General features: G+C 32.7%; 14 protein-coding genes, 1 long non-coding RNA gene, 1 other non-coding gene and 4 pseudogenes across 29 annotated transcripts; 9 read left to right on the top strand and 11 right to left on the bottom strand.

Annotated features, from left to right (window-relative positions):
• The first annotated feature begins 12116 nt into the window (after positions 1-12116).
• On the top strand, positions 12117-16799 carry LOC107621381 (transcription factor EGL1). 6 transcript variants are annotated; one of them, XM_021114542.2, is made up of 9 exons: positions 12117-12622; positions 12819-12949; positions 13491-13748; positions 14028-14124; positions 14255-14269; positions 14489-14545; positions 14630-15517; positions 15832-16296; positions 16531-16799. In XM_021114542.2, exons 1-9 carry the CDS (start codon positions 12620-12622, stop codon positions 16600-16602), a joined length of 1986 nt encoding a protein of 661 aa, XP_020970201.1. In that variant the 5' UTR covers positions 12117-12619; the 3' UTR covers positions 16603-16799. The 6 variants fall into 6 exon arrangements, with proteins under 6 accessions (XP_020970201.1, XP_020970207.1, XP_016178892.1 ...); XM_021114548.2 differs by having other exon boundaries at positions 12117-12659; XM_016323406.3 differs by having other exon boundaries at positions 12117-12659; positions 12789-12949.
• Positions 16800-26340: 9541 nt separating this feature from the next.
• LOC110268277 (uncharacterized) lies at positions 26341-27603 on the bottom strand. Its single transcript, XM_088504765.1, has 2 exons — positions 27119-27603; positions 26341-26881 (listed from the first exon to the last, which is right to left on the bottom strand). The coding sequence occupies exons 1-2, from the start codon at positions 27601-27603 to the stop codon at positions 26341-26343; spliced, it is 1026 nt and encodes a 341-aa protein (XP_088360891.1).
• Positions 27604-31624: 4021 nt separating this feature from the next.
• LOC107628098 (gibberellin 20-oxidase-like protein) lies at positions 31625-33283 on the bottom strand. Its single transcript, XM_016330904.3, has 2 exons — positions 32872-33283; positions 31625-32318 (listed from the first exon to the last, which is right to left on the bottom strand). The coding sequence occupies exons 1-2, from the start codon at positions 33243-33245 to the stop codon at positions 31718-31720; spliced, it is 975 nt and encodes a 324-aa protein (XP_016186390.1). The 5' UTR covers positions 33246-33283; the 3' UTR covers positions 31625-31717.
• A 3979-nt stretch (positions 33284-37262) lies between these two features.
• On the bottom strand, positions 37263-41069 carry LOC107621371 (alpha/beta-Hydrolases superfamily protein). Its single transcript, XM_016323397.3, has 6 exons — positions 40734-41069; positions 39518-40225; positions 39105-39163; positions 38737-38865; positions 38280-38415; positions 37263-37751 (listed from the first exon to the last, which is right to left on the bottom strand). The coding sequence occupies exons 2-6, from the start codon at positions 40217-40219 to the stop codon at positions 37428-37430; spliced, it is 1350 nt and encodes a 449-aa protein (XP_016178883.1). The 5' UTR covers positions 40220-40225; positions 40734-41069; the 3' UTR covers positions 37263-37427.
• A 1713-nt stretch (positions 41070-42782) lies between these two features.
• Positions 42783-43929, bottom strand: LOC107626529 (uncharacterized). Its single transcript, XM_016329431.3, has 2 exons — positions 43285-43929; positions 42783-43199 (listed from the first exon to the last, which is right to left on the bottom strand). The coding sequence occupies exons 1-2, from the start codon at positions 43927-43929 to the stop codon at positions 42783-42785; spliced, it is 1062 nt and encodes a 353-aa protein (XP_016184917.2).
• Positions 43930-50994: 7065 nt separating this feature from the next.
• LOC107621346 (Acyl-CoA thioesterase family protein) lies at positions 50995-54526 on the top strand. The gene is made up of 16 exons (XM_016323376.3): positions 50995-51125; positions 51209-51301; positions 51394-51543; positions 51781-51827; positions 51909-52034; positions 52195-52272; positions 52368-52455; positions 52803-52915; positions 53045-53107; positions 53190-53245; positions 53356-53460; positions 53537-53593; positions 53683-53784; positions 53862-53910; positions 54003-54071; positions 54165-54526. Exons 1-16 carry the CDS (start codon positions 51110-51112, stop codon positions 54240-54242), a joined length of 1290 nt encoding a protein of 429 aa, XP_016178862.1. The 5' UTR covers positions 50995-51109; the 3' UTR covers positions 54243-54526.
• Positions 54527-54610: 84 nt separating this feature from the next.
• On the bottom strand, positions 54611-57143 carry LOC107621361 (uncharacterized). Of its 2 annotated transcripts, none has more exons than XM_088504879.1 (3): positions 57006-57143; positions 56465-56612; positions 54611-54977 (listed from the first exon to the last, which is right to left on the bottom strand). In XM_088504879.1, the coding sequence occupies exons 2-3, from the start codon at positions 56610-56612 to the stop codon at positions 54835-54837; spliced, it is 291 nt and encodes a 96-aa protein (XP_088361005.1). In that variant the 5' UTR covers positions 57006-57143; the 3' UTR covers positions 54611-54834. The 2 variants fall into 2 exon arrangements, with proteins under 2 accessions (XP_088361005.1, XP_016178877.1); XM_016323391.3 differs by having other exon boundaries at positions 56465-56625; positions 57006-57142.
• On the top strand, positions 57022-61174 carry LOC148572781 (uncharacterized; annotated as a pseudogene).
• Positions 61175-61857: 683 nt separating this feature from the next.
• LOC148572780 (bifunctional pinoresinol-lariciresinol reductase 2-like) lies at positions 61858-64458 on the bottom strand (annotated as a pseudogene). The gene is made up of 3 exons (XR_015905237.1): positions 64148-64458; positions 62892-63095; positions 61858-62792 (listed from the first exon to the last, which is right to left on the bottom strand). The product of XR_015905237.1 is annotated as a bifunctional pinoresinol-lariciresinol reductase 2-like (transcript).
• Positions 64459-68650: 4192 nt separating this feature from the next.
• LOC107621311 (kinesin-like protein KIN-14R) lies at positions 68651-74031 on the top strand (annotated as a pseudogene). Its single transcript, XR_015905326.1, has 13 exons — positions 68651-68792; positions 70560-70770; positions 71181-71269; positions 71372-71471; positions 71580-71664; positions 71757-71924; positions 72036-72308; positions 72395-72556; positions 72675-72890; positions 72964-73001; positions 73099-73262; positions 73355-73481; positions 73597-74031. The product of XR_015905326.1 is annotated as a kinesin-like protein KIN-14R (transcript).
• Positions 74032-74407: 376 nt separating this feature from the next.
• LOC148572779 (uncharacterized) lies at positions 74408-77617 on the top strand. The gene is made up of 2 exons (XR_015905327.1): positions 74408-75231; positions 76580-77617. It is a non-coding gene; the product is annotated as an uncharacterized LOC148572779 (long non-coding RNA).
• A 663-nt stretch (positions 77618-78280) lies between these two features.
• LOC148572778 (uncharacterized) lies at positions 78281-85294 on the bottom strand (annotated as a pseudogene). The gene is made up of 5 exons (XR_015905120.1): positions 84931-85294; positions 84662-84729; positions 79656-79907; positions 78965-79102; positions 78281-78687 (listed from the first exon to the last, which is right to left on the bottom strand). The product of XR_015905120.1 is annotated as an uncharacterized LOC148572778 (transcript).
• Positions 85295-87582: 2288 nt separating this feature from the next.
• LOC107626527 (Pectin lyase-like superfamily protein) lies at positions 87583-90331 on the top strand. Its single transcript, XM_016329429.3, has 4 exons — positions 87583-87717; positions 88210-88521; positions 89459-89980; positions 90088-90331. Exons 1-4 carry the CDS (start codon positions 87583-87585, stop codon positions 90316-90318), a joined length of 1200 nt encoding a protein of 399 aa, XP_016184915.1. The 3' UTR covers positions 90319-90331.
• Positions 90332-90529: 198 nt separating this feature from the next.
• Positions 90530-93742, bottom strand: SKIP4 (SKP1 interacting partner 4). Of its 3 annotated transcripts, none has more exons than XM_016323350.3 (3): positions 93608-93742; positions 91677-92189; positions 90530-91321 (listed from the first exon to the last, which is right to left on the bottom strand). In XM_016323350.3, exons 2-3 carry the CDS (start codon positions 92159-92161, stop codon positions 90721-90723), a joined length of 1086 nt encoding a protein of 361 aa, XP_016178836.1. In that variant the 5' UTR covers positions 92162-92189; positions 93608-93742; the 3' UTR covers positions 90530-90720. The 3 variants fall into 3 exon arrangements, with proteins under 3 accessions (XP_016178836.1, XP_016178843.1, XP_016178850.1); XM_016323357.3 differs by lacking the exon at positions 93608-93742 and adding an exon at positions 92610-93605; XM_016323364.3 differs by lacking the exon at positions 93608-93742 and adding an exon at positions 93400-93557.
• Positions 93743-94518: 776 nt separating this feature from the next.
• TRNAV-CAC (transfer RNA valine (anticodon CAC)) lies at positions 94519-94592 on the top strand. The gene has a single exon. It is a non-coding gene; the product is annotated as a tRNA-Val (tRNA).
• On the top strand, positions 94592-97014 carry LOC107621302 (riboflavin biosynthesis protein PYRD, chloroplastic-like). The gene is made up of 3 exons (XM_016323336.3): positions 94592-95148; positions 95500-95798; positions 96159-97014. The coding sequence occupies exons 1-3, from the start codon at positions 94735-94737 to the stop codon at positions 96772-96774; spliced, it is 1329 nt and encodes a 442-aa protein (XP_016178822.1). The 5' UTR covers positions 94592-94734; the 3' UTR covers positions 96775-97014.
• Positions 97015-97348: 334 nt separating this feature from the next.
• On the bottom strand, positions 97349-100818 carry LOC107621291 (Bestrophin-like protein). The gene is made up of 5 exons (XM_016323326.3): positions 99907-100818; positions 99163-99313; positions 98650-98817; positions 98194-98400; positions 97349-97846 (listed from the first exon to the last, which is right to left on the bottom strand). The coding sequence occupies exons 1-5, from the start codon at positions 100440-100442 to the stop codon at positions 97646-97648; spliced, it is 1263 nt and encodes a 420-aa protein (XP_016178812.1). The 5' UTR covers positions 100443-100818; the 3' UTR covers positions 97349-97645.
• Positions 100819-102535: 1717 nt separating this feature from the next.
• On the top strand, positions 102536-104463 carry LOC107621283 (uncharacterized). Its single transcript, XM_016323319.3, has 2 exons — positions 102536-102784; positions 104129-104463. The coding sequence occupies exons 1-2, from the start codon at positions 102662-102664 to the stop codon at positions 104243-104245; spliced, it is 240 nt and encodes a 79-aa protein (XP_016178805.1). The 5' UTR covers positions 102536-102661; the 3' UTR covers positions 104246-104463.
• A 350-nt stretch (positions 104464-104813) lies between these two features.
• LOC107621268 (serine/threonine-protein kinase BSK3) lies at positions 104814-109644 on the bottom strand. Of its 2 annotated transcripts, none has more exons than XM_016323305.3 (11): positions 109172-109644; positions 108279-108568; positions 107958-108178; positions 107602-107737; positions 107103-107236; positions 106920-107025; positions 106693-106778; positions 106402-106590; positions 106138-106293; positions 105882-105995; positions 104814-105488 (listed from the first exon to the last, which is right to left on the bottom strand). In XM_016323305.3, the coding sequence occupies exons 2-11, from the start codon at positions 108358-108360 to the stop codon at positions 105234-105236; spliced, it is 1479 nt and encodes a 492-aa protein (XP_016178791.1). In that variant the 5' UTR covers positions 108361-108568; positions 109172-109644; the 3' UTR covers positions 104814-105233. The 2 variants fall into 2 exon arrangements, with proteins under 2 accessions (XP_016178791.1, XP_016178797.1); XM_016323311.3 differs by having other exon boundaries at positions 109043-109601.
• Positions 109645-113504: 3860 nt separating this feature from the next.
• Positions 113505-117343, bottom strand: LOC107621249 (uncharacterized). 2 transcript variants are annotated; one of them, XM_088504592.1, is made up of 8 exons: positions 117266-117343; positions 116864-117161; positions 116465-116734; positions 115978-116328; positions 115611-115841; positions 114755-114881; positions 114182-114247; positions 113505-114115 (listed from the first exon to the last, which is right to left on the bottom strand). In XM_088504592.1, exons 2-8 carry the CDS (start codon positions 117151-117153, stop codon positions 113873-113875), a joined length of 1578 nt encoding a protein of 525 aa, XP_088360718.1. In that variant the 5' UTR covers positions 117154-117161; positions 117266-117343; the 3' UTR covers positions 113505-113872. The 2 variants fall into 2 exon arrangements, 1 of the variants encoding a protein (XP_088360718.1); XR_001615834.3 differs by having other exon boundaries at positions 114528-114881; positions 116864-117295.
• Between the last annotated feature and the right edge of the window lie 361 nt (positions 117344-117704).

Below are 117704 nucleotides of genomic sequence, written 5' to 3'. Positions count from 1 at the left end.
CAATAGCATTTTCCACAAAAAACATCATCCACCAACCCACTCCCAACAACAAACCCATAAACTTGTTTTCCCTACATCGAAGAACCAACAAAAGCAGAAACAAAAAATATGTCAATAAGGCTCACAAGATCTGACGACAACCAATAACGAGTGGTCGTTTGAACAAACAATTGAAGTGTCATATTTGTCTCAGAAGCACGAGAACAAGCAGACGTAATGGAATTCCAAGAAACCAAGTCCTGAATGCCTCTTTGGCACAATTCATCAAACATGTGTGCATCTTGGACAGAGCCACGTCTACTGTACATGCCAACCACAACATTACAAACGAAGACATTAGAGTCGAAACCAGATCGTAGAACAACAGTGTGGAAGGAAGTGCAGGCAGAAAATTAAAGAGGGAATATCAGCACAGGCCTTAAAGACAAAAAAGAAGGCGTAGTGGTCAGGGGTCCACCCATGATCCTTCATCTTATAATAGAGGGCAACGGCGCCGTGAAGGTCCCGTGACCGTGATGAAGGGAGTGCCTTATAAGTTGATCCCGCCAAAAAATAGAGAGCGACGATCGGCGAAGGGGGGTGAGGAGCACGGATGGTGGAGCTTAGGGCGATGTATGTGGCGATGAAGTGGTGGGTGAAGTGGTGGAGAAAGCCCTGCAATGTGACTTGTTGTTGCAAGAGCTTAGCATGGGTTAGGGACTGCATTATTTTAAGATTGTATGATTGACTATGACAGTGAAACAAGAAGAAAGGCGAGTAGAGATAAGTTGTGGGAGTGATAGTGACAATAGCAGAAGAAGGAGGTGAAGGAGGAAGATAGGGCAGAAATTAGGATTTCATGTACCAAATTAGGTCCAAAATATAAATCTTGCCACGTCAACTAGCTATTGCAGCGTCCACGTGGCAGAAAGGATCCCACTTCAGCATTCCATTTGCTGAGTTATAGATCGAAGGATCAAATTGGTGCCCAATTTTAAATTTAGATGACCACTACTATAAATAATTTTAAATCTAGTATACTAAAATGAGTAAATATCACGGACCAACTCAACTACACTTGCAAGGATGATAGAAAACAATTTTCAACTAACAAAATATTTAGTTTTTAAGTATATGTTTCATAATCTTTATTGCTATTTTTATTGGTCGATACGTATGTTTAATCGGTAAAGTAACAAAAAAATTGTTTTCAACTTGAACAAAAAATTCATTAATCAAAATATATGTTTTATATTTGATGAATGAATCTATTATAACTTTGTGTTCATACATGGTCAAATAAAAGAACAAAAAGCAAATCATCATCAAGTGATCGATGACCCACTAAACTAACACAACTGCAAGAATCTGAACATTTATGCATAATACATAAAGGTCCAATTTAGTCACCAGTAATCATCATCATCATATATAATAGCATACACGTGCGTCCCATCATTTCATCAAAGTTAAGAGCAACCAAAAAAAAAGTAAGGTAAACATTTTATGTATGTGTATTTATGCAATATTTCAGTGTAAACTACTAATTCAAAAGGCTATATTCAAATTGAGTAAATAGTTAAAATCGAAATCGTTCTCGAAAGATACACGATTAGTCATGTTAGTCCTTCCGTCAGTTGGATGATGACGTGGAGGACTAATGCCACGTGTCACAAGATGATTGGTTGACGTGTCAGGTCAGTGACATGTGGCATGCCACGTGTCAGATCAGTGACACGTGGCATGCCACGTGGCACTTGACATGTAAAAAAATGATTTATAGTCAAAATAGTTCTTGAAAGTTCAGACGTAAGTCATTTTCATCCCTAAAATTTTAAAAATTAATCAAATTAGTCTTTATATAATTTTTTTTATTTTTTTTTGATAATATTAAATTTAAAATATTTTTTGATACTACTAATTTTAATAGAAATGTAATTGACAATCAAAAAATTAGTAATTGTATATTTCTTCTTAAAAATTTTTTCAATAAAATTATCTCTCTTCTTTTAATTCTTGTCAAAATATCTCTTATTCTTTTCTATTCTAAAACATTTTTTCTTACATTATTACATTTTGCTGGATATATATATATATAAATTGAAATGTAGGTATTTGTTAACCTAAACAAAGTTATATGCTCAAAATAAAAATTTATGTATGTTAACTTAAACAAAGTTAATAAAAATTTATACATCTTTTTTTTTTTCATTACGGTATTACTTTCATTTAGGTTAACATACATAAATTTTGATTTTGAGCATATAACTTTGTTTAGGTTAACAAATACCTTTATTTCAATAATATATATATATATATATATAAGAAAAAGATTTTAGAATAGAAAATAATAAGAGAGATTTTGACAAAAATTAAAGGAGAGAGATATTTTTATTGAAAAATTTTTAAGAAAAAAGATACAATTACTAATTTTTTGATTGTCAATTACGTTTCTATTAAAATTAGTAGTATCAAAAAATATTTTAAATTTAATATTATCAAGAAAAAATAAAAAAAATTATATAAAGACTAATTTGATTAATTTTTAAAATTTTAGGGATGAAAATGACTTACGTCTGAACTTTCAAGGATTATTTTGATTATAAATAACTTTTTTACATCTCAAGCTAAGTGCCACGTGGCATGCCACGTATCACTGATTTAACATGTGGCATACCATGTGTTACTGACATGACACGTGGCATTAGCCCTTCACGTCTTCATATGACACGTGGCACTTAACGTGACACGTTATCATCTAACTGACGGAAAGGCTAATGTGACTAATCGTATATCTTTTGGGAACAATTTTGATTAACTTTATCTTTTAAAAACTAAAATAAAAATCGAAATATCTTTCAAGAACGATTTTAGCTATTTACTCTATTCAAATTACTACCTACTGTGTCTAACATTGGCCACATTCAAAATAATTGAATGGCAAATTAAAGAACGTGTATAATTTAGTTTAATGGGACCCAATTTGAAAAAGACAATTAAGTTCTCTCTCTCTGGCTGCACTTTGTCCATGCATGCCATATGCGTCAAATTATCATATATCTTTCAGGACATGTTCATTGATTGATGAATATCAGCATCATAATAAAATTGTAGCTAGGGACCTAATTAACTAGCTAGTAACTACTATACTACTTCAATATATATATATATATATATATATATATATACACTTTAGTAGAGATATAATGATTTATGATATCTTCTTCTGTCAATTTAAGTTTTTGAAATAAGTAGTTTTATGTGATTTTTATATTTTAATTAAAATCTTACTTCTTAATTATTATAAGAAAATAGTTTTTTTATGATGTACGGATATTGATACAGACATGAAATATGATACAACACAAAATATACGGACACACAAATTTTAAAATCTTATAAGATACGAAATACGGCATATATATAGAATATAAAGTATTTTTTAAATAAATTATAATAAATTTTTTATATTTTATTGGTATTAAAATATAAAATAATTTTTTAATTTTTTTAATGTCTTCTTTTAACTATATAAAGGTATTTAAAATATTTTTTATTTTAATAAATAATAATATATATTATTTCTAAACTCATTTTAGAAATACATGTTAAAAATAAGACTGGACATGCTGACATGTAATGGTATTTAGGCGTGTCTTAGTGTGTCCGAATTTTTTTTTTTATTAAGACACAGTTGGACACGACAAATACGTATATCGATGAGTGTCGATAAATATCATATCCAAAATGTGTCCAAGAGACAAATATGATCACTCAACAAAATATCCGTGCTTCTTAGGTTTTTTTAATTTCTTTGTCTCTTTTTACTAATGTAATATATATTGTGCATAGTGAAGGTGGAGAATACTTGAAACTTGTGTATTTCAGTTAGTTGGAGAAAAGAGAAGCTAGCTCAGCTTGTGTTGTAAGTGTAGAGTTAATAATTAGCTACTTATATTAATTAGCTTATCAAATAGTTATTTATATCCATAATATAATACACTAATAGTTATTACTCCTTATGGAAATAGTTTTTCTAGTGATTTACCAAAAAATAAAAAATAAAAGTATCTACTAACTAATAAGTTGCGTTTGGTAGTTCAGTCTTAACATACTGATTATAAAGACAGAGAGATACATTGATTATAATTGTTTTGTTTATAATTTTTTATATTTTAAAATATTTGTCCTATTAGTAATATTTAGATAGTTTTAAAATATTTATTTTTATTAATGATGTATTTTGAAGGAAAATAATAAATATACTATTGATTGTATTAAGTTTAATTTAAATATTTGTTTTTATTTTTATAACACAAATTCTGTAAATTCATATAAGTTTTTACCATTACCAAAATATTTCTTATTTTCATTTGTCTCTATTTTCTTTTTCCTTTTTAATCACCGTTTATGAAACAGAGGAGAAAGTATTATTTGTCTCTACTTTAAAACTTTAGAAGGATTAAACACACACAAAACACTTATATCTTGAGACATATATATATATATTATTATTAAAAATTGAAACATATTTTTATTTATCTGTCTATATTCTTAGAAATTAAAGAAAAATAATAATAATGATTACCGAAGAGAATTGAAGTCTAAGCATTGTGGTGGTAAGTGGTAACCACACCATCTGTGTTATTCAGTTTGATCAGATAGCAAATTTTATCTTATTCAACTTTAGCAGGGAAATCACTTTGCAGAAGATACATTATTTATTACTTTGATTTCAAACCATTCATGATGATTGCATGGGCTGATTTTTTTTTTATATATAAAAAATATTGGTGTTTTTTTTTTAAATGGGATTATTTGGTATAATTAGAGATGGCTGAATTTTGTAGAAAAAAAGTCAACACGTGGGGGCATGTTGCAATACGTGGGGGCGTGCTGGATACGTGTCAGCATCCTGACCAATATGTGAGGTATGTTGGACACGTGCCAGCATATTGACTAATACGTGGGGACATGTTGAAACGCGTGGGAGCATATTGAATAATTTCTACAATACTATAATACACTTCAAATATCAATATTCAACCAAAATACTATTTCTATTTCCATATTAAAAATAATTTCTGAATTGCATGCAATGCCTTTATATTAAGCTTTTTTATTTATTTATTTTTGAAACCGTATATTTATCTTATTAGAGCATTTCATTTTTCTCACAATATAATATAATGTTCAATACTTAAAAAATCATATAAGTTCATTTTGCAAATCTTATTAGATTCTTCCATTTTAATTTTTTCAATTCTTATTATATGTCAATTTAGTTATTTGTACATTTATTTAAAAAAATAAAATCATCAAGTATGATAACAAGATTAATTATTTACTAAAAGTATTTTTATTAAAGGTGAAAAATCTCATTATTAACTATTGAATTAAAATAGGAGAGTAATAGATATTTTGAACTATTTTTTCTTAAGTAAGAAAAGACAGATATTGTTGTAAATCAAAAATAGAACGTACTTACTACTTAGTATTATATATAGTAGGAAACTTCAAAAGAAAAAAGAGTTTAAGGAACCGAGAAAGTATAAGGAAATAATGTATATTGTGAACAAAGATTTAAGAAAAAAAGGTAAATTTGAATTTAAAATTTAGATTTTTAATTAATTAAATAATTATTAACAGATTTTAAAATTTAAAAGTATAGGAAGTCACTGAAATATCTGTACAATGTGTATAATGGAGGTTTAGGGATGTCTGAGTGGTTTCATGACATGGTATCAGAGCTCTAGATCCGAAAAGTCAAGAGTTCGATCCTTAAACTTTTAGGATGAGTGGTTTCATGACATAAGATGTTTATTATCCTGTACCCGAATGGGTGATGTTCATTTTTTAACTCATAGCCCATACCGACGCTGCCGCAGCCTCACGTCGCCCCACTGTCCCATGGCAGCCCGTGCCGACGTCGTTACCGCCTCACGCCGACACCGTCACAGCCTCACGCCGATACCGCCGTTTGTCCTAAAATGGAAGACACAGTTGCAACATTATCCTGATTCATGAAGATTCCTATTGAAATACTAATTGGTGATAGGGTAACTGAAGGACTGAATTAAAGTTTGAGTCAGTAAGCAATTCATTTTTTGGAGTCTATGATGGTCATGGTGGTTCTCAAGTAAAGTTATATTTTTTTTTCTTTATGTCAAAAAATTTAGAATTTTCTCATTGAGAGTTTGCCTTTCTCATTCAGATGGCAAACTATTATCGTATGCATTTGGCGTTGGCAAAGGAAATAAACTCTTTCTTTCTTTCTTATGGAGAAATGAGAATGGTGAATGATGCTGATGGTGATAGATGATTGTTGTTCACCTCCTCTTCTCTCCTTAATTTTTTATTCATTTTATTAGGTATGTAGATAATTATTTTATGTTAAAGTGGATGATATTTATTTAATTTGGATTGAATTTAATTAGGTATAATAAAATTTATTCGATGTTCATTTTATTAGGTATAAATAATTAAATAATTATTTTTTATTCTAAAGTAGATATTTATTTAATTTAAAAAAAAAAATTAAATAGATAAAATAAAATTTGATGAATGTTTATTTTACTAAATATGTATTGTGGATACTTATTTTTATTCTAAACCGACGATTTGATGGAGAAAAAGTTTGACGATACCGAAGCTGATTAGTGAGAGAGACCGACGATGCGGCGAGAATTTGGAGAGAAGTATCCCATGGTAAAAAAGTTAGAAGGGAGATGATAAACTGTAAAAGATGAAAATAGAATTTTTAAGAAAAATACTTTGTGATGAACGGTTGTTTTTTTTTTTTTTATTACCTTATGTGGACTAAAAATATAGTTTATTATTCGTGTTGTTCAAATTTTTTGTTGATAACTAACAGAATTGGAACTGAACCCCGTCACTATACTATAGAGTAGATATGATATCCAAAATATTTCATACTCAGATTTCGAAGAAGTAATAAGAAATAATGTTGCAACATTAATTAATGTTCATATGATCATATCTACATCTTGATACCGTTAAGGGAAATCCTTATTTGTACAAAAAAGACTAAACAAATTAAAACCAAACTGTGTACAAAAGAATAAATATTAATGGGAATTGAGAAAGCTATAATTCTCTATGAAATAGAAAATCATACTATGTTTTCTACTCTTTACTAGTAGTACTAGTATTTCTTTAACACAAATATTATATGACTGACATTTTTTTATATTTATCTTACATACAAGTCAGTCAATATTAACTAATTTCTCATTTTTCTTTTCACTAAGCATACATACATCTCCTATAGCATTCTTTTTTTTCTTGGTTGTCATCGACGATTTTTACTATACATATTTAAAAAATATGCATTCAAAATTTAAAAAATATATATATATTTAAAGTTTATATTAATTATATTATTTTTATTTCTCCATATTAATTTATCCTTTTTGCTTAGATATGCAATGTAAGTGTTTAAATGGAGTTAGGTGCACGTGGGTACCAACCAGTTGGTTGTTGCAAGTTGCAAGTTGCAAGAAAACAATTAAATGGAAGTTTATTGAAGCAAATAGATAGAAACCGAATCACCCTACAATTGAATGATTTTATATATAAGATCTATTTGTTCAGTGTACATGTGGAAAAAATGAGTTATAAAATATGGTTTTTTTTTTATGATTATGTTAAGGTACACTAAAATTAGACATTAAAATTAATTATTAATATAAAATATATATTAAAATATAAAATATACATTAAATATGAATATAAATAATTCATATATTTATGTTAATGATAACTAATTTTAGTAACTAAATTTAATGTACAAATAATATTTTTGAATTTTTTATGTATATATTTTTTTTAGAGTAGTAGTCGGATAATTTTGATTTACCACACTTTATTTATCCTGTAAAATTTTCAGTCTAGTAAGCAAAATTCTGCATAAATATTCCTTTTTGATTCACCGCTCATTGAAAGAACCAATATAAAGAGTTATAAGATTTTAAGAGAACTATATTACGATAAAAACAACTTATTATATAATAAAAAAATTAAGTATTAATTCTCAATGTAAAACCCTTTTATTGATTTTTGGAAACTCATAATAACACCATTGAAGTTCATCATATGATAAAACAAAAGAAAATAACTAAGTTCATCAGAGTAGTGTCAAACAACGACAATAGTCAACTAGTTTATGTGACATTGCATACAAAAGTTCACACAGCGAGCGAAAACTACTACGCTATTTAAATCAAATTTTTGAAAAATTTTCCACGCTAAGATTAAATCAATTACAATCATGTATAACAACTTATTTTACACGTTCTGATACAGTGAAATTGCAACAATGAAAATTTTTACTATAAACAATCAAAAACCTCACTAAGATTCATTGCATGTACAACTAGCAGCAACAGAAATAGTTACCATCGCATTAAGACATCAACCCACTAACCTCCCGTATATCATTGACGACGGAAGGTGTTTGGGGGCCGCAACAACAACGAGGTCAACAGAAACTGTTTAGACGGAGGATGCAGGACGTAGGGGGCGCGCACAACGGTCTCGATTCTGGAGCTGAGGCGAGCAGCAACCCAGGATCCTACGATGTGAAACTGAGTCACCGATGAGGCCTTCTGGCGAAGCCCATGCCAGAATCGTGACTGAACGCAGGGGGCGACCGAACTGGATGCTGCCGGCAACAAAAGAGGCGCGCGTCGAAGGGCGAGTAGTGGCGACCGAACTCTCTCTTCTTTCTCTTCTCTTAGTCCATCACCCACGTGATTTCTCTGAAGCAAAGCAAGAAAAAGGAAAAGCCTAGAATTAGAGCAAAATCGAAGAACAAAAAGCAAGTTTTCAAATCTAAACAAAGAAGAGAAAGTCAAAGAGACTAGGACAAAAGGCAAGATCACATTCGAAAGGCAAATAACAAAAAAAAAAGTTTTTATATTTGTGCTTCATTAAAGTTTAATGAAAAAATCTTCTCAATGTAAGTACAGAAGTAGAAAGTTGAAAATATTGAAGATAATGGAGCTCTGCTGTGAATCAACGTTCAAGAATCTGACTTGGAGTCAAAGCAAGAATGAAGGATTCAGATTCAACAAGCAAGATGAAAGAGGTTAAAAGAGAAGATAGAAGATATAGTTGCATGTATGATTCAGTCACTACTTCTACTCTATCTCTCCTCTGTCACACCACTGTTACTTATAATTTTTAGGAGAAGAAATTAAACAAGTGTTGAAGCAAGTTTCAAGTTTTGGAAGCTTCATTCCTCTGTTAAAAGGGTGAACAACCAACGATTGGAGTAAGGAGAGAAAGCACAAAGTTTGGTTTTCCATAGCTTATTGAGCTATTCATTCTTCTCCTTCATGGTTCTCATTGAATATCTTATTGTCTCAGTCTAGTCTTTCTTTGTTTTCAATAGTAAAAACATAACAGTGAGATTTGTATGAAAAAACCATTGAGTGAAAAAAGGCAAGAGAATTAGACTTGGAGAAAAGCCTATGTTTATTTCAGAAATCTTTTGTAAGTTTTTTTTTTTTTTTTTTTTTGTTGTCATGATTCTGAGGGGATTTCCTTACAAGTTGGGTGAGCACTTTACTATTGAAAATTAGAGTGAGTTCCTAGTCAAGTTTGGTTTGGGTTAGAAACTGAATTTTTCCAAATAGGATTGGGTAGAATCCTAGGGAGAATTGATTAATATAATTCTGTTGAAAGATAGTGAAATTTCGTCATAGTTGTGATGGAGACTGAATATAGACTACATTGTATTAAGTAGCTGAACTATGATACATCTGTGTGCCATTTCTCTTTCTCTTTTCTGTTTCTGATTCTGCACTATAGGAGACAAAATAAAATAATCTCATGATTATCATATCCAGCTATACTTCACAATAACTTATCTTGCTTGCAATTCTGTTTTGGCTCCTAACCCGTCAAAAGACAAAACTAAAGTATTTCCTGCTTTTCTACTCAAAGTATCTCAACAGAATCCTAATTTAAAAATAAAATTAAAAGAGGCCAAAATTTAACCCCATTTTTCTTAATCAATTGTGTTGAGTTTTTTCGTTTTAAAAAATAAATGCAATTCATTTTCAACATTTTATAACTAATAAATAAATATTTGACTTCTATAGATAATTGATAATTTTCTAAGGACTTCACACGGTATATTTTACATATAAATTTTGGTTCAACAATAATGTTGAATTTAGTTCGGGTACTGATATAGATGAGTTACTTTGGCCTTTATTTATAGTTATTAAAATTGTTAATAGTAAATTAAATTAGCCTCTCAGAATTTTTTTTTATCTTAACAATATTATGGGATGATAATATATCATATTAAATGGCATTATTATGTGATACTTTATTAAATCATTGTGTTTCGTGGGTGACCCTACGTTATTATTCTATATATTAAAGGTTAAAACAAAAAGTGATTAAAAGATTAATTTTTCAAAAATTAAGATGAATCATTCAAATTTTTACAAACTAAGTTAACTTATTCATATAGTATACATGACCAACATTTTTCATTAAATAAATGAATATCTTCCACTCTTGTTGAAACATATATCATTTCTCTTTACATAACTAACAAGAATATGTACAATGTTGGTGTAGGGTTAATTTCTGCATATGATGCCATTTTGCATGATATAAAGTAAGGTTAGTAATATTAATTTTATATGTGAATATTTAATTTGATCTAATTCATTTGGTCAGGGTTAGTAATTCGATTCGTAGTGGGTCGAGTTGAGAGTAAAGCGAGTTAATATATGGATAAGGTCGAGTGCGAGTTTAAATATAATCCAATAATTCGACCAACTCATACTCTTAATATATTGTACATGTATTATTGTAGTATTGTACAGCTTTAAATAATTTTTTGTTTTCGTAATTTCTTCTTCATAAAATATATTTTTCTTAATTTTGGTACAAGCAAATTAGAGTCTCTTGGTTTTTATATTGGTTATTAGTTTATTTTATTAAATATTAACATGATAGGTTAAATTTTTAAATTTAAAGTTTAAATTTACCTTAATGCATTAGCATTTAATAAATAAATTAACAGTAATAACTAAAGCAAAAAAAAAACTTACATTTTATAATGACTAACCACTTATTTAATCTTATTTTATCAATTCTTAATTATAAACATTTTTTCCGTAATTTAAAAAAAATACTATTAATAAGTATCTTAGCTTGTCATCATAATTGATATCAAAGAATAATGAATAAATAAATAAATAAATAAAAGTATTTGGTCATGATGAAAAAGCATTTAAAGACAAATAAACTGGCAACTGCACTGCAATGCAATGCAGAGCTTTCCAGAGAGTTTTCAATCTGAGTGGGCCAAGCCAAATGACAAAACAACTAACAATGAAAAATAATATTTACAAAATATACAGCCATTAACATGAAAAAACCCCCAATGACAAAAGCATAATTTATTTTAATGAGTTTAGTTTTAAACTCCTAATTAACTGTATTAGGTATAACAACCTTTAGTTAAGGCTCTCAAATGGACTAGTCTGACTTATTTAGATTTGATCCGTTTTAATTTGTTTTATTTGTAAGTTATAATTTTTTAGTTTAAATCATTTATGATCAATCAGATAAGTTAAATGGGTTGATCCAATTATCTTTTTATTTTTAGGTAAAAAATTCTAAATAAATAGTATATTTTTTTTAGTTAATAGGTCAGATTTTCGGGTCAAATAAAAAAATATTAGCTAAAAGTAATACATTTTTTGAAAAAAAAATAAACGAGCCGCTTGTTTAGCCTATGAGATAGTCCGTTTAAGTCGTCATTTTTTTTTGTTAATCGGGTTTAACCTGTTTTACCCAAAATTTAAACTGATTTAATTTTAGAGACAAAATCCACCCATTTAAATAGATAAATGGACTGATCCAAGAATTTAGTCCATTTTAACAGTCCTAGCTTTAGTTAGATGTTTAAAAAAATAAACTAAATGCTAATTATATTAAGAGTCTTGATTAATCCAAAGGCATTAATTTTTTTGAGTCAACAACTCAAATGTATTTGATTCAATAATTTATTGTCCTAAAAGCTTTATAAATAAGAGATTTGTACTTTTATTAACAAATAGTACTTTTTTTTTTTGGTCCACACAAGACACAACTAGTACTATCAAGACACTTATTTAAGCATAGACAACATATTTTTATCAAAATTAATGTTCCTTCTAAAAAATACCACTTATGTTACATTACATCAAAACTAAGCTCCATGTTATTAAGTAGAAAGTTTTGCACAGAAGAAAAATTAGCTATGAGAAGAAACAAAAGGCAATTATGTAGTGAACCTAATCTGCACGATAGGTGTTTGTTAAAATTTCACTATGAATGTATGTGTGTGTGTGTGTGTGAGATTCTAATGATTTCAGTACGGTCAAGAAAGCAGTGTAATGATAAGCAAAATGCCACACATGCATTATGCACATATATTCTGAGTGAAATAAATTATAGTACAACACTTTAGATTCTTCAATTACTGTTGCCACCACCACCTTAGACTTAAAAATAGAAGAAATTGTAGACTGATTCCCTTCGTTTCAATGTGGCAGTGTTGGTTTCAACATTTTTTGCATAAAGTTTAACAACAACACTCCACAGTCACATGGTAAATTCAGTGAGCAAAAGTTGTTTTCATCTGTGGGGTGTGTACTTTGTATTCAGCTGTTTTTAATTTTTTTTGTACTGTTGATATTGTTCTTTTTATTATTTATTTTTCTATTGATTCCTTTATATGATACCAAAATGGAAGTAATCATTGCATGAAGGTGCAGGTTTTTTATGACATTTGAGTTGTTTTTAAGGCCATGGCTTCTTCTTGGAGTCCAAAGCATGAGAAGATGCAGAAGAGTTTGAGTACACAGTTAGCTGTGGCAGTAAGAAGTGTTCAATGGAGTTATGGAATTTTCTGGGCACCTTCAACAACCCAAGAAGGGTAATCAATTAGAAAAAAAAAAAAACCTTCTTAGAATACAAAAAATAATGCCACTTTTCTCTCATGACATGAAGTTTCTGTTTTGGTAATGTTTATTCTTATGAGTCTTGTGTATATGATGATCATGTGTCTTTAGTTTCATGAAGCTGTTGTCTTATGAGAACTTTTTGAGACATACATAATGCTTTCATTATGCAGGGATAAAAAAAGAAAAGAAAAGAATGATGTTGATGCTTCATATATCATGTAAAATGAATTTTATATTGTTTTATTTTATTTTTTACTTTTACTTCTACTTTTTTTCCTCTTCATAAATGGATAGTAAAGTGAAACAACAGAGTTTGATGAGTAGATTTTAGGAGGAAAGAAAGAAAATTGATCTTGAGTTACAAGAAGGAAACAATGTAACCAAATGAAACTTGATTTGTATCCATTACAGAAACTTCCACTGAGATTACTGAAACATAAGGCCAACTTGCTAAGCTACTTTGATACTTAAACTTATGTTAATGTGAACAATGTGATGATTGAACACATATAGAGTGCTGGAATGGAGGGAAGGGTACTACAATGGAGACATTAAGACAATGAAGACAGTGCAAACAACAATGGAGATCAAGAATGACAAAATTGGAGTTCAGAGGAGTGAGCAGCTGAAGGAACTGTACAAGTTCCTTCTTGTTGGTGAATCTGATCCACAAACAAAAAGGCCTTCAGCTGCATTGTCTCCTGAGGATCTTTCAGATTCTGAGTGGTATTATTTGGTTTGCATGTCCTTTGTGTTCTATCCTAATCAAAGGTATATCATCTTCTTCTCCTTTTTTTTAATTTATTGAGACTGTTTGGATGAACTCACATTAATCAGGGACTCTAAACATAATCAAAAACCCAAATATGATACAGTAACTTCTCAGAAAGATTGATTTCACCTTTTTTGGTTATATAGAATATTTAGCTGTAAGAAAATAGACCAATATGTAGTATTCCTTTCTGTCAAAGTTCTTGTAGTTAATATGTACATTTTTTGTTTACTATGTTTCACTATCATAGATCTTCAATTTTCCTTCTTGTTACACAGTTTGCCTGGTAGAGCACTAGAAATCGGCGAAACGATATGGTTATGCAATGCTCAATATGCAGATAGTAAAGTTTTCTCTCGTTCTTTACTTGCAAAGGTTGGAACTTACCCCTATAAATTTATCATTTGTGTTTTTTGCTTTTAATTGTTGTGACACATGTGACTTTCTTCATCTTAACAATTCTTTGATCTGGACATTGGTGTCAATTGCTGTGCCCACTCCCCAGAGTGCATCAATTCAGGTATGTGTTATATTTTCTCAATAGAAATTAAAAATTTATGGTTGTAGAGAGCTTTAAAGAAGAAAAACATACTTGTAATTTGTGATATTAGACAGTCATTTATGTCTTCTCAACCAAAAGAGTTGGTATCAAAAGCAAAAGGAGATACTTTCTGATTATTACATTGTGGCAGTAACAAAGATCTCAATGTTCATACTGTGTTTCAAACCTGTTTTTCAGACTGTAGTGTGCTTTCCCTATCTAGGGGGTGTTATTGAGATTGGTACAACTGAACTGGTAAAATTTTTCATTGTTTTCTTCATGAATCTGGTTTCATTTTCTTTTCAGTGTTAGTTCTAAATGTGGATTATGCTTAATTAGGTGCTAGAGGACCCTAATCTTATTCAACATGTGAAGGCTTGTCTCTTGGAATTCTCAAAGCCTATTTGCTCTGATAAATCTTCATCAGCACTCAATAAGCCTGATGATGACAAACTTCAACCATGCTCCAATGGTGAACATGTTTTGGTTGACACAAAGGTTTTGGAGTACTCATGTTCCCCAGCTGAAGAAATCAAGCTTGATCAAGATCCTATCAAGGAACTACAACAAGATTCCAACATGGATTCTCCTGATGGATGTTCTAATGGTTGCGAGCACAACTGCCGTGTTGGAGAATCGATGGTTGAGGGAATCAATAATGGAGGGCCTTCTTCTCAAGTTCATTTCATGGATGATGATGATGCCTTGAGCAATGGTGCACCTGATTCCCTGAGTTCTTGTGATTGTATATCCGAGGCATCCGAGAACCGGGGAAAGGCTTCAAAGGATGTTCAACTAATCAGGGGAATTCAAAGCTTCAATCATTTGAATAGAAGTTCATTGGATGCAGAAGCAACTGATGAACACTTAAGCTACACAAGAATACTCTCTGCTCTTCTTGGGAGATCGTCGGCTTTCAAGCAGAATCCGTATGCTAGTAACTCAAATTGCAAATCGAGTTTCGTGAAATGGAAGAAAGGAGGAATCTGTGAGCAAAATCGGCTGCGGTTGGAGCAAAGCTTGTTGAAGAAGACTCTGTTTACTGTCCCTCTTATGCATAGGAGTTTCTCATCTATCGAATCAATGAAAGAAAATGAGACAAAAGAATGGACTAATAGATTGGAAAATGCTGATGACAAGTTCAGGGAAAATGTCTTATCTGATAAAATAAGAGAAACTGGAAACTTTAAGATTCTCAAGTCTTCAATTCCTCATCCTATAAGTGAGGTACTTTGTTTTCATACTCTTAAAATCAATGATATTGGATTTGAACTATATAGCTTCGAAATTGCATGCTACAATTCTCATCTAAAATTTGATTTGTGTATGGGATTGCAATGATTTGTAATTTGTAAAGGAGCCAATTCATCTAAAACCTATTGAAATTGAAGTATTTCATGAGGTCACTTTGTAAACATAGAAAAATATGCTCTTTATGAAGTATATAGATTTATAAATACATTACTCCCATGATCTTATTATGTTTGTGTATTATATTTGCCTCCGTTATCAAAATTTTCTGGATTTGTCACTGCATATAGGTGGAGAAGATTTCGATCCTAGGCGACACAATTAAGTACTTGAAAGAGCTTGAGACAAGAGTGGAAGAACTAGAATCTTACATGGACATGTCGGATTCAGAAGCAAGAACCAAAAGAAAATGTCCAGATATGCTAGAGCAGATATCAGATAACTATGGAGCCAGAAAGGTTTACAATAAGGGAATGAGGAAGCCCTGGATGATGAACAAGAGAAAGGCTTGTGACATTGATGAAAAAGACAGAGAAGAAATAGACAGATTTGTTGTGTCTGAAGAAGATAATAATAAGCCATTGGATGTGAAGGTTAACATGAAGGAGCAAGAGGTTTTGATTGAGATGAAATGTCCTTATAGAGAATATATATTGCATGATATCATGGATGCTATTAACAATCTGCATTTGGATGCTCACTCAGTTGAGTCATCAACAACTGAAGGTGTTCTTACATTGACACTTAAATCCAAGGTTTGTTGTCATAGATTCTATAATTTTATTCAATTTTCAATTAAGTCAAAACTTGTAATCAAGTTCTTACATTGTATAAATAGTTGTACAATATAAGAACTTGATAGCAAAATTCAGTGACATTCAGAATAATTAAACCATTTATTGAGAATTCTATTTTCTTTGTTTCTTAGCTTCCTCCTTCAACAATTTTGTTGTGAAGTTTGAATGAATTCTTTTATGAAATTGCTTCAGTTTCGAGGCACAGCGACTGCGCCGCTGGGGATGATCAAAGAAGCACTCTGGAAAGTGTCTGGAAATCTATGACTCTGTCCATTTGGATTTCTTCTCTGAGTACTGAATGCTTCTTATTGTGTTGGTTACTTCAACTTGGTAACTCCATGACTATGGTTTGCTTCCTAACAAGTGTAATATTATGATCTGAGACATTATTATTGTTCTTAGTTGCAAACTTTGTTACACTTGTATGAGTTCAATTGTTCAATTTAGTTTGGCCTTGTCAATTGTCATAATTTGGTGTATAAATTAAATCACTCTATTATGCTAGAAGTAATAGTTATTATTAATGTATGGCAATGATAGTTAGTATTACTTTATTTCTTTTGTCTCTTTGATGTATTTATAAATTATAATTGCAAGTTAAGAAAAAATTACATTAAGTAACAACCATGCTACGTTTACATAAAACATTAGTCATTAAATCAAATATTTGTATAAAATACATGTTAAAATATAAAATAAATATTAAAAATAAATTAAACATATATATTTATACACAAATAAATAGTATTTAATCTTTTTCTGTCCCGTAGTAATTTTGATTAGCCAAACATTTGTCTAAAGAGATGCAAGTAACTAACAAAATATGAAGAAGAAGACAAAACAAAGTTATATTTATTAGCCCAATTTCACGTGGGCTTTGTTTTTTTTTTTATTAGTATGAATATTACTTTGTATTTTTTTCCCCCAAAAAGTAGCAACTATTTAGTTTTCTTGTTGTTTAATCCTCAAGTGCATTATGTGATAATACTTTGAAATATTAATACTTAAGCTTACCCTAATCTTTGAAGATAAAAAAACCTTGCTCAACTAATTTGAGTGCCATCTCTTCTTTTTATATGCAATCATTTATTTTTGAAAAGATATACGTATCTAAATCATTGGCAACTTGCTTATATATATACCTGAATTTCCTCTCGTTACAGTTATGATCATGATCTTATTATATTTGATCATAATATTTTTGTTTTGTTTTGTTTTGGTTTGGTTCATATTGTTGGATACTAACCCTTTTTGTTTTGTCATTATCTGATTAATCACAACAACTTCACATTTATGAACTATTTATTATTTTGGTAATCTCATGTTAGTGTTTTATTATGGTTATACTAATGAAATGAGATGAAATAATTAGATTTATTAAATACATATTTTATTTGTATAGTTGACTATCGGTACATAAATAAGGGATGCATTTCCTTTTCCTAATAATATGAAACCATTTATTTATATATAATATAGTTTAGAAAACGGCCAACTGCTAAGCCTAAAATAATGAATTCATCATTGTATGTGATTATGTAATTCCAAATTAAAAAAGCTAACTCAAATACATTATGGTCCAAATAACATGATTCATGTGTATCTATGTTATACTGATGATGAAGTTATGAAGAGCAACAAAATATATAATGAACAATTATTACATCAATATGTTTAATTAATCAATGTGGCAAAGCATGCATGTGATACATGACTACCAAATAGACAATAATGATCATCAAAAACCAGAATGCAAATCATTAATTTCTAGAAAACTTAAGAGGAAAAGATGGATGAAACGTCCAAAATTCATGTGTCAATAACCTTGTGGAATTTAAGGAAAGGTAAACTAATATCTAATTATATATGATAATATCACTACTTTTTTGCATTGTTCACACTTTATTAGTAAAGTTTTGATTACAAAAATACTATTGATGTTTACACAATTTATATTTATTTTTTAAGTTGCTTAGAAAAAAAATTCCATGAGAAAGTAAATAAGAGATTATATGTATGTATGTATATTTCAAGATATTCCCTCTTTTCTCTATGGAATTTTGTACCATTATTACTATGCCAACTTTTTTAATTATAAACATTTAAGTTAAGAAATTAGATCACCCAAAATTATTTTCATCTTAGTTTTTTTCTTCCCTTGAAAAAGGTGGGAGAGTAAAGAAAAGAAAAGGAATATTTATCCTACCATTTCCTTTTGATATTAGGGGAAAACAAATTATGTTCCCTCTACATTTTGTTTTCACTTTCACAAAATTTTAAAATGAATGAAAATAAAAAACTAAAAAAGAATATTTTATGGTTAATTTTACGTACTTTTATTGTAATTAATTATCATTAATATTAAATTAATAAAAAAAATCTAATTTGTTATGACTAATAATTACATGTATTTACTAGAACTAATCACAAATTCTCGCTTAATAAGAACTCTAATTTGTTACTGTCATCCTAAAGTACATGTTTAAGTGTAGCCATCACACGTAAGAGAAAGGAGTACGTAAAATTTACAAATCTTCAGTGTACAATTTGATCTACAACTGTGCTAAATTGCTATCCATAGAATTGAAAGGAAATCCTTATCGAGGACTTGATTTTAAATATAGACTCAAGGCGTGGTACGAATATGGAATTTATACAACATTTAAAAGAGAGAGGACTTGATTTTAAATATGGACTGAAGGCGTGGTACGAATACGGAGTCTATACAACATTCAAGAGAGAGATGACTTGATTTCAAATATGGATTCAAAGCTTGGTACCAATATGGAGTTTACACAACATTTAAGGGGGAAAGACGAAACGGAAGTATAATAATAATAATAGTAATCATTCTCTTTTACTAAGAATATATTGGTTTTTGATTTAGTTGTTTTTTGTTTTGTTACATAAATTATTTTTTTGTTAGTTTAATATTGATAATAATAAATTATAATAGAAGTACATAAGGAGTACATAAAGAATACATAAGATTTACCTTTGATCACTTGTTAACCTTTGTTATTGTAACGTATTACAAGTAAAGTCTATTGTAACATTTTCATAATATTACTATAAAATATCAATAGTAACATTTTTACTAAAAATTTTAAATTTTTAGGAGAAAGTTAGTAAAACTCTTTAGTAACATAGAATATATTTAACATTTGTTAAAATGTTACTAATATACATAAGTAATGTTTTTAATATGATTTGGTAATATTTTTTAAATGTTAATAAAAATTAAATATGTAGTAGTGGGAGTACATAAGATTTGTTCAAATACAAACCGATCCAAATTAAATCACTCCTCTAATTTAATCCAAACCGAAAACTTATAAACAATATAATACAATTCTTACCGCATCTCTTTTGATGCCTCATTTTTTTTGAAACTTCCTTCCAATTATTGATCTGTAGTATGTTTATGTTGTTGAGAATAAAGTTAATATCTCTCTTAAAATATCATTAAGAGGAAAAAACAATAATTTTATCCAAAAAAAACTTTTACATCATTTTGTATAGTTCTCTTTCTTTTGGGAGCTATAGTCCTGAAATAGCAATTGAGATTAAAAATCAAGAAGAAGAAGAAGAAGAAGAAGAAGAAACGGATATATTATTAGAACATTATAATTAGAGAACAAAATCAGAAAAATATCAAAGAGGATTAGAAAAAAATCAATGTAATTTATTAGGATATTATTCAATATCAAATGTACTCTTAGCGTACTCTTGATCTATATATTGGTAAGAACTTTGTAATCACAAATGAGAAATATGAATAACAAAAATAATACTTTTCTAAATAATTCTTCGTTTCTTTCCTAAACTCTTTGTACCATGGTAACATATATAATAGAGAGTTGCACTAAAAAGAACACTAACAGTAAGACTACAAGCTTGCCCAGTTTACTAAAAGAAGAAGAAGAATGAATGAAGAAGAATGAATGAACACTCAAAAGAAACAGAAGAAGAAGAAACAGATATATAATATAGAGTTACACTAAAAAGAACACTAACAATAAAGACTACAAGCTTACCTACTCAAAAAAGGCAAAAAAATTTACTTTGTACGGTGAAAATCAAGCCTTTCTTTTGATATTACAAATAAGATTTTAAATTTAATATTTTTTAAACAATACTTCTAAATATGGACTCAAGGCGTGGTACGAATATGAAGTTTATACAACATTTAAGGGAGAGAGGACTTGATTTCAAATATGGATTGAAGGCTTGGACTGAAGGCGTGGTACAAATATGAAGTTTATACAACATTTAAGGAAGAGAGGACTTGATTTCAAATATGGATTGAAGGCGTGGTACAAATACGGAGTCTATACAACATTCAAAGAAGAAAAGACTTGATTTCAAATATGGACTCAAGGCTTGGTACGAACACGGAGTCTATACAACATTTAGGGGAGGAAAGACGAAACGAAAGTATAATTATAATAAGCGTAATCATTCTCTTTTACTAAAAATATATTGGTTTTTGATTTAGTTGTTTTTTGTTTTGTTACATAAATTGTTTTTTGTTAGTTTAATATTGATAATAATAAATTATAATAGGAGTACATAAGGAAGGAGTACATAAGATTTATCTTTGATCACTTGTTAATCTTTGTTATTGTAACGTATTACCAAGCAAGGTCTATTGTAACATTTTCATAATATTACTATAAAATATCTATAGTAACATTTTTACTAAAAGTTATTAAATCTTTAGAAGAAAGTAAAACTCTTTAGTAACATAGAATATATTTAACATTTGTTAAAATGTTACTAATATACATAAGTAATATTTTAATATGATTTGGTAATATTTTTTAAATATTAATAAAAGTTAAATATGTAGTAGTGGGAGTACATAAGATTTGTTCAAATACAAACCGATCCAAATTAAAACACTCCTCTAATTTAATTCAAATCGAAAACTTATTAAAATCGCACTAATTTTGATTTGATTGAAATCTTTTTGTGCAAACCGTTGGATCGGATTTCAAATCTACTCTTCATAACCGATCCAATCCAATCCGAACTGCACAATGTGTTATAATATTATTAATTTATTATTGTATTTACAATTATACTTATAACATGTTTAATTTGTTATATATTTTTATATTATTCATGTATTATTATTTAATAAATATTTTATGTTTAAAATGTGATTTATTTATTTATTTTAACTAACTTATAATTTTATTTTTATTATTATATTATCGTTAATTTTTTACGATATTGTTAAAACTTGTTTTATTATTGTTAATTATTTAAAATTTGATGTTGAATCTTGTTATATATATTTAATTTTTTTTAATTTATAAAACCGTAAATTCAATCCAATCCAAACCGTTTGAAATTAGATCGAACTGGATTAGATTAGATTTTTTTTAAAAAAAAATATCCAATCTAAACCGCACTCTAAAAAAGTTAGTATTCAAATCGAATGATATTTTTGACTCAAAATCGATCCAAATTACACTGCAAATATTCCTGGTATCTATGTTATACTAATGAAGTTATAGAGAGCAACAGAATATATAATAAACAATTATCACGTCAATGTTTAATTAATCAATGTGGCAAAGCATGCATGTGATACATGACTACCTAGTAGACAATAATGATCATAAAAACCAGAATGCAAATCATTAATTTCCAGAAAACGTAAGAGGAAAAGATAGATGAAACATCCAAAATTATATTGTGTCAATAACCTTGTGGAATTTAAGGAAAGGCCAGGTAAACTAATATCTAATTATATATGATAATAATATAATATCACCAGTTTTTTTACATTGTTCCCACTTTAGTAAAGTTTTTATTATAAAAATAATGTTGATGTTTACAGAATTTATATTTATTTTTTAAGTTGCTTAAAAAAACCGTAAAAAGGTAAAATGAGAGAATATATATATATTCTCTTTCAACAGTAGAATTTTGTATTATTATTAGGTTTAATTACTCTATTGGTCCCTATAGTTTTGCGAAATTTTCAATTAGGTCCTATACTTTTTTTCCTTTTAATTGGGTCCCTACACGTTAATTTTTTTTTCAATTTAGTCCCTATTGACGTTAACTGTAAAAAAAATGTTAGTGAATTATGAAATTACTTTTATACTCTTAGGGACCTAATTGAAAAGAAAACAAATATAGGGACTTAATTAAAAATTCGATGAAACTATAAATATTCAATGAAAGATATTTCTATAATCTCTAAAATTAACATTGAATACAACTAAATCCACATTACTGCATGTAAAAATATACTAAAAGAACTAAATTAAGAAATAATTGCAGAATGGACATAGCATATCAATGATATGTTTTCCAGTTGATTAAGAAAACATTTTAATGTAGTTACTATCCAAGTAAATTAAGTATAACCAAATTATATATCAACTCATCAAGAAGGTTTTACTGTTGGAATCCATGTCTCGGCAATCACACACACATTTGATATAATATAACCTAATGAGTAATGACAGCATAATAAACTTTACATTAATACTTAAGAACATATTTACAGTATTCAAAATTAATCACTAAACTTTATTGCATTTGCACACCAATCGAATTTCACAAGTCATAACTACTACTACAACAACTAGGTTTGATCCAATCACTTTAAGTAAAAAACGAACGATAGTATCTAAGTAAGAATTATCCTAAGAAGTGTTACTTCAAAACAATATCTATATGAATATCAAACACTAAAATTAGAGCAAACCAATTTTAATCGTCTTCGAAAAAATTGACATATGCATAAACACATTTCATCAACATCCAAAAAATGAAAAAAAAAATCAATTTTAATGTCACCTGTTTTGACAAATTGAGTATAGGCAGATCGAGGCGTAGCGCGGTGAGGTGCGGTATGGTGAGGCGAGGCGCAGCGCAGCGAGGCGAGGCACGGTGAGGGCTTCGACGGGCAAACAACGCAGAAGACCACAAAACAGAGCAACGCAGAACAGAGCAGCGCAGGGAGAAGGATGCGACAGACGGACGACCACCAAGCCTTCGCCACGGACGACGACGACTATGGATGAAGACTACGGACCGATGGAGAAGAAGCGCAGTGCACACGACCTTCAGAGAGCAAGTTAGGGCTGGATAGGGTTTTTTTTCTTTGGGATAAAATATGAGGAAATTTTTTTGGTATTTTAAAAAAATAGATGTATGTTTAACTAGCTATTTTAACTAATTCATAAGAATATTCGTTTTTTAAATAGAATATTCCGTTATCTTAAACGTTATACTCACGGTAGCGACTTAATTGAAAAAAAATTAACATATAGGGACCCAATTAAAAGAAAAAAAATATAGAGACCTAATTAAAAATTTCACGAAATTATAAGGACTAACAGAGTAATTAAACCTCGTTATTACTACTAGCGGCTGAACAGGCACTTTATGGGATTTAAAGTTAATTATTTTAATGAATTTTAAAATTTTAAATTCGAATAACATAAAAATAATAATATAGAATAATCAATGATAATATAAAAATGTTTAAATTAAAATAATCATATATTACCTATCTATAAACAATAACAATATGAAAATAATTTAATTATAATGAACACATACATCACCTATCTACAAATCTACAAATAACATAATCCATAAAATAATTATTACAATAATATTTTATCTTCTTCTATCTAACTCAAAGTCATAAAAATAAATAGAAAAATACGATTGTTTACAAAAAATGAGCTATATTTAAAAGTCATATTTTTTTTCTTTGTTTAAGGACTTTTTTTTTAAGTGGTAAGCCAAAGTACGAATCTGTATTTGAAGAATCTTTCTTGTGCCTACAAAAAGTGTAAAGAAGAAAAATAATTATGTCTTTTTTTTTTGTGATTATAGATCAAACTATAAGTAAAAACGTTAAGATAAACCTAAAGTAATTTCTGAATTTGTATCGAGAAAAAATCTTTAGCAATTCCTCATACATCTCCTTATCAATAAATTCTTGAGCCTTGAAGAACTACAAAATTTAGAAATCAATAAAATATACCATATGCCAATACAAATTTTATTATATTTGAACGACAATTTAACAATAAAAAAAATAAAACCTGCAAAATTAAAATTTTTTGTTTGAGATTGGATTTCCTACACATGCACAACAAAAGAAGCCATTAAACCCTCTGTAGAGCATTCAAATCTATAATTATTCGATATTACCTCTATTTTGTGCGATTTTTTAATCTAATGAAAGGTACCTGCAATGTTCTTCTTTACTAATATGAGTTGGTTCCGTTTCTGTGAGTTTGTTGTTGGAAAAAGAAAAATATTTAATTTATTATCACTGGTTTAAAATTATTTTTTACAACTTTATTCAACATGGGAAACATAATCTCCGTTGCAATTTCAGAGTTACTTTTTAACATTTTAGGCATAAACTCTTTCCCTTTATTTAATGGAAAATGAAGAATATAGAAGAAAGATAGATAATAGGCATATCAATAACATTCTGATTACGATGATTGCATTACCTTGTATGTTGTTGGAATAGTATTTCCTTTTTTATCATCTTCTAGAATTGGGTCTTGTCTGTTTTAACCGTACCTCCCTAACCAATAGAATAAATTTGAAGGGAATGAACCTATTAGATAACATATGATTATGATTACTAACATAGAAATAGAAGTATGTATATTTAATGCAATTTTCATAGTAATTAATTTAAAAAATTACTTTGTTGTCTATTGGTTCGATTGATGCAATTTCTTGCTCATCTTTTCATGCACTCCAGAGACTTTGGAATCCTTCTTTCTGTAATTCATATTTGTTAATATATTTCTACTACATCTAGTATGTCTCAGTTAATGATAATTAGTACGTACCTATTGCATAAAACAGATGTTTAAATTTGTTGTCTTTATCTCCTGGCATATATTGATGAGCTCCTTTGAAATCAAATTATCTATTAAAAAAATATACGTCGTTAGTCGTCAATAAATTGAAGTTTGTAAACAAAAATATCTATATCACTGAAAGAGATTTAAAAATTAAAATGATATGAAGACTGAAAATCAAGAAGTAACTATACACAGATTTACTAAGAACATAAATTACATGTGGTGAAGGTAACAATATTTCTTTGAAAACTATATTTCTGGTAAATTCTCCACTTGTTCCATCTATTTTTCCTTCTTTGACTAAAATTTTTGTAGTAGACTGAGAAATACTTCGAGACAGAGCAACATATAATTGGCCATGGCTAAATACATGTTTAGGGAGATAGATCCCTACTTTAGGAATGGTCTATCCTTGTGATTTGTTTATTGTTATTGCAAAACTCAACCTTATAGGAAATTGCTTCCGAATAAGTATAAAAGGCAGTCCTGAATTTTTTGTTGTTTTGTGTTTTATCCGAGGCAAGAAAGCTCTTCTTCCACAGTGATGGCCGGTTAAAATTTCTACGTCCAACATGTTTTGAAAAGTTCCACGACATAGTAACCTTGTACCATTGCATAAGCCAGCCTTAGGGTCTATGTTTCTCAATAACATCAAAGGTGCACCTTTTTTTACCTTCAACACATGAGGTGGCAACCCGCCTGTAGAAATTGAGTTAAGGTATTCTTGTTGATATAAATTATTAGCATCTCCTTCTACCTCATCAAATGAGACTAAATTTCGTTCTTCTCCTGGAAACTGGTTGATAATTATATCATTAAGCTGTTGCACATCATGATTTTTTGGCGTCAATATTGCCCTTTCTACCATGTAAGAAGCGTCCCACCCATGAGATTGTAAGTTTGAAAATATTTCTTCTATTAACTTGTATAATGATGTTTCACCCTCCCACGGAATTGCCATATTTGCTTGTATCCGTACAGAGTCTTCATGTATGGTGGGCTCAATTCCATCACCAATGTGCATAAGATACTCAGCAAAAATATGATCATTAGAAGATCGCATATTTTGTCGCAAATGGAGAATTTTAGTCGAAGCTCATAAATGAGACTTAACTATAGAAGCTGAGATCATTTATGACTTACTACCTTTTGGTACGACAGGCAGTACTTGGCGGAAATCTCCTCCAATCACCATCACTTTTCCTCCAAATGGCATATCGTTTGCTAATATGTCTCTCAGAGTGCGGTCTAATGATTGCACCGTTTCTTTATTTGCCATTGGTGCTTCATCCCAGATGATTGCTGTTGTTTGTCTAATCAACTTTACAAGATCTGATTGTTTGCTTATGTTGCAAATGGATGATGGTTCTGCATTAATTGGGATCTTAAACCTAGAATGAGCTGTTCGACCCCCAGGCAATAATGTTGCGGCTATTCCTGATGATGCAGTTACCAAGACAATATGTCTCTTATTTCTCAATTCTGCAATTATAGCTCTGTAAAGAAATGTTTTGCCTGATCCTCCTGGCCCATCAACAAAGAACACTCCACTTTCTCTTCGTTCAATTATATTCATAATGCACTTGAAAGCTTTAGATTGGTCATTGTTCAATCTTGCTACTGAACACAGGTCTTCCCGGGGTACTTCGACAGACAGTTCTTCTTGGATAACTCTGGGTATCGAGTTGTCATTGTCATTTTCATGAGTTAGAGTTGACAAATCGTATTGTGTAATCTATTTTCCGTGCTGAAGGAGTATATCATTTATATCCCTGAGTAGCCGATTTGTGAACACTAAGGCTGTTGTGGTGTTGGTTTACGGATAACCATCCACCATATATGAAAAAAATTCATCCCATAAGCTTCTTACATCTGTAGGCTCACAAAATATTAAGATGGTTGCAAACAACCTTCGTAAAGCACATGGCAATCGTAAAACAGAAGTCTCAACCAAACACGCACGGATGCTACTATCACTCTCTAACAATCCTCGGTGTTGAGCAAATTGCTTGAAGGACGAATATTGGACCCTATTCACTGTTAGCAAGTCATCACAACTGATTGGTCCTCTGACATTAGATAATAGAATACTCAAATAGAATTTTTCTCCTTCTGAAGGTGATACAGTATAAATTCGACCGATGAATCTCCTCTGTGTCTTGCGTCGACACCATTCCTTTTCCTTGTTGTGCCAAGTATAATACTCTGGAATTTTCCTGTACAGAAGATGCCTAGATTGTTGGTCCTCCTCACGATTTAGGGCAAAGAATTCAGTGAGTATTGTTCTAAAGAAATAATCATCATTAAGTATTTCAGGAATGGTTTGGTGATTATAGAAGCTCACTTGATGTTGATTTGGCAAATGAATTTGTAACCTTTCCACTGATGGATACATTCGGTAAAGGTTAAATTTAAATATTCTCCAACATGCCTCTAGAGCAGCGATCCATCTTGCATCAACAAACTATTGTACTTCGTCAACATTAGAACTGTTGTGAACTTCCATTGCAACCCGGTCTGGACCCTTGTAGCAATATTTGTAGAGATACTTTATACTCTTGATGCTACTACATATCTCAACATTAATATGGCAATCATACTTTAGTAGTAGCCAAGGGTTGTACGGAACTGCCCATCTATTGTCAATTGTGACATTTTGGTTAATCGGTACTGGAGTGTCGAATCGTCGCCTATATTGTGGATATGAGTCGTCACCTATTCGTGTTTCTGCTGTGAACTCTTTTGGGTAGTTGCGTTTACATTGGCCATTTTTCATGCAGGGTGAAGATTGATCAAGTGTACCGCAAGGACCATGAATAATATGTTTTAGCATTGCATCATGTAGGTGTGGTTCTACTTCTTTAGATGGTATCTCTGCGCGTACCAAACTATCATAATGCTCCAGGTCAATTAACTTGTCATTGTTTTCTAAGATTAGCAACATATGTACATGTGGCAACCCTCTTTTTTGAAACTCAATGACATAAATATAGCTCTTCACCTTTCCCAAGACACCCTTAGTAATTACATCCTCTTTCAAATTTGGCTCGAAAAATTCTTGTTGTCAGATCTGGACGATCTTGTGGAGTTTGAACTGGGTTGAGTTCTGAAGTTATTTCAGTCTAAAATGGATTGCATGTCATTGTGAAAAAAATATCTAGCTTGCCCTCTTTAAGAACAATCGCCATTCCATCTTCATATCGTTGGGTCAGGTCGCGACGGCTACCAATGAACGATGATGGTAATATTGTTCTTTTTCTTCCAACATTTTCTGAAGATAAATATATAGAGAAATATTATTAGTTTTAATAATTATTTTAAACTCAATAGAAAAGCGGCTCAACAGGCACGATAGTGCCTGGTGAGCCGCTAGTATGAAGTAATTTAAAAAAGAAAAAAAATGAATTTAACAAAATATTGGACCAATTCATCATTGATAGGTACAGACATATGTAAAAAAATAAAGAATACATATGAGATAAAAAAATTAGTTCTTCCTTGGTAAGAGAAAAAGATAGAACACTATCTTTGTACGTGAGATATTGGGGACAAATTAAAAAGGTAAAAAAATGATGAAAATATTAATTGGGTAAGTAAATTAAAAAAAAAATATAGGTGGAAGTTATATGTGAACTGCAGTAAAACTAAATGAAATTTGTAATAATGGATGTGATGAAATCGATAGTGTTAAAGGTAAAAAAATAATGGCAGCAAGAGAAATATAACAAAATGTATTAAGAGGTAAATAAAGAAGCAGTAGAATGGATGAAATTATAAAAAAATAAAAAGATATATCTTTTATGATTACAGAAAAATTCTAATAGAATAATTAGAATGAGATTAAATTGCATCAGAGTATAGTACTCACAGACATACTCAAAAAACACTATACAAACAAAGTCTAACATAAAATTAAACAAAATATAATTTAAATGAATACCTCATAATATAATAAGATCTATAACAAAACTATTTATCACCACTGATTAAATACTTGTTGGCTTCTAATTATTCTTTTTCTTATTTCATATATCGCCACAGAAAAAAATAAAAAAGAGAGACTGTGAGAATAAAGAATTGAATAGAATGCATGAGTTTTTGTAACTGTTAGTGAAATATATTAGAGAAATAACTAATTGTACAATATTTTTTAATTATGTTAGTAGGGTTAAAATAGAAAATAGAAAAATTGGACACCAAACTCCATATATTAACATTATATATTGTTATAAATATCAATTTTTTAATTATAAGCATTTTAATTAAGAAATTAACTTCACCGAAAGTTATTTTCATCTTTTTACATTTTTTCTTCCTTTAAAAAAGGTGGGAGAGTAAACAAAAGAAAAAGGATATTCCTGCTATCATTTCTCTTTTGATATTAGGGTAGAAAAATTATGGTCCCCCCCCCCCCCACTTTTTTTCAATTTTATAATAGAAAAAGTTTAAGAGGCTAGTACTTTTATTAAAATTTAGTCAGTTATTAAAAAAATTAATTTTATATTATTAGATATAATTTTATACTATTAAAAATATTGATGATAACTAAATTGATGGTTATAAATTTTAAAATTTGTCGGTCCCTAACACTTCTAAAAAAAATATATAGATATAAATTAAATAAAGGTGAGATAATATAAGTTTATTTTTCTTTAGGTCTACTTGAGAAATAACACATAATGGATGTATGCATGGATATATTTACTCTCATTCCTATTCATTTTTAGTTAATTTTCTTTCCAAAGCCTTTTACTGCATTTATTTATTTATTATGAATATTATTCGAAAAATAGGTGTGCAGCTGACTTTGCTAAGTTTTAATGTAAAATATTATTAAATTAATATTATTATTTGATAGTGTTTATTTTTTTAATTGAATATTTGACTGGTCACTTTTTTCAAAAGTTGACCGCATTTTATATTTGTTTAACTAGAGTTTTATGTTTATATTTATACAAATAAATAATTCATAAAAAATTATACAAATAAATAAATAAATAATAACAGTATATAAATATTATTTCAATATATAAATAAAAGGCCATTATTGTATAATTATTTTATTAATATGTTTTCCACACAATACAATTCATATTTTCATTTTTTCACACTCTTATTCCCTTTTTTATCTTCATAATTAACTAATTAAGTAGTACTTTTCTTAAATGTAATATATATCCATGCATAACAGCAACCCTTTAAATAGAACTCAAATTCGCGACAAATTAGTTTTTAGTCTTTCGGATTAGAGGATACTGTGGGTAACCAAAAAAAAAAATACCTCCATCAATTTTGTGAAAGGGATACAGCTTGGATTGTAGAATTTTACCAATTTATATACACCAAATAAATGGGAGAATACAGCTTGTATACAAGCTGCCATGCATTATCACTTATATAAATTTAGTTCCATTTTCTTTTCTTTTTTTTTTAGTCTGCCTACTAGATTAATTATATGTTTTATTTTTTTAAATTCCAAAATAATAACTCCTAAGTTGCAAAACCAAAACCCAAGAAAATCTATGCCTAAGAGAGAGGTTTCTACTTTTTCTTCTATTTATAATAGATATTTAATATGCTCTACTCCCTAAGGAGAAAAATCTAGCTTCACAAGCCCTCTAGAGTTGCTTAGAGTTTTGCATAAGATGGAGTCACAAATTTTAATATCTTACATAAAACTATCGATTAATTTATTTATCAAAAATTGATAAATTCAATAATTTAAGTAGTTCATAATACTTTGCTTCTTTAAGTAATGCCTCAAAAAATAAAACAAATATAGGTTTTTTTTTTTGTATATGAAAGTAAAAGTGGTATTTTCTCTTAATATTGTAATTTTTTGTAGTTTTTAAAAGTGTGGAAGATACACAAATTGGAGGATCCGATTTGTATACTTCAATTTTTTAAATTTTTTTAACAAAAATCTCTCGACCTGATTTCTGTTCTTTCATAAATTCCTCAATTCGATTTCTGTATCCTCACAAATCAAACGGTCCGATTTCTGTACTTCTCACAAATCGGACGGTCCGATTTTTGTTTATCTAATTAAACGGTTTCACATTTAATAATAACACCCCATCAACCTACATTTTAAAAATACACCGTTGCTACTCTAATATCAAAAACAAAATCTGACAAATATATTGTGCACATCAACCAAAACCAATAAGAATATATATAATATAACACATACATTTTATTCTTTCGTTTGAAGTAGTTGGAAACTCCAACTTTTCTACCCCATATAAATTTACATTTTTTTCTCTTTATTTTCTTTTCCTAGTAATTAGTAAACAATGGAAAATACATGCAAACTATACAACTTCACAACACAGAGCACCATCTTCCATTAAAAAAAATAATTTATGATTGAATATTATGAAAAAAAAATTATCTGATTATGACAAATACGAATTTTTACATTTAATATGATAAAAATTCGCACTTGACATAATCAGATAAAATTTTAATTAAGTAAAAAAAATCCAATAATTACAGATGGGAGTTGATTAAATTCCAGCAAAATCTCTAACAGTAAAACCAACCTTCTCAAAGCTTCCCTTTTGATTATTCTCCCTAAACTTCAAATAATCCAAGCAAAGAAAGGGAGAATAGAATCTCTTATTGGCATGATGAAGAGCAACAACCTCATTGGGTGCCACAATGACTTTGTGATCCTCAAAGCACCAAAAGAATGCCAAAGAGAATCTATTCACACAAGGTTGCTTCAAAACAACTCTATGTTCTGAAGATCTCAACTTGTCATTGCTCCAAGCTTGTAACATGTCTCCAATGTTAACCACAAGTGTTCCCTCTGAAGGCTTTATGTCAATCCATTCTCCATCATTTGTCTTCACTTGAAGCCCTCCAATTTCATCTTGGTATAAGATTGTTATGCAACTCATGTCTGTGTGCATTCCAAGTCCTTCAACTTCTTCTCTTTCTTCTTCTGGGGCTGAATAGTTGTTTATTCTTAAGTATCCATGGCACTTTCTGAATTCATCATCATAGAACATTTTCTCAAATCCTTCACCTATGCTCATCAACACAATCTTCACAATCTTCTCACACAGTTCTGCCATCTTGCTACAATATTCTTGCAAAGTTTCACTGTCAAACAAACAAAAAGAGAATCAATTTTTTATTAGGCCCAGTTTGGGTAAATAGCTTAATTAAGCTCTTTTTGAAAAAATAGATTAAATAATAAATGACTATATTAAAAATAGCTTATAAATAAGTTATTTTGGGTTTGAATTTTTAGTTCTAAAAATACTTATTTTATAAAAATATGATAAAAAGTAGTAGTATTATGAGAGAAGTCTATTTTTTTAACTTCTCTATAAATTTCTAAATAGCTTCTTAAAAAGCCGCAATTTTGTTTTAAAAATTGCACCAGACATTTAAACTACTACTTTTTATAAGTCAAAAACTCAAAAAAATTATTTTAAAACTTTCCAAACGGACCCTAAATGAATTAAACATATATATTTTGTTATTTTTAATGTAAAACATAATATTATACTAATATAAAGTAAAAGAGTACTTTTTGAATAACCAACAGCATTCAAGATAAAAAGTAGTTATTTTTGCTGATGCCACGAGAAATGTATAAAATTTTGTTACATTAACAATAAATGCATTTAAATTAGATTATATTAATTACCTGAATTTGGAATTGGTTCTGTGAAATAAAACATCTTCAGAAGACTTAGCAGAGAGATAAAAATCAGGTCCATTAACTCTGAGGCTCTCAAAGAATGGAGAAGCAATGAAGGGTGGAGTGTAAGATTTGACATTAGAGAAAGGCCCAAGCTTAAGCTTGGTATCAGATGGGAGAGAGAAGAGACATTTGGACAGTGAATGAAGCTGGTTGCATAGATCTTTGGAGATTCCATGGTTGATTATGTGGAAAAAACCCCATTCTTTGCAAGCTTTGGAGAGAGATTCTAATGAAGATTCTTCTAATGGCTGAGATATGTCCAAAATTGGAAGATCAGCATAATAATAAGCTTTATTATTATTGGATTTTGATGACATTCTTCTTATTAATCAAACAAAAAAAAAATGTATGTATATGAAGAAGGAGGATTATGTATGTATGTGCTTATGTATATATGTTTCTGCCTAAGGTTTTGGGTTTAATTTAATATCTATCTATCTATATATATATATATATATATATATATATATATATATATATATATATATATATAGTTCTAAGTCAGAAGCTTGGATCACAAGAAGAATGGAACTCAAGCATATGCATATATAAGCTGAGGCAGAGTGTAAATAAGACAAGTTTTTATTATAAATTTATAATAATATATTCTCAATTTTGTCCTTATCTAAACAATTATGGGAGACAAAATATTTTCTTCTTGAGCTAATAATTCATTCTTTAATATTTTAAAAATTGAACATATATTAATCATTTACTCCTCATGTACAATTTTAGTTCTATATGTAGTAACTAATTTGTCACTCTTAATTATTGAAATATAAATTATACATACGAAATAAATTAAATTATATATATATATATTATACAAATATATGATGACTTGTGTACATAATATTTTTTGTTATTTGAATGATAAGAATGATTTTATTATCCTTTATGTTTTTATGGGCATTTGCATTGTTTTTTTTTTTTTATTTGAACAGTGAAAGATGAATTTATTTATTTATTTTAAATTCTAAGGACAACTTTGTTTTCCGTACTTTTGTCGAGGATTAAATTAGATTTACATTGTGATTGTGTTTGGATGGTTAGAGATATATTTGTAAAAATTAAATTATTTTTTTTTGGTAAATAATGTAAAATAAATTAATATATTTAAATTTGGAAGACAAATTTGTCTTTTGTGTTTTTGCAAGAAGTAAAATGAGGGTTTATTATTAGGAAAAGTATAGGTAACTAATAAAATTTTTGAATAATGTGTAAATAATGTGAATTAATAGGGTTAAAAGAGTAAATTTTATTAGTAGCATTAAATTAGGATGTAGTGTATTTTCATTTGATTGGTGATTGTTCATGTTGTTCAAAATTTTCATTGTTCCCCTAGCTCTCCCTTTATTATTATTATTTGTCAAGAAGGTGGAGAAGTGCCAACAAAGATATATACCAAAAAGCTTAAAGCAAAACTAATTAAATTCTTGGTGCCCTTTGCGTAGAGTCATTAGTCATTAATTATTTATTATTAGTATATAAGTTAATAACTTATAAAAGAATGGAGGCCTAAACTGAATGAGACTATATATATATATAAGCAAGCATCAAGCATGAGGCATGGCTTTTTGTAAAGGCCTTCAACATGGCTTTAGTAAAAATATAAAATCTTTCCTAAAGTGCTTAAAAATTTTTCTTAGCCTCCACTATGAGAGAGTTACTTACTTTAATACACTTTGTTTTGTGTGTGTGAAAAATGGCGAAAACTCAGGTGCAGTTGACTTCACGTAAAGTTGATAGTTGAGAGTCGTTATATAAAAATTTAGTCAAATCAGTCAAATCATCTAACGCCTCTCAGTTATCAACTTCACGTGAAATCGACTGCACCTGAGTTTTCACCGTGAAAAATACTTTTTTTTTTTTGTCTAGTTGTTTAATTAAGTTGGTGATGAAGCATTGTTGATTATTTAATGTTGTAGATGGTTTAATATTTTATTTAAGAAAATTAAAGAAAGAAGCCTGATATATTCTATTATATATCATAGCATGCATTATAGTTTCATTTTCTTTTTTCCCAGCAACCTGATTTTAAAATAATAACACCAACATGATTTGGTCATGGCATATAATATATTTCTTTTTTTTTTTTTTTTTTTTTTAATTTCCAGCTTGAACTATAATATGTGTAAGAAAATGCATTCACAGTCAGAAGGACAGGCTGGTAAGGAAAGCACACCAACCATGATGGAAATTGTATATTCCGCAATGCATGGAACTCACATTCTTATGTGAAAAGGTTTTGACTAAATTACTTGGTCAATAACCACTACTAATGGTGCTTAAGACCAGGAAATTAACCATTAAACCATCATTTTTAAGTTAATAACATATACAAGAAGCTTTGTTGGCTTATTAGTTATTAGAGAAAAGAACAAATAAGTTTTTGAACTTTTGATTGATCCGAGACATTTAAGTTCTCAAAAATTTGAAAATATATTTAAGTCTTTGACTTTTTTAAAATCTAGACATATCAATCTCTTATATTCACTTGGATTTGTAAGGCCCAATGAAAAAATCAAACGTGACTTTCTTGTACTGATCTGGTTGATACGAATACACACGTGAGAGTTTTTAAAATGTAACAAATTAGACCTAAAAATCGATGTGTCCAGATTTTGAAGAAGTCAATGACTTAAATGTATTTTTAAATTCTCAGGACTTAAATGTCTACAGACCAAAAAAATTAGGATCGATTTGTCCTTTTTTCTAGTTATTATATTATGTACTTAAAGATAAAAATATAAAAACATTATTGAGATGATATATAGAGATAGGAATAAACATAAAATTGAACAAATCTTGTGTAAGTACAAAAATATTTTTCTTGTTTTATTTTCTATCTTCATTTTTTCAAACAAATTTATATTTTTATATCTTTTTCTTTATTTAATAAAGTAGTTATTAAATGAGACTTATAGAATACAAGACACCATATTGATTGTCACAGTTTATTTACTATTAATGAAATAAAATTCTTAATTGAATTTGCAGTCAATCGATCTAATAATAAGATGTAATTTAGTACAATGTCCATTATATTAATATTTTATAAGTACACATATATAATATAATTGTTGGTCAAATTCAAACATATGAACACACAAGCAAGTACTTGAAATTTAGGTGCTGTTGCAAAATAAAAATACATATATTAGCCAATTAACATTTATGCAAAGTTTGATACATTGATTCCATACATATCCTTTAATTTTAGCCTTGCAAGTCAAAGAATATTATAAGAATATAGACTCTCAATTGAAAGAAATAGATATTTAGTCATATAATGGTTCATTACAATTTGAAGAATTTAAAAATATTTTCAGTCTGTTATTTTATTGTTTGACTATTTTTATTTTTTAGTGAATTATATTTTATTTGTTTGACTTAAGTGTTTCGGGATGACTTTTTTGTGCATGTATTTATTTTAATAAAAATACTATTCGTATACTAAAATTAGCTACTAATGCATTTATGCATAAATATATATATAATTTAATTTATTTTTAATATATATTTATATTTTAACATACATTTTATACTAATAGTTAATTTTGGTAGCTGATTTTAGTGTGTATATAACATAGTTGTTATTTTAATTATATCAAACACAATATGTAATTTCCCCTATAAATGGGGTAACATTTTATGTAAATTATAATGCCATTTTTTGTTTTATGATATCTATTACTCTAATTTTTCTATATGAAAATTATTACTAAATTGTTAAGTATATCTTTTTTTTTTTTAACCAAAGATAGGAGACTCAAACCCGCGATCTCTTAATTAAGCATGAGAAGACTATACCATTTAAACTATATCTCATTGGCTTGTCAAGTATATCCTTAATCAATGAACTAAATGTAGTAAAATGAAATCTCTTCATTTATAATCATCATTTAGTTAAATAATAGATAATAAAGAAGTCATTCCAAAATTGAGATTGTCCCAATTTCCAACCATGGATGCAGAGACATTAATGTCTCTGGCTCCAACCAGAAAACAGTGTGATAAAATGATATCTAAAACATATATAATAAGATTGACCTAAGAAAAAAGGTTTTTAGCTACGAAAATTAGTTGTAAGACACAGAATCTGGACACTAGATTGCAATATAGATAGGGATATGTATTAATATTGCACTTGCATTGGATCATTTTGTTGATCCAATTAAATACTCACACCAATTCCCTTTAACCCAAATTGAGTCAAACCCTTTTAATAAGATGTAATTCAGGCAACAAACTTTTAAATAGAACTTCAATCCATGACAGATTAGTCATTGACCTGTCGGACTAGGAGATTGACCTGTCGGACTAGGAGATACCGTAAAAAACCAAAAGATATAATTCAATTATGATGTTAATTTTCGTTAAGATTGTTAATAAAACCAAAATTAAAACAAGGAAAAAGTGAAGAGAGACAAAGAAAAGAAAGAAAGAAATGCTACTTATTCAAGCTAAGATAGTGGTTATTAGAAAAACACACTATTTTACACATTTGTTTTCTTGAAAACCATATGACCTGAGTCATCTACATCAAAAAGGCGCCCAACAAACTCATTCCAACTTTCTGTTCTTTGCTTGTTGGACAAGAAAGACCCTTTGGACCTTCTCAAACCGCCCGAATCTTCCCCGTCATGTATTTCCTGAAAGGTTCCGTATGAGGACGGCGAATAAGCTTGCGGAATATCCAAAGCGACCGCCCTTTGAAGGGCCGCGTGGTACTCTTGGCTGTGCTCCCGAGCCAGTGATTCTTGCCGGACCATCTTTTGTTCTGCCGGAATTTCCATCTGCTTATCTTTCTCTAGCATTAACTGTTGCAAGAAATATAATGCTTTAAATGCAGATACACACTGCCATGTCAAAACTAAACAATGATCAATTAGAACTAAATAGTAACACAAATTCTTATAGAAAATAGAATTCAACTTTTAGGATTTAGACCATATTTATAGAATATAGTCATCAGTATATAGAGAAACAAAATTCGGAAGAACAAGATACATTGATATATTTGAAGGATATCCCTATATAATATTGAAGGTTAGATTACTCGGCAAATCTATATAGTTTCAATTAATTGTGATAAAATTGTGAAAGAATAGGAAAAGAAAAGATGAAGAACTTTTATTGAATGTTGATTGATTGAATTGAATTTGTAAATTATGAAGGTAAAACTAAATATATATAGAGCATTGCCTACGAAAGATAAAAGTAAAGATAATATAATATAAGATAAGATAATAAAGACTAAAATTAGAACTGAATTTATGTATTCTGTTAATTCGACAGCTACGATGAACCTGACGAATACAATTCATTGGAAGAAATTAATAGCTTACATTAAGAGCCCATTGGGCTTCTCTCTCAATCCAAATGATGGCATGGTCGGAAGTTGCATTGCAAGAAAGAACAATATGATCGAACCTCCCATCAACGGGTACTGCTGTCCTAACGACAGGTGGAAATCTTCCTATCCTGCACCCACAATAAGCTAAATTTCTTTTGAATTTCCCCAAAAGAAAAAATATATGCAAATTTGTCTCTTCTATGTAAGAAACCATAAACTTACAACTTTCAACTCTATCTTATCTATCTATGGTAAAAACTCAGGTGAAGTCGACTTCACGTGAAGTTGATACCTGAGAGCCGTTAGATGAAAATTTAGTCAAATAAGTCAAAAAATTTAACGGCTCTCAGATATCAACTTCACGTGAAGTCGACTGCACCTGAGTTTCCACCTGATAACATTTGTAGAGTAACATTCAAAGCATTTGTACTCAGAGTATCATAATTTACCTCAAGGGCTTCCGCTCCACAATGTGATAGAGACGACCAGGTGCGTATAGACGCCTTGGATCTTTAAGCATCTTCTCCTCCAGTGTGCAAGTATCCTTTAGGCACATTATACACAGTAAACAAGGTAAACTGCCAACAAAAGGGTTCAAAACTTTTTTAGTTCATCTTAATGGCAAAAGATGAATTGTACATATAGAATGCAAAATTCACTAATTTGTATCAAAATTCAAATTATTCCATGTAATGCATCTTGAATTCAATCTCTTTACATTTCAGTTTTCGCACAGTTAAGTCACTGACGGCTTAATTATAGTTTTCATTGATGCCTTAATTGGGGGGAAAGGGTAAGGAAGACATACAAAATTTACCATAAAAGCAACTTGAAGAGAACTTCTAGAGCAGTAGTTGTCCGAGGCAAAAAATCATCCTGCTTGTCAGATAAAACCATGTATGGAATATTAGTGCACAAAACTAATAAATTCAAAGGTAAAAGTTAAGAGGGGAAAATATCTTTTCCAGATAGGCTATATACGTTTACTTGTATGAATTGTAAGAATGTATTTTCTTACTTGTTTATATTCAACACTCAAACTGACACAAAAACATGCTACATATGCAAACATAGATGTGATATGAAGTCCATTTCACCTCAGCCATTACTAATTTGTGCATACGTTGGTAAACTTTAACAGATAATGTTGTCCACTTAAAACACTACTATGCCAACTAGTTCAGTTAGGGAATATGTTAACAAGATCAAAATCAGAGAAAACTATCCAACCTGGAGTACAACGGAATTGATAACATCTGCATATCTTACAGCCAAATTGAGAGACATGCACCGAGTAGGAGCTAAGGCAAAGCATCTTATCTTGTTTCTCTGTATCCCCAATTTGTCTCGGTTATCAAGTGCTAGCAATGTCAATAATGCTACCACCCCTGCCCCTAGGGAGTGTCCACCAAATATGAGCATATATGTCGGATTCTTCGCTATCAAATCCCGAAGAACCTCATACTCCGCATCGAAAACCCAGCCTGCAGCCTTAAGTAACCCATTATGAACATAACCACCATGAAACTCAGCCTGCCCCAGTTTGTTATCAAGTAAAACTGCATAATCACTTTCCTTTGCTAAATTAAGGCCCCTAACAGCCAGTATAATTTCAGCATGATCATGGTCAAGATATATCATGTATGGAGTAACACAACCTTGATTATCCTCATAATCCTTACGCAAGACAACCCAGTCAGGGTTCATGCCATAACCCCCTGGCGGAGCCCATTGGGGGTTACGAAGATCTTCCTCATAAACCGATAAGATTATCCGGCAGATTCGAGGTACAGGCTCGAATTCTTCAGCAGTAGCTAGGCCCCAGTTTTCACTCTCATAGCCTGCAGTGTACAGACATTTCTTCCAAACCCAACGAGCACACCCAAGACAATAAACACACTCAAGTATAGGAAGGCCACAGATAAATGACATCAATGCCTATGATTCAAGTATGTTGAAAAGTGTCAAAAATGGAAATAGCATATAAATCTCATATTGGAGATAATATCAAAAATAGGGTTGTGTTTGTGTCTATATAAAAAGGACATATGCTGCAATCACATTGTACCTCCAAAAATATCATGAAATCATTCACATTTTCTCTCAAGTTAATTGAGACTTTCACTTCCATGGATTTAAACATGGTATCAGAACCTTTTCACTTGCCATACAATGATTGAATGAGCTTCAGCTCAAAACAAAGTTTGAAACCCTTAACTATTTCCTCAATATAACATATAAGGATAATCAAGGATTCAGAATAGATTCAACAACTCTATGCAATATGAATAGTAACAACAAACACTGAAAGCTTAAAGAAACCACTATTGTATCTCCAATCTCCATACATGAACCAACATGGTAGACAAACAAAACTCAAGAGGTGAATACACAGATATGCAAGTCACAAGCTCAAAAAAGAAAACTTTGAGTTGAATTGAAGTACCTAAAGCATTTTCCAAGATACCCAGTCCTTGATCACAAGCAGAGAGAGGAAGTGATTGGTTACACTCTTTGTATGTTCCTATGAATGGTTGCTGGGTGAAGACTAAATAGCAGAGAGTTTGAACTTTCAACAACCAACAATTGAAACTTTTTCCAAAAGGGTAGCAGAGAATTGTGAAGGGATGGTGTGGGTTGGAGTAAATCAGTAGAATTAGAAAGGAAAATGAACAGTGAAGAAAAGAAGAACAAGAAAGAGAAGAAAAGGGTATTGAAGGTGAGACAAAGATACCTGCCAGTCAAAGTCATTTTCTTAATCATAGGATTTTAGAATCTACTCACTGGAATCATTTGATGCCGTTTGATAAAAGATTTAATTTAAGATCCTCATAAGGAATTTTTAATTAGATTTTTATATTATTTAATTAAATTTTTATATTATATTAAATTTTATAATTAAATTTTTATTATAACAAAAATTTTAGAATTTATAAAATATTTTATTAAACAAAATAGATATATTTAATAATTAATTATAATTAAATAAAATATTTTATTAATTTTAATAATTTTATTATAATAAAAATTTAATTATAAAATTTAATATAGTATAAAGATTCAATTAAAAAAATATATAAAAATTTAATTAAAAATTTGATAAAATTATACAAATTAACATAATAATTAATTCTTTGATAAATAGATATTATAAAGGGTTAAGTACTGAAATCTTTTCTAAGGTAAGGGGTGAAAATCAAATTCGTCACCGACATTTTTTTGTTATTAAAATCATCTTGAATGTTCAGAAACACTTTAAAATCGTTCTTTCCCCCTGAAAACAAAATTTTTGGACACTTTTGTCCTTTAGCCGTTACTATCCGTTGGAGGGTTTAATAAATAAAGTTAATTTATTTGTTTATTTATTTATTTATATAAAGTTGTGATTTGGGGAGGGTTGGGATTAAATCAGAGAAGTCATCCCTAACCAACGAAGCAGAGAAGGAGGAAGGGCATGCGAAGGTGAGTGGAGCCATGGCTACCGAGAGCTCACGGTCGTGCCGGAGTCGGTCGTCTGCGTAGAAGAGGGAGCTTGTGTGTGGACATGGAGAGAGACCCGTGCTTAGGATTTCGGGAACGAGGAACAACCCTGGGCGACGATTTTGGGGGTGTGTCTACTATGAGGTTAGGGTTTTAAGTTTCTGTAGGTGGGTGATGGCAAGGTATTGTTTGTTCTGGGCTCTGACTCTGATGAGTTGTTGCAGATCCAGGAGGAGTGTGATTTCTTCCGATGGGCAGACCCAGAAGCAGAGAGTGAGGATCCCCATGTTGCAAAGATGAAGAGGAAAGTTGCTGCTCTGAAAGCAAAAGTGAGGGACATTGAGTGGAAGTTCAAGGTTGCTGCAGTGCTAGGGATTTCTGGATGGCTTGTTTTGTTTTGCTTCTGGTCTCAGATTTGGTTCAATCAGAGGGAGGGGGTAGCGTGTGTGATGCCATTGAAGTATGGTTGATGAAATTAGGAGAGAATTTAGTGTTCAGTTTGCATTTCTTTGATTGGGTCTGAGTTATGTAAATTGAGATGTATTGGGTCTTGCTGAACATCTGGATTTAGTTTAGGATTTTGCTGATTAATTTTGTGAGTGTAATTATCTCCATGTAATTTGACAATTAATTGGAATGGAAAATTTATCTGTTAGCAAGAAAATTGTGACTTAACTCTTCTGTTAATCAACTCTGTAACATATCAACTCAATTAAGGAAATTCATTAAACAGAAGCAGCATAATATGAGGCAGAACACAGTCTAGTGTAATTCAGTAATAAGCATAGGAAAATAACACCAAATGGTGGATACCATCAATTCCATTACATGGAGACTAAACAAAATATAGTCCAAGATACTCAAAAAATCTACTGCAATTCTGTTGCTCACTAAGAAAGATCATAAGCCATGTTGTCTAGTTTTTAAAAAATCAAAAGAAAAGTGTCACAAACATTATCTCAAACCAAACAACAGTACATTAATTACAGCACAAAAGACAAATTTTTAGAACAGCCTAAATTTTTTCCCAAAGTCTTGGTGGAAGTTTAGCCATGAGCCTCAGCCTTTTAGGGAAAACATACAGTGAAATTCTGTAACTAAAGGAGACTGGCCTGGCTGGTTGGCTGGAGCTGGCTGCACCCTTTTCCTTTGGTGCTGATGATTCTTGTGTAAGGCTTCTAGTGGGCTTTCTGTTGGGCCTAGTAGAGGATGATGTGGGCTTGGACCTGGAATGGGTTGAGTTGGGCTGAGAATAGGGGGTGGCTGGTTGGGACTGAGATGCTGCTCTAGACCTGGTGGACCTCCTCAAACCTCCACTTGCAGATGGCATGTCAGGCTGGGATGAAGTCTTAGATCTGGTTTTAGGTCTGATAGATGAAGGCTTCCTTCCTCCTCTGGTCCTTTTGCTAGCAGCTTGCCTTGGTTGTTGGGCCTGAAAGACATTAAAGAATTTAGTTGATTAAAAAATGAAACTGTAAACCTAACATACATGCAGTTGATGATATACACACACTTACATCCAGGGATGGCTTCTTGCATCCTCCCCTCTTGTGTCCAGATTCACCACAGTTTGAGCACCTTTGAATTTGTCCCCTCCTAGACAAGTGGAACTGGCTGCTGTCCGGAGGCTCATTAGGTCCTCTCTTCCTCTTCTTGACTGGTCTGTGGCTAGGCTTTCGATAAGGAGGGGGCATGACATCATCAAAGTTGGTTTCCTCCCACAAATCTGAGCCATTCAGAGGATTGATGACTGAATCATAGCACTTGACATATGCAGGCTTCTTGTAGCAGTCATCAACAAATCCATCTATGTCAAGGCCCTTATAGTTGATGCAGCTAATGGCGTGGGTGTAGGGGATACCACTAAGCTGCCACTTCCTACAGGAGCACTCGTGAGCAGAAAGATCAACAGCAAATTTAGACAAACCATTAACAACCTCATATGTTTGTGCAGTAGACCAGTAAGGCCTCCACTCACTAGCTGATCTGCCTCTCCTCTCTAATTTCATCCTAATCCGAGGTAAAACTGTCCCATTAAAGTTCTTAATTCTTTCCCTATTAAGAGCCCACCTACTCATCAAATAAACCCTAATGTCCTCCAACATTGTCACTATAGGTTTCTCCCTAGAGTCTACTATTACACTATTAAAGCTCTCACTCATTTTTGCTGCATATAACTAAAACGGGCAACCCTCTTGACAAACAGCCCTCACCCTGACCAAGTCAAGTTTCGCATACCTCATTCCCCTTCTTGTTTGCACTGCATAAGCTGTTACAGTGTCCTTGAATTCCTCCCTTGAAGCAAACACAGTTCCAACTTCCCATTTGTACCTTGTCATGTCTTTCACATCTTTATGGATCGGATATCTAATTGCTTCATTGTTATCATCATCCTCGCTATCCTCTTTCTCGGAACCACCACCCACTTCATAATCAACATCAACTTCATCACTATTGAACCCTTCCTCATCACTGAAATCACCTCCTGCAACCCCTTTTCCTTTTTCAACCCGATCACCATCCGTCCCACCTCGTACTTCATCAAATTCGCTCTCATCATCATACTCCTCTTCACTATCTGTAAACATCACATCATCTGCACTGTCAACCTCACCATCAGATGGAATGAAATCCTCATCGTCACTATCCTCATCACTATTCAGCTTATCTCCTTCTTTAACCCCCTCTGCATTGGCCCTTTCCACCTTTTGAACCCCATCACCCTGATAAATCACCAGCTGTTTTTGATTATGTATCTCTTCATCATTGGCCCTCTCCGTCTCCTGAACCTGTTCACCTGGGCCTCCAACATCAAGAAACCCTACTTCAGGAAAGTCTTCATCAACCTCAACCTTATGGACCACGTACAGATCGACATGTGTAACACCCTACCACACAAAGCTTTACGCTTAAGTCGTAAAACAGAGGTGATGTGGTATTACGACCTCTAAAATAAAATAAGTACATATAATAGCAGAAGAGTTATAATATGCTAGGAGCCTTGAAGGATAGGGAAAATAAAAATCGCGAGATAAAAGCGCAACGCTCAAGGAACGAGTTAACTTGCATGCTAAGAAAACTGTAACTGTCAAACATAAGATAACAGAAGTAGGAATAGAGTGCCAAAGATACAAAATAACAAGCTCCTAACTCAGCCTGCGAAGTCAAGACTGGCCGGAGAATATTTACACATATATATATACATATCCAAAACCCAAAAGTACATACACACAATCCTGCCTCTCCATAAACCTCTAAGAGGATCAAAAAGGACAAGTTATGCGGAGAGAAAGCTAAGTACATATATATACATCACTGTACAACAAAACTATACAACAACACTATCCAGTAACCCCTCCGCTTTAAGAGTCCAGACGCCTAACGAGATGCCTCTCGACCTGCATCTGAAAAATAACAACATAGTATGGAATGAGAACCGGAGGTTCTCAGTATGGTAAAGGTGCCACACACATAATATATAAGGTCCTGGGAATGCCAGAGGCAATCCTAGAACACCGACACTCAGATTATAGAGCTTAAAGTATTAAACAGAAGCCATAAAGGGTGGTTCTCTAAAAATATTTAATCCTAACTTAACTTAACCTTAAATCTAAATCCCATACTGCCATTCCTCCATACCTCCAACTCCATCATGCATTTTCACAGACAACTAAACAGACAAAGGCAAACACAAGAAGGTTACAAGTACTGCAGATAACAAATATACATTTAGCATGGCAAGTACAGATAGGCACACCCAATTAGAGCACAAGCAAGTAATTCAAGTAATATGCATATGATGCATGCCTGTCCTATGGCTGATGAGGCTCATCTGTTGGTTATCCAGCCAACCCGACAAGTCTGAATTGTCCTTAGACTGTCCCCCGACGTGCATCCCCAAGAGTCTATGCATAGATTTTTCTCAAATAATCAATATTGCTCAATGGGGGTAACATTCCCGGGAATTTATATAGTGCTCGGTCACACTTACGTCGTAGGGTCAACAGAGTATCGAGTTTTCAACCTGGTACACGTGGTGGCAAGCCACGGCACTTAATCCAGGGAATCTCGTATCTCAGATTATTCAAATTCATAAGCCATATAAATAATTCAATTATAATTCCTCAACATCCACATCATTCTCAATTGCATCTCATTCATCATCATACATCAATCATATTCAATCCTTATCCTTCATTATCACACCTCCCATTCCGTCCATCAATAGTTCCAATTCAAAATATAATTCATTCTTTTCTAAATGAATCAAACTTAAAACATGCTCATTTTCTTAATAACTCAAAATCAAACCATATAACCTTTAAATCTAAATCTTTTTAAATAATCATATAAACAAAATCTCTAATTTCTATAAAATTTCGGCAGCATCTCCTCTAAAACTCGGACTTTGCCACCCTGTTCGGGTCCAAACCTGCTTTCTTTTCAATTCAACATACCCTTCCTCATCATCATAACAATCACCACAATAAATCTACTTCAAATCAACAATTAAACTCATATAATATTCAAATCCAACAACCAAAATTCAACTAAGAATCATAGTTCACAAATCCTAAGCTTTTAACACAAATACCTCAAATCAATAATTCACCAAATCGTTAGTTAATAACTAATTATCCAATAAACTTCAACCAAATATATGTATTCATCGACAAATTACTAAACATTAAGCATACACCTGCATTCCAACTTATCCTATGGTCATCTAGCCTAAGTTTTCACAGAACATTATATATTAAATGCAAGAAACCTAAACCATACCTTGGCCGATTTCCACGTAACGACCAAAGCTATTTATTCAAAACCAAGACAACCCCTCAAAACTCAACTAATCCGCTTCCTCCAAGTTCCAGTATTCACAATTTCAAGCCCCAATTATTTATTTTCAACCTAATACACATTCATAATACATATATACCCAATTTAATACTCAAAACTCAAATTTAATGAAATTAAAATAGAATTATCGTATCCTTACTTCACCCAAGCTTCACATAAGCAAGAGTGAACGTTTCTCTCAAGCTAATTGGATCCTAAAACATCAGAAATCAAAGAAATTCAATATTCCCACTTAAAATTCGAAAATTGGGGGAAGATGAAGCTGAGAGTGAAATAGCAAGTTACCTATGAAATTGTTCCGGTAGAAATGTAGAGCTCGACGCGGTGGACGCGTGGCCGCAAACGGTGCGACAATCGGAGCTCGGATCGGAAAGTTACGGCGCCTTAAACTTGGAACGAGGGTTCGGACCCCTTTTTCTTCTCCTCCCTGGACGCAAGCTTTCAGCGTCACGTTGCTGAAATGAGGGAGATGCAATGCGTGGGTTCATTTAATAGGTCGGTCCGGTTGGACCGATGGTCCGGTTTGGATCCGGTTCAACCGGTTCGGCCCATTCGGTCCAATCTTGGGCCGATTTTCTCAAAATTAGTGTCAAAATTCTCGTTTTGATGAGCTCTATCCTAATTTGATATAATATTCACATTTCTAATCCTCCTTATTAAAACTAATTTATTGACTAATTATTTACTAATTTAACCGGGGTTTACAACATGACCCCTCTTCCTCGCTATTTTACACATCTCAATGGCATCTCTGTCTCCCTCAAATAACTTTAAATCGTTCTCTAACCATTCAGAACTTGGGTCCTTATACCAGAAAGCTGCGATTTGTTCCTTTGTGTACCCAAACTGTCCCACCTCAGCATATGCCTCAAAAAAAGACCAGCAATCCATATCAACATCTTCGATCACAGTCCTTTCTCCCCCTATATACTCCAATGTACCATTGTCATACCCAAATCTACCACCATGGTACACAGTCAGGTTAAAGGTTCCCATCACCTAAAACCTACAAACAAAAATCACACCCAACTCCCATTTGTAAACCACCAAATACCCTTCACACAGTATTAAGTTCAAGCTCCAAAAAATCAAAACAAATGCTGCACACGTACCTGATTCTAGATGACTGCCATGAGAACGAGCTCCTGTTCTACTCTTTTCCACGCAATCCAGACGCAGTGACGCTACTCCTCAGGCCAGCACTCACTCAGTTAGGGCATCATTGAAAGTGAAGGATCAGTGTTCCTTTGTGTAACGTTACTCACGTAATGAATTGGAATTCGCGGGAATAAAACACCAAGCGTCAAAGGGTTCAGGGGCAAATTTGGAATTAAAATTTTTTTAATGGACTTGAGGAAGATTTTAAAGTGTTTCTGAACGTTCGGGATGATTTTAATAACAAAAAAAGGTTGGGGACGAATTTGATTTTCGCCCCTTAGCTTAGGGACGATTTCAGTACTTAACCCTATTATAAATATTAAAAATATAATTTTTTTGTACCATAGATAACAATAATAATAAAAGATAATTAAAGACATAAGTTAAAATTATTATTAGTAATTTTTTTAATGAATACTTGATAAATAAAAATTTTAAAAATTAAATTTTATATCTTTTTAAATAATTTAAAATTAATAATCGTACGCTTAGCTAAATCTAATGATTTTTTTTATATGTAAATTTAATAGTTTTTTTTTTTTAAATAAGAACTCAACACAGTAAAGTAAAGCATACAAAATTAGACAAACAACATAAATTTACTTAAAAAAATTAAATAAAACAAGACAAATAAATGTCTCTATGTAATAGATATTTACAAAATCTAATAAATCAATTTAAGATTGAAAGAAAGAAAGAAAAAAAAAATAATTACGAATTAGATGAAAGTACCTTAATTTTTTATGAGACTTAGTGTTAAAAAACTTTTCTCAATAAGTCCGTTTTTTTAAAAGGAAAATATTAAACAGAAGCTAAAACAAAATCATAATATTTGCAAAACCATAAACATATACAATAAAATTAAAAAATTATATGATTTTGTTCTAAGCTAGACACTAATATAAAGTATAATTTTTTTTTTTGGACCTGTAATATAAAGTATAATTGAAGTTATGCAAAAACCTCATCGGATGAAAGTTGAAAAATCTAAACCAAACCCAATAACATTGGGCTTTGGTGATGAAGTTATTGGACTTGGTAGAACATCCCTTGATCGCTTCCCTAAATTAACATCGGTGCATTATGACTCCATAGTCCACACAAACATTTCTAATTTTTTTTTTTTTTTACCAATTCATCCATTTAATTATACCAATATGATCTTAATTCTTCTTTGTGCACATTTCAATAAATATCCATTATTGAGTTAATTTTAGTTTATATAACAAGATATATTAGGCTCTCTCATGAATATAATAAGATAGTAAAGTTCTATACTACTAACGTAACAAAGGCCAATTGCTAATTTATTTAATAGTAAAGGGAAGAATAAATATTTTATAAGAGGTTAAGTGTTTGTTTGAACGTTATTAAGTTGATAAAAAAATATTTTTTAATAAAAAATATATTTTTTTATTTTTGAACATGTTTAATAAATTTTTAATAATAAAAAATACTAAAAAATAAAAAAAATATTTTTTTCAGAAATTACTATTTATATATTTGTTTTTAAATATTTTTTAGATAATAAATAAACAAAAAAATATTTTTATATTATTATGTCCAAACGTAATTAATAAATGAAAATTTTTTTTGCAAGAGATTTAAACATAAAATTAGTTTTATTTTTCTATAAATCTTTTTAAAAAAAATCGAAAAAATATATTTTTGTAGAGTACTTTTTTTTTAATCAAAGATAGGATACTCGAACTTGCAACCTATTAATTGAATATGGGAAGACTATGTCATTTGAGTTATAACTTATTGGTTTTGTTAAAGTACTTTTATTATTAATGTAGTATGGTATGTTATCCCTTCTAGCATTTTCATTTTCCTCTAATATCTTGATAAAATTTGCTTTACTAATTAATTAGTTGTGGGTCGTGCTCATTTTTGTACGCATGTTCAATTCCTTGTGTTATGAGTGGATTGACTTTTGACTTTTTTAACTACTTTTTGCATTACTTCTTCCTTTAATTTACTCATTTTAGTTGAATTAAGGTTTAATAATCATCATCATGTGCTCTTCATGGTGACCCGTTTCTGTTAATTAGACTATTATTAGAGATCATACATATCACATGAACATTATTTATATTTATATGTATGTAAGCAATAAGCTCTTGGTAAACTGTATTTCTAATTTTCAATATAATATGATAATTTACTGGATAAAGTAATTATTGGGATAAAATTTAATTTAATTTCTAATATTTCAAACATATATTTTAATTTTAAGAGTTTTAAATGAGCTTAATATTATACCACTATTAAATTTAACACGAATAATTAACATATTGAAGAGACAATAACGTTCGATTTTAGTATATAAGTGAAATCGACCGTCCAACAATCATCAATATATATGATTTTCTTTATTTTTAGAACGTTGACCATTGATTATTAGAATTTAAGGTTTTATACAAAAAAAAAAAAAAAAGAATAAAAAAAAGTGTTATAAGAAAACTTTTAGTTATATTTTTCTAACACATGAAAATAAAAAAATATGATCTAATTAAAAATATTATTAGTGTTTATGTTATTCATTTAATTAATAATTCATATTAAATTTAAAAGTGATATTATATTAAATTTGTTTAAATTTTTATTATATTAAAATAAAATATTTAAAACATTAAAAATTGAATTAAAATTTAGTCTAAATATTATAGACTAAAATAATATTTTATCCTAATTTAATAAATGGCTTCAATAATATAATATAAAATAAATAACCCCCAAAATATATGTTATCTTATCTTATGAGCAACAAGAATATTTTCTTATATCCGAAATTATTTTGGGATAGATATATATTTTGTTATCCAGTGATTGGATGTGATAGATAATTAGATATGTGTCGCTCCACTGTATCTAAGGTGGGTTAGAGTTAGTTAGAGACGGCATGGCAATTAATTACGTACCTATTTTCTGGACGGAACAGAGACTAAGATCCGCTGTGGCCCACCACCGACCACCGTTATTCACGTGCACGCCCAACATTCTATCATTCCTTCTTCTTTTCTTCAGTTTCATATATATGATATGATATGATATGAGTCAATAAATAAATAAACATATTTAAATTTTGAGAAAAGTGTTTTTTGACTCATTCTATTCTATCATTCTCTCTCCGCCTAACCTTTACATCACCGTCTCTGCCTTTGCGGCTCCACCTTATAAAGCCACACTCGCATCACACTGTATTCCACCCACTCCACGTACTATAATAATATATATATATATATATATATATACGTCATATTTGTGGCGATAAAACCAAACAAAAAGCGAATTTGAATTTGTTTTTGAATCGAGTGCGAAATGGACAACGAGCAAGGTGAGAGAATTGAGTGTTTGGATCAAGAGAAAAACACAAAACGAATGCGATAACATTGTTTGTTTTTTTGTTTTCTGTTGCAGTGATTGAGTTTTTGGGATGCGTTCCTCTTGTGCAGAGGCTTCCTCGCTCTTCAGTCAGGAAGATATCTCAACTCGTGGTTGTCAAACACTATGGTAAATTCGAAGAACATGTTAGCATAGAATCATGCAGTGAATTTTCTGGAAATTCTAGTATTGTTGTTGAATTGTTGTATGTACTTGTGTAGAGGCAGCAGAGTATGTTGCTCGCGAGGGTGAGGCTGGGGATGGTGTCTACTTCATCTGGGAGGGAGAGGCTGAGGTTGTTGGATCTGTGAAGGCCAATGATGAAATTCGTCCACAGTTTCAATTGAAAAGATATGACTACTTTGGTTATGGTAGTAAACATAATTCGTCCTTGGATCTTTGTCTTACCATGCATAGTTAGTTCAGTAGTGTTAGGGGATCAGTACATTTTGTAATTTGTAGTCATTAATAGTATTTTTAATAATGTGAAATTATATCTGATGGTGTGAGATTACACACTCTTTTTCTGCTAGTTAAATGCTGACTAAATTTTAATAAAAGTGCTGGCTCTTTAGATTTTCTTTAGTTTATAATCCTTCTACTTGCAGGTTTTTCAAATCCAGTTCACCAGACAGATGTCATTGCTTTGTCAAAGGTGCCCTATTAGTTTGTTTCTTATCATAATTATTGTTTTCCTATGTTAGCCTGTATTCACTTTTGTTGATTCCTGTGTTAGCTCACTTGCTTGGTGCTGCCCCAAGAACACTTGCCACTGCTGCACCCTAATTCTATCTGGAGAGCCGACAACTCTGTCAAAACATCTTCAACTCTGGAGATTATATTGCATTTGGAACCCATTGAGGTCATCTTAGTTTACCTTATTAATTTGAAAATCTTTGAAATGGATTCATATTTATTTCCTAACCTATACATAGATGTCTATCTTTGATGATTGGTACTAACATGTTGTATATCAACATTGAAAACCTTATAGCCTTTTTTTTCCTCTTTCTGTTTTGAAGGTAAATATTTTCAAAGGAGTTACACTTCCGGATGCTCCACATTTTGGAAAGGTGTTTGGGGGACAGTTTATTGGGCAGGTATGACAAAACTGCTGTATGTTCATATAATGCATTTGACTTATTTCAGTAGAAGCTTCTAGACATAGACTACTGAGATGACCTCTTACTTACAGGCACTGGCTGCTGCATCAAAATCAGTTGACTTTTCTAAGCTTGTTCACAGCTTGCATGCCTATTTTATTCTTCCAGGGGACCTACACAGTAAGCACCTTTACTCATAAACTTGTCTTTCTGATTCTTTTTACTTCTCTTAAGATGAGATATATATATATTTATTGAACTGTTTATCCTTTGTTTGAATGTCTTTTGCTGAGACTAGATCAATTAGTAGGTAATATTCTTTGAATAAAAATAGGTAAATAACTCATTAAGCATAAGCTATCTATAAGCAATAATAGCAGTAAGTAATTTCAATTTTCAAGCTCTCTATGCTTCTGTACCAAGATAAACTCAATGCATTCATGTAGATTATTGCACTGCTAAATAAATTGTTTGCTTTACTTCATAATTGTAAACAAACATACTTAGTATGAACATTCTTCTTCCAGTGCCAATTGTATATAAAGTTGATCGTCTCCGAGATGGAAAGAGCTTTGCCACGCGGAGAGTTGATGCAATTCAAAAGGGAAATATTGTGTTCACTTTGCTGGCTTCATTTCAAGTAATTTATGTTCTTCTTAGAGACAGTATTGAATGAACTTTCCCATGCAACAACAACTGAGACATGTTCATTTAACATATTCTCTTTCATAAATTCAGAGTATGCTTAAGTTATTTTCTTAATATACAGAAAGAAGAATTAGGATTTGACCACCAGGAGGTAGCCATGCCATCTGTGCCTCCACCAGATAAGGTAAGTTACATGGTTATTTATATTAATTAAGATTTAAGAATGAAAATGGTGTTGCTGATTTCAGATTATTAATTGTTTCTAGCTTTTGTCAATGGAGGAGCTGCGGGAGAGACGTCTTACTGATCCTCGTCTTCCAAAGTAAGATTTTGGGGGGGTGCAATGTGTTCTTAGAGAATATAAGATTCTATTTAGAGAACGTTCATGTGTATAAAGCTAAGGATCTTTGATGACTAAATTTGTTGCTTCAGAACTTACCGGAACAAAATTGCTACAACTAAATTCACCCCCTGGCCAATAGAGATACGGTTCTGTGAACCTACAACTTCAACAAATCAGACCAAATCTCCTCCCAGGTAATACTTTGCTGGGGAAAAGAAGGGTAGATCAATTCTTTGCCTTCTTTAATACTTGTTTAAATGTTTTATGCAGTTTGAATTTTTGGTTTAGAGCAAAGGGAAAACTTTCAGATGATCAGGCCTTGCATAGGTACATTATCTTATATCACTTTGGAATACTTAACATTAGGCATAAGCTTTCTTGGATTTCATATTTTTTGTTTGTCCATTATCCATTAGGTGTGTGGTGGCATTTGCTTCTGATTTAATATTTCTTCAAGTAGCTTTGAATCCCCACCGGAAGCAGGGTATGAAGGCAAGCTCTGTTAGTCTTGATCATGCGTAAGTACACAATTAACATTTTTTACATCTCAGGCATACCATACAAAAGTTTTCAATTCTTCAAATTCATTTCTCAGGATGTGGTTTCACCGACCTGTAATAGCTGATGACTGGATACTATATGTGGTGAGTTTCACAGTGTTCCTCTTTCAAATGAACAATGAACCAATCAATTAATATTTGACAATTGTGACTTTTCCTTCAAATGTGTTCTGCAGATTTTTAGTCCTAGTGCCTATAATGCACGTGGCACTGTCACAGGCCAGATGTTCAATCAGAAACGAGAGGTAAGTGTAATATCATTTGAACATAATCTCCATCAAAAATCATATTCCTTTTGATTCTTATGGTGGGTGTGCCTATTTTGTAAAAACATGCAGCTTCTTGCATCATTGGTTCAAGAAGGCCTAATCAGAAAGGTTAAAAGCCAAAGTTCTGCAGCTAATTCTAAGTTATGAAACCGCTGAAAATGGAAAGAAACATGTAGCCTGTATATCTATGGACAGGGTCATTCTTTGTCTCCCTTATAGTTGGGGGGGTTCACAACATGCAATACTGTGATAAGTGATATAAAATTGAGATGAAGTTTTGTCACTACAGCATAGAAATATACAATGTAATACATTAACCAAAATGTTGTTCTTAGAATGCTTGTTGAATCTAACCATTGTAGTCCCTTAAATCAAATCAAGTTTGTCTATAAAAAGTGAGTATATATAGAAATGAGAATAAATCTTTTTTATTTTCAATTCCATTGATATTATCAAGTGTGATTTTTTATTATATAAGATATTTTTTTGTTTCAGCATATTATCAGACCAAAGAGGAAATTGCTGACTTTCTTGATGATCTTGATAGTCAGCATATAATCGAATTCATAGGACATACGATAAAACTTACAAATGCAATACAACGGTAACCTGATTCACTAAGTAGATGCTAAGAGTTACTAGTGTGGTGTAATTCACTCTTGCTAGTCCATCATTAAAGCATCCCAAAATATATCATTTTCTGCTTTCTATGTAATGAGAGAGAGAGGAACAGCCAGTACTACTTTTTGTTGTCATAAGCAGCGATATTCTGGGGTTCACACTCGGGACTAAATAAACGAACCAGCAAAGCTGTGCTTGCGCTTGTAGTTACAGCACCACAAGCTGCCCAACGAAGACTCCTGGGAATTGTAATTCGAGGGCCTGCAGTGATAATGATGCAAAAACTTGATTATTAGTTGTAGTGGAACTGTGGAAGGACTCAAAAAAGTTGAAAATGTTTGCACCCAAAACTATTTGAAAAATTCATAAGACCATTTTAGAGTGAAACCAGATATCTGAAACACACATTTACTTTCTTTTCTACAGCTTTATTTTCTTTTCTCATATTCTATTTAAGGGGTAATTTGCAAGTTGGGATTTTGGAGAGGAGAAGAAGGAAGTGGTTTATAGTGTAGAATTTCAAAGTACAACACTACAAACCCTCCTTCCCCTCCCTTTCTCTCTAAAACCAACTTACAAACAAACTCATAGCCAACAAGAGAAAAAGTGTGACAAATGAAAAGTAGTGGCTAATCTCAGTGCAATGTTCACAAATAACATTAGGACTAGCTTCTACCAAAAGAGCAGACAAGAAATCTGTATAAGTCATATTGGCTCACATTAATAAGTTGATTTCCTATTTCTAATTAGACAAGAAAAAGATCCATACATTATCTATTTGCTTTAATATCATCATCCAAGGAAGATCAAATGACTATTCTTGGTTTTGGTAAATAGAAAAAAGGCCAAAAAAAGAAGCAAGGGCTCAAAGTTGTAACAATTTCAAGAAGCCAAATAAATCACAGGAAATGAAACATGGAAAAACATCAAACAGAAGAGTTTGCTGAGATTCAAGTGGGACAATGTCACTACTCTTCTGTAGCAGTGCCAATGGGCCTGAATTGGCTTGGCCGCTTAAGGATTTCGTGAAGGGTTAGCTACAAATTGGAGGGGTTATATGGGGCTAGCATCAGAAAAAAGTCTGAAGTCAAGCATGGTTTTACCTAATCCATGAATAGGATTTCGTCTCTCTCCATTCTTCTATTTTGATCCCAATTCTTTGACTAATTGCAAGTGTGGTTAAAGAATCAAAGGGTTAAGTGTAGTGAACCTGTTATATTACCATAATCTTACACTTTATATTGATACAGCTACAAGAGTGTATTGAACCTGTTACATTACTATAATCTTCTAAAAAACATTCAGTGATACTGCTAGCATTACATTGTTTGTTCATTTCCCATTTCGATAGTAGTAATTCTGGACGAGGTAAGTAGAGCTAAGCATATCTCTCTGTAACCAAGTATTCAGAGTTACATTCTTCCCATTATTTACTAGAATGATGATCTTTTATTGTTTCCTAGTCCACTAGTGATACTGTTAACTATGGGTCGTTAAGGGCTTAGGAGAATACATACATAAAGTACCGAATAACACAGATTAAAAAAGGATAAAAAAACATGTATTATATATTTATAAATGGGTGAACCTTTGAAATTTGCTTGTGAAAGACATTCATAAATGCAAGGAAGCAGAAACTAAAATCTTACCATTATGATAAGTGTAGCATTTCACCAAACACTTAGAAGGCATGTGAAAAATAACAAGATGCATAGACATAAACAAGGGAACAAAAGAAAAAAGCAAACCATAGTGCAATCGGCAAAGAACCCAAAATCCTAAGGCTCCACCAACACTGAATATCCCAGCAGTGTGTCTCATCAACCTGGAGCAAGGTTTTGCATCAGACCTCATCAGCTCACCATCGGAAAATCCCAAGAAACGCCGCAGCGACATCTTATTACATTAGCTGACACAATTTATTAGCACCACCTTAGAAGAATGAATGATTATTCAATCTAGCTACTGGTTCACTAGATCAATGGTTCAATCGTAGTAAAAAAATTAGCAAGAACTGAACAATTATTAGCAAAAAAATTAATAAATCAACAAGAACAGTAGCAGCAACAGCAACAATCACTAACAAATTAATAATAACCATAACAGCAATAACTACAAGAACTGAACAATTATTAGCAAAAACTTTAAGTAATCAAGAACAATAACAGCAAATATATTCAATAACTACAAGAATTAGCAACAAGAAGAACAACTAACGGATGCTGAAGAAGAACAATTAGCGACGAGATGTTGAAGAGCTGAATCGAGGAACAGAGTCGCGCATTATACCTGAACGCCGGAAGGGATGGAACTGGAGGCGAGTCTGGCTGAAGAAAACGGCAACGAGAGGCAGAAGACGACGGCAAGGCGACAACAGAGCTCGCGGAGTGGCGGACAGAGGAACTCGCAGCTTCAATCTCTGGGAGAGGAAGGCCAGGCAACGTCGGAGATGAGGGAGACTATCACGGCGGAGCAGAAAGGACGGCGGCGTCTGGAGAAGAACTGGACGCTGGTGGCTGCAGCAGAACGGGACGGTGTTGGCCTGGTGGGAGTGTGGCGGCGACTGGACAGGGAACAAGAAAGTAGAATAAACTATAAAGTAATATAAATTTAATTTGAAATTTTTTTTTTATTTTTTTACGTATCATCCACCGGACAGGTCAAGACTAATCCCGTCGTGCCGCTTGTCAATGGATTGTTGCATATACAAGGTGAAATTCGAACTCACGACACTTGTTTGTAAATTAACTACTATTTTAACCCAACTTGGTTATTTGAATATTTTTATATAGTGAGTCGTTATTTTATTTTATTTTAGAGAAAATGACAAATAAGTCCTGACTTTTTATCCCGCAGACATTTTTGTCTCTGACTATTAAAAAATACTTTTGAATCCTTGACATTTACAAAACTTGGACGGATCAGTCCCTCAGTTCAAATGCCTCCGTCAGGATTGATAAGTCCAAATGCTTCCGCCAGGGACTGATCCGTCTAAATTTTGTAAAAGTCAAGAATTTAAAAATATTTTTTAATGGTCAAAAATAAAAATGTCTGTGGGATAAAAGATAAAAAACGTACTTGTCATTTTCTCTTTATTTTATAGGTTAAGATAGAGGATATTTTTTTTTTTTGGTCATAGATAGAGGAGATTTCTTTTTCTGGTTTTCTAACCAATTTTGAATCGTATTTCGTATGTTGGGCCTGGACCCGAAAAATCAGGTAATTGTTTGGCTGTTTGGGAGATCTGAAGGTTGTGGTCGGAACATTTTGTTTCTCTCCTTTCAATGGATTTTACCAAGTTTGATTCATTCATATCTTGCTTAGATAGAAAAACATCACAAGTATTCATTCTTTTGATTTGGCTATTAATGTGAGTTTGTGACAATTATATTTTACTCACAAAGGAATATTATGTGGAACAAAAAGAAAACATACAATTGAATTTATCTTACTTAATATTTTATGATATTTTTAGATGAAAACAATCATATTTTTTCTCTTAAAAAGAGGAAATTCTCTTTCTCACCTAATAAGTAGTGTTTATTAGGGGTGGCAAACGAGTCAAAAATTGTCAGTTTGACCTGCATAATCCATTAAAAAGGACGGACTAAGTTAGAAATTTAAAATTGTTAAACTTAAAAAGTTCGTCTAACACGCACGGCTTTCTAAGTTATATTTTGGATTATGTGTTACATTTGATTGATTATAAATTTAGAAATGTTTAATTATATGTGTTAAACAATGTTTGTTTTGCTTTGGATAATGTTGATTTTATTATTTTGTTTCAAAAAATTTGGTTTATGATTATGTTTATTATATATTTATAATTATAAAGACTTTAATGTTTGTGAATTTAGAAATTATAATTTTTTTAATGTCTTTTAGAAATTATAAATTTATTAAAATAATTGTAAAATTATATATATTATTTAATATTTAATGATTTTTAAAACAAATAAAAAGAGATTTGGCAGGTTTGACTCACCAACCGGCTGTTAAGCGAACTGCGAAGTGGGAGAGAAATTTAAGACTGTCTCACTAGGCGGGGCGGGGCAGGCGGACTTCTCTGTTTGCCATCCTACTATCCTACTGTTTACGATTATATTAATAGAATTTAATTTAGATGCACTATTAGTGTAAAATACTTTTATACGTATATTTAATTACGTAATATCATATCAGTCAAAATAACTCTCTTTCACATACACTGCATGAATAGTCATTCAAAAAAACAGATGTAATTATACGACTGTATAAAACTTTTACATTATCAGTGCATCAAAATTAAAATCTAGGTGATTGCTACGGTACGATAATAAATTCATACGTACCGATACGTTTAAAATATGAACAAATAATAATAAAACATGTGGAATTTATTTTTCACGTCAGCATTTAATTTTTTCTTTTTTAAATATATAGTATATCACAACTTTTACTAAAATACCCTTTTAATTAAATAAAAATAAAACAACATTTATTTATTTAATTTTATAAAAAGACTTAAACATTTTTTTTATTTGATTAGACAAAAATACCCTTTTAAATTAATCAAATTTTAGAATTCAATTAATCCTAATTTTATAATTTCAAATAATTAAAACAACAAAACAAAAACATATTAAAAAAACAAAAAATTAAAATTGTTCTTCATCTTCCCCAATTCTTTTGAGTCTTGATCATTCATACCCCTCTAAAGAAAAGCAGTTAAAGACCCAAACCAAATCGACAAAATCCTAGCCCTAGATTTTTTGTAGCCGCTGTCTCCAGGTTCTCAGCGCTTCCGCTTCTTCCTCTTCCCCTGTCCGGAACCCAGGTAGCTCGGCACGTTGTCCCCATCCTCGCTGGCTTCTCTGTTCGTGGCTTGGAGCAGTTCGCCGTCGGATCACCGCTTGCCGTCGTCTCTACTCTCGCCGTCGTCTCGCCGGTTGCCGTCGTGGCAAACCTACGTCGATGACCACCTTCTCTGCGAAATTGAAGGCAACCACCTCTCCTCCGCCGCAATCGTCGGCCAAGACGGCAGTGTTTGGGCTCAGAGCTCTAATTTCCCTCAGGTTATCTTTAATACTTCTCAATTTCTCTCTCCAAAACTCTCCTTCTTTCTTAGTGCTTTGTTTTCCAGATTCATCTGTTCTTTTTTTTTTTCCCGTTAATTTTTCTCCGATTTATCAGATTTGATTTGCATGTGACATACTGACATATCCTATGGTTTTGGTGTTAATTTGATACATTCGCGCTTTAACCATAGCTGTTTAGTTTTATCAACTGGAGCTAATTGATTAATTTTTCAGATTCTTAATGTTTCACTTGTTAAGTGCAATTTATGCTATAAATTAAAGCTTGGAGAGAGTCATTAGGAATGACTTGGAGTTTGGACTGTGTGATTATCTGATATGAGATGCATTCCTTTTTATTAGTATGTAACATCATAAGATCAATCATACACTCGTTATTGTTATATATGAAATCGGATATTCACATCACTTGTGCAAGTAACATGTGGCTGGGGATTTCAAGTGTGTTTGGTTCATAGCATAAGTCAAGTGATCCTTGCAATCTGAAATAGTTTTAGTTGATCTGTTCTTGATTGGTCTTTTGTGTTGTGCAGTTCAAGCCTGAGGAAATTACTGCTATCATGAACGACTTTGCTGAGCCTTGACCGCTTGCCCCCACCGGGTTGTACCTCGATGGCACCAAATATATGGTTATACAAGGTGAACCCGGCGCTGTCATTCGAGGGAAGAAGGTACTGACTGTTTCTAATTATAGCTTGAATTTTGATTGCACAAGTTCATCAAAGAAAATACAACAATCTATGATAATGTGAATCTGCTAATCTGATTGAGTAAATTTATGATGTAATCATGGATTCAAATTGTGGTATGTGACTGCTTTAGGCCATAGCTCACAATGAATCAGCATCAGCGTAAAACTCATTGCTGCACCATGTCCATACCGTTGTTACCTTGATGCTGGTTTTTGGCCATTGGTTGTTAAAATCTCAGCTTGTCCTTGTCATGCAGGGTCCTGGTGGTGTTACCATTAAGAAGACGAATCAGGCGTTGATTATCGGAATCTACGATGAGCCGATGACTCCAGGGCAGTGCAACATGATTGTTGAAAGGCTGGGTGATTATCTCATTGATACGGGTCTTTAAGTCCTCTTTGTTATTTCATGTTATCTGCTTGCTTATTTCACTGGCTCCTATACAAGGCTTCGCATCGATTTGCCAAGAGAATGCTCGATTGTAGTGTAATAATATTAATTAATGGTTATTCAAAGTCATGGGATCTGCGTCTAGGGAAGAAGTTATGGTGCTTGAGAAGTGAATGATAACTATAATCTCTGTTGTACTTTTTAGCAGGTATCTGTATACATTTTACAAGTGGTTTTAATGCTATGGGCATAGATTGGCATAACTTTCTAAAACCTTATATCTCCCATGCTTTTTCTTCTCAATTTTATCTATGCCCAAGGAATTTAATGTTATTATCATCACTGATTAACGTTTCTGTTAGCATCATAGTATATTTCCTTTTACTCTTGGAAGAAATGTTACACCTAATAGTTCTCATCAATTTTGAGATTTCTAAACTGTGTTCTTGGGGTGTCAAATTATGAGTGGAGAAAATGGAAAGGGATAGAAAATAGGGACTAAGAATCTCAATCCATTGGCTATGGACTTTTGATTAAAGTCTTATGTATGCATTGTGTCTCCATTTAAAATTTGACACATGCATAAATTTCGTCCCCGTTTTCGCCAAGAATTTGGCACTCAGAAACAAATAGGATAGAAACAAATATTTGACTATCCACAAGTACCAAAATATTCATGGCTTGATGCGCACAAGTTTTCTTTAACCTCAAGAACCAGATGAACTTTTTATTAAGCAGGGTTCAAATAAAATGTTCCCCTTAGGCCTTAACAACATAATTTATTTTTTAATTCCCTTGTATTTCTTGTGCGTCTTACGATCCAATAATTTCCTTTGTTGAGTTTACAAAAATATACAACATAAAAGTTCACAAGGGACAATCCACATAGTACATTCTTTTAGAGACAAAAAATCCCGAACATGATACTACTCATCACCATAAAAGAGGGTAAGAAATCTTTGAATATGTAGTGATACAAGTATATGTTTTCTGACGAGTTGGCATGTATAGATGGGGGAACCCCACTCTGCATAAAGTAGAAAATTGGAAATAAACCAACTATACTTACAACATTTTTTGTATAAACTATTCACAAACCAATGACAATGCAAACTAACAAAATACAAATCCAGAAACGACCCAAAAAGTACATACCAATTCTCCACGCTGGTCTAAAGCTTCAAGATAACAGGTATATCTAAATCCAATTTGTTGAGGAGATAGCTGACAGAAAGAATAATCTCTCTTATTATAGAAGACGGTTGGATAACACTATTGCTGCTTATAGTATCTACCTTGATGAGGTGGAGGGTATGGAGATGGAACGGTATATGGAGGCCTGGGAACAGAACCAGGTTGCTGAGCCGGCGCATTATAGTATGGACCACGCCATCTAGGATATGCAGGTTGGCCATACTCTGCTGGTGCCTGCTGATGAACCTGATGGGGTTGGTATGGAGCGGCAGAGGTTGGTGGAATGTGGTATGGAGGTGGAGGCTGATGCGCTGCTGAACCATATGAGGGAGGGGGATGTCCGTAAGAAGAAACCGGAGGCTGCTCAGGTGGTTGATAATAAGGTGTTTGGGGATAGGATCTGTTTGTTGTGTACTGGGTCTTTGGTTTTGGCTTCCAACTGGTGGGTAGCTACTACTAAAAGCACCTGAGTTTTTATCTTGGATGACCGTAGCAAACACCTTATTTAATTTCTTACTAATTAAGTTCAATATATATTCATCTCATACCAAATTCATTATTCTATAAGTAACGTTTCATGTATTCATGAACAGTAGTGTACTTCACTTCGGGATAGAGCTCACAAGCTTCAACTCCACCATCTCCTATCTCAAAATTTGCAAGACACCCTTCAATGCAAACATGGTAGTAATGCACCATTGCCACTTGTTCTGCATATGATTTTCCTGCATGTTTCAAAATTAATAATGTAATTAACAACTTTGAGTTCCTTTTCTAGTGTTATTTTCACTATTATTAGATATATGTGTATCTAACATTCTCACCTTTCATGGAACTCAAAAATTGCTCAGCAGAAATTGAAGATTTCTTCAACTCTTTCTCAATCAACTTTTTCTAAGTTTGTACAATTTCTAACGGCGATAATATGTTTTTAGGTGGCCTTATATAAACTGTTTTGTTCAAAGTTTTAGTATTATCTATGGTCTTAATAGTATACTTGGCTATGTCATCTTCATCCACAGTAATAGCTGTCGAATTTGAGAGACATAATATATTATTAATTATATAATTAATCAAATGGTATATGCTACTTAATTAGACATATGTATGTTCAACTAACTTCAATAATAATATTAATATAATAACAACATCAACTAAATTTTGTATGTCCAAGATGCATGATAATAACATGAATCATGAAATTTCAGTGTTCTATCATAAAATTATAGGGTTAATCAATTTTTGTATCTGTAAAATTGTAATTTGTAATTATTTTGGTTTATATAATTTTTTTCCTTAAATATTTGAATTTAATTTAATCCTTTATGTTAGAAAAAAATTGAAAGTAATTAAATTATAATATATCTCATTTTATCACATTATCATTTAGCATGATTCTGAGAACTAAATCGAATTGGTTGATTCAATTCGGTTAATTGAAAACTGACTACTAGTAGTTAGATTCAAGATAATAAAAATTTTGTCAAAAAATTATTCCAAAATTGAAAAAATAGTTAAAAAACAGTTGATAGATCGAATCAGTATAATTTTTTAGTGATTAATTATTTTAAAATAATAAATCACAAAAAATTATTTTTTTTAAAAATTATATATTTTATATAAATATATTATTTTATTATATCCGATTTAATGTCAGTTGAACTTTTAAACAACTAATTTTATTAGTTTAATGATCGGTTCAATTTTTAAAATCTCGTTATTTAGTAATAGTAAAAACTCAACTATATTACATGTATATCAAAAATTATTTACCAAATCAATCATTTATATAAAATATATATTAAAATATAAAATATATTAAAAAATAGTTAAAAAATAATAATTAATTTAATTACTATTTTTTATGTGCACATACATAGCTTTGTAGATAAAAATTGACAGAAACTTCTTAAATTTTATAAAGTTGAAAACATGAAAGGTAAATTCTAAGCAAGAAAATAGAGAAAAAAAAAGACGAAATTTACCATATTTAATCTTAAATAATATGTTGTTATGAAAACAATTAGGTAATAACTCAAGCTAAGTATATATATAAGAAGATGCATAGTTTAGTAATTACCCTTGACATTGCCGTCTCCATAGAAGACCACAGAATCCCTTGAAGGCATTAGGGGTGTTCGCGGTGCGGTTTGGTTCGGTTTTAAGGGAAAAAGTCATCCGATCCGAACGCTTAATTTATGTGCGGTGCGGTTTGGATTGGATGAACTTTTTTTTTAAATCTGATCCGATCCAATCCGATTACAAGTGGTTTGGATCGGTTTGGATTTGCGGTTTTTTGAATAAAAAAAATTAAATATATATAACAAGTCTTAACATCAAATTTTAAATAATCAACAATGACATAACAAGTCTTAACATTTAACATATCTTAAAAAGCCAACGATAACATAACAATAGAAATAAAATTATAAGTTAGTTAAAATAAATAAATAAATAATATTTTAAACATAAAATATTTATTAAATAAAAATAATAAATGAATAATAAAAAAATGTATAACAAATTAAACATGTTATAAATATAATTGTAAATATAATAATAAAATAATAATATTATAGTACATTATGCGGTTTGGATTGGATTGGATCGGTTATGAAAAGTAGATCCGAAATCCGATCCAATCCAACGGTTTGCAAAAAATAAAATCCAATCAAATCCGAATTAGTGCGGTTTTAATCGGTTTTCGATTTGGATTGGATTGAATGAGCGGTTTAATTTGGATCGATTTGGATTTAAAGAAAGTAACCAGCAAAACAATTAGCAGAAATATAGGTATGTGGTATCTTAGCTTCTTCTATGGCTTTTCTCACTACCATTCTGTCATCAAATGTTGCTCTTCCTGGCTCCAAAGCATGTTCCATTCTTCCTGGGTTCATCCCAAACTCGGAAGGCAAAAAATCTCTATTATACATAAGTATTATATCAACAAAATTTATTATAATATTATTAAAATACAAAGACAAAAGTTAAATAATAAAAAAATTCAAATATAAAATACCAATATTAAAATTTATCATCAATTATTAAAATGCATAAAAATTTGCTGCAAATTCATTATTAAACTCATCAAGACAGTCATAAAAAAACAAGAAAAATTAATTGAATTAACTAAACTAACAACAAATATTTGATCATTTACTTATTAAGATTTTCAGTATAATTTTAACAAGGTTGTCAGCACAAATATTAACAAAAATTTATCTTAATTTTTAACTTAAAAAATGTATGATGTATCTTTTAAAAAAAATAGATGTATTATATTAGTTTAAAGATAAATATAATTTATAATAAAAGATAAATAAATGAATTTTTTATTAAAAAAAAAAGGAAACAATTCATAAATAAGGAAAAAAAAAAAAGAGACTTTCGATTGGGCTTTAATAGCTTTTGACCCAAATAGCAAATAAAAGGAATAACCCTAGTAAAGTAGTGCTCCTTAAGTAAGAGGCGCCCTCGTTCAACGCGTGTTTTCTATTAAAACTTTATCGTATGGAATGTTTTGATATAATGGTTTTTTTCCTAATATTATTAATAGTTTATATATAGAAATTAAATTGAATGGTATACCTTGCTATTTCCGGCTTCCTTGATAGCATGAACGAGCTTAAGTTGAATTGACAAGGTGAGTGATGATCATGAAAGGAAGCTGTTACAAGGTTAGCACCTTGTTCCTTGAATGACAAAAGAAGCTGAACTTTCTACAAAGAACATATGTTTCATGCCCTTCATCTAAACTTGCCTTCACCAACCTTTTTCCTATTCCCCCTACAATAAGCACCTTGCTCTTCAATATCTCTCTTGCTTTTTAAGTTTTATGGTATACAATGCATAATAAGGCCTGCGTGCCATCTATGTCTTGGAGACTTGTAGTGTACATGTAGATTATTTATTACTATATATTATATATTTGTGGCTTAGATCCATCGGTTGTAAAGTAATATAATATAACTTTGAGATATCCACAAATCAATGTTAACTTGTCATCCAAGTAAACCAGTTCCTTATTTCAAGTGTTGTATACTTGTATAGTTTGTACCACTGGAAAGAAAAGTTAAATATTTATAGAATAAAAAATCATTATGTATTTAAAAAAATCAAATATCAAATAAGCTATTATGTATTTATATATAATTTAATTTATTTTTAATATATTTTTATATTTTAATATATATTTTATACTAATAACTAATTTTGATAAATAATTTTAATGTATATTTAATATAATTATTATAGAATAATAGTCCAACTCAATTCTAAAAAATTTTGTTACTAGAGACTTTAATTTTTTAAAAAATTTCAAATTTTTAAATTTTAATAAGTTTTAATTACTAATGCTACGTCTGCCTAAGGCTACGTCGTTTTGAGAGAAAAAAAAAAAAGAAAGAAGAACCCGCGTAGTGTCTTTTCGAGTTTTCGTTCCTTTCTTACTTTCATTCGTTCCTCCACCGCCGCTGAGCTCAGTGACCCACTGCCGCCGTCCGTGGCCATTCGAGGAGTCTCTCTTCGTACTGTCGGCGTTATCCAAGTCGAACCCCCGTTCTCTGTCTTCTTCCTCGCTCGCCGCCCATCCTCCATCAGATTCGTCCTGCTCGCGATCGTCCTGTTGCCGTCGCCGTCGCCTCGTCGCCCTCTCGCTGCTCCCTCCTCGCCATTTTGGCTGTCGTCCCTTATCTTCTCCTCTGATTTTAGGTAACTCTGTTTCACACTCTCCGAGCTCATTCTGTCTTCGCCATTCATCTTTTTTCCAACTAATTTTGAAGATTCTGAGCTGAGTCTCTGTTCTGAGTTTGAAATTGGATTATTTATTTGATTTGTTGAATGTTAAACCAAACCTGTGTCGTCGTCGTCCTAGAAAGCTGTGTCGCCGTCCTAGGAAGCTGTGTCGCCGTTGTGTGGAAGCTCTGTGGCCGTCGTCGTCTCCTCTATTGGAGCGCTCTCTCTATAAATGCTTTGTAAAAATAGGTCAATCTCTAATGAATCATAGCCGAGTATATGTGCTTCATTTGGTTTTGTCTGCTGCTTTTAAATGAATGCTGGACAGAGCAAACCCTTGTACTCCACTTAGAAATGGTTGGTTCTATGGTTTCATGCATAGACACATCGGATTCAGTTGGAAGTAGGCTATTTTTATGCTTTAGAGTGAAGATACTACTATGTACTTGGATTCAGTTGTCCTTTGTAGTTTGTGGTTTGAAGTGTTTGATTTGATGTTATGAATGCTGTGATAATCAGTAATCCTGTTGTAGCTTCAAATTGATGTTTGATTACCGGTTCCGTTCTGATAACTATGCTTTGGTGAGTGTAAGACCCATAAATATTTAAAAATTATTAATAAATTATTATGATGTATTATATTTATTTAAGACTACATTTTAGATATTTTTGTATAAAAATTGAGTAAACTCTTATTTATTATTTAGAGTTCTTATAACTGAAAAATAACAAATATTTTGTATGCCTTAATTTTAATATATAAATTTTTAACCTTATTTTATAAATAAAGGAGAATTAATTTACTTACCTCTAATTTTTATTAAATTAGTATTTAATTGGAAATAACTTATAGATTTGTAATTAAAAGATATTTTTAAAGATGGATACTTTATATTAATTTAATTTTTAATTATTATTTTATCTTTTCATTTATTTTATAAAATTATATTATTACCCCTATCTTTATTAAAATTTCCTAATCTACCCCAAACCCTAACTAAATAACACCCCACAGTCACATGTGACACTCACTCTCTCACCCCCCTCACTCACGGTTACCCCACCCACACAATCAGCACACACACACAAACAATACACTCATTCACTAACACACACAGAGTTCAGTGAAAGAAAGAAGAAAAGAAAGAAAGGAGAGTGAGGGTTGCGAGAGAAGGGGGAGGATCCGAGAGAGGGAGAACGCCGGGAAAGGGGGGAGCTGTCCGCGCCGCCAGACCGCTTCCAGCCCGCGCCGCCACTGCGCCATGTCCTGCCGTCAAGCTTGCCTCGCCGTTCGTCCTCGTGCCGCCGTGCTCCTTGCCACCATAGTCGAGGCCACCGCGTGTCACTGTCGCTTGTGGGAGCCAAAGAGAGACACTATCGAGAAGCCGCATCTCGTAGCCGCTGTCGAAGAAATCACCGCCACCGAACCCCAGCCGCGCCGTCACCGTCAAACGAGGCAAAGAGGAAGAAAGTAACGTCGTTGCCGTCACTGGAAGGGAGCTCGACCATCCTTACCGCAGGAGCTTGTCGCCGGAAGAGAGGAGATAACGACGGTGGAAGTTACCACCGCTGTTCTGCCTCACCGAACAGCGCTAGAAAACCGCTGCTGCAGTCGCTGGAGGACGTCCCTACAGCTGCCATACCCTAGCCCACTCCAGTTTGGGTTCCGACTGTGGTTCGTTTATGCTGAGTCTTGTTCTTCTAAGTGTCGGAGCTGCTGCCGTTGCTTCGTCTCCATGTTTCTCCTTTATTCCAGTAAGCATATCTTTTCCAAAACCTTCACCGCTAGTGTATGTCTGCTCTGTTATGAATTTGATAAAGATTCTGAGATGTTGGTAACGTAGGATCGAGTTCCGGTTGTTGCGTGTCGCGCTTAGAGTTTCGGTTGCTGCTACTGATAGTGGATAAAGCTGAGGTTGCAGCTGCAGCTGTCGCTGGTCGAGGAAAAATGGGTTGATGCGTTTTGATTTTGAGAGTTTCGACGAGTTGAGGTAGGGGTTTTTCTTAAAATCTATTTTACATTACAGAGTTGTGATAAATAGATATTGATGCAAAAAGATATATTTCTGTGATTATATTTGTCTTGTAGATGTGATGGTTTGTTGGACTGGATTATTGGGTGCTTGATTGCTTGACTGAAGTACGGTTGTTGATAAGAAGTGGATTTGAAAAGTTATTTACTTGATTATTAGGAAAAATGGTTTTTTTTGGTTTGAAGTTAAAGCGGTTTGATTTTGAGTCGGTCTGATTTTATAAATGATTTAATACTTGAGTTGGTTTGACTTTAAAAAGAGTTTTATTATTGGAATTGGTCTGGTTTTAAAATATTTGATACTGGAATTGGTTGAATTTTGGAAAGTGATTGAGATTTGGAAATGGTTTGAGAAATGTTTGGATGGGACCCGAAAAGGGTGGCAGTATCTGAGATGTTGCCAAAATTTTATAAAATTAGAAGTTTCATTGAAAGTAGTTATTTTAAAAAGGTTTTAAGTATTATATGATTTAAAACTATCTCATTTATCAAAGGAAGAGTTATGTTTTGGATTGAGAATTATTAGTGAACGGAATGGAAAGAAGGATGATTGAGAATTTTCTCTGAAATATGGTTTTTGAATGAATTTGGAAATGAGATTTGGATTAATGAATGATTATGAATGTTGAGAATGTTGAGATATGATCTTTGAATTATTCATATGGCTTATGAATTTGAAATATCTGAGATACGAAGTTCCCTGGATTAAGTGCCGTGGCTTGCCACCACGTGTACCAGGTTGAAAACTCGATACTCTGTTGACCCTACGACGTAAGTGTGACCAGGCACTATATAAATTTCCGGGAATGTTTACCCCCATTGAGCAATATTGATTATTTGAGAAAAACTATGCATAGACTCTTGGGGATGCACGTCGGGGGACAGTCTAAGGACAATTCATACTTGTCGGGTTGGCTGGATAACCGACAGATGAGCCTCATCAGCCATAGGACAGGCATGCATCATATGCATTTGTATGCTTTGCTTGAGTTTGAACTTGTTTTGGTTTGCCTAATTGCTAAACTGTTCTTAACTGCTACTTGAACTATTTGCTGTAACTGCTACATACTTGTGCTTTCCTTGTCTGTCTTGCCTGTGTTTGTCCTGGCGTGCTAATTTGAGAATGAATTTTGGTGCTGAATTAATGATTGTGTTGTTTGATTGTATGGTTGGTTTCTGATTGAGATTTTCTTTTAAGAAAGGAAAAGTTTCAGATTTCTGAAAGAATAAACATTGTTTCTTTGAAAAGGTTTTGAACGATTACCTATTGGTTTTTAAAAGATTCATAAGGCAATGATAATCACTGAGCTTGAAAATAGTTTTCTTATAAAATATCTTTTTATGACAACTTTGAAATTCCGTGGTGAGACTGTGTGGTTAGGTTCTCACCCCCTACAGCTTTACCTTTTCAGAAACCGGATGAAGAAGCATTAAGAAGAATTATACTGTGTTTGGTTTATATGTTGTTGTATCAATTAGATTATTTTCTTCCCTCGTTTTTGTTATTACAAGTTTGCAAGAGGGATATGATTTGTATGTTTTATATGTATATTATATTGAATTATTATGTAAGGAGTCTTGTATATGAATCTATGCCTGCTTGTATTTTTCTTAAGATAAAGTTTTTATTTCTGGTTTTCAAAAAAATCAGCGATATAGTGTCAAGTCACAGGCTCCTATTTTAGTATTTAGTATGTAAAGTAGTCGTAATACTTCTTTCTATCAGAGTAGCGCAGCCGGAAGCGTGACTTCTGATAGTGAGGGTGTTACAGTGAGCTTTCTTATTCAGATGGACAAAATAAATAAAATGGACATGCAATATGAGCTTCTCAACAAAAAAATCCATCAGGAGTGTAGGTCACTATCTGCAACGATGGAGCAACTGCAAGCAATGGATATGACCTTTGATCATTTCAAATTAAAATTCCTAACTAATGGTATATGAATTGTATTGATTTTCTTATATTGGAGTCTATGAAATTTATTTAACTTGGTTAATGGGATTAATTCACATGAATATGTAGGAACATGAGGATCTGGGCCTTTTTTTTTCATCCATGGATAGCTCATGGTTTTAAAATAGTGGGCGTGAGAGAGCGAGGGTGTAAGAGTGGGTATTTAAGGGAGTGAGTGAGGGTGAGGGAGGGCATTGAGAAATTGGAATCCCTCTGCCAATGTTATTTTCTCTTATTTCCATGATGTGATACACTAAGTTGGGAGAGCTCACTGTTCCATTGGTGTTTTTTCTCAGTTATCTTGATACTGGTTGTTAAAGTACTTGTATATCGTTGAAGTGCTTTGGGCTTCTTGGTAGCATTTCCTAATTTTATTTTCATTGTCCTTGTAGATCAAACTGTGGGAAGCATTTCTAGCTGGTATGAAGTTGATAAGAAGAAATGGACAGAAGCAATTAGCAATTTACAGGAGAAAGTAAAGGTAAGTTATGAAAATCTAGGAAACATTTATATTTAAGAGAGATTATTTTTATCATGATCAGAATTGCATTCTAAGTGTACATGCACCTAATTTGCCCTGCAGTTGATGAAGAGTGATTATTGTCAACTTTCTCTTGAAGCGCATGAATGCGTTGATTCAATCCCAGAATTAAATAAGATGGTATTTGCAATTCAGGAATTGGGTATGCTTGAGTAATACACTTGTTCTCTTTATTCAAGAGTTGAGTTGCACTTAACTTTTTTGGTTTTGAAATATTACAAAAATACTTAAGGGACTAAACTTTTTGCAGTTAAGCAGTGTGAAGATCTCAAAGTGAAGTACAATGAAGAGATGACAGAGAAAAAAGCTCTTCAGTGAACTTCAAGAGTCTAAAGGTACATCTTACATGTTCTATAAGCAAAAGTTGTTTTGATTTGAAGAGTATTCTAAGCCAAAGGCACTAACGCATTTCTGTTAAGAATATCAGGGAACATTAGGGTTTTCTGCCGTTGCCGTCCCTTAAATAAGGACGAGATCTCCGCTGGCTGTACTACAGTTTTGGATTTTGGTGCAGCAAAGGATGGAATTTTGACAACTAGTATGCCAAAAAAACAATACAGATTTGACAGAGTTTATACACCAAAAGATGATCAAGGTATACATATAAAGCTTTATTTTATTAGTACTATTTTATATATTTTATTTTATTGTGCAAGATCTGGAATTCGGTGGTTCGTAAATGGACAGTGTTGCTTTGTTTCTACAGTTGATGTTTTTGCTGATGCCTCATCAATGGTAACATCTGTGTTGGACGGCTACAATGTATGCATATTTGCTTATGGGCCAACAGGAGCAGGAAAGACATTTACCATGGAGGGAACAGAGCTGAATAGAGGAGTAAATTATAGGACTCTTGAGCTCTTGTTCGACCTGAGAAAAAAAGGAGTGATACATTTTCTTATGACATATCTGTTAGTGTACTTGAGGTTTATAATGAACAAATCAGAGACCTATTGGCTACAGGATCAACAACAAAAAGGTAAATTAACTGCTCTATAATAATGCTGTGCAAGTATGATAAACTGCCATAACATTGATAACTGTTTCTCCTGAATTGGTGTTCAGGTTGGAGATAAAACAAGGCTCTAAAGGATCTCATTACATTCCTGGTGTCGTAGAAGCTAAAGTTGAAAATGTTAAGGAGGCCTGGGATGTACTGCAAGCTGGATGCAAAGCTAGAGCAGTGGAAAGTAATACTGTTAATAAGCATAGTAGTAGATCTCACTGGTACCAAGCTTTTGCATTCTATAAGAAGTTCTCTAGTATATATGTCTTCTCTTCATCAAAATGAAATTTCTTCTTTGAATACTTGTAATGATTGCTTGTTTCTTACTTCCTTTTCCAGCATACTTTGTATAATGGTAATGGCTAAAAATTTGCTGAATGGTGAGTGTACCAAGAGTAAGCTTCGGCTTGTGGATTTGGCGGGTAGTGAGAGACTTGCAAAGACAGATGTGCAAGGGGAGCGGCTTAAGGAAACACAAAATATCAACCTATCTCTTTCGGCTCTTGGCACTGTTATATCTGCTTTAGCAGCGAAGAGTAGGCACATTCCCTATAGGTATAACACCATTATCCTTACCTTTCACTATTCTTAATAAATATTTAGTGATATTTTCTTCTGGGAGTTTCAGGAACTCAAAATTGACACATTTACTTGAAGACTCTTTAGGTATGTCTACTTCTTTTCATTTTGTTTTTTATGTGCATATGAGAACACCCAGCTTCTTCAGGCATATATTGATAATGCTCTTCCCTAACATATTTAGGGGGTGACTCTAAAACTTTGATGTTCCAGCAAATCAGTCCATCGGACAAGGACTTAGATGAAACCCTTAGCTCACTTAATTTCGCAACTAGAGTGAGGGGTGTTGTGTTAGGTTCCGGTAAGATGCAAGTTGACACAAGTGAACTTCAAAAGACAAAAGCAATGGTAAGTTCTGGTGTAATACCTCAAAAATAATTTATTATTTCATGGTTATATGCAGATAATGTTTTCTTTCTTGCTTTTACACTTTGGTATAGCTTGAAGAACTTGAAGGTCAGATTGAGTTGAAGACATCTATGCAAAACCAGTCAGAAAAACAAATTTCTCAGTTGTCGGAGAAATTGAAAATAAAAGAAGAAACCTGCAGAAAGCAGAAAGAAAAAGGTATTTTTCCTACAAATTTAGTTTCTGTTGAATATATGTTACACTGGAATTTATTGTCACTTATTACTCAGCATTCTCTCCCGGGTATGTAAGGATTTTTATGTTCATTATTCAGATGAAGGAGCTCGAGAAAAAGCTTAAAGAGCAGTAACAGAGCTCAGCTATGCTTCGTCAGCAGGTAACTTTTTATGTTCTTGCATGAATTGTACTTTTGCAAATTGTTATATTATATAACACGAACTTTATTTTGTTGCAGATGAAGGAACAAGAGTGGCAAAGAAAGGCCACAGCCGACGCGGCCCAGGAGCTTGACATGCTCTGGGCCCGCTCAAAGGCTGTGGTCATGGATGCCACGAACAACTGCTCCTCTTTACAGCAGAAGTTCCTGGACCTCGCATCGGAGGTATTAGCCATGCAACTCTCTATCTCCGAAGTCAACCAGTCAATTACAATTGGTGAGAAGAGTTCGGATTCCCCTTGTCAAAGGGATCTGAATCCAGTGGAGCTAGTGACTCCAGTGGAGCTAGTGATGGGCAATCTTTTGCAACTGCAGAAGCTAGCTTCTCAACTCCTGTTCGAGTGCTGCAAGCTACTACCCAAGGCAGGGCAGTTACATCTAGAGAAAAAGGACGAGGACGAGGACCAGGAAGACCTCCAGAGCCACTAGGTATTTACAATCCGCTAGTTCGCTTTGGAGGTCTTCCTGGTCCTCGTCCTCGTCCTTTTCCTCTAGATGTAACTGCCCAAGCTAGCTTCTGCAGTTGCAAAAGATTGCCCATCACTAGCTCCACTGGAGTCACTAGCTCCACTGAATTCAGATCCCTTTGACAAGGGGAATCCGAACTCTTCTCACCAATTGCAATTGACTGGTTGACTTCGGAGATAGAGAGTTGCATGGCGAATATCTCCGATGCGAGGTCCAGGAACTTCTGCTGTAAAGAGGAGCAGTTGTTCGTGGCATCCATGACCACAGCCTTTGAGCGGGTCCAGAGCATGTCAAGCTCCTGGGCCGCGTCGACTGTGGCCTTTCTTTGCCACTCTTGTTCCTTCATCTGCAACAAAATAAAGTCCGTGTTATATAATATAACAATTTGCAAAAGTACAATTCATGCAAGAACATAAAAAGTTACCTGCTGACGAAGCATAGCTGAGCTCTGTTCCTGCTCTTTTTTTTCTCGAGCTCCTTCATCTGAATAATGAACATAAAAATCGTTACATACCCGGGAGAGAGAATGCTGAGTAATAAGTGACAATAAATTCCAGTGTAACATATATTCAACAGAAACTAAATTTGTAGGAAAAATACATTTTCTTCCTGCTTTTTGCAGGTTTCTTCTTTTTTTACAAATTTCTCCGACAACTGAGAAATTTGTTTTTTTGACTGGTTTTGCATGGATGTCTTCAACTCAATCTGACTTTCAAGTTCTTCAAGCTATACCAAAGTGTAAAAGCAAGAAAGAAAACATTATCGCATATAACCATGAAATAATAAATTATTTTTGATGTTAAGACTTGTTATATGTATTTAATTCTTTTTATTCAAAAAATTGCAAATCTAAACCGATCCAAACCGCTTGTAATTGGATCGGATTTTAAAAAAATGGTTCATCCAATTCAAACCGCACCGCACATAAATTAAGCGTTCGGATCGGATGACTTTTTCTCTTAAAACCGAACCAAACCGCACCGCAAACACCCCTAATGCCTTCAAGGGATTCTGTGGTCTTCTATGGAGACGGCAATGTCAAGGGTAATTACTAAACTATGCATCTTCTTATATATATACTTAGCTTGAGTTATTACCTAATTGTTTTCATAACAAATTATTTAAGATTAAATATGGTAAATTTTGTCTTTTTTTTTTCTATTTTCTTGCTTAGAATTTACCTTTCATGTTTTCGACTTTATAAAATTTAAGAAGTTTCTGTCAATTTTTATCTACAAAGCTATGTATGTGCACATAAAAAATAGTAATTAAATTAATTATTATTTTTAACTGTTTTTTAATATATTTTATATTTTAATATATATTTTATATAAATGACTTATTTGGTAAATAATTTTTGATATACATGTAATATAGTTGAGTTTTTACTATTACTAAATAACAAGATTTTAAAAATTGAACCGATCATTAAACTAATAAAATTAGTTGTTTAAAAGTTCAACTGACATTAAATCGGATATAATAAAATAATATATTTATATAAAATATATAATTTTTCAAAAATTAATTTTTTGTGATTTATTATTTTAAAACAATTAATCACTAAAAAATTATACTGATTCGATCTATCAACTGTTTTTTAACTATTTTTTCAATTTTTGACTAATTTATTGACAAAATTTTTATTATCTTAAATCTAACTACTAGTAGTCAGTTTTCAATTAATCGAATTGAATCAACCAATTCGATTTAGTTCTCAGAATCATGCTAAATGATAATGTGATAAAATGAGATATATTATAATTTAATTACTTTCAATTTTTTTCTAACATAAAGGATTAAATTAAATTCAAATATTTAAGAAAAAAATTATATAAACCAAAATAATTACAAATTACAATTTTACAGATACAAAAATTGATTAACCCTATAATTTTATGATAGAACACTGAAATTTCATGATTCATGTTATTATCATGCATCTTGGACATACAAAATTTAGTTGATGTTGTTATTATATTAATATTACTATTGAAGTTAGTTGAACATACATATGTCTAATTAAGTAGCATATACCATTTGATTAATTATATAATTAATAATATATTATGTCTCTCAAATTCGACAGCTATTATTGTGGATGAAGATGACATAGCCAAGTATACTATTAAGACCATAGATAATACTAAAACTTTGAACAAAACAGTTTATATAAGGCCACCTAAAAACATATTATCGCCGTTAGAAATTGTACAAACTTAGAAAAAGTTGATTGAGAAAGAGTTGAAGAAATCTTCAATTTCTGCTGAGCAATTTTTGAGTTCCATGAAAGGTGAGAATGTTAGATACACATATATCTAATAATAGTGAAAATAACACTAGAAAAGGAACTCAAAGTTGTTAATTACATTATTAATTTTGAAACATGCAGGAAAATCATATGCAGAACAAGTGGCAATGGTGCATTACTACCATGTTTGCATTGAAGGGTGTCTTGCAAATTTTGAGATAGGAGATGGTGGAGTTGAAGCTTGTGAGCTCTATCCCGAAGTGAAGTACACTACTGTTCATGAATACATGAAACGTTACTTATAGAATAATGGATTTGGTATGAGATGAATATATATTGAACTTAGTTAGTAACAAATTAAATAAGGTGTTTGCTACGGTCATCCAAAATAAAAACTCAGGTGCTTTTAGTAGTAGCTACCCACCAGTTGGAAGCCAAAACCAAAGACCCAGTACACAACAAACAGATCCTATCCCCAAACACCTTATTATCAACCACCTGAGCAGCCTCCGGTTTCTTCTTACGGACATCCCCCTCCCTCATATGGTTCAGCAGCGCATCAGCCTCCACCTCCATACCACATTCCACCAACCTCTGCCGCTCCATACCAACCCCATCAGGTTCATCAGCAGGCACCAGCAGAGTATGGCCAACCTGCATATCCTAGATGGCGTGGTCCATACTATAATGCGCCGGCTCAGCAACCTGGTTCTGTTCCCAGGCCTCCATATACCGTTCCATCTCCATACCCTCCACCTCATCAAGGTAGATACTATAAGCAGCAATAGTGTTATCCAACCGTCTTCTATAATAAGAGAGATTATTCTTTCTGTCAGCTATTTCCTCAACAAATAGGATTTAGATATACCTGTTATCTTGAAGCTTTAGACCAGCGTGGAGAATTGGTATGGATTTAGATATACCTGTTATCTTGAAGCTTTAGACCAGCGTGGAGAATTGGTATGTACTTTTTGGGTCGTTTCTGGATTTGTATTTTGTTAGTTTGCATTGTCATTGGTTTGTGAATAGTTTATACAAAAAATGTTGTAAGTATAGTTGGTTTATTTCCAATTTTCTACTTTATGCAGAGTGGGGTTCCCCCATCTATACATGCCAACTCGTCAGAAAACATATACTTGTATCACTACATATTCAAAGATTTCTTACCCTCTTTTATGGTGATGAGTAGTATCATGTTCGGGATTGTTTGTCTCTAAAAGAATGTACTATGTGGATTGTCCCTTGTGAACTTTTATGTTGTATATTTTCGTAAACTCAACAAAGGAAATTATTGGATCGTAAGACGCACAAGAAATACAAGGGAATTAAAAAATAAATTATGTTGTTAAGGCCTAAGGGGAACATTTTATTTGAACCCTGTTTAATAAAAAGTTCATCTGGTTCTTGAGGTTAAAGAAAACTTGTGCGCATCAAGCCATGAATATTTTGGTACTTGTGGATAGTCAAATATTTGTTTCTATCCTATTTGTTTCTGAGTGCCAAATTCTTGGCGAAAACGGGGACGAAATTTATGCATGTGTCAAATTTTAAATGGAGACACAATGCATACATAAGACTTTAATCAAAAGTCCATAGCCAATGGATTGAGATTCTTAGTCCCTATTTTCTATCCCTTTCCATTTTCTCCACTCATAATTTGACACCCCAAGAACACAGTTTAGAAATCTCAAAATTGATGAGAACTATTAGGTGTAACATTTCTTCCAAGAGTAAAAGGAAATATACTATGATGCTAACAGAAACGTTAATCAGTGATGATAATAACATTAAATTCCTTGGGCATAGATAAAATTGAGAAGAAAAAGCATGGGAGATATAAGGTTTTAGAAAGTTATGCCAATCTATGCCCATAGCATTAAAACCACTTGTAAAATGTATACAGATACCTGCTAAAAAGTACAACAGAGATTATAGTTATCATTCACTTCTCAAGCACCATAACTTCTTCCCTAGACGCAGATCCCATGACTTTGAATAACCATTAATTAATATTATTACACTACAATCGAGCATTCTCTTGGCAAATCGATGCGAAGCCTTGTATAGGAGCCAGTGAAATAAGCAAGCAGATAACATGAAATAACAAAGAGGACTTAAAGACCCGTATCAATGAGATAATCACCCAGCCTTTCAACAATCATGTTGCACTGCCCTGGAGTCATCGGCTCATCGTAGATTCCGATAATCAACGCCTGATTCGTCTTCTTAATGGTAACACCACCAGGACCCTGCATGACAAGGACAAGCTGAGATTTTAACAACCAATGGCCAAAAACCAGCATCAAGGTAACAACGGTATGGACATGGTGCAGCAATGAGTTTTACGCTGATGCTGATTCATTGTGAGCTATGGCCTAAAGCAGTCACATACCACAATTTGAATCCATGATTACATCATAAATTTACTCAATCAGATTAGCAGATTCACATTATCATAGATTGTTGTATTTTCTTTGATGAACTTGTGCAATCAAAATTCAAGCTATAATTAGAAACAGTCAGTACCTTCTTCCCTCGAATGACAGCGCCGGGTTCACCTTGTATAACCATATATTTGGTGCCATCGAGGTACAACCCGGTGGGGGCAAGCGGTCAAGGCTCAGCAAAGTCGTTCATGATAGCAGTAATTTCCTCAGGCTTGAACTGCACAACACAAAAGACCAATCAAGAACAGATCAACTAAAACTATTTCAGATTGCAAGGATCACTTGACTTATGCTATGAACCAAACACACTTGAAATCCCCAGCCACATGTTACTTGCACAAGTGATGTGAATATCCGATTTCATATATAACAATAACGAGTGTATGATTGATCTTATGATGTTACATACTAATAAAAAGGAATGCATCTCATATCAGATAATCACACAGTCCAAACTCCAAGTCATTCCTAATGACTCTCTCCAAGCTTTAATTTATAGCATAAATTGCACTTAACAAGTGAAACATTAAGAATCTGAAAAATTAATCAATTAGCTCCAGTTGATAAAACTAAACAGCTATGGTTAAAGCGCGAATGTATCAAATTAACACCAAAACCATAGGATATGTTAGTATGTCACATGCAAATCAAATCTGATAAATCGGAGGAAAATTAACGGGAAAAAAAAAAGAACAGATGAATCTGGAAAACAAAGCACTAAGAAAGAAGGAGAGTTTTGGAGAGAGAAATTGAGAAGTATTAAAGATAACCTGAGGGAAATTAGAGCTCTGAGCCCAAACACTGCCGTCTTGGCCGACGATTGCGGCGGAGGAGAGGTGGTTGCCTTCAATTTCGCAGAGAAGGTGGTCATCGACGTAGGTTTGCCACGACGGCAAGCGGTGATCCGACGGCGAGAGTAGAGACGACGGCGAGAGTAGAGACGACGGCAAGCGGTGATCCGACGGCGAACTGCTCCAAGCCACGAACAGAGAAGCCAGCGAGGATGGGGACGACGTGCCGAGCTACCTGGGTTCCGGACAGGGGAAGAGGAAGAAGCGGAAGCGCTGAGAACCTGGAGACAGCGGCTACAAAAAACCTAGGGCTAAGATTTTGTCGATTTAGTTTGGGTCTTTAACTGCTTTTCTTTAGAGGAGCAAGAATGATCAAGACTCAAAAGAATTGGAGAAGACGAAGAACAATTTTTAATTTTTTGTTTTTTTAATATGTTTTTTTTTTTGTTGTTTCAATTATTTGAAATTATAAAATTAGGATTAATTGAATTCTAAAATTTGATTAATTTAAAAGGGTATTTTTGTCTAATCAAATAAAGAAAGAATGTTTAAATTTTTTTATAAAATTAAATAAATAAATATTTTTTATTTTTATTTAATTAAAAGGGTATTTTAGTAAAAGTTGTGATATACTATATATTTAAAAAAGAAAAAATTAAATGCTGACATGGAAAATAAATTCCACATGTTTTATTGTTATTTGTTCATATTTTAAAAGTATCGGTACGTATGAATTTATTATGGTACCGTAGCAATCACCTAAAATCTATATTCATATATATGATACAGAAAATTCATCTTTAATTTAATTTAAATTTGTCAAAAATGGTATTTTTTTTTGTAACTGAAATAAATTAAACAAAGAAAAACAAAACAAATAAAACAAGGAACTGCCTAAATAGAGGGACAGTCTCGTTCAAGACTACTCTTAAACTCCTCCCAAGGTGAAAGTAGCTCCACATGCGAAAGTTGTAACTTCATCGCCATCTTTGCCATAGTATCTGCCACCGTATTTGCATCTCTCATAATCAAACGAAAGTCAACCCGCCAATTCTAATGCATGATATCTCTTATTTTGAGCACCAGTGGATCAATAAACCCAAAAGCATCTTGAGTAACAAGATTAAATGCTTCCACACAATCCGTCTCACAAATAATGTCTCGTTGACCCACATCCCAAGCTAAGAGATATCCTCTCCAAATAGCAAACAATTCTCCTTGAAGAATACTATTACTCTCAATCATTCCCAAACACCCCCTTTGCCAGCTCCCATTACAATCTCTAATAACACAAGCAAAACCAACACTATCACCCGAACCAAAATAACTAGCATCACAATTAATCTTAAAAGTACCAATAGATGGGGGATTCCAAAAACCATTTAGAGTAGAGGGAAGGGACATACGTTGTAATTCAAAAATATTCTTAAGCTCCTTTTCTGAAGTTAATGCCAGACAAATCACTTTTTCCGGAGGCCAAGTTTCATGGGGATTAAAGATGTCATTATTCCTTGCTCGCCATATCCACCAAAGTCCCGAAAAGAACTTGAACGGATGCTCTCTGCTATGATACAAGAACCAGTTCTTCAAATCCAAAGGATGACAAGAAATATCCAACCTATGCCAGACAAGCTGAGCTTTTGGACAATCCCGAATACAATGTAAAACCGATTCCTGGCTAGAAAGACATCTTGGACACCTATCCGGTGACGACATCCCTCTTCTAAAGCGAAAACTTGCAGTAGGAAGAGCCTCCTTAAGACACAACCAAGCCAAAAACTTATGCTTTTCCGGAACAAGCTGACGCCAAAGCCAAAGCCAATTCTCCCGCTCCTCCCAACCAAACAGCTGCTTACACAACCACAAGTAATCATTGCGTGAGTCATAGACTTTGGCAGCAGACCCACTCCAATACCAACCCACTTTCGGACCTGCTTGTTCATCTGGATTGTAAGAGAGAATATTATCTTTCAGATTTTGAGATAAAGGAGAATAAAGAGTATCCAAATGCCACCTACCAACCGACCAAATATCCTGTATCCGGAGATTCGAATCAGAAATATGAACATAATCCATCTCATTAGATAACCGTCCTTCTCTCCTCCAGCTAGAAAACCAAAAATTCTGGTTCAAATCTCCAATACACCAAGCAAACTCATCCTTCAACACTTCCCAAGCCTTGCAAAGACACCTCCAAATGGGAGAGTCCTTGTTCTTAGGATAACTAAAATAGTCATATAGAGATGATCGATATTTGGCATCCAACAATTGGACCCATAGCTTGTTTGCCTGCTGGAAAAAAGTCCAAACTAGCTTTCCAAGAAGAGCAATATTTACACAATAAGGATCTCTAATCCCCAAACCTCCATATTTTTTTAGAGTAACCAGTACCTTCCAACTAACAAGATTCAATCCTCTTCCATCAACTTGTCCTTTCCAAAGAAAATTCCTCATCATAGACTCCAATTTACTAATGATTCCTTTGGGAAAAATAGAGACCTGCATCTGGTACGTGGGAATAGCAGCAGCAACAGAATTAACCAAGCAGAGCCTACCAGCCCGATTGAGTAAACTTCCTTTCCAGTCTGCTAGCTTACTCCGAATCTTATCCAGGACACCATTGAAAGCTGAACGAGTCACCCTAGAATGGCTAAGGGTAACTCCAAGATACTTGCCCAAGTCCTGGACAAATCTGATAGAGGATACCCCAGTGAAAACCTCTTTCCTTGTTGCAGAGACATTCTTGGAGCAAAGCGCTTTAGACTTCTCGACATTAATCTTCATCCTAGATGCTTTACAAAAAGTCTCTAAAATCAACATCACATTTTGCACTTGTCTCTTTGTAGCTTTACAGAACAGAAGCAAGTCATCTGCAAACATTAAGTGGGATATTCTTGGTCCCCCTCTAGAAATAGCAACCGGCTCCCACAAGCCCAAATCAACCTGATGACTAATAAAGCATGCCAATCGCTCCATACACAACACAAAAAGATAGGGTGACATAGGGTCTCCTTGTCTAAGACCTCGGCTAGGAGTAAAGCCATTTAGACGACTCCCATTCCAAAGAATAGATAAGGAAGAAGCAGTGACACAATTCATAATCAAATTAAGTGTAGGAATAGGAAAACCAAAGCTTTTAAGGGTATGAGCTAAAAACCTCCAGTCAACTCTGTCATAAGCTTTCTCTAGATCAATCTTAAAGGCCAGTGTGCCTTTCTTTGATTTAGTCTTCTTCATAAAGTGGAGGACTTCTTGAGCAATAATGATGTTGTCAGGAGTTCCTCGTCCCGGAATAAATCCTCCTTGAAGCGGGCCAACAATCTCCGCAAGATGAGGACGAAGCCTATTAACAAGGACCTTCGTGATGATCTTGTAAACTACATTGCAGAGACTAATCGGCCTGAAATCTTTCATAGATACCGGTGATTCAACCTTTGGAATGAGAACCAGTAAAGTCTCCAACATTCTCGGATTAAGAGGAACACCGGAGAATGCCTGCTTAACCATCTTCCAAACATCAAGACCAATGATCTCCCAATATTCTTTGAAGAAGAAAGCTTGAAACCCATCAGGACCCGGAGCTTTAAAAGAGTTCATGTGAAAAACAGCTGCTTTGACTTCCTCCATAGTAACTGGTGCCGTAAGGTTATTGCAAGCTTCCTCATTCAGAGAAGGAAGAGGCACATCACCAAGGCAACCCAAATCAACATCTTCTAAATGACAGAATAAGCTTTTATAGAAAGACTCTGCTTCTTGACTCAGAACCTCTGGATCAGTTTCCCACACTCCATCCTTGAGAAAAAGGCCATGAATCTTATTATGCTTCCTTCGCGCAAGAGTTTGAATATGAAAAAATCTTGTATTCCTATCCCCGAACCTTACCCACTGCTCTCTGGACTTTTGGAACCATAGGAGCTCTTCTTGCAATAGAGTATTATTATAATCATCAAGCAACTGTTGCTCTTTCTGACGCAAATAAATACTATCCACCACTTCCAAACGCTTTTGTAAATAATTAATCTGCTGCTCTAATTCACATTTCTTAACAAAAATGTTACCAAATACCTTCGAGTTAAACTCTAGTAAATTCTTCTGTACTTCCGAAAGCTTGCCATGAATTCCTCTATTACCAGACCACCATGATTGGTTCACAATATCCCTATACCCAGGATGAGTAGCCCAAGCAGCAACAAATCGGAAAGGTCGATTCCCTTTAGGCTGAGGACGACCTTTACAACGCACCAGAATAGGGCAATGATCAGACTGAAGCCTATTTAAAACTTCTGCATAAGCCTCTGGAAAGCTAGATAACCAACTACTATTTATACAGACTCGATCAAGCTTTTTTGCCACGTCAACATAATTTTTCACCCTCCTGTACCAAGAAAACCGCCTCCCAATAGTCTTCAAATCAAATAAACCACTATCCCCTAATGAAGTAGCAAACATGTCGGCTCTTTGATGAGAAAATTGACAGCCCTTAGATTCATGAGAAAATTTGACTTCATTAAAATCACCAAGAACAATCCAAGGTCCTTGAAAAACCATGGATTGTGCAACAAGATAATCCCAAAGGAGAACCCTTTTATTAAATTGAGGACTGCCATAAATACCACTACACCTCCAAATTAAATTATCAAAGTGAACCTCAACAGTAACACCATGATCAAAAGCATCAATGAACTTACAACAAACACCCTTCATAGAGGATAAAAACCAAATACCTCCCTTATGCCCTTCTGCTTCTACTATACCAACAGAGTGATATCCCAACCTTTCCCAAAATAATTTTAAATGCTGAAAAGGGGAGTGAGTTTCAACCACAATAAAGAAAACAGGTCTAAATTTCCTAACAAGTTCCTTACAATGCACCCGGGCTAACTTATTAGAAGCACCCCTAATATTCCAAACAATCATATTTAAACTATCCATAAATAATAGGGACAGAATAAATAAGAACATAAACTCTAAACAGAATCACCAACCTCAATAGGTGATTTGTCCTGCGGTATTGGCATACTCTGATCCTCAATAATTGCCACCTTTGGACCTCCTGACATTGCACCTGCCATGCTTCCATCTACTAAGGTTTCCTCCGTTGTGCCACCATTTTTATCAACTGGCGAGTTCTGCAAGGAGGAAGGCCGAGGACGCTTCCGTAGAGAAATTCCACGACGTGCAGGAGTTCTGCGCGATGGAGATGGCGCAATTTCATGTTTTTCTCGCTTCCCCATCCTAATGCCAATTGATTTGCCTCCATCACCATGCAAATTGGGCCTTGGAACCCTTCTCGAACCAAACTTGTGCTGCTTTCCATCTTGGTCCTTCAAACCTGATGACTGGCCCATTGTGAATTTTCCCTTACGCAGCACTTGTTGCCAGCCCTCTCCATCATCTATGCATGCCTCATTAACATGACTATCAGGCACGTGAGGAGCCAATGATTCCGTAACTACATCCTTCCCTTTAACAACTCCTAATTTCTCACCCAAATCACGAGCTTCTGATTTAGCCTCTTGTTGAATCTCATGATTGTTGTGTGGCACTAATGTCGGGGCTTCATTATTTTTTCCATCACCAAAGGAATTTTCGTTTCCTTCCAAGGACTCCTTCTCCATGCACAACAATTTATCATGCCCATACCGTGCACAAGTAGCACAAATCAACTGTAAACTCTCGTACTCCACTTCATAAGTCACACCCTCCACTATAATATGTTTGATTACAGGCAACTCAAGATTAATTTGAACACAAGCTCGGACATATTTTCCTCTTTCTGCAAGCTTAGTAGCCAAATCTACTTTCACCGGAATTCCTATTGCAGAAGCAATTCGCAGCATTGCTTGTTCCTGGTAGCACCAAATTGGAAGTCCCGAGACTCGAATCCATACCAGCGTTGATCCAAAGAATTTTTTGCATGGCCTAAAATCCACATCCCATGACTTTACTGCAACATAGTGACCATCTATCAACCACGGGCCACCAAGAATGACTTTCTCACGATCCGCAGCAATATCAAATTTAACCAAAAAATATCCAAACCCCACATCCAACAAATCAAACCCTCCTTTGATGCGCCATACTATCCGAAACTTATGCATGAGAGCCGTGTAGCCATAATGCTTATCCAGCACCTTGATCACGATGGCTTCCTTATAAGGTTCAGCTAGACAACTCTTTGCCTCCTTGGTAAAACTTACACTTGGTGGACGAGAATCACCCTGCTTACCTGTCACCGTCGCGATACCATCCCCAGATAAAGACCCTACTAATGCAAAGACCTTAGACTTTTCTGCACCAATAACTTTATCTCTAAAAGAGACCTTGGATGGCTTTTCTAACCCCTCTCGAGAAGAAACCTCCTTAACACCGGATACACACCCACCCACGCTCTCCCCCTTATCTCTTCCGATGGCATGGCCATCTTCCTCACCGTGTTTCACCCTCAACCGCTCGCCCCCGCTCTCTCCTTCTCTCATTCTCCTTGAGTACGTCAGAGATGAAGTGAGATTTGATGATGAATAGAAAGGCAGATTTGGATCGGGATAAGGAGACATGATTTTGTGCGTGTATATATATTAGAGTTTCTTAAAATCACGGTTAGGACTTAAGGTTAAGGAGACAACAATAAAAATGAATAATATTATATAATTAATAAATATTATCATTTTAAACCAACAATAATTTATATTTGTATTTTTTAAAATTCATATATATAAGTTAATAAATAAATTTATTAAAAATAATTTAATATTTATACTTATCAAATGATGAACAAAATTATTAACCACTGCTAATTCCAAAAGTTTATCAATAAAAATTATTTTATTTATCCGATGCCTTCAATCTCTTGATAACTGAAAAAAGTTTATTTTTCTAATTTGATCTTTTGTGGATACTTTTGATCAGATAGTGAGGTTTGACTTCATCAGCAATGGTAAAATCCAAGGTTTGAAATCAATTAACCATAAAATTTTTAACATTTTATCTCTTGACACTTGTTTTTATGTAATTATCAGTAATATTTATTTATTATTATATACTGTATCCTCAATTACTTGAATTTGAATCACTCATTGACCACAAAGTCAATATAATGAATATATATTGTGAAATTAAAACTTATTTGAATCACTCATGGATATATTTGAAGGGAAGGCATGCAAACTTATGAATAAAATCAGTATATTATTCTTTGAATCTAAGAGAAAGAGAGATGAATTTTTATTTTATTTTATTTTACTCGTTTAAATTTCTTTAGTTACCATTAATCAACATATATTTAATTTGATGAATATTTAAATTGCTCCTTTATATTATTAATATATTAGATTGGAAATGATTCGATATTAATGTACTTTAGAGCCATTAAAAACATATAGAGTTGACTAATTAGAAGTTAACATTTTCTTTTATATATATATATATATATATATATATGTATTACTAAATAACATTTAATTAATAAAGAAAAGAATAGTTGAATGGTATAATTTTTAACATTTTATAGACTAACGGTATAATTGATAAAATTTTGAATACGAAAATATTATGAAAAAAGAAAAAGATAAGCTAAAGTAGTCAACAGTAATAATAAAAACAAAGATAATATCGTATATAACATATTAATCATATTGCATGATTATTAAATAATTTGAAGGTAACTACCATAAAAGTAAAAAAATAAATATGTTTTGTTAATAAAAAAGAAAAAACAATTTCCAACTATCCTAATTTTTTAAAATTTTAAAATAAAAAATACAAATAGTTGACTTGAGTTGACTTATATTGTATTTGGTTCCGACTTTTTCTAAAACTATTCCCTTAATTAGCATTAAAAGAATCAAATCCTCAATTAATTATATATATGCAAACTCTAACTATTCACACACACACCCCCAAAAAAATGGAGGATATGATAAGATGGATGCTTCTCATATTATTCTCACTTATTTTTATTGCAGAAGCACGTCTCGAAAGCAAGATTTTCAATGTTAAAAGCTATGGAGCAGTTGCTAATGGCAACACTGATAATAGTGTGGTAATTAAGAAACCATTTGTTCACTTCTTCCTCCCTTAGCTTTTATTTTATTTGTTCTTGATCTCTTATATATTATCTCCTTTATTCCAATATTCTAAAGTTAAAAAAAAAAATTGGTTTTTGGGTATACACATATTAGTCTTATTTTATTTTGTTTAGGTTGTATAATTTTTAGAGAAATGATCATATCTTTGGCACAAAAATCAATTGTGTAGTAAACTTCACAGTGAAATTAATAGTTGAGAGCCGTTGAATGTTTTGAATGATTTGACTAAATTTTCATAACTTAACGTAAAGTTGACTGTACCTGAGTTTTCACTACAGTCATTATCCTGTTTATTCAAAAATCAATCTCTTTTAAAAAAATTAAAAAAAAAACTAAAATATGACTATTATATGCCACCTCTTATATATTGAAAAAGTATAAAAATGTTATTCTATTATTTTCAACTATATTTGTTCTAATATCTATTTATTTATATACATATGTAGGCATTTTTGAAAGCATGGAATGATGCATGCAATTGGAATGGAAAGGCACAAGTTTTTATTCCAAAAGGAACATATATGCTGAATTCAATTGTGTTCAAAGGGCCATGCAAGGCTTTGAGGATGGGTTTTGTGATCAAAGGGATTTTGAAGGCACCACCATATCCATCTTTATTCAACACTGATAAATGGATAGGTTTTTTGTATGTTAACAAACTCACATTGAGTGGTGGTGGCACATTGGATGGTCAAGGAGCTTCTTCATGGCCTCACCATAATTGCAACAAGGATCCACATTGCCCAACTCTTCCTATAGTATGTATATAACTTTTTTTTTAATTATTATTATTATTATTCTTAATATTTTATTTCTGTCACCTTTCAATGTATTTACTAAGTTTAATTTGATTCATTCATATATCTTGCTTAGATAGGAAAACATCATAAGTATTCATCATTCTTTTGATTTGGCTTTTAATGTGAGTTTATGACAATTATAGTTTCCGGCTTTAATTTGTTGAACACATAATACATTAATTAATTAGTAATTACTGTTCACTAAGGAATAATTTGTGGAACAGAAAAAAAAAAAGTGAATTCTTCTCATTTAATATTTTATGACATTTTTGGATGGAAACAATCATATCTTTTTTTGCTTAAAAGAGAAAATTCTCTTTCCCACCCAATAAGTAGTGTTTAGTATTATGTTCATATATGATACAGAAAATTCATCTTTGATTTAATTTAAATTTGTTAAAATGGTATTTGATCATGATTTTGTGTCTGTGTATATATTAGGGTTTCTTAAAATCACAGTGACGACTTAAGATTAAAGAGATAAATATAAAAATGAACAATGTTATATAAACAATAAATATTATTATTTTAATTTGGATCAATATTTGATCAGCAATAATTTATGTCTATATTTACAGGAAAATACATAAAAAATATATAATTTATACTTATATTTATCAGAATTTGCACGTATAAATTAGTAAATATATTTGTTGAAAATAATTTAGTATTTATACTTGTTAAATAATGGCCAAAATTACTAACGGATAGCCTCCAAGAATTTCTCAATAAAAATGATTTTATTTATCTGATGCCTTCAATATCTTGATAAGTGAAAAAGTTTATTTTTTCTAATTGATCTTTTTCAAACCGGTTTATGAAATTGTTGTTAGCAAAATGTTATATTTTATAATGATAATGACATTGTACTTCTCTTTTCACTTTTGTGGATCAGACAGTGAGGTTTGACTTCATCAACAATGGTAAAATCCATGACTTGAAATCAATTAACCCTAAAGGTGGACACTTTATGATATTTGGAAGTGAAAATGTGAAATTGGAAAGGCTAAAGATATCAGCACCTGGGGATAGCCCTAACACTGATGGCATCAAAATTGGTGAATCCAATAATATAAACATCACAAGTGCTACTATAGCCACTGGTGATGATTGCATTGCTATGATTTCTGGTGCTAAGAACATTACCATCTTTGGTGTTCATTGTGGCCCTGGCCATGGAATTAGTGTTGGAAGCCTTGGAAAAAATGATGGAGAAAAAGATGTTCAAAACATTGTTGTGAAGAATTGCACATTTAATGGTACTAGTAATGGCCTTAGAATCAAAACTTGGGCTGCTTCTTTGAGTAAACCTCTTAGGGCTTCTAATTTTCTCTTTCAAGACATTTTCATGGATAAAGTTTTTAGTCCTATTATCATTGATCAAGCTTATTGTCCAAGTCATGGTTGTAGCAATCAGGTTAGTACCTCTTAACATCTTTTCTTTTTTGTTTTTGTTTACATTGAAAAATTATCATCATATTGTTGCTAAAACTGAGCCTAAGATTTTATTTTTGTCTTTTTAAGGTGGCTTCAAGTGTTCAAATCAGTGATGTGACATACAAGAACATTAAAGGAAGTGGAAGTTCTGAGATTGGAGTAGAATTGAATTGCAGCAAAAGGAAGCCATGCCAGAACATAACAAGGGTGGACATAAATTTGTGGCCTTATGGTGGCAAAGGACAACTCAAGTCTTTGTCTTCTTTTGTCAATGGTGCTTGTTATGGCCAACAGATTCCCCCATCTTGTGTTGGTTAAAAAAATAATAATAATAATTGCACTGATTAACTTTGGTTTTTCTTCCTTGTTATGTTGATGTAAACATTTATTCTTGGTTCTTGAATAGAAAGTGTACCAGTTACAATTGGCTCGTTTGTTTAAATTTTTTACAACAGAAAGTTATTTTTTAACATGAGTGATTTGTCTGTATTTCTAAAAGGAAAAAAAAAAAAAAAACAGATTTTATACATTTTTAATGAAGTAGATAAAAGCATACTCTATAATACATACATCTTTTTTGTTACAATATGCAATGTTGTTCAACAAAGTAACACACTTGAATACAAACACATACATTCAGAATTATGCACCATTAATACATGTGCTTTACTTTAACTTCACTAACAATGATTAACTGCTGAAAAGAATTTCATTCTTTCTTCATATTGCCAAGCATTTACAGCTAATTACATTGGAAGCAGACATTAATTTGGGAATGGAAGAACCAATCATAACTCTCTTTCCAATATTTCCCAAATCACCAACATCAATAACCACAGTGCTAAGTCCTCTGCCAACAACGAAAATGGTCTTACCAACTGCAACAACCCGGCATGGAGGCCTTGTAAGCAGCGGCGAAAATCTTCCAACGGGCAACCATTCCTGCCTCTCCTTATGCCACATCATTAATCGCGTTCCCGAACTCTCATCCAAAACATAAAGGACTCCATCAACAACAACTGCAGGACCGCTCCATCCTGATACCAGCTCAGTATCGGCATGCTGCCATGTGCCATTCGACGGATCATATACAACGCCATACACGCGGTGAGTTACCGGAGATTTGCCGCACCGGATGTATATCTTCCCATCCATCACTACAGAATCTTCTATTTCGGGAACAATATTGGGATCTCTATGAGATATCCAAGTATTTGTGCAAGGGTCAAAAGTATCCCAAGAATGAGGATCACTTGAATTTGAACCTATTCCTCCAATGGCATATAACTTCTCACCTAAAACTTCAGAAGCAAAGTAGCACCTGAAAAAGTTTTTTTTTTTAGGTAAAATAACAAAGTGATTTATTTTTCCATGGTAGGTGGGGTTAAAAGTAAGATGGATAAAGACAAAATGTAAATTTCAAATTTGTAACTTACAAACATATTAAGTTCTTACTTTCAACATATATACGATACCAATATTGTGGTTTTGTTATTGTGTTTTTGGTATTGAAAATTCCCCAAAACTAAAGTAATTATGATATTCTCCCTAATATATACTACAAAAAGCTAAATAGACGGTTCATGCTACCAATGCTGATTATCTTATTTTGTAAAATATCGACTTTTTTAGCTTTCAAAAAAGGATAGACATGAATACATGATCAGGATTTATACCTAGCAGTTGACAAGGAAGCAGCTTCAACCCAAGTGTTTGTGGAAGCATCATAAGAATAGGCCTCATCAGTAGCATCTTCAGACCACCCACAACCTCCAAATAAGAATAGTTTATTTCCTAAAGCTTCAAATCCCATGCCTTTTCTCTTCAACATGCGAGGCGGAAGTCCCGGAATAAGCTTCCAAGATCTTCTTGATGAGTTTGGATCCAAAACATAGCAGCAAATCCGATCTTCTAATTCGCCCCTGCACAAAGCATAGATCCAGGTCTCATCAAGTTTGTGCTTTCGGCGATATTGATACCACTCTTCACTGCAAACTAAGTCCCTCCATCTCTTTGAGACACACTTCAGGACCGAATGATGTTTTCTAGGAATTCGTGCCAAGCAGCAAAGAGATATGTCATCTGGAAGACCAGCAATGAGCGTTGAAGTAGTGGCTTCTGCTTCATTGGCATCAGTTAATGATTCTTTACTATCATCCATATGCTCCACTGGAATTAATGCAGAGGACCTGAAAAGAAAGGAAAAATGTTAATAAAGCCACGACTCAAATCTTAAGTTCATATGCTCGGTTTCTCTTCAACTTCTACTAATTTGAGGGTATATTACCAAATACAACAAAAATCTTTTCAATATGATTCTGAACTGAAGCTTAAGTCAAGGGTGAAGTCCTGAAGACACATTCAAATACATATTCAAGAGCAACCAGGTTCATACATTTTAAAGGATTGACATTCACAATAAGGACAGGTCACAATCATATTATTAGGCCTTTGACCTCACACAGTCACGCAAACAGCTCAATATAACCCTAAAGAAACAGCTAGCAAGATGAACTACCTGAAAGCCAACTGCACTACATAACACATTGAAGAATAAAATCATATGCTTAAAAAAGTTGAGTAAAAAGAGAAAGAAAGATATTTTGTACCATGTGATCCTATATTATGTGTATCCCCACCATGTTGTCACTATCCACCACAGAATGTAAATGTATGAGACTTAAAAAGGTTGGCGAAAGCTGATATTTCCTAATCACATTCAAGATGAATAGCTAATCCCCCATTTCACAGGCATCATAAATCATAGTTAAAATGGACAACGATGCAGCCAATACCGGAGACACAAACTTCTTTTATCAAAGGTATATCACAATACACTTTAACTTCAAGCAAAATATTATCATCCAATATAAGTAGGATAAGAGAACAACAAATTGCCAGACTATATGTATATACCATGTGTAAACTTAGGCATGGTTAAGGAAAAGGGTAAGCCATCAAAGTACAATCACATGCTTAATCTTTTTCAGCGTTTCAAAATCTAATTCCTATGTAACAACTATGGCCCTAAATAGCCCAAAGTAGTACAATTTATAGCAATGGAATTAGTTACTGAAGGAATTAGTATAAATAGGATAATAGGAACTAGGAAGTGAATTAGAGGATAGTTGAACTCTCTTCTCCTGGTTAATCTTCTTTCAATTTGTATAATTCTCCCCCAAATTCCCCAATAATCCTACCCTAAATCTTATACTCATTACAATGGTGCTCCCCTTGAGCATCAAAACATTGTCCCCCGCAAAAAGAAGTCAGCTTTATTAGCAAAAAGGGTCAAAAGGGGAAAAATCAAAATAAAAAACAAAATCAGAAGCAACACAAGCACAGCTAAGAAAAATTCATGCATTTGCAGTTTGCATAGACCATGAATTAATTAGATACCCTGTGCATTGCAATTCTAGATCTTAAATAAAAAAGTTAGCTTCGAGAATTTTCGTTGGTTATTACAGAAAAGTTTCTAACTTGCAAATAAATGCAGAATAATTTGTGAGATGTAAATCGAGTACCATACGAGCTAAATATTAAAAATTGAAAAAATAAGAACGAAACTGCGGGGAGAGAAGAATGGTAGGTGTGAAGATGAACTCACCGGAAGGGAGCTAGGGATTCGTCTCAGAAAAGTGCATAACAAAAACACGACAACAATTTCCACGCAAGCAATTCCGAGAGACATTTATAGTTTCTTACTTTCTTCAACCACCATTTTTTTTTTTTGTTATAAATTGGATAATTGGAAGTTTCTTACTTTTTTTTTAAGCAGAGAAAGAAACTATAAATAAATAAACGAAAATTTTTTGCTGATTTTCTTTTGTTAAATAAATAATAACAATCTATAATTGGGTGTAGCTTGCATATAAATACATTAAGAGTCACTTTGAAAAATTTTAAAAGTAATTTTTTTGAGCTTTTGACTTATGAAAAGTATTAGTATTAATGTTTAGTGTAATTTTTAAAATTAAATTGTAATTTTCTAAGAAATTATTTAGAAACTTATAGAGAAATTAAAAAAAATGACTTCTTTCATAATACTACTATTTTTTATTATATTTTTATAAAACAAACACTTTTAAAATTGAAAATTCAAATATAAAATAATTTATTTATAAGTTACTTTTAATATAGTCATTTATTGTTTAAGCTATTTTTTATAAAAATAACTTAATTAAGTTGTTTACCCAAATTCGAGATAAGTATTAAAGTCAAACAAAAATACTCTAAATTTCTCTTACATAAACTCTCAAATAGAATAGAGTGTGTAATATGCACACATTCTTTTTTTCTTCATTGTATTAAACTATTTTCTACCATCAGAAGTAAATCTTCCAACCAGACAACCTTATGCCTTAACTCAAATGAAACTGTTTCAAACTGACATCACATTACTTTCACTGTTGATAAAACACAATTGCAGAATAGCTCATGAAAAATTGAAAATTTTCCATGGTCTGTTGCCACTGCAACTGTGTCAAATAAAATCTTTGCAAGTAATCAAACAAATTGGTCTGGGTGGTGTAGTTGGTTATCACGCTAGTCTCACACACTAGAGGTCCCCGGTTCGAACCCGGGCTCAGACAACCTTAATCTTTTTACCGGTTCTGCTCTGTTGAGAATTGAGATTCTCTGTTATTTTTTCCTCTTGTTTTTGTTCTATTATTTATTTGTTTTTACTTTTAAGTTTTAATCCTACACTTTCTGCATCTTTCTGTCACCACAACAATGCAAGAACAACTCTTTTCACTCGCACACTGCACCCTACCTGTGTCCAGATTCCCAAACAATGCAACTCCTCCAAATTTTGCAACTTTTCAACAATCCCATCACTCCTCCAAGCTCAGTTTCAATGTGGGTCTCAATCATTTGCTTCAAAAATCTAATTTTTTTCAAAGCGTACCTGGTTTGATGAGTAGCTATGATGGTTATGTGGGTGTAGTAGCAGAATGTGGTCCCTTTAATGGAGAAAGTGATGTTGCCGATTGTGATGATGGGTTTTACATAAGAAGGTGTGTTGAGCTTGCAAGAAAAGCTATTGGCTTCACAAGCCCCAATCCAATGGTGGGGTGTGTTATTGTGAAGGATGGGAAAATTGTTGGTCAAGGGTTCCACCCTAAAGCAGGTCAACCGCATGCTGAGGTATGAACCTTCTCAAAATTTTCCCTTTTATTTGTTTGAATGTAATATTACTATATTATTTGTAAATTTTTTTTTGTGCATCTTTTTACAATGTATTGTATGTTAGATTCTCTATATGTTTTATTGCATTGGTATTTCAATCTAACATGTATAAGGATTAAGAAGCCTAATTTGAATTCAAATGATTTTCTTGTGAACATAAGAATATATTTGTATTTGTGACCATAGTTTTCATATAGTTATGATTAGAAAGAGAATTTGTAAATTTGTAACTCTTCATCAAGGTTTAGAAAATAGAAAGAGAATGCCTTTGATGATGATTATGCTGAGAAAGTAGATGTGAATTTTCAGGTGTTTGCCTTGAGAGATGCTGGCGATTTGGCGGAGAATGCCACGGCTTATGTGAGCTTAGAACCTTGTAATCATTTTGGAAGGACTCCACCTTGCACTGAAGCTTTAATCAAAGCCAAAGTGAAAAAAGTGGTGGTTGGGATGGTGGATCCAAATCCCCTTGTGGAATCCAAAGGGTTGGCTAGATTGAGAGATGCAGGTATTGAAGTTGTTGTCGGTGTAGAGGAAGAGTTATGCAAGAGCCTTAACGAGGCCTTTGTTCATCGCATGTTAACCGGAAAACCTCTCCTTACATTGAGGTAATTTAAATCCTCTTTTTGCTTATCATTAATGGTTTTGGTTCTGCTTTTCTAGAGTTGAATCTAGTTAGAAATAATTCTGCAAAACAGATTATGATATAAAGTGATTTATATTTGGTAGTTTCTCTAAAAGCCATCTAAAAAAAATTGATTCCTTCAAAAATCAATTCTGGAAGCCATAGTTGATTTTGCAAAAATTGCAAAAATCGATTTTCCATCCTCCAGAATTGTTTCTAACCTGTCCAAACATGTTTCCAAACACACTTATTCAGGCACATTTGTTCTGTTGGTGCACATTGAAGTTTTGGTTTTAGCATATAATGATATATATTTCATAGCATTGCCTTTTCTGATTTGCAGATATTCTCTTTCTGTCAATGGGAATTTTTCAGACTTACTTGGAGATGGAGTTACAGAATGTGGTGGATACTATTCACGTTTATTGCAAGAATATGATGCAGTGATACTTTCCTCTTCCTTATTCAGTGGGAACATATCAATACCTGCATCTCAAGAACCTGGAGCAAATCAGCCGCTCCGGATTGTAATACATAAGGATTCTAGTTCTTCAAATGAAATTCCACTTGCTGTCAATGAAGTTACTGATAAAGTGATAGTTTTTACAGATAATGGAACAGCAAGCGCTCTAGAACTGGCCAAAAAAGGAATTGAAACCGTCATTTTGGATCATATAAATCTAGATGTGATTCTGGACTATTGTAATCGACAAGGGATGTGCAGTGTTCTGTTAGATTTGAGGGGAAATTCCAGTGAGTTTGAAGAGCTTGTTAAGGAGGGAATTCAGAAGAAAAACATTAGTAAATTTATGATAGAAATTTTGCCTATTTGGAATAAAAGTAGTGAGACAGATCCTCTAATACCGGTAAAAAGGTTAGATCAAGGAATCCAAGTGGAAAATTTAAAGTCCAAGTGTTCAGATCAAAATGTTATAATTGAAGGACATTTTAAATTTTAAGTAATTGGGAATTCTGAATCAACTAGTTTGATCAAGGTTTGGATGCCTATGAACTCTCCCCTATTTATTTGCTATGTATGATTTGATGTGAATAATTCAGGTACTTCATTTGAGCTTACTTTCACATTATTTCTGTGGAGTGTAAAATAGCCAATTATGTAATTTCAATGTTTTTTTCATGAACAATGATGATAGTGAAGATACATGGAAATAATACCACTGTCAATAATCCTTCATCTTTGTTATTCAATTTTTTTAATGCATGTACACAATTCTGTGCAATGAAGAGGGTTGCTTTGGCATGTCAGAATAGGGTTGCTTTGAGATATTTTTCACAAAGTCGGGTCTTTAATTTATGATATAGACCCCCCAAAAAAATACTTGTATACTATTAAAACACATTTAATGATTATTTTAGTAACTTCCGCAAACAATTGTAAGACACTAAGACTACAGGGAGTACTGTATTTCAAGGTTTACAAATCAAACAGAACCAACCTTGGAAAAAATGATCCTATCGTATCAAGTTGTAGTGATTCAACAATTGCTGATATACAAGCCCAGAGAAAGTAAATGGCTATAAGTAACTGGTTTGTATAAATAATCAATATTCCATAAATACACTGAGAACCAAGTTATATGTACATGGATTATGATATATACAGAGTTGAAGAGTCACTTCATAAGTAGAATACATCATTAGAGAGCACAACTTTGCCCTATTTTCAAAATTTTGTAAGTATTGCATAACTAATGTGAGTAATTACATAACATGAAGCATTCGTGACCAATCAGCTTTGGCTTCCAAGTAGTGTACAGAGGCACCTCATAAGCAAAAGTTGGAGAGATTCGTGGAAAGTTTCCCTTTAAACTAGGAATTAGGCCAGCCATTTGGTGAATGCTCCTTCGTGTGGCCGCTCTGGGAGTGCTTCTTTGCCTTCTTTTGCTTTGCAACAAGTTGAGTGTGGATTAAGTTTTCAGCTTCAATTGATTCTTGGATGTCGTTATGGGCCTTTTGGCACAGAGCATCAAGTGCAAGCATAGGAAATGGCTCCTCTATAAGAACTCCAACCTGCATTAATCATGAATCAATCCATCAATCACTTTTTAAGTTTGGATTTAGGGCAGTTCAAGAAAAATTGATTCAGCAATGTTTCTTTGGCAGCTGTATGCAAATTCAACTAGAATTGGTTTAGATTAAAGACTCTACATTTCTGGTTTTATACATGCAAAATTTAATCTAGAAAAATAAGTTGAAACAAAAAACACACCCTTAAATTCACCTCATGAATTACAGAGACAAGAAAAAATAAACAAATGTGAAATAGCCTTAGAGGTCAATTTTCTCTGAACCATACAAACTTGCAGAACAACATCATTTTGAAATATAAACTAGTCGAGGTAAAGGAAGGAAAATACTTCTTCAATGCAGAACAAAGAAGCAGCACTAATGAAGGTAGCAGGAACCACCATCCAATGACAATCATCCCAAAGTATGACAGGGAGCGTTAAATGCCACAGGACAAGAAACCTTGACGTCAAGCGAGTATATGATAGTGGAATGGGAATACCCATAAGTTGTTCACAGATGCCAATCCCGTCTTGGAAACAAGAGATCTTTGATTCCTGTAAGGCAATAAGACAAGTGGCATACAAAATAAGGGATTGCTAGTGTGCCATGTACCATGATATAGGAAAGGTTAAACTCTCTAACAGAGAGGATGGTACACATCCGAAATATTGCCACCTAATTACCAAGCAGTCACATAACTTACTACTTCAATTTTTGACATTGGAAGTAAAATTTTTACAATTTTATCTTTGCATTCAACATCTACTTACTAAAAAAGGCCAACAATTCTGATAAATGCCTACCAATGCACTTCTTCTGGCATCCTCCAACTTTAGCAGATGAATGCTTTGAGATATGAAGTCAACAATGCACCGAGGTCTATGTTTCGAATTAATCACTATAGCTAGATCATCTACTTCTAGCACATGCTGAAGATCACTCCTAACATCTGAACCATACAACACATGACACTGCATTCAAATCATACACAATGTGAGTTTCCTGACTAGATCAATAATAAGCCAAAAATTAGTGGGAATTAAAAATATGGAGCTATTCTAGTATTCTGACCTCAAGCATCTAAAAACCCAAACCTACATGCCTTCAACAGAACCTCAAAAACTATCCTTTACATTACCATGGCAAACATCCCAACTTGACTGAAGCTCAACAAATGAAAAAACCATTTTGACCTCCACCAACTCACCACCAATCTTACCAACACAACTAACAAACCTCACAGACCACCATCACAATAGTAATTAAGAGTAATCTAAACTTGATGAAAACCCAACTAAGACAAAGACGGTTCCAACCTTAAGCACAACAGGAAATGCCATGATGTACTGCAAAAGTGCCTTCTTGAGAGGCAAATCCGAAGGACTCTCAACAACAGCCATAACCTGCGTAGCAAAATCGTGTGCCCCAGCAATGACCTTGGTCCATGCCTTCTTCCCCTCCACAAATCTGTACTCAGGAATGAAACCCACATAAACTTGCAGTTAGTTGCATCAGTTGTTCCACAATCACTGCTATAGTAGATTGTGTTGAATGACAAGAGTATATAATATATACCACACAATTCAGAGAATGAAAAGAATACTATACAACAATAATTTGTGCATGTAATTATTTGGCAAAATCACCATGTGCCATTCAAGTTAAACCTCAAAGGGGCAAGCATATCCCTCCATTTTACTCCATCGAACAACCTCCTTTAGCCAGAACTTTTTTGTCCCAATTTATTCAAATCAAATTTGTTCATGCAAGTTAACCCTTAGACTATTCCATTTGACAACCAAAACAACCATGGTGTTTTTCACAGCAACACTGAAATCTCCTCCTTTTTCTCCCCTTGTTTTTTACGGTTATAGTAGCATTGCTTTCCGAAAATTGAAATTCAACAACTAAAGACTTATCCCAATTGACGAAATCAGCTACAGAATCCAACGATACAATATCATAAATCAAGTAATTTTCACTTGAGTAAACAATTCTACTACGAAGCAGGAAAGTATAATTTTTTCTTTCACACCATTATCTGAAATCTGAGTAGCAACCTTGCGTATGAAGCCTCGGTTCGGAAAACGAGGAGGAGGGCCAGGGCGGGTGCGGTGAGCTGGTAAGGCAGAGAAGAAGCCCTGAGAACCGGGAAATACTCCGGGAGCAGGAAGTGTGCGGAGACGGCGGAGTTGTAGGCGGCGATAGCGGCGGCGAAGGTTGTGAATGCGAGGACTGGAGGGAGCAAAGAGAGGACGACACGGGAGGAGAGGGTCGAGAGGAGGTGGCGGAGGTGGCGGAGGGAGGAGCGGTGCTGGAGCCACTCGGTGTGGGTGTAGAGTCCCCTCTTCCTCTGCATGCCACGCTCTTTGACGGCGTCGGCCCAGTCCGGCAGCGAGAGGAAAATTGAAGTTAGGGTTTGTGAAAAAGGAGGATCCTTTGATGGGTCTTGTGATTGGTTTTTGAGAGAAGAAGATATGGTGAGGTTGAAGGAGAGAGGTTTGGGGTTGTGATGGTTGAGGTGGTTGCATTTTGGGGTGAATTGGGAATAAAATTTGGTAGTAGTGGTGGTGGGGTTTGTGTGGTATTGGTTCATTGGAAATGGCGGAGGAAGAAGATTGATGAAGGGTGGGACTATGAATATGAATATGTGAGCATGTTGTGTTTGTGTTAATGCCTCAATGGTTTGTGTGAATGTGTTTCTGTATTTCGTCTCCAAAGACACAGCATAGTTTGGTTTTGTTTGATGAAGAAGGGTGTGAGAGTGAAGAGTAGGTAGTTACTGTTGGTTAGTAGTTTCAGTGGTTAGGTGTGTGTGAAATAGAGAGAGGATGGGGGTAGTTTGGTTTGAGAGGCTGTTAAATGTTAATTGCTATGGAACACACATGTCATTTCTCTAGAAAAGTATAAACCAAATTCTAGAGAAACTTTTAGTGTCTTTATTCATAGATAATTATAGTGTTACTCAAAATGATTGATTTCTTCACTAGACATATACATATTCTAAGTGTGAGTGATATGTTAGTGCACTAATATGTTTTTAAAGCAAAACACTAATTTAATAACTAGAAAGAAATCAATAACATGGAATCAATTTCTTTTTAGGGTATCCATGTGTTGACTTGGTGGTATAAAATTATAGGAAGTAAGTAGAGTTTAAAAATCAAAAGAATTTAGAGAAATGATAAATAGGTCTTTGACTTTTTAAAATGTAGATATTTATATTTTTGATGATTTGAAAATACATTTAAGTTTTTAATTTTTTTTTTAAATTTAGACATATCGATTTTTAGGTCTAATTTATTCTATTTTAAAAATTTTCTCATCAGGTCAGTATAACGAAAATCATGTTTGATTTTTTTTTGTTAGGTCTGCTGGTCCCAAATGAACAGAGAGAACGATGTATTTAAATTTTGAGAAAGTCAAAAATTTTAATATATTTTCAAATCGTTGAAAATTTAAATATCTACAGACTTTAAAGGTCAAGAACTTATTTGTCCTCTTCTCAATAATTGAATAGACTTCTATTATATAACTTGCCAATTTCATGAAGTAAATTAGTAAAGTAGTCTACATAAAATAGATTCCATATTTCCATTCATTCCATCAAATCCCTCCTATTTTATTCCATCTAATTCTAAGTTGGGACGTATAAGATGAAGTGAAAAACTGAAAACCATATATTACTCAAACAATGTGATAATTATAAACCAATTTAGTTGGACTCCATCCCATCCTCTTAAGATAATTTATTTTACTTAAATTTTTTGAAAAAAAAATTATTTTATATGTTAAATTATATTTCAACTTTTACTTCTAAGCATACATTTTAACAAATATATTCTAAACTAATTTTTTTTAGTTAACACTAGTCAACTCTTTTAAAATTATTTTATTTATTTTAAATTTTAAATCATAAACTATAAATTTTTAATCTTTTATTATAAATTATAAACATTAAACTCTAAAATTAATTACACATACTTTCTCTTGTAATATAATAAAGTCACCAAAGCAACTATAATATAAATAAACGGTAAATAAAATTCAATAATTCCATTAAAAAGTCTTAAATCCAGAAGGTACATAAAACAAAAAGTTATTAAATAAAGAGTGAATATTCGATTCGATTTTTTACAATGATTTCGAAAGGACAATGAGATTTTTGACAAAAAAAATATTTAATTTGATTCTTGATCTTTGTTTTTTTGGGATTGATTAGCTATGTGTAAAAATTTTTTTTGGCACAAAGCCTAATCAATACGATAAAAATAAAGTTTAGAAATTGGAATGAGTATTTTTTTTTGAGAAAAGGATAAATAGGTTCCTGGTCTTTTGTTCTGCGGATATTTTCGTTCTTGACCATTGAAAAATACTTTTAAGTCTTTGACCTCCACAAAACTTGGACGGATCAGTTCCTGACGGAGACATTTGGACAGATCAGTCCTGACGGATGCATTTGGACGGAGGGACTGATCCGTCTAAATTTTGTGAAAGTGAAGAACTTAAAAGTATTTTTTAATAGTCAAGGACAAAAATACCTGCGGGACAAAAGTCAGGACCTATTTATTTATTTATTTATTTTTTCCAAAACCTAATTGTCTTTTAAAATAATTGTCGAGGGCTATTTAGAATTTTTTCATTTAAATAAATATATTATCTTCTTCGTTTTTACTTTGATAGTGGTAATGGCAACAAACAAACAATAACGAATAACCCAAGTGCCGAACCTGGAACAGAGTTTGAAGCTTGAAGCTTGAAGTTAGAGAGAAGCGAAGAAGATAATCGCATTGGATCTGATCAAATTGAAGAAAAATGAGTTTGTTGAGTCCAAAAACGGAGAAGCTGGTGAAAAGGGTAACCATTGTTGCAACCGTCACCGCTTCCTATTTCCTCTTGACCGCTGATTATGGCCCTCAGCCTAACGCTCTCGACCCTGTGTGTAATCTCTCTCTTTCTCTGATTCAAAAGCTTTAATCTTTACCCTTTTCTTCTTTATTGTTATTATTATTGGATAGATGTTCTAGTTTTTCCCATACTTCTCAGTTGATTTTCTGGTTTATGGGCTATTACTTATTAGTTGCAAGTTTCATGGCTGCAATTTGGAATTTTTTTTTTGTCTCAAACAAAGGTCAAGTTAGGTCATCTAATTTGGTGTTGGTTATACCTATTGGATGAATGCTGGTTTCAATTTGAAACTTTATTCAAAATCTACTGGTGAATTGGGGGTTGGACCACCATGATTATTCTACTGGTGCATGGTTCCCTTCTCAAAAACTATTCAAATAATCAAATATCAATACTTTCATTTTTGCAAGTACATGCAATTGCTTGTGGATGAGCTGTAAAATGTTGCACTAATAACTAACTTTGTATATTAGAAACTATGGCCTTGCAATAGAGATAAGTATGTGCCTTTTCTAGTTAGAATGCTGTTTCTAGAACCTCTATTCTGGTTGTACTCTGAAAATTAACTTCCTCATTTGAGTTCACCTTCTCAAGTATCACTGAATAAACCTTGTTAATAGAGTGCATAGTTTGAGCCCTTGATGCTTATGTGCTTCACTGGCAGGAGTGCCTGAATGTCAATACATCAATCTACTGCCACTGGGTTATCAAAACCCAAAAGCTTCAGAAAATGTTTGACTTACAGTTTTATTAAGAGCATCTGTTAGTCTTATTATTTAAGTTTATGTCATCTTCTCTATACTAGATTCTGCCTCACAATTTTATTTGTTATTAGTCTTACTTGTTACTTGTCTGGTCATACCCAAAAGAGTTCAGCAATCTCATCTCTACTACACTTATTTGTTTGGTAGAGGTGTAAAAATGGGATGAAGTTTTCATGGATGAATTCGATACATGAAAGTGTCCACCTGAATTTTATTCCGCAACCAAACCTATCCTTATTAGTAATTCACTAGTCAACATTCACTATCATAGTCCATAGATATGGCTATATAAAACGTTTGATGCATCTATAACAGCAGAATAACTTGTTTTCAATATATATTGCTAGTTACTCTCTTACAACTTTCAACTTTTCAAGTTATAATATCAGGGCACCAAAGTTAGTTAGAAGAGATAGTTGTCTATAAATAGAGAGAGAGAAAAAAAAAGGGGGGGGGGGGGGTAGGTAGGGAGTTAGAGATTGAATGAGAATACTGTTTTATTTTATTTAGTTTTAAGCCTTTTTGTCAAGTTGAAGATGATTTAGTTGAAATGCTAATTCCTAAGGATTATTTCCCTCTTGTTTCTGATGGAATGGTTTCTTAATGGCAGGTTAAGAAGCAAATACTTTCAGCTCAGAGTACCGTGAAGGAGTACATTTTCGGATCAAAGAGAGAGTCTCAAGAAAATAACCTGGCGAAATTGGACAGCGGCAAGGAGAATCCATGAACTCATCTTCATACTATGATCATAACATTTGATTCATCTTGATGAGTGAAGGTTTTCTTTTTAGCCATTTGCATATGTGAATTAATGTTGTCTAATAGAATGGTTGAATGACGAGAAATGTTTGTTATACTCATTTTACATGAGAAGTGTGCCCACTCAAGTTCAGTACCAATGGCATAAATGACAGAGTAGCATCATTGTCAGTTTTTCCATTGCTATACTCTTCCCAACGTCCATTTTCTTACTTTAATTATGTATTGATATGTTTCGTTTATCTTTTGTTAACTTTCCTCCCCTTTTATTTGGATCCTGTGGCCTGTCATATAAAATGATGCATTCACAAGTGTATATTTTCGTTATGAACCAACCTTCATATTGTGTAAAGTGAGCAAATAGCTCTCATCATTATTGAATGAGCAGCATATCCAACATTATGATACCTTAAGTATGATGAAACTTGCAAATATCATAGGTTTTTTTCTTCCCATTTTTTACTTCTCATCCAACCCTTTCTTTTTTTTCATTCAATCAAAAGCATTGATGTCACAAGCTTCAAGGCACCAACAAATGAACACAATATCTTGGCATTCCAACAAAAAATAATGAAAATACAAGGCCATGATCAACAAAGCTATTCACTTTTCACACTTTCAACCTTTTATAAAATAGAAAAAAAAAAATTTGAAAAATTTTGCCAGAAGTAAGGAGCCATGCTTCAATGAATCAAATCATAAACTAAATTGAACATCCTAACCAACCCAACAAAAAAGGGGGAAGGGGTGTGTCATAACCAACACTCATCCAATCCAATCACTGTTCCTTGAAGTAGTAGTCTTAAAAAAACACATTCAACTTTGTTGTTGTGGATCTATGGTGTAATCAAAGATGAAATCTTTGTAATAATTAATCTTGTGGGGGTGGTGGTTGTCATCATCATCATGCAGAACATAAATCAGCAAGAAAGGTTTGTCTCTGTACAAAGCCTTATTCACTTTTGTTTAGCATTTGAACTCCTCTTAGCTTCAAGTGTTGTAGCTTCTTTAATTGCTACTTGTGCTTCATTCTCCATTCCAAGTCCTCCAAGTGCAACAGATTCAAGATAAAATGCAATGTGCCATACAGGGGAAATCACTCTTGTTTGCACTGCATCGTTCAGTGCTTCCTGATACATGTCGCTAATAAGATAACACAGACTGCGTCGTGCATAGACTGTAGGAGAAACCATCGTTCCGGCATCAATGAACTGTGTATGAACAGTTAAAAAGAATGGATTCAGAAATTCTACCAAAACTATTCCTTTATCAACAAAATATTGATGTGAAACTCTAGTTACCAGAAAGCGGGATATACGACTTGTTTCAGTACTAAATTCAGTACCTTTTGTGATTAAACTATATTTTATAGAGAATTTGCTAAGCAGTGTAGGAAATGGGGAATTCAGTAAATGTACACATGCAAATAAGAGAGAGCCATGGTAACTATGCTCTAGCTAGAAATCTAAAGCATTATTCACAAACATGAAACTTTCATGCTAACTATGAAGGATTAGGATCCAGTTACCTTCGAATTCAGTAAAAAGTAGTGATCTGTATAACATACAAGTGCATGTAAATCATTAAGAGAGCATAAAAACTACCTGCGTGTAGCATTCAATTGCTAGTTTAAAATCTTTCTGCCGGAAAGCAACGTCGCCCTTTTTCTTACAATTCAATGTCTCCTGCATTTGATCAGTCCACATCTGGAATGATAACTGCAGTATCCAAAAAGAGAAAAGCAAACACAAAAGTAAGCATCTTGTCCACTTGTGCATATAAAATGTATATTACATAAATCTTGTAAAAAATTTTAAAAGGAATATAGCAATTAATTAAAACATAATATAGATAAAGAACCTCATTTGCCACTCCTTCATCATCTTTATAGCCAAGTTTTTCCAGAACTTCATGTATGGCAGTCAAGTCCTTTCTTGCACATGCTTCACCAAGTGGAGACAATGAAGCAAAAGTAGCAGCACTATGTGGAATTCCCATCAAGACATCTGAAGGAACCTATAAAGAAAAGATGAGATCTAAATTTTGTTATGAGAAAATAGTAAGGAGTTGTGATATGTTTGTCATTTCAGCATGTTTTATGTGAACATATACTAATAAACAAACCTCTGTTTCCTTTTGAAGAGGAGCCAGTGCAGCCACTAACGATTTCGGATTAGGCCGTTCTCGAGGTTCGTACTGTAAACACCGTGACGCTAACCGCACCAACTCAGTCCCATCATCATCAGAAAATTGCCCTTCCAAACAAGAATCTGTTAGCATCTGAAGATTTCTGTCCCGAATCAAATCAAGGGCCTGCACAAAATTTTACAATACTTATATATGTATGTGTATTAATAATAGTACACAAACATGCTATGTCTTTGTTAGGGAATTCAGCCAGAAGGAATAACTTACATGACTTGGGGGGATATGTTTCCCACTGAGAAGGTCCAGCAAAAGAGTGCCAAAGCTATAAATCACACTTTCCGGTGTTACTCTCCCTATGGAACAAAGAGATATATGAAATATTGCATCACTCAGATCTTGCAAAATATAACTGGTTGTAAATTTAAAATGCAATACAGATTTTCAACTATGCTGAGTTTGAAGCATTAATAGGCCAGACTAAACAACATTCGTACCGGTTCTGAGATACTCCGGAGGGGTAAATGCCAAATTTGTGCTGTAACTTTTCCCATCCCTACTATTTTTCATGAGGCCGAAACTCGAAAGCCTAGGATTACCATCCTGAAAGTTTCTAACATTTTTATCTCAATCTAATTATGTTAGACACATATAAAATAGGCAAGGCACATAAAGCTTACCTCATCAAATAGAACCCGATATGCATTAAGGTCGTGATAGAGTGCTCGCCCTTTACTTGTACAGTACTCTAGAGCTTGTGCAAGATGTAGAACAACTCTTAGCCGCATTGCCCATTTCATGGGTTGTGTTTCCCCTGGTTTAGACACAAGAAATAGAACCACTCTTAAGTCGAATCTATTCATGGCGCCCTTTCTAATGTCATTTGAATTGTATAACAAAAATACTCGCACGTTCTTGGAGCACATTTAATGTGTGCTCAAGAACATTCCTAGCCACTCATTCTTGATGTTTACAGAACTTTTAAACATTATAACTAAAAATAAACTGCACCCATTGGTATCATGTAAATTCCAAATGGAAAATGGTTAGTAAAATGGTGGCTTAGGCACTAATCCTAACAAAACCTTAAACTAAATAAATAAATCATATATTCAAGATATAGTAATAATATTTTCAAATATGACAAGGAGAAAATATATGCATGGAAGGATTGCTTACAATGGAAAAGGTGCTTTGCAAGTGTTTCATTGGGCATATATTCAGCCACAAGCAACCTTTCATCTCCTTCACAACAACAACCAAGCAAATTTGCTAGTCTCTGGTTCCGAAGCTGACCAACCGATCTTGCTTCCTCCTACAGTTGTTGCAAAAACTTGTTTTTAGTAGGTTAAAACAAAAGGGCAAAAAGAAGGTCTACCATCACAACTTGATGGACATTAGCTTCACATAAAAGATGAAGCTGAAAGATGTTATTTATCTACCCTTTGAAAGAAAACTTATTTAGATACAGTCTTAGATCATCAACATGATAATTGAAAACTAAGTTGTGGAGGAAGTCATGGGGAAAGACTTACCAAAAACTGCCGCGAATCAGGCCAAGCATTTCTGTTGAATCGTTTAACGGCAATCCTCATTTGATTCTCCAGCTTCCCTTTATAAACAACATTTGGTGCCTTCTCTCCATGTTCGGATACAATATTCTCAACAGCAAAACCAGAGGTAGCATTCTTAAGTTGCTCTAGAGAAAATTCACAGAACATAGGCCAGTTACTGACCTCACTTGTGTCCTCATTTTCTGGAACAAAAATCAAATAAACATCCATCATAAATCAGAACTTCTTGTCACACAACCAGAACAACACAATCCACTATGGTTATGGTATGATTTTACCCACCGGCATCTGGAGTTTCAGGAACAGATGCCTTAACTTGTGAATTCATACAACATGGAAAGAATCTGGAGCACTGAATCCCCATTCTGATATGCACAAGTCAAACTTGAATTAACAAAAGCTTCTTCCACTTTCAATAATGTGCCTTTTCCAAATGTGTCTAAAAATGGCAAGTCCCCTTCACTCCACCAGAAGTCTAACAAAACCTTATTCGCTGCCTCGAGATACTTCAATCATGGTCTTTAACTTGGTTTTCCTAATCTCATGTAGTAAGATGTTGGAGCTAGAACTGTCTGCAAATCACTTTAAAAGCTCAGTGTAAGTAGAAAGTTAAAAGGGTATACCAAACAACAATGTGATCCTCAATTTAGTACCAAGCCATTACAACAGAATATTCTGTCAATTCTACACTTTATTTTCTGATGCCACTAACTTCATGAACATTTTGTAGGATCAAGTAAGCACAGAAAATATAATTAACCACCAAATAAAACTCCATCAAATCTAAGGCTACTTCATTAAATCAAAAGGACTTTTGGTAGGTGATCTCACATTCTCTCATAACCAAAACTAATAACACCAGCAACCTCAGTTTTTGCATTTAAAGCTAATAAAACATGAGAGACAAACATCACACATGAATATGTAACTTCATTAATCCAAAAATGGTTTAGGTAAAAGTTAAAACACACACACACATGCTGAATACCTAACTTTTTCATAACCATATAAAATAATACTCTACATACTACTATCTTAGCATCTACCTTCTTATCTGATTTCAGAGTCAACTCAGTTACTCAACAACCCCAGAAATGCAACTCAAGTCAAGTCTTCAACATATAAATATACATACACACAGTACTTTTTCATCCTACTTCAAAAAGCTACTTAACCTTTAAGCTTCTTCTAAGTTGAACCACCTTGAGCTGGAAAGAAAAAAGGGAAATGTTGCTCCTTTTTTTCTCTTTTCTCTTATTTTTCTTTGTTGATCAAAGTCAACAGCTTTTACAAGATCCACATTTTGGAAACAAGGACCCTCGTTTTGCAAATTGAAAAGTTTAAGTCTTTTCCTCGATCCAAACAAATCCCAATAACCATTTCTCCTCATAAACTCAGCATTTTCCCGAAATCACCACTTCTTAGTTCCAACTTCCAAACAGATCAAGTAAAAACATTAAACCCTAAAAATGAAAATTTGCTTTTTTTTAATGAGCAAAATCAAATGAGAAACGGAAAAATAATTGGCAGCTAGTTGAGAAACTCGGAGCTGAACTGAAAGATCTGAGGGTTGTGTGTGAAGAGCAGAAGAAAAAGAAAGATGGTGATGGATGATGGAGCTAGCTATATGCTTTTGATTTTTCTAAACAATTATTTTTCTTTTTGTTTTTTTTTTTAAATAAAAAATAGTATAATATAAAAATGTGAAAAAAAAATCAATTATTACCGACATGTCATGAGTGTATGTCATGAGCATATGTTCGAAGATCTGGAATCTGCATGTTATTTAAAACATTTTTTTATTGCATGATTTGTTGGCAAAACACATTGTCTTGTGGACTTTTATATATTCCATTTATAATGTTTCTGTTTTCGTTTTTAAAATTATTGATTAATATATATATGATAAATAAATAATTAACTTAAATTGAGCAATTCACTTTAAATAAGTGTTAAAAGTTTGAACTCATTTTATATATACAATAATTTATTAGTCAACAACAAACTTTTAAATGAAATCTAAATCGTAAAATTAGTCAACTAAAAAAATATATAATAAATAAATAGTAGACAATATACAAAAACTTAATATAAAAGAATCTTATGTTTAAAATATTTAATCTATTTCAAGATTAAATTATACTAACATAATATTAAAGAAACAATATATGTAAATAATTTTTTATTCATTCAATTTTGTTATAAAATTTGTTATTGGATTTAAATTTTATATTATCTAGCTAATTTTATAAATTAATCATTTTTGTGCTAATAAAAGTTTATTTCTTATATACTTTTTATCTAATTTTTTATTATCACAATAACTCTTATAATAGATAATTATAATTCTCCAATTAAATCAATATAAAATATATTATTTATAAACTAAAATTAATCATTATATATTTCTATATAAATATATAAAAATTTATATTTTATTTAATTTATTTTTAATGTATATTTTATATTTTAATATATATTTCATACTGATTTTAGTAGTTAATTTCAGTATATATCGAATTAAAAAAATATATTCTCTAAGAATAAGAATTATAAGTACAATTGTACAAACACATGCTTTAAATTACACCAATATAAGTTGATGTTAACTTATATATATTATATATAAATATAAATTTATGTATTTCCACCGCCATTTATTTTGGAAGGATTAAAAAGAAATTATATGGTGTGGGTATGCTCATGACGACAAATAGTTGCACGGCTCAGCATTGGATCAATGTGTCTATGAAATTGGATGCACAAATCTCTATATAAAGATTTTTCAGAGATTTGGAAATGTGATAGTTCAGTTTTCATACTGAGAATTTCGTGCAAATAATTCATAATTTATGGATGGTGACAAAAGAATTTGTCACGTATCTATAGAAACTTTTAATGTGTTATTTTCTATAATAATTTTTCACCCGTCAAATTTAGAGTGATTTAAATAAGAGTTAAATTTCAATTTGACTTCTAAAATTTAGTCTGATGTTCAGAACAATCCTATAATTTTATTGGTCTCAATTAGAATCCTTAAATTTATAATTGTCGCTCCAGTTTGTTTCTGCGATTATCTCCGTCACCAGAATACTGATTTGACGCAATTGCATGACATGGTGGACACAACTTAAATGACGGCGCATTAATTTCGCGTCTAAACTCTTTAGAAACTACGTCGTTTCAGTTTTTTGTGGGTTAAAACTCCTTTTTTTTTCACTACGACAATCATAAGTTGCAAAACATCAAGAAAATCCTTACAATGTATGGTTTCCAAAGAGTTTGGGCGCAAAACTAATGCGCCGTCGTTTAAGTAGTGTCAACCATGTCATGCAATTGTGCTAGATCAGCATTTCGGTAACGGAGATGATCGCAAGGACAAGCTGGAGCCACAATTACAAATTTAAAAGTTTTAATTGGGACTAACGAAATTGTAGAGGTCATTCTAAGTATATGACCAAATTTCAGAGACCAAATTAAGATTTAACTCTTTAAACAACTTTGTCGTAATGTTTTTAAAGTTTTAAATTTGACATCTATATAAAGTGGAATTATTTCAAATTTTATTATAATAAATAAATTTAATTTGCATAAAATTAATTAGATTCAAGTGAGTTTTAAAATTTACTAAAAGTTTAAATACAGTAAAAAAATCTAACATTATAGGATTAGGAGTAATACCAAACTTATCAGTCACTTAATTGATCTTCTAAAAAAGAAATATATATATATATATATATAATAAAGTCAAGAGTATAATAATCTATATATTTAAAAAGGCATCCTTAGCACATAATTATCATTGTGTTCTCTTTTGGTGTTAATAGTAATAGATGTCTTGCTTTAGACTAAAAGATCATAAAAAAATGATTATGCACTTCAAAATTCCAACATGCATTCCCATTCCTCAATTCATGCTTCTATTCCTCATCGCTTGCTTCTGCTTTCTCATGTTACAGCTGTCTTCCTAATATTTCTTTCAAAAGAAAAAAAAAAAGTTATTAATTGAGTATATATACATAAACAAATTACTATATAAATCTTTTAATGAATTTCTTATTATGTTAAATTATTGATAGAACAAAAAAAAGCTGTTAAATATATAAACTAAATGGAAATTTTTAAGTTTAAACTATTAATTTTTAAATTCTTTTATATTCTAATTTATCCAACTCAAATAAAATTAGCTAATTATGAGATTAAATTCTTTTGATACTTTTTTTAATGTTATATTCACAAAACAAAACCACTCATATAAGAGTACCATTCTCTTAATCAATTTTACTGGAAAGATAAAGTACCAAAATCTAAGTTAACATTATAGCTTTTAACATTGTAATGTACTACTAATATAATTAAATCAAATATTCATGGCCAGTTTTCACTTTTCATTTTTCACTTATATATGATAAAGCATGATAATTCATTTAGGATTTATGAGTTATTAGTTTATCATCTTCTTCATCATACATGTATACAATATATACAAGTTACAACAAAACTAGAAGATATTGATTTTGGCATGTACTAATTAAGGTGGAAACTCACCTGGAAACTCAGCTACATTCGACTTTAAGTTAATAATTGAGAGCGGTTAGATAATTTGACTGATTTGACTAAATTGTCATTTAACGACTCTCAACTATCAATTTTATGTGAAGTTGATTGTACCTGAATGGCTGAATTTTCACCCGTAATTAATCTAACTCTATTATTACCTAATTATTCTAAATGAGAAATTTGATTACATTTTTGCCCTTTTTTAAATTTATATAAATTGTTGTAGTCAGCAATGATTTCAATTTTATATAGCTCAGGCATAATTTGTGTCTTTGCTACTGTTCCTTGTAAATTGTTACTATGCCAAGCATAATTTGTTGTGGTAGTTGCCTCTCCTCTGTAACTTTGCCTCTAATCATCTATGAGCTTTGTACAATTTATAGATCTATCTTTTCATCTTATTATTGATAAAAGACCATTTACGCTTGTGTTGTCAAATGAAAAAGTGCACATGAAAAACAGATTTTTCAATCACAAAACCAATATCAAATTCAAAAGCAACTTAACATGATAACAGGATAATTAATACTTAGTTCCTCCTTTATCTAAGAAAACATATTATGTTTATATCCATGTTTATGTTTATTCTCTAAATTTTTCAAAACAACTATTTTTTATATTAAAGAAATCTAATTGTGTTATATCAAAGCATGAATAACATCCTTAACTAATTCTTTTTCCCCTTTTGGCATTATCAAAAACAAAGAGAAATTATAATGTTAATAAGTGTACTAGACCTATTTTATAAGACATTCATCAAAACAACGAATTCATGCACCATATATATATATAAGCAAACCAAAATATCCAAGTCATAATAATATAAAGCAAGCATAATATGAAAACATATTCAAAGAGTACCATAAGCCAAATAATAAAAAACTCATAACTTACTAAGGTTAGTGCATAATAATAAAACAAAGCAATAAAATAGAGAGATCGCAACCCTAAGACAAAAGGCAATGCAACAACTGATTCAACGTAAGTACAATAAAAAAAGGTAACGCTAGATAACCAATAATTTTCTTGAACAATATAAACAACCACCAATCAAATCAAAACACACTACACTTCTAAATTACCCACCTAAATTTTAATATTAGAATAACCATCTGTACACCTAGTGAAATGAACATCCAATATATCCATTGTTCACATTTTTTAGTATTTTCATTGTCTACCTATACTTTTCTTAAAAAAAAGTCGTTCCCCGAATTTTCAAAATTGGCGACCTCGTTCTTCAGCGAACAGAGGAAGCACGACGACCGTTACAAACATACGGAAAAAACAAAGCAAACCATTACAAATGAAGAACTTCAATCATTCTTCTCACCAGTAGCATCTTCATCCACAAGCTTCCCATCTAAAACCACCTTGGTCACATCCAGCTTATCCACATCAATTTCAGGAAAAACAGCCTTAACCTGGGTCACGGCTCGATAGAACCCTTGACCAAAAGCCTCGGACACTTTAGTTTCCAATTCCTTTACACGAGCAGCAAGTTGTTCCTTTTCAAGCTCTTGTGTCCGACCAATGGATACAAGGCGAGCACCAACCTCCTAATGCAAAAATATTAATTAGTAGCATTAAGCACACAATAACTCATCAAAACAAACAAAACATACCTGCAAACTGGCACCTATGTGTCCCACTTCATTGATCATCTTCCCATCAGCAGGGAATTGGCCAAACTGATCAGAGAGAGCCATAAACGGAAAAAGCTTAGACCACAATGACCTCAATAAGCTGTGTGAATATTTTGAATTTGTAAAGAGTTGGGCAAACAATTGGGAGAGTGAAGTGGAGAGACAATGTGTGTGTGTATAGAGAGAGAATATTAAGTTGGGGAGACTTTACAGGATAATTAACCTCATGTAGAATAATGTGACTAATCAATGAACAAAATGTCAAAACATTGATTAAAACATATAGCAAAATTGCGGGCAAATCCCTTTGGCAGTGAACACACACCATAGATATTATCTATTTATGATCATCTCCAGCCAAAAAAGGATAATCTTTTAATAGTAGCCGCCATGAAATTCGCAAGATTGCCCTTGAATGTTTGAAATATATCTTCTTAGAACAGGATATGCCATGGGAACAATTCCACCTTTAAGATTATTTGCTTGAGCGGCGTGTTACAGAATTAGCATATGTATAGCAACACAGCAATAATAATGAAGTTGCTTCTTCACCTCCTCTGAGCCTTCCACAAATTTGGCCTTCTTTTTGCATGTCTCTTCCATGACATCACCTTCATGATGGTTTTTCCTCTTGTGTGTCTCTTTGTCCACAACACCACAATCATCCCACTTGGAGTCCCTATTTAAAAAAGAATTTAAACAGCTATCGTTTTCAGTGAGTCGATGCATGAAAAACCTGCAATATTCTTTTTTAGTTTACATATACAAATCAAAAATTGTCTTCACATAGAATGATAACAACATTAAAACATAAATAAAATAAGAGGGATTCAATTTATACTATTATCTAATAACAATAGTAGAAGTTGAGGATGAAGATCCATTTTCAAACTTAGTTTCCCTTTTGTCAAGAACAATAGTAAAAAATTGAACAGAAAGGTTTAACATGCTTTCAATTTGCTGGCCCAAGGGTGTTTTCCTCACGTTTACCGAAGGTACACTGATGCAGGGGCCCCAAGTGTTTTGCAATACAAAACTGGGTGACCTAAAGAAATCAATTTTACAAATGGTGGGATACCCTAAGTAATTTTATTGTGACAATGTGCTTATACATATAACAATTTTCACGACAAAATCCATAAAAATAAGGAAACAACAACGTAAATCAAAAGAAGAGTTTAATTAAATGTCATTATGTATAAACAAGAGATATGATCAACAATGATATCAATGTTAAATCACAATTCAGCTCTTGATAAACACAACAAAAATAACAGAATTGCCCGAACAATACTCAAAACCATGGTATTCAAAAGAACAATTATCAAATTGCAAAAGAACAGTTAACAAACAAAAACACGGCAAGATATGAACCAAAAAGTTGGCGTACAAATGAACTATGGCATACCTTTGGCGAGCTTGTTCCCGGAGAATGGATGTGAATTTCCCCTCCATGTATCGATGGATTCTCCTCAACTCATCCAGAATTATGGTAGACTCTCGAGAAGGAGGAGGAGGAGGTTGAAGTGCTTCTTCTTGAGCTTTCATCCGATCCATCTTAGCTTGAACTTCAACACCACCTTGTGGTAGTGGTCGATCATCAGGAGGAGGACAATCGGACACCATCCATCCCGTTTTGCTATCAAGAATAAAACACAATGAAGTACAAAATAAAAACTGTAAATAATTCTCAAGGCTTTCTTTTATGAAAATAATATGCAAATTGAATTCAATCGATAGGTAAATTAGGGCATGCATGAGTGCATGAAACTCACTCAGATGGCTCCGCTGAGTGTTCGGAGGAAGGAGGATAATACACGGGACTCAGAGGAGCATACTCATCAGATGGCTCAGATTGGGGTTTCTTAGGAACTATGGCATCCCTTTGTCGAGCTTGTTCCCGGAGAATGGATGTGAATTTCCCCTCCATGTATCGATGCATTCTCCTCAACTCATCCAGAATCATGGAAAACTCTCGAGAAGAAGGAGGAGGAAGAGGTGGTGGAGGTAGAGGTGCTTTTTTATAAGCTTTCATCCGATCCATCTTGGCTTGAACATCATCACCGCCTTGTGGTAGTGGTGGATCATCGGGAGGAGGACAATCGGACACCATCCATCCCGTTTTCCTATCAAGAATAAAACACAATCAAGTACAAAATAAACAGTGTAAATAATTCTCAAGGCTTTCTTTTATGAAAATAATATGCAAATTGAATTCAATTGATAGGTAAATTAGGGCATGCATGAATGCATGAAACTCACTCAGAGTGTTTGGAGGAAGGAGTATAATACACGGGACTCGGAGGAGATGGCTCAGATTGGGGTTTCTTAGGAACTATGGATGTGAATTGCTCCTTCATGTATCGACGCATTCTCCTCAATTCATCCATAATCATGGAAAACTCTCGAGAAGGAGGAGGAGGAGGTGGTGGAGGTTGAGGTGCTTCTTCTTGAGCTTTCATCCGTGGTAGATCATCAGGAGGAGAATAAGGATAATTGAACACCATCCATTTCCCCATCCATCCCGTTTTGCTATCAAGAATAAAACACAATCAATTAAGTACAAAATAAAAACTGTAAATAATTCTCAAGGCTTTCTTTTATGAAAATTGAATTCAATTGATAGGTAAATTAGGACATGCATGAATGCATGAAACTCACTCAAATGGCTTCGCTGAGTGTTCGGAGGAATGAGGACTATACATGGGACTCAGAGGAACATAGTCATCAGGAATATCCAAGAGACACAGAGTAACACACTCATATTGGGGTACTATGGCACCCTTTTGTCGAGCTTGTTCCCGGATAATTGATGAGAATTGCTCCTCCATGTATCGATAGATTGTCCTCAACTCATACATAATGATGGAAGACTCTCGATTAAGAGGAGGAAGTGGAAAAAACACTTCCGAATAGGTCTTACCGCGCTTTGATGGTGACGATGATTCCATCTCTGCAACTGGAAACCGGAGAATTAGGTCTTGGGAATTGTGGGGGGTTCATATACGGAATTCAGAGAAAAATTAAAAACGAAACGCAAACAAAACACCCAATAAATCTCACCCGTTTTGAGTTTTGACTATTAAGTATTTCAATCATGCCAACTAATGAAGTGGAGAATTTATGTCGACGCGTAGGCATGGGTGGAAAATCTGCCAGGCGATGTGTATATGTACGCGTGACAAGTGTCATGTCAGATTTTTTGTTATTTGGATAGAGGGACTAATTCGTTCAACTTTTAAGAATATCTAAAAGTATTTTTTAATGGTCAAAGACAAAAAATATCCGCAAAAAAAAGTCAAGAATCTGTTTGTCTTTTTTTTAGGGAAAAAGACAGATAGATCCCTGACTTTTTAAATTTTGACAAATATATCTTGGACAAAATTTAAATACAAAAAAGTCCTTGACTTTAACAAACAGAGGACAATTTAGTCCTTCCATTTATTTGCCTCTCATACACCAAACTGACGTGGCTGAAACGGTGTCTAGGTGTCCGTGGCAC

This window comes from Arachis ipaensis, chromosome B2 (assembly GCF_059453495.1).
Source record: "Arachis ipaensis isolate K30076 ecotype BB chromosome B2, ASM5945349v1, whole genome shotgun sequence".
NCBI lineage: Eukaryota > Viridiplantae > Streptophyta > Magnoliopsida > Fabales > Fabaceae > Arachis > Arachis ipaensis.
Note: the sequence above shows the minus strand (reverse complement) of the source record. Positions and strands in the feature narration are given on the sequence as shown.

What these genes read in the sequence shown, in the direction of transcription:
- LOC107621381 (XM_021114542.2), top strand. An exon ending in AGATTGGTACAACTGAACTG is followed by an intron (nt 14,546 to 14,629) that starts GTAAAATTTTTC and finishes ATGCTTAATTAG; the next exon opens with GTGCTAGAGGACCCTAATCT. An exon ending in TTCCTCATCCTATAAGTGAG is followed by an intron (nt 15,518 to 15,831) that starts GTACTTTGTTTT and finishes CACTGCATATAG; the next exon opens with GTGGAGAAGATTTCGATCCT.
- LOC110268277 (XM_088504765.1), bottom strand. Translation starts at nt 27,603, where the DNA reads ATGTATCCATCAGTGGAAAGGTTACAAATTCATTTGCCAAATCAACAT. An exon ending in TTGCCATGTGCTTTACGAAG is followed by an intron (nt 26,882 to 27,118) that starts GTTGTTTGCAAC and finishes CTCGATACCCAG; the next exon opens with AGTTATCCAAGAAGAACTGT.
- LOC107628098 (XM_016330904.3), bottom strand. Translation starts at nt 33,245, where the DNA reads ATGTCATCAAAATCCAATAATAATAAAGCTTATTATTATGCTGATCTT. An exon ending in AGAACCAATTCCAAATTCAG is followed by an intron (nt 32,319 to 32,871) that starts GTAATTAATATA and finishes TTTGTTTGACAG; the next exon opens with TGAAACTTTGCAAGAATATT.
- LOC107621371 (XM_016323397.3), bottom strand. Translation starts at nt 40,219, where the DNA reads ATGTCATTTATCTGTGGCCTTCCTATACTTGAGTGTGTTTATTGTCTT. An exon ending in TCAATTCCGTTGTACTCCAG is followed by an intron (nt 39,164 to 39,517) that starts GTTGGATAGTTT and finishes TCTGACAAGCAG; the next exon opens with GATGATTTTTTGCCTCGGAC. An exon ending in AAGCCCAATGGGCTCTTAAT is followed by an intron (nt 37,752 to 38,279) that starts GTAAGCTATTAA and finishes TTCTTGCAACAG; the next exon opens with TTAATGCTAGAGAAAGATAA.
- LOC107626529 (XM_016329431.3), bottom strand. Translation starts at nt 43,929, where the DNA reads ATGAGTGAGAGCTTTAATAGTGTAATAGTAGACTCTAGGGAGAAACCT. An exon ending in GCAAGAAGCCATCCCTGGAT is followed by an intron (nt 43,200 to 43,284) that starts GTAAGTGTGTGT and finishes AATGTCTTTCAG; the next exon opens with GCCCAACAACCAAGGCAAGC.
- LOC107621346 (XM_016323376.3), top strand. An exon ending in ATATGACTACTTTGGTTATG is followed by an intron (nt 51,544 to 51,780) that starts GTAGTAAACATA and finishes TTCTACTTGCAG; the next exon opens with GTTTTTCAAATCCAGTTCAC. An exon ending in TCTTCCAGGGGACCTACACA is followed by an intron (nt 52,456 to 52,802) that starts GTAAGCACCTTT and finishes TTCTTCTTCCAG; the next exon opens with TGCCAATTGTATATAAAGTT.
- LOC107621361 (XM_088504879.1), bottom strand. Translation starts at nt 56,612, where the DNA reads ATGTCGCTGCGGCGTTTCTTGGGATTTTCCGATGGTGAGCTGATGAGG. An exon ending in TCTTTGCCGATTGCACTATG is followed by an intron (nt 54,978 to 56,464) that starts GTTTGCTTTTTT and finishes TTATCACTGCAG; the next exon opens with GCCCTCGAATTACAATTCCC.
- LOC107626527 (XM_016329429.3), top strand. Translation starts at nt 87,583, where the DNA reads ATGGAGGATATGATAAGATGGATGCTTCTCATATTATTCTCACTTATT. An exon ending in GCAACACTGATAATAGTGTG is followed by an intron (nt 87,718 to 88,209) that starts GTAATTAAGAAA and finishes ATACATATGTAG; the next exon opens with GCATTTTTGAAAGCATGGAA. An exon ending in GTCATGGTTGTAGCAATCAG is followed by an intron (nt 89,981 to 90,087) that starts GTTAGTACCTCT and finishes TGTCTTTTTAAG; the next exon opens with GTGGCTTCAAGTGTTCAAAT.
- SKIP4 (XM_016323350.3), bottom strand. Translation starts at nt 92,161, where the DNA reads ATGGATGATAGTAAAGAATCATTAACTGATGCCAATGAAGCAGAAGCC. An exon ending in GCTTCCTTGTCAACTGCTAG is followed by an intron (nt 91,322 to 91,676) that starts GTATAAATCCTG and finishes AAACTTTTTCAG; the next exon opens with GTGCTACTTTGCTTCTGAAG.
- LOC107621302 (XM_016323336.3), top strand. Translation starts at nt 94,735, where the DNA reads ATGCAAGAACAACTCTTTTCACTCGCACACTGCACCCTACCTGTGTCC. An exon ending in CAGGTCAACCGCATGCTGAG is followed by an intron (nt 95,149 to 95,499) that starts GTATGAACCTTC and finishes GTGAATTTTCAG; the next exon opens with GTGTTTGCCTTGAGAGATGC. An exon ending in AAACCTCTCCTTACATTGAG is followed by an intron (nt 95,799 to 96,158) that starts GTAATTTAAATC and finishes TCTGATTTGCAG; the next exon opens with ATATTCTCTTTCTGTCAATG.
- LOC107621291 (XM_016323326.3), bottom strand. Translation starts at nt 100,442, where the DNA reads ATGAACCAATACCACACAAACCCCACCACCACTACTACCAAATTTTAT. An exon ending in ACCGAGGCTTCATACGCAAG is followed by an intron (nt 99,314 to 99,906) that starts GTTGCTACTCAG and finishes TCCTGAGTACAG; the next exon opens with ATTTGTGGAGGGGAAGAAGG. An exon ending in CATTTCCTGTTGTGCTTAAG is followed by an intron (nt 98,818 to 99,162) that starts GTTGGAACCGTC and finishes ATTTGAATGCAG; the next exon opens with TGTCATGTGTTGTATGGTTC.
- LOC107621283 (XM_016323319.3), top strand. Translation starts at nt 102,662, where the DNA reads ATGAGTTTGTTGAGTCCAAAAACGGAGAAGCTGGTGAAAAGGGTAACC. An exon ending in AGCCTAACGCTCTCGACCCT is followed by an intron (nt 102,785 to 104,128) that starts GTGTGTAATCTC and finishes TCTTAATGGCAG; the next exon opens with GTTAAGAAGCAAATACTTTC.
- LOC107621268 (XM_016323305.3), bottom strand. Translation starts at nt 108,360, where the DNA reads ATGGGGATTCAGTGCTCCAGATTCTTTCCATGTTGTATGAATTCACAA. An exon ending in ATGAAGGAGTGGCAAATGAG is followed by an intron (nt 105,996 to 106,137) that starts GTTCTTTATCTA and finishes TGGATACTGCAG; the next exon opens with TTATCATTCCAGATGTGGAC. An exon ending in CAATTGAATGCTACACGCAG is followed by an intron (nt 105,489 to 105,881) that starts GTAGTTTTTATG and finishes GTTCATACACAG; the next exon opens with TTCATTGATGCCGGAACGAT.
- LOC107621249 (XM_088504592.1), bottom strand. Translation starts at nt 117,153, where the DNA reads ATGGAATCATCGTCACCATCAAAGCGCGGTAAGACCTATTCGGAAGTG. An exon ending in CCTTCCTCCAAACACTCTGA is followed by an intron (nt 116,329 to 116,464) that starts GTGAGTTTCATG and finishes TATTCTTGATAG; the next exon opens with GAAAACGGGATGGATGGTGT. An exon ending in TTGTGGAAGGCTCAGAGGAG is followed by an intron (nt 114,248 to 114,754) that starts GTGAAGAAGCAA and finishes CTCTCTGATCAG; the next exon opens with TTTGGCCAATTCCCTGCTGA.